The 144,179-nt window shown below is 42.2% G+C and overlaps 1 protein-coding gene across 2 annotated transcripts; it reads left to right on the forward strand.

The window, feature by feature from the left end:
• The first annotated feature begins 14,008 nt into the window (after positions 1-14,008).
• WSCD1 (WSC domain containing 1) lies at positions 14,009-109,297 on the forward strand. Of its 2 annotated transcripts, XM_058164276.1 has the most exons (9): positions 14,009-14,326; positions 48,538-49,234; positions 63,654-63,768; positions 66,792-66,976; positions 77,254-77,375; positions 97,125-97,302; positions 102,568-102,732; positions 105,772-105,972; positions 108,401-109,294. In XM_058164276.1, the coding sequence occupies exons 2-9, from the start codon at positions 48,808-48,810 to the stop codon at positions 108,751-108,753; spliced, it is 1,746 nt and encodes a 581-aa protein (XP_058020259.1). In that variant the 5' UTR covers positions 14,009-14,326; positions 48,538-48,807; the 3' UTR covers positions 108,754-109,294. The 2 variants fall into 2 exon arrangements, with proteins under 2 accessions (XP_058020259.1, XP_058020261.1); XM_058164278.1 differs by lacking the exons at positions 63,654-63,768; positions 66,792-66,976 and having other exon boundaries at positions 108,401-109,297.
• The last annotated feature ends 34,882 nt before the right edge of the window (positions 109,298-144,179 follow it).

The raw sequence follows: 144,179 nt of genomic DNA on the forward strand, positions 1-144,179 counted from the left end.
TGCCCCTAGACCGCTTAACCAAACTACACGCGGAGGGTTACAAGGGGGAAATCAGAAAAACAAGAGAAATGGACATAGGAGACCGAGTGTGGGCACACAACTATGGTGAAGGCCCAACCTGGATAGCAGGACAAATCCTAAACAGAACAGGTCCAAAATCATACTTGGTGGAGTTAAAGGACGGCCGAGTATGGAGGCGCCACATAGACCAAATACGAAAACGAATAGCCGAACAATCCGAATTAGTCGAAACAGGCCCTGACTATACAATGTTTGATTCCACAGCTGATTCAAACCCAGAAAAATCGCAGGACTTATCTGAGTTTCCTGAGGTCCAGCGACGCCCACAGGTTCCAGTAGAAAACAGCAGGGACGACTCTGCTAATAATCCAGGGCCGGATGGCCTAGAGAAGGAGCTGGGAGGAGCAAACAGCCCCTCCGGTCAGCTCAACACACTCCCAGGGAATGTACTGCGCAGGTCCGAAAGGGTCAGGAGACGCCCAGTCTATTTGCGTGATTACGTTGAAAAATAATATGTAAATATCATGTAAATATGGGTAAAGTGTTTTCTGGGAGGGAAGGAGTGTAATGTATCTTTAAATGTTTTGGCGGGAAACAAGCACGTTGCTGATTGGTTAAAGCCGCCGGTTGAACTGTATATAAGGAGAGGTTTTTCCCAGCCTGGTTGCTGGGTTCACCATATATTAAAGAGCTGTTGTCACTACCCTGGTCTCCAGCCTCGTTACTTCCCGAACTTAACATTTACCACTGTCTTTGCCTGCAGAATATAAACAAATGCATTTGCTGTGGTTGCTAAAATGACCCTCTGCTTTTGCATCTTCCTAGGTCAGGGATGTCAAACTCGATTTCATTGAGGGCTGCATCAGGGTTGTGTTTGATCTGGGGTGGGGGGCATGGCCAGATCGTCACTTGTGTCGGGGGGGCAACTATGATGGCCCGAATGGGGCTGGGGGCATCTATTGTCCTCCCGGGCTCCGTTTTTGGCTGCGATGGCCTCCTCCAACCTTCTGCCAGTGAAAACAGAGCCTGGAAGGCCCACATGCGCCCTTCCCGAGCTCCGTTTTCCAGAGGTGGGTTTCAGCAGGTTCTGACCAGTTCTGGAGAACCAATAGTGGAAATTTTGAGTAGTTTGGAGAACCGGCAGTAAAAATTCTGACTGGCCCCGCCCCCATCTATTCTCTGCCTTCCAGGTCCCAGCTGATTGGGAGAAAATGGGGATTTTGCAGTAACCTCTCCCTGGATTAGGGAGGGAATGGAGGTTTTACAGCATCCTTCCCCTGCCACGTCCACCATGCCACGCCCACCAAGCCATGCCAGGTTCACAAGCCACACCCACAGAACTGGTAGTAAAAATTTTTGAAACCCACCACTGATGTTTTCACTGGCAGAGGCACTGCAGGACAGTCCTTCACTGTTTCCACGGTGGCCCTGCGGGCCAAGTCTAACCACCCCGGATCCGGCCCATGGGCCTTGCGTTGGACACCCCTGTCTTAGATCATGGCTGCCCAATATAGATTCCTGCCTGTTTTAAGTGGGCAGTTGGAATGACCTTCGTAACTCCTACATAGCAGCCACTGTGACACAGTGGCTAGAATGCAGCGTTGAAGGTTAATTGTGCAGACTGCCAGCAGTTCGATCCTGACCGGCTCAAGGTTGAGTCTGCCTTCCATCCTTCTGAGGTGGGTAAAATGATGACCCAGATTGTTGGGGGCCATAGGCTGATTCTGTAAAATTGCTTAGAGAGGGCTGTAAAGCACTGTGAATTGGTGTATAAGTCTAAGTGCTATTGCTATAACTTTGGAGACTTTGCTAGGGGAATATACATCTGGCTTACATTCCTGGCATTCTTTAGCCATCCTTCCCAGGGACATCCCTGCCATAATAAGACAGCATAGCAGGACTTGAGAAGAGTGGAGGGGAGGTTTTACTCCTAAGAACACTTCATAATGTGCTTTGCCATCATCATGAAACTTTCATATGTATTCCTGAGCATGGCTTATTCATTGGCAAAAATAAATGCAAGCTTGCAAGGTCTGAAGTAATCATTATAGATATGGGAAGTTTGTTGCAAAATGGTTAAGACATACTTTGCAGTGGCTGTTGCCAGAACACAATGTAAGTGTTTTTATTATTAACAACTCGTTCATTTATTATAAATCAATACCCTGGCTCTCCTGCTTAGAGCATATTTGAGCAAAGAAAGGTGATATATTTTCCTTCCTTCCTTCCTTCCTTCCTTCCTCCCTCCCTCCCGTCTTCCCTCCCTGCTTCCTTAGCCGGTGTATTATTTATTGGACAACTGTAGTCTTTCTTTCTTTCTTTCTTTCTTTCTTTCTTTCTTTCTTTCTTTCTTTCTTTCTTTCTTTCTTTCTTTCTTTTCTTTCTTTCTTTATTTATCAGCAAGTACAAGAAAACAATAACAGAATAGACATAGACATGAACACATGGAAGAAATTGGCACAAAAAAAAAAGGATATAAATTGGCAAAACATAGCCATAAACACATAGAATGATTGCACTGGTGTGCTTATGCACGCCCCTTTAGGGACCTCTTAAGAAACATGAAAGGTCCACGGTAGACAGTTTAAGGTAAAAGGTATGGGCATTAGAGAGACTAACAACAGGATCAGGCAGAATAGAATAAAATTAGAATTATTTTTTTTAATTGGCCAAGTGTGATTAGACTTTCTTTCTTTCTTTCTTTCTTTCTTTCTTTCTTTCTTTCTTTCTTTCTTTCTTTCTTTCTTTCTTTCTTTCTTTCTTTCTTTCTTTCTTTCCTTCCTTCCTTCCTTCTTTCTTTTTTTCCTTCTCTCTCTTTCTTTTTCTTTCTTTCTTTCCTTCCTTTCTCTTTCTCATCCCTTCCTTCCTTCCTTCCTTCCTTCCTTCCTTCCTTCCTTCCTTCCTTCCTTCCTTTTTACCTTCTCTCTCTTTCTAACAACAACAACAACAACAACACCACAACAACAACAACAGCAACAACAACAACAATGAGTTGAAAGGGATCTTGGAGACCTTCTAGTCCAATCCCCTGCCAAGGCAGGAACCCCTACACCACTTCAGACAAATGGTTATCCAACATTTTCTTAAATTTTTTCAGTGTTGGGACATTCACAACTTCTGGAGGCAGATTGTTCCACTTATTGATTGTTCTAACTGTCAGGAAATTTCTCCTTAGTTCTAAGTTGCTTCTCTCCTTGATTAGTTTCCACCCATTGCTTCTTGTTCTACTACCCTCAGGTGCTTTGGAGAATAGTTTGACTCCCTCTTTTCTTTTTTTTCCCTTCCTTTCTCTTTTTCTCTTTCTCATCTCCTCCCTCCCTCCCTCCCTCCTTTCTTTCTTTCTTTCTTTCTTTCTTTCTTTCTTTCTTTCTTTCTTTCTTTCTTTCTTTCTTTCTTTCTTCTCTCTCTCCTTCCCTCCCTCCGTTCTTCCTTCCTTCCCATGAAGAATGGAAACAGCATTTAGTATACATTGTATTATTAAAATAGCCAAGCTTTATCACTGACTTAAAAAACCATCCGTGTCCCCTTTGAGCTTTTGATATAGTAATAAAAAAGCAGAATTCAGTCATGACATGAGTTTCCAAATCATAAGCAGGCTTGTATAAACAAAAGGGGAACACATCCCAAAATGAGTTTTGACCCAAAATGAGTTTTGACCCATTTTTTTTCTGTCCGAGCCTGATTAGATTTTAAAAATACATAGCACCCCTGCCCATCTCAAATTTGCATGCTACTATCCCAACTCATATTTTGAAAATTTCTCCTTGCCTTGGAGACACCCCAATTCCTGTCTTCACAAATTGGGCAGAGAATTTAGAGACCCCTGCTCTAATATTTCCTTTTAAAGCTGAAACCTCATCCTGCAGGTTAAAGGTTGCAGAGGGAAATGCAGATTTTATGATTGAACAGCTACATCGACTCTACAAAGATGATTAGGGGACTGGAGGCTAAAACATATAACGAACGATTGCAGGAACTCAGTATGCCTAGTTTAATGAAAAGAAGGACTAGGGGAGACATGATAGCAGTGTTCCAATATCTCAGGGGTTGCCACGAAGAAGAGGGAGTCGGGCTGTTCTCCAAAGCACCTGAGGGTAGAACAAGAAGCAATGGGTGGAAACTAATCAAGGAGAGAAACAATCTAGAACTAAGAAGAAATTTCCTGACAGTTAGAACAATTAACCAGTGGAACAATTTGCCTCCAGAAGTTGTGAATTCTCTTAACACTGGAAATTTTAAAGCCATTTGTCTGAAATGGTATAGATTTCCTGCCTGAGCAGGGGGTTGGACTGGAAGACCTCCAAGGTCCCTTCCAACTCTATTCTCTTCTCTTCTCTTCTCTTCTCTTCTCTTCTCTTCTCTTCTCTTCTCTTCTCTTCTCTTCTATTCTATTCTATTCTATTCTATTCTATTCTAATTTTCATGTTTGTTTGTTTCCTTTTGGGTGATTCAGATCATCTCAGTATATTGTGGCACACACACTAGCCAGATTCTTTTTTTGTGATGTGCAGTTGTATGTTAGGTCTTGGGTTCCACACAACCTCCTTTAAATGGAGTTTATAATTATGGGGAATTAAAGAAAACATTCTTCCTAAAATATTAGATGGTACACAAAGATTTGATTTTAAATGTAAAAGGGATTGAGATTATTATTTTTTAAAAAAAAGGATTTTAAAACCTGACAACAATGATCCACCTATCCAGATCCATCTTCATACACACAATTTTCAGGAATTTTTTTTTTAAAAAAATACAGAAATCATACCCCTGACAAGATCATTACTTCGTAATTCCCATCATGAGATTTTATAAACATCCCTGCATAAATTTCTTGGCAAAAGGATTTTGGATGTAGAGCAATCATAAATGTAAAGATGGATGCAGGTGTGTGGCAAGGGAGGGAAAGAAGACGGAATCACCAATCTTCAGATGCACTTCCAACCCGCTCCACCTTCATTCTGGAAATGACTTTTGAGAGTTAAAATCAACTTCCTTTTAAAAAATGTAAGAACTAAAACTCATCGTCCTCCCAAGCCAAATCTACAATCCTGGCTAGAATTAGAATAGAATAGAACAGTGTTGGTGAACCTTTTCGGCACTGAGTGCCAAAACGGGAACGCACATTCATGCATGGGGGAGCACCAGAAACTGGAAGGCAGCTCCCCAGTGCGCATGTGTTTCTGGTATTCATATGGATGCTGGTCATCCGGTCTTCCGGTTTCTGGTACACATGCATGTGCGAAGACCACCTGGCCGGTGTGCATGTGTGCGCTGGAACCCGGAAGAGCAATGGCTGATGGCTGGCATGCCCGGAGATATGGCTCTGGGTGCCACTTCCGGCACATGTGCCATTGGTTCGCCATTACTGGAATAGAATAACAGAGTTGGAAGGGACCTTGGAGGTCTTCTTGTCCAATCCCCTGCTAAGACAGGAAACCCTACACCACTTCAGACAAATGGTTATCCAACATCTTCTTAAAACCTTCCAGTGTTGGAGCATTCACAACTTCTGCAGGCAAGTCTTTCCACTGATTAATTGGTCTAACTGTCAGGAAATTTCTCCTTAGTTCTAAGTTGCTTTCTTTTTTTTTTTTTATTTGAATTTATATCCCACCCTTCTCCGAAGACTCAGGGCGGCTTACACTGTGTCAAGCAATAGTCTTCATCCATTTGTATATTATATACAAAGTCAACTTTATTGCCCCCAACAATCTGGGTCCTCATTTTACCTACCTTATAAAGGATGGAAGGCTGAGTCAACCTTGGGCCTGGTGGGACTTGAACTTGCAGTAATTGCAAGCAGCTGTGTTAATAACAGACTGTCTTAGTTTGTTGAGCCACCAGAGTCCCAGAGTGCTTCTCTCCTTGATTAGTTTCCACCCATTGCTTCTTGTTCTATCCTCAGGTGCTTTGGAGAATAGTTTGACTCCCTCTTCTTTGTGGCAGCCCCTGAGATATTGGAACACTGCTATCATGTCTCCCTAGTCCTTCTTTTCATTAAACTAGGCATACTGAGTTCCTGCAACCGTTCTTCATATGTTTTAGCCTCCAGTCCCTTAATCATCTTTGTTGCTCTTCTCTCCACTCTTTCTAGAGCAGGGCTGTCAAACTCCTGGGCTGCAGGCTGGATGCATCATGCGCTGATAAGGAAGGGGAAAAATGTCCCAATATGTCATGTGATGCCACTGTAATGACATGAGTTTGACACCCCTGTTCTAGAGTCTCAGCATCTTTTTTATATTGTGGCAACCTAAACTGGATGCAGTATTTCAAAATAATAATAATATTATCCAAGTATAATTTGGTATAGAAATCCAGATTTTTTGGCAGCAGCCAAAAAAGCAAATAAATCCTTGTTGTATAAACAGAGGCATAGAATCAAAATCACGTGAAATATTAGTACCACTTTATAAAGCCCTAGTAAGACCACACCTGGGATACTGCATCCAGTTTTGGTCACCACATGACAAAAAAGATGTTGAGACTTTGGAAAAAGTGCAAAGAAGAGCAGCTGAGATGATTAAAGACCTGGAAACTAAAACGTATGAAGAACAGTTGCAGGATTTGGGTTTGGCTAAATCCCACAGACCACTAATATGATCTGCCTAATGACCGGCTGGGTGGGCATGGCAAGGTGGTCATGTGACTGGGTGGGCGTGGCCAACTTGATGTCACTCATGTCGAGGGTCACCTTGCCAGTCTCTACTCGCTACTCCTTGCCTGCCTGCCTGGGCTCTTTAGGGTCCCACAACAGGAAGCAGTTGCTGGAGCTAAGCAGCGCCATGAGAAAGAGTTGGCAAAACAGCACATTTCGAATTGGATCTGACCGAGAAGGAGGCTTAGCAGAAGCACCTCACTGAGGACTAGGAGCATAGGCTTTCCAAGCAGAGGAAAGACCTGCAGGAGGGCAAGGCCAGGAACTGGTGCCTGGAGGCTCAATGGGCTGAGATGGTCAGCCAGTTCCAGGCCATGATGCAGTCCCACTGGAACAAGGTCCTCTGGTTCTTCACCACAAGCGGCACTTCCCTCCAGCCTTTACCCAAAGCCCCACACCAGGAGGCTGAAGCAGACCCCAAGTTGGAATTTCTGCCCCCCTCTGACCCACACAAAAAGACCCAGAAGTCGGAGACTCTCTGCAGCAACACAAACGTTCATTGCATGTATCTGGCCCAGGAGCCGTAGTTTGAGGGCCCCTGATTTAGTGCAATATAAAAAAGGCAAATAATTTTTCTGTGGACCACCAAATTTTTCTTGAGGACCACCAGTGGTCCACGGACCACCAGTTGGTGACCGCTGCACTAGAATGTCTCTGAGATGACTATCCAAACCTCTAGCAGGACAACCTGTTCTTCTGGTTGACATCTCAGAGGTTCTTTTGATACTTAACTATATCTCTTGCCTGGTTTTCTCTTCTCAAGGCTTCTAGATATCTCTATAACTAGAGCAATATATCTTAGCAAGAATGGGAAAAACTATTTGGTTTTCGATGAGTTTTCCTTTTAAAGCCTACATTTATTTCATGCCTTTTCGTGTTTTTGCATCCATCTGAGCATATTTTTATTAAATGTCATCATGAATTTTTTATGTCGTTTTGTCTGCAGTCCTTTTCATACAGGCTTTTTCGGGACACGTTTCCTCGTGTGCATATTTTAAATAAGAGTTTTTCCAACTGTACATGTTTTTGCAAAATAATTTATCTGATACTTGACCTTTCAAATGCCATTTTCTCTAGTGTAGCATTAAATGTATTCCTTGATTGAAAAACTACATCACAAAGTTCAGAACTGAATGACCATTGTAGGAAAATTATATATACCATACTTGTAATAGTTGAGGAATTTGTTTAGAAGATATAAAGCATGGTGGTCCAAACAAGATTTTCTTCAATCTCTCCAATTTCTCATTTTTTTAAAAAAAGGTGAAGATTTCCTCTGTCCAGTCATGTCCATCTCTAGGGGGTGATGGTCATCTGTATATCCCAGGTGAGGGAACCAGCATTGTCAAAAGATGCTTCAGTGGTCATGTGGCCAATGTAACTATTTACCGAGGAACATGGAATGCTGTTATTTTCCCACCAAAGTGGTACCTATTTATCTATTCACATTTGCATGCTTCCAAACTCCTAGGTTGACAGGAGCTGGGCCAAGGACAGGAGCTTACCCCATCACACAGTGCTTGGGTCTTGAATTGCCTACCTTCCAGTCAACAGCCCAGTGTCTTAACCGCTAGGCCACTTTAGCCTTTCCTAACTCAAATAACCCCAACATTTGTGGATTTCAAATCCCAGAATTCTCAGTAATTAAGAGTTCTTAAAGAAGAAGCCCAAATTCATTTGAAGGCAACGCTGACTAAGGATCTGTCTGATCACATTTTTAAAAAAAAAGAACATTAGAAAAGATGTAAAAAAACAACAACTTTAAAAACAAAATACGGAAGAAAGCAACATTGTCAGGAGCATTTGAACGTTTAGCGTTCCTGGTGAGTTGAGTTCTGAAATCTCTTAAGATGACAGAAAAGATCTTTTGAGCTGAAACCTCTAAAAAAAGTAAATTGGTGGTCTTGAAAGATTTAAGCCGTTTTAACATTTTCTGTATTCTACACAAGAAACCACAGGAATAAAGAACAGTGATAGGTACAACTATGCTGAGTTTCAAAGGAGCACTTTGAATTAATGAATCTTCCATCTCTGCATTTGTTCAAACAGGGGTGAAATCCAGCAGGTTCTGACAGGTTCTGGAGAATTGGTAGTGGAAATTTTGAACGGTTCAGAGAACTGGTAGTGGAAATTTTGAGTAGTTTGGAGAACCGGCAACTACCACCTCTGGCTGGCCACAGAGTGGGGTGGAAATGGAGATTTTGCAATATCCTTCCCCTGGAATGGGGTGGGAATGGAGATTTTGCAGTATCCTTCCCCTGGAGTGGGGTGGGAATGGAGATTTTGCAGTAGCCTTCTCCTGCCATGCCCACCAAGCCACACCATGCCCACAGGCCATGCCCACAGAACTGGTAGTAAAAAAATTTGGATTTTACCACTGTTTTCAAAGCATGTCCAATGGTAACGTAACGTTAATGGTGCTGTGTAACTTTGATCCAAGATGATTAAAAGGGGCTTTGGTACATGGATGCACATGTTCCCCAGCCCCCTTTTCTTTAGAATATAGTGATGGGTCAAATCAAATGTTCAAATAGAGTAATCAGTGGAACGGCTTGCCTCCAGACATTATGGGAGCTCCATGATTGCTGCTTCCTAAAAAAATAAACATTAATTCTATAATATTAAAATAATATTAAACATAATAATCGTAATACTTGCCTCTCTCACTTAACATGCCACCAGGCCACCCCAACGAAGCTGTCGAAGTACTGTCCCGGTGCCTGGAAGCAGTACGGGTCTGGATGGGGAGAAACAGGCTCAAGCTCAATCCCTCCAAGACGGAGTGGCTGTGGATGCCGGCACCCCGGTACAGTCAGCTGCTGACTGTTGGGGGCGAGTCATTGGCCCCGATGGAGAGGGTGTGCAACTTGGGCGTTCTCCTGGATGGGCAGTTGTCTTTTGAAGATCATTTGACGACCGTCTCCAGGAGAGCTTTTTATCAGGTCCGCCTGATTTGCCAGTGGCGCCCCTTCCTTGACCGGGATGCCCTATGCACGGTCACTCATGCTCTTGTTACCTCTCACTTGGATTACTGCAATGCTCTCTACATGGGGCTCCCCTTGAAGAGCACCCGGAGGCTCCAGTTGGTTCAGAATGCAGCTGTGCGGGTGATAGAGGGAGCCGTTCGTGGCTCCCATGTAACACCACTCCTGCGCAGGTTGCACTGGCTACCTGTGTCTTTCGGGTGCACTTCAAGGTGTTGGTTACTACCTTTAAAGCATTCCATGGCTTAGGGCCGGGTTACTTACGGGACCGTCTACTGCTACCGATTGCCTCCCACCGACCCGTGCGCTCTCACATAGAGGGACTCTTCAGGGTGCCGTCCGCCAAGCAATGTTGGCTGGTGGCCCCCAGGGGAAGGGCCTTCTCTGTGGGGGCTCCCACCCTCTGGAATGAACTTCCCCCAGGACTCCGTCAATTGCCTGACCTTTGGACCTTCCGCCGCGAGTTGAAGACATACCTATTTATTCGCCCAGGACTGGCATAGAAATTTTTAGTAGTTTTAACATTTGTATGTAAATTTTATTTTATTTATTTATTTATTTATTTATTTATTTATTTATTTATTTATTTATTTATTTATTCAATTTTTATACCGCCCTTCTCCCGAAGGACTCAGGGCGGTGTACAGCCAAGATAAAAACAAACAGTACAAAATATACAATTTAAAATACTAATTAAAAAACTTATTATAAAAATGGCCATATATAACTAAAAACCCCATTAAAATTAATAATAAATTTAAAACCAGTAAAAATAAAATTTAGATAAAATTTAGGCCAGCCCCACGCGAATAAATAGATGAGTTTTCAATTCGCGGTGGAAGGTCCGAAGGTCAGGTATTTGGCGTAAACCCGGGGGAAGTTCGTTCCAGAGGGTGGGAGCCCCCACAGAGAAAGATCTTCCCCTGGGGGCCGCCAGCCGACATTGCTTGGCGGACGGCACCCTGAGAAGTCCCTCTCTGTGAGAGCGTACGGGTCAGTGGGAGGCATACTGTTAAGTTCGGGAAGTAACGAGGCTGGAGACCAGGGTAGTGACAACAGCTCTTTAATATAGGGTGAACCCAGCAACCAGGCTGGGGAAAAACCTCTCCTTATATACAGTTCTACTGGCGGCTTTAACCAATCAGCAACGTGCTTGTTTCCCGCCCAAATATTTAAAGATACATAACACATACGGTAACAGCAGGCGGTCCCGTAAGTACCCAGGCTCTAAGCCTAACCCCTTTATGGGGTTTTATGGTTTTAAATGGATTTTAATTTGGCCTTATATTTAATAAGTTTTTTAATTGTTGTTTTATGGTGCACATTTTCTTGTTTTATTTTGGCTGTGAACCGCCCTGAGTCCTTTGGGAGAAGGGCGGTATAAAAATCTAATAAAATCTAAATCTAAATCTAGTCTAAACGTATCTTCTTTATTTCACTAATCTTTTCTTTTGTTTCCCCTGTTTCTAACTCCCATTTCCTGTGTTCTCTTGGTCTGTTAATCTGATTTATTTATTTATTTTCTAACGGAAATGCTGCGGTGAATTGAATCCCTCTGAAGTTTGTGATATTTCTAACCCGATCATGGTAGCTGACATAGGGAAAAGCTGCCCACTTCTAGCTTAACTTTTAAATGAATCTTTGAATGCTGGGGTAATCAACCACGTTTAGAAGGCTGAATTAGATTTGTGGTCATTTTTCATTGACTGCTCCTTTTTAAAACACTGGAAAGAACTCAGCTATTCCGTTCGGTTAGTGCAGCTGGCTAAGGATGTAAAAGTTTGTTTATTTATTGTTTTCCCTTAAAAGCAATGTGCTTATTCCTCCATGTTTCTTCATAAACAAGACAGAACGAATTTGAGATTAAAAGACTTATGAAAGTGGGAAGAAGTGAAACCGGATGCATTTCCTCACCCAACAACTTTTATTAAGAATGCTTTGCTCTTATCACACGAGAAACTGCCAATTACTACTCCTATCTAGCAACACACAATACTGTCAGTTCGTGTTCTTTGAATTCTTCATTTGGTTCACCACAGTGTCTGTCCATGCCTGCTGCTTACCAATTTTTTTTGGGGGGGGGGGGAGAAATCAAGCAATCACATGTATATTACATACATCTTTTCATAATTTTCCATTAGTCACCCTTTTTTCTTTTCTTTTTACATTTTTCTATAATAAGCCACATTTGTGCATACTTTATGCATTCAGGTTTGTCCATCTCCTGGATGCACATGTTTTGTGTGTATATTTTGAATTGGGCATTAAGTTGGGATTTCTGACAAGTATAGATTTTGGCACTTAAAAACAACAACACATTTCTCTAGAAAAATGCCAATAATTGGGTTTTTCATTCTGCTGTATACATCTTTTTTCTTCTCTACACATTAGAGAAACTCATTTTCCAAACCAGTTAAAATACCTTTCAACAAATCTTCATTCCTCATCCTCCCTCTTCTTGGAATAAAGAAATCATTTTTAGTTTAACGTCAATTCGTGGACCAAATGAAACTTTTAACTTAGCAGGGTCCTTCCTTCCTTAGATACAGATAAACAGAGTTGGAACGGATCTTATAGATCATCTAGTCCAACCCCCCCCCCCCGCCCAGCAGAACCTACACCATTTCCAACAGATGGCAGTCCAATCTTTTCTTGAAAGCCTCCAGTGATGAAGCTCCCACAACTTCTGAAGGCAATTTCTGTTCCATTGGTTGATTGTTCTCACTGTCAGAAAATTTCTCCTTATTTCCAGATTGAATCTCTCCTTGGTCAGTTTCCATCCATTATTTCTTTTCTGGTCTTCAGGTACTTTGGAAAATAATTTGACCTCTTCCTCTCTGTGGTAGCCCTTCAAATATTGAAAGACTGCTATCATGTCTCCCCTGGTCCTTCTCTTCACTAGACTATTCATGCCCAGTTCCTGCAATTGTTCATCGTATGTTTTAGCCTCCAGTCCCCTAATCATCTTGGTTGCTCTGCAACCTCCTTTCCTTTCCTTTCCTTTCCTTTCCTTTCCTTTCCTTCCCTTTCCCCCCTCCTTCCTTCCTTCCTTCCTTTTTTCCTTCCTTCCTTCCCTTCCTTTCCTACCTACCTACCCACCCCTGAAATGGTTTCAAGTAATAAAATATTTAGACAATGTGCTTCTTCTGCTCTATTTGAGTTGGAGGTTAAGCAAGGCAGAGGGGCACAGCTCCTGTAGCTGTTTGTTTGGACTGCTTGAAGGAATTCATCCAGAGCTGTATAGAGCGACGGTGGTGAAATTGTGGTTAAAACAAAAACAAAAAACGGGAGGAAGGCTTCGCAGTTTATATGTCATCAGATCAGTCTCCCAGGGCTGCTCCAACGCGGGATCGCTCTTCTTTCTCCTGCAGCCCGCAAGCCTCCGCAGACAAGACCCCGAAAACCGACGCGGGTGAGATATATATATATATATATGTATATTGCATCCTGGCTTGTCGTTTTGGGAACCGTGGTTCAAATGAGTCACTTAGGACCCCGGAGAGCTCTTCAGCTAGTGCAGACACAAAAGCTCGGTACCCACTGAGCATGTGCAAAACCGAAGCTTGCTTCTCTTAAGGCTGGGTTAGTTACTGATATAAACAGCTGGAGGTATTCAAAAGGCTGAGTTTCTAGAGACCCAGCAGAGCCGCCGGAATGGAGATGCGAGAGGATTACAGCTTCCGCGGGCTTCCGTCGGGCTGGCAGAAGAAGGATTAGCCAAGGGCACCCGAAAGATCTGCCTTTTCCCCCCACCGACGCTTGCATTCCAGTTTTGAGGCTGGTTTTGTCTTTCCTCCTTTCCTTCCTTCCTTCCTTCCTTCCTTCCTTCCTTCCTTCCTTCCTTCCTTCCTTCCTTTTTCCTTCCTTCCTTCCCTTCCTTTCCTACCTACCTACCCACCCCTGAAATGGTTTCAAGTAATAAAATATTTAGACAATGTGCTTCTTCTGCTCTATTTGAGTTGGAGGTTAAGCAAGGCAGAGGGGCGTATAGGCAAAGCTCCTATAGCTGTTTGTTTGGACTGCTTGAAGGAATTCATCCAGAGCTGTATAGAGCGACGGTGGTGAAATTGTGGTTAAAACAAAAACAAAAAACGGAAGGAAGGCTTCGCAGTTTATATGTCATCAGTTCAGTCTCCCAGGGCTGCTCCAACGCGGGATCGCTCTTCTTTCTCCTGCAGCCCGCAAGCCTCCGCAGACAAGACCCCGAAAACCGACGCGGGTGAGATATATATATATGTATATTGCATCCTGGCTTGTCGTTTTGGGAACCGTGGTTCAAATGAGTCACTTAGGACCCCGGAGAGCTCTTCAGCTAGTGCAGACACAAAAGCTCGGTACCCACTGAGCATGTGCAAAACCGAAGCTTGCTTCTCTTAAGGCTGGGTTAGTTACTGATATAAACAGCTGGAGGTATTCAAAAGGCTGAGTTTCTAGAGACCCAGCAGAGCCGCCGGAATGGAGATGCGAGAGGATTACAGCTTCCGCGGGCTTCCGTCGGGCTGGCAGAAGAAGGATTAGCCAAGGGCACCCGAAAGATCTGCCTTTTCCCCCCACCGACGCTTGCATTCCAGTTTTGAGGCTGGTTTTTGTCTTTCCTCGGCTTTCCCAGGGACTTTTCTCTCTGGCAGACTACGGAGTTTTGGAATATTGGTTTTTTCCCCCAGAGGTGAGTTTTTCTTTCTTTCTTTCTTTCCTTCCTTCTTGGCACATGGGGGGAAACCTACCTTGGCACACGTTCCCATCCTCCACTGTTTGACTCGGGACTGGAGAACTTTTTCGAGCTTTCTTCGCCAACCGTGTTTTTTCTCCCCCCGACTCCCAGCCTTAAGGGATTGCGTGTCGTCTTCTTTTTTTTTTTTTAAAAATATATTATTTAGCATTCTCAAGGAAGGATATAAAACCATCGGGGGTTACATTTCAATGGGGTAGTAGACGGACACGGGAGTTGTGGTTTAGGGGATAAGGGCTCACCCCCCTCGTATGTATGGCACCAAGGGGAGGTTTGGAAGGAAGGACCAGTTTGTATCTGGGTCTGTGTTGCCGAAAGAGATTGTCTGGGCAGGTTTCGAGGGGGGGGGGGAAACACACACACACACAACACACAAAGGTAGAATCTTCCAAGCACCCTTCTTAACGCACAAAAATATTTCCTAAGACTTTATAAATAGCATCTATCGCTTTTTTGGGGGGCTCGATTGCTGGAGGTTGTGGGGGGGGTGTCTTCTGGCATTTTGGGTGCTTTGCTTTCAGTGCTCAGGCCTCTTTCAAAGATGTGTTAGAAACGGTGTCCTCTCGGCTGGAGAGAGAGAGAGAGAGGGAGAGAGAGAGAGAGAGAGAGAGAGCGCGAGAGAGCTGCTTCTCTGAAATTGGTTTTATGCAAAGCTTTTTCTAGGGGTTCTGTCTTTAGGAGAGAAACTTATTCCTTCATCTCTGAAAAATCATATTGGTTTGCCGGGAAGTATTTTCCAGGCAGGAAGATCCAAAGTGAGAGGAGTATTTATTATTATTATTATTATTATTATTATTATTATTATTATTATTATTATTATTATTATTATTATTATTATTATTATTATTATTATTATTATTATTATTATTATTATTATTATTAAAGCTCCGTTTATCTTAAATTGGATAAGAATTCTTCGGCAGCTTTCCTTCCCCTTTTTAATGTTGATGTAAAAGACAGTAGAACACAGATTGTCATAAGTACACTGACACACACACACAAACACAAACACACACAAGCTCATTTCTATAAACCCATAAGGTTCAATCTTGTGCCAGCGTCTATTTTTCACACCCTAAATCTTCAAATGTTGTGATTGACTCACCACGGATCTCATGGTAAGACTGCAGGAAACAAGCCTATAGTTCTACTTTAAAGGAAGGGAGGAAGGAAGGAAGGGAAACATTTTCCCCTTCCACTTCAATCGGTCTCTTATCTTTATTTCTCCAGGGGTAACGGCAATGTTCTTGAAAGTAATTCCAAGAATATGGTTCCTTTTCCAAACCTCCGTTTTTTCCAATTAAACCTTGACTATGATGAATACAGAAATCTCAAATTGTTGCTGACTGTACTACCGACCAGTGCAGGTTCAGTTTGGTACAGTTTCTGTACAATACCATGTTTATTTACTGCTTTTCCCCATCTCCTTGGGCATCCTTGCAATTTCTTGCCTTTCTATGGTGGTATCTGCCTTCCTTCCACTGTTCTGCTCCACGTATTCTCCCTAGCCACCCCCCCATTGCCCTATGCCACTTTGGTATCTATTGGATGCCCTTTAAGTCATCAAGGCTTGCCCATTCATGCAGGTGAAGGTTAACTTCCGATCCTCAGGACAAGGAACAAGAGTGCAAATGAGCCACTTAGGTCATTAAACGGAGAGGCTGTTACCCAAGACAAATTGAAATCAAATTGGGTTTTTGTAGGGAGACCGTAGGTCCATCAATAACTATCCTTCTTAAAGGCTGTAGGACATTAAGGATGTAAAAGAAATAATTGCCTATTTCCTTTAGAACAGAAAGATACAGTCCACCAGTACAGTCTGAGTCATAGCACGGCTGGTGGAAATATACAGAATGTCCTCAAAACTTTTTATACAAAAACAACGTGTGTTTGAAAAAGGGGTAGGCGCACATCCTTCCCCACCCCCACCCCAGGAGGGGGAGAGGAAGCCAGGTGAGGGAGTCGTGATCGATGCTTGAGTAAAAAACAAACAGTTATGAAGAAACAGCGTGCCAAGCAGGGTGTATATTAGGTGAATATCTCTGTATATTGTCTACAAAGATATTTTGGGGAAATTGCATAGAAAAAGGTGACCCAATTTGATGTGCCTGTATGGGATAAGGGATCAGTACAGGTATAGATAGAGGCAGAAAAATAGAATCATAAGTAAATATACAAATTCTGACCCAGAATATATTTGCAATAAACCCAATGTTCCTATGTAAGGGGTCAAGAGTCAAAAAGGGAGCATGATCATATCCAAATGTGATTTGCAATAGGTGATCGAATAAGCAGTAGGTAATCATGTAGACCAATGTTTTTAAGATCACACTTGGAATACTTGATACAGTTTTTGTCACCATATTATTAAAAATGTGGAAATGCTGGAAAGAGTGCAGAAAAGAGCAACGAAGATGATTAGAGCAGGGGTCTCCAACCTTGGCAACTTTAAGACTTGTGAACTACAACTCCCAGCAAAGCTGGCTGAGGAACTCTGGGAGTTGAAGTCCACAAGTTTAAAGTTGCCAAGGTTGGAGACCCCTGGATTAGAGGGCTGGAGTCTAAAACATATGAAGAATGGTTGTAGTAACTGGATTTGGCTAGTTAGTGAAAAGAAGGACCAGGGGTGACATGATAGCAGTGTTCCAAAATTTGAGGGTTTGCCGCAAAGAAGAGCGGACCAATCGACAGATTCTCCAAAGTACCTGAAGGCGGGACAAGAAGCAATGAGTGGAAGCTGGTTTGAGAGGGAGCCCAACCTAGAACTAAGGAGAAATTTCCAGACAGTGAGAAGAATTAACTAGCACAACGGCTTGCCTTCAGAAATTGTAGGTGTTCCAACACTGGAGGCTTTTAAGAAGAGATTGAACAGCTACTTGTCTGACATGGTATGGGGTCTCCTACTTCAGCAGGGGGTTGGACTAGAAGACCTCTATGATCCCTCCCAACTCTGTTCTTCTGTTAATTTTCTATGGATGTTTGGGAGGGAATTCTCATTTTCAGCCCAGCTTTGAGGACCAGGCTTAAGCAACAGAAGAGGTCTGATTAGTATCCTCTTTGTAAGCAATGCAAAGAGATCTGGTTGACCACCATAAACACGAGAAAACTTGAATGTATGGTCTTTGGTATAATCCGTCTGGAGGATGCCACTTAAATTCAAGAACTAAAATATTTAGTCTGTCCATCTAAGCCTGTTTTTTTTTTTAAATCCTCCTTACATGTATTATACTGGCAAGCAGAATTTTTTTTATATGGCTGAGGAGAAGTAGGAGGAAGAGAATGATGAGTGACAAAGGAGAAGAAAGGCTCACAAAAGAGAAGATGAGGAAAAAACAAGGAGGTCCACTTTGAGAGGGCCAAAACTAGCAAAATGGCGGATGGAACCAAGGCAGTGAAAAGATGGACATTGGAAAAGGGTGGTACTTGCACAGTGATATTCTGTCCATTTTTTGGGGGGGGGGGGATAATTTTGACCCTCCCAATGTGGGTACTCCCAGACTCTGCTCAGAAGGAAATGTTGACAAAAATTGACAAAATCCATTACTCTTTCTTTTTTTTACTGTTGACTCTAGACCAGGTGTTGTCTCCACCCTTGGCAACTTTAAGACTTGTGAACTTCAATTCCCAGAGTTCCTGTCTTGAAGTCCACAGTTTTGCTGGCTGAGGAATTCTGGGAGTTGAAGTCCACACGTTTTAAAGTTGCTAAGGTTGGAGACCCCTGCTCTAGACTCAACTTACGCTCCGCCCACCATTGACATATAAGTTGGGTTTGAGGGAATGTGCTTGGGAAATATGTATGTATGTATATGTATATATTTGTTTTCGTAGATTTTCATGGGTATAGGTATGTAGGTCTTGACATATTCGGGTCTAAGGTTGAGAGTATTTTGGCAACGTTTTGGCAAGATCTCACACATCATCTTCAGGCTGGTGCTTACGGCTTCGTGCTTGTGCGAGCAAAGCGTGGTTGGAGCTGCCGTCTCTCTATAAATACTGGTGGGGAGGTGGGGAGTGCTGGCTTTGTTGCTGTAAGCGGGTTGGTTGGCTGTGTTGTTACATCTTGATTGGTTGGTGGAGTTGATGTTTGCAAATTAGTCGGCTGTTTCGTAGCATCCTGTGTGGGTGTGGTCCCAGTTGTGTGCCCATTAGTCTAATGGGCTAATATATATATATATATATTAATCTCTGTTTTATGCACTTGTTTCAATGTAGAAAAAAATTATACTCAAAAACATAGTGTTCTTTTTTTTGAAACTAAGGACAACAACTTAAGATAGAAGCTTAGTTTGAAGCTGGATGAGAGCAACAGGCTAGACAGAATAATTCCACGAATGAAGGCAAATATACGTGTCCCAGGATAATGAAGTGAGATCGAATTTGGGTTGGTCACCGGGACCAGAGAGAAAGTGGATTACAGATAGTCCTCAACTTATAACAGTTCGCTTAATGACCATTCAAAGTTACAACGGCACTGACAAATGTGACTTATGCCCATTTTTCAAAGTTACGACCTTTGCAGCATCCCTACGATTATGTGGTCAAAATTTGGATGCTTGGAAATTGGTTCATATTTATGACCGTTGCTGTATCCCAAGGTCAGGTGATCCCCTTTGGTGACCTTATGACAAGCAAAGTCAATGGGGAAGCCAGATTCACTTAACAACTGGCTTACAACTGTAGTGATTCACTTAACAACTGTAGCAAGAAAGGTCGTAAAATGGGGCTTACTAATTTATCAACTGTAATGATTCACTTAAGAGCTATGATAAGAAAGGTCGTAAAATGGGGCAAAACTCACTTAACAAATGTCTCACTTAAGAACACAGATTTTGGGCTCAATTGTGGTCATAAGTCGAGGACTACCTGCATTTATTTATTAGATTTATTAGATTTATTTATTAGAGTTTACCAGGCCTGCCTTCTACTCTTCTTTAATTCTGGTTTAGTTTCTTCTTTGCAACCTGCAGAGGTTTCTGCAACTCTCTTCTAATCTTATTCACTTGTATCTTTCCCTTTCCGTGCTACTGATGTTCATAAAATACATTCAAATAAAATAAATATTGCTCTTGCCCATCAGATAAAAGCAAAATTGACGCCACTGTAATTTGATTTGCTTAAGAAGAAAGAGAGCTGGTTTTTTTAAAGTCGAGCATTTGGTTTCTTTGTCCATTGCTGAAGCATTATGTATGCCTCAGTCACATTCAGTCAGGGGAGCCAGCTTGGTGCAGTCATGAAATGTACCAACTTAGCAACTGGGAGGTTGTGAGTTCTAGTCGTGTGTTAGACAAAAAGCCAGTCGGGAAGAAATGATGGGGGGAAAAAAAATCACATTCTGCCTAGAAAGTTGCAGAAACCTCTCCATGTAATCATCAAGTGTCAAGACTACAGACAGTCCTTGGCTTGCAACCAGGGGTGCTATTCAGCAGGTTCTGACAGGTTCTGGAGAACCAGTAGCGGAAATTTTGAGTAGCTCAGAGAACTGGCAAATTCCACCTCTGGCTGGCCCCAGAATAGGGTGGGAATGGAGATTTTGCAATATCCTTCCCCCAGGAATGGGGAGGGAATGGGGATTTTGCAGTATCCTTCCTGTGCCACGCCCACCAAGCCACGCCCACCAAGCCACACCGTGTCCACCAAGCCACCCCCACAGAACCGGTAGTAAAAAAAAAAAATGGAATTCCACCACTGCTTGCAATCAAGTCATTTAATGACTGTTCAGAGTTAAGATAGTCTTTAAAAAGCTACTGATGGCCCACCCTTGAAGTTACGACTGCTTACCGCCTCCCTATAGTCACGTGATTACATTTTGGACACTTGGCTCATACTTGTGATCAGTTGTAGCATCCACCAGACATGTAACTTCTATATATGACCAGGGGATTGGCTTAAGAACCACGGTGACTTTTTCTGATATGGTAAAAACAGTGCTGAAATTGAGTCCGGTCATGTGGTGTCTCAACTTACGACAGCAATGACTTGCAACAGAAATTATGGTCCAGTTGTGGTTGTAAATCGAGGACAATCTGTAACGTTAAGGCACCAAAACGAATAAGGGCATTATGATGTTCAATCGAGATAAAACTAAAGCAACTAAAAACTGTGTGGCGAATCATCCAGAAATCTGGGATGGGATTTGAGGGCTAATTTAGCTCTGTTCTAGAGATTTGAACTTTCAGACATACCACATCGATGTCAGTGTACTCAGGTAAACCAGACAGGAAACATGATTAGATGAGCTAATTCTACTTTCTTGTGAGGTTACACTAACGAAGTCCTTTAAGTCTGAAAGTACAAATGTCCCACTGTTTCCTTTAAAGGTAAAGGTTCCCCTTGCACATACGTGCTAGTCGTTCCCGACTCTAGGGTGCGGTGCTCATCTCCGTTTCAAAGCCGAAGAGCCAGTGCTGTCCGAAGACGTCTCTGTGGTCATGTGGCCGGCATGACTCAATGCCAAAGGCGCACGGAACGTTGTTACCTTCCCACCAAAGGTGGTCCCTATTTTTCTACTTGCATATTTTACGTGCTTTCGAAACTGCTAGGTTGGCAGAAGCTGGGACGAGTAATGGGAGCTCACCCCATTATGCGGCCCTAGGGATTTGAACCACTGAACTGCGACCTTTCGAGCAACAAGCTCAGTGTCTTAGCCAGTGAGCCATCACGTCCCTCCTTTACAGCCTGAGAAATTAAGGAGAGTCGTTTCTCAATCTCTTTGTTCATCCATTATGCAGCTCGTGCTTGACACCCCTGGTTTAACATATTCAAGATAGAAAATTTCCCATCTGATAATTCCTACTGCCCACTCACATTCTCCTTAGGGTATCAGAAGAATCTGAATTTAACCATCCTGACTGATGCTGAACTCAAATCAGAGATTTCTTCAAACTCCTCCCCCCCCAACTTCCCACAAAGAGGCTTCTGTTTGTTGTGACCTAGGCCCGAGTAGTTATTATGAGACACAATCAGTCCTAAACAAACATAGTTTATTAGAAAAGCTGAGAATTACTTCATTCTCAGCTTTAGTCCAAATTAATTCCAAAACAAATCCTTCAGAAAAAGTTCTTCGGCCTTATCACAAACCTTTGTCTTCTTTGGCACCCTGCCAAAGGCTTTTCTTGGCAAAGCCTCACGAAGTTCAGAAACAAGAGACACTGACTAAAAACCAATGTAGCAACGTTGCTTTCCTACAAAGAGCCCAAGAGCCGTTGCTGCTCTTTTAAGCCTTATGGGAGTTGCCAATCATCTCCTGGCCTTACTCCCGAGTCATCCCTTTTGCTTTAGCTGCTCTTGTCTTCTTTTATTTATTTATTTATTTATTTATTTATTTATTTATTTATTTATCAAACTTCTATACCGCCCTTCTCCCGAAGGACTCAGGGCAGTGTACAGCCTCCATTTAAAACAATTAATATACATATTAAAATAACAATTAAAAAACTTATTCAATAAAAGGCCAAATTAAAACCGTCGATTGACCATAAAAATACCCAATAAAATTACCATTAAAAGTTTAAAATTTAAATTTAAAATTTAAAAATCAGGCCAGTCCCGCTTGTATAAATAAATAAGTTTTCAGTTCCCGGCGGAAGGTCCGAAGGTCAGGCAATTGGCGTAAACCGGGGGGAAGTTCGTTCCAGAGAGTAGGTGCTCCCACAGAGAAGGACCTTCCCCTGGGGGCCGCCAGCCGACACTGCTTGGCGGACGGCACCCTGAGAAAACCCTCTCTGTGAGAGCGTACGGGTCGGTGGGAGGCATGTGGAAACAGCAGGCGGTCCCGTAAGTACCCGGGCCCTAAGCCATGGAGCGCTTTGAAGGTGGTAACCAACCAGGCGGCGGGAAAGACCCCCTCCATCAAAGAAGCATTTATAATACCCCGGAGCCAGCCTCGTGTCACATCCTGAGTGGCCAGCACCAGCCAGGAGGGGCACGGGTCCAGTAAACATGTAGTGGCATGCAGCCTCCCCAGCAACCTGTCCATGTCCTCGGGAGCCACAGAATCAAACTCATCCCAAACCACATCAACAAGACGAGCCTCAGTCATCTCATCTGGATCATCGCAATCTTGGTCCAAGCTATCCCGAAGCTGAGCGATTTTATCGTATAGATAACCGCTAAACTCCTCGGCACGTCCCTGTAAGGGGTCATGCCGTTCTTCCTGATGAAGAAGGGAACGGGACACCCGAAACAGGGCGGCGGGGTGGTTATCTGCCGACGCAATGAGGGAGGAGGCGTAAGAACGCCTCGCCACCCTCAGTGCCACTAGGTAGGTCTTTGAAAAAGACCTAACTAGTGTCCGATCAACCGGGCGGCTGGACCTCCAGGCACTCTCTAGGCGTCTTCTCCGGCGTTTCATCTCTCTCAGCTCCTCAGAGAACCAAGGAGCTAATCGAGATCTGCGCCGGGTCAGAGGCCGCAAAGGCACGACACGGTCCAAAGCCCCAGCCGCGGCCTGTTCCCAGGCCGCGACTAGTTCTTCGGTCGTGCCGTGGGTAAGATCCTCAGGGAACGGCCCAAGCTCCGTCTGGAACCTCTCAGGGTCCATCAGGCGCCTGGGACGGAACCAACGCATTGGTTCCGTCTCCCTGCAGTGGTGAGTAGCGGTCTGAAAGTCTAGGCGGAGGAGAAAATGATCTGACCATGACACCGGTATTGTCACTAAATCTCTTACTACCAGATCATTAAACCACTGTCCAGAGATATAAATCAGGTCCAGCGCGGATCCCCCCGTGTGAGTAGGACCATCAGTTACTTGAATCAGGTCCAAGGCCGTCATGGAAGCCTGGAACTCCTGAACCACTGTTGATGACAAGCCAGCCGATGGCAGATTGAAATCACCCATGACCAAAAGTCTGGGGATCTCAACAGCCACCCCGGCAAGCACCTCCAGTAGCTCAGGCAGGGCTGTAGTCACGTAGCAAGGAGCCAGGTACGCGATCAGCAAACCCATCTGATTCTTATGGCCCCACTTCACAAGAAGGGATTCACAGCCGGCTATCTGAGGAACAGTGGTCTCTCTCGGCTCCAGACCCTCTTTCATTACAACCGCCACCCCTCCACCCCTACCCTGGGCCCTCGGTTGATGGAATGCTCGGAAACCTGGCGGGCACAGTTCAACTAGGGGCACCCCCCCTTCTGCACCCAACCAGGTCTCCGTAATGCCCATAAAGTCCGTGGATTCCCCCTGGATAAGATCGCAAATCAGGGGGGCCTTGTTAACCACGGACCGGGCGTTGCACAACATCAACCGGAGGCCCGGGCTCTGAGGATCCTGACCTTCCGGGGAACGGGGAAAGACTGGGGGGCCGGAGCACGCGATCGCTTTTAAACAGCGAACACGTGCTCCCAACGAACGATATGGCCCCTTGCTTCCGCCATATCTGCCCCTCCCACTTACCGTACAGATGGAGCCAACTTCCAATTCTGGAACGTACCCCTCACCCCCCTCCCTCGGACCTGATGAAAAAACGCCGTGAACTGGGACTGGGACTGAACCAACCCTCCCCGACGGGATCTCCCCCCCTCCCGTCACTTCCCTCCCCTCCTTTAAAAAACCCTTATTAAAAAACCTATGTACAAAACCCCATAAATTCTTCTTCCTCGCATGCCACCTCTCCGGGTCCCAAGACCCCTCGTTAAGGCCGGCCCTCGATAACCCAGATGGCCATTCCTGCGAGGCGGGGGAACCTCGCAGTTGAAGAAGTTCGGCAGCCGTATATTTCTGGCAGCTCTTCGCATGCGTGCACTAGAAACAGGCTCCTCCTGTTCCTCTGCCTCTCTGCTGTCCACCTTTGGAGGCTCCGGAGTCTGCGCATCGCTCCTAGATGGTCCTGGCCCCATCTCTGCCTGTGACGTAGAGCCCTCATCTGGGCCTTCCCCAGAGTCCAGGACTGGCCCATGATCCTCCCCAGCCTCCTCACTGTCCAACTCCGCTGCTAGCTCCACTGGCTGCTGGTGGACCACAACATGTTTTCTATGTCTCAGCATGCTTAAGGATTTCTTTAGAATTTCCCTTGGGGATGTCTTTGAGTGTATTGGATTGTTAGACATGGCGAGTGTGCTACTGGTGGTGACATCTCTTCTGCGGCATATCATTCCATTGATCTACAGCTTTCATAGTTTCCCTGACATTCCTGAATATGATTAAAGGCTTCTGGGAAGATGCCTCTCTAGAGGTGTATCATCGTGGTTGAAGGAAATGTAGAAAGCCAACTTAGCTGTCATTCACTGGAAAGAAGACTGCACAATGGCAAACAAGGCAATTGCACAAATAACCTTGGCCATCTTGTCCAGGGGTGGGATTCAGCCAGTTTGGGACTGTATGGGCGAACTGGTTGTTAAATTGCTGGCTGGCCCCGCCCCTTCCCGCTTTGCCCCTTCCAGGAGTCCCCACATGCCCCGTTTTGGCTCCCATGTAAGTGCAGGGAAGCCTATTAGGCCCAAAATGGGGCATGGGGTGTGGATGGTGTGCCATCCACACCCTCACACTCCGTGGTCCTTTTTTGTTCCCAGGAGGCTGCAGGGAGGCCTATTGGGCCCAAATTGTGGCACGGGGGTGGTACGGCATGACCCCTGCCACGGCACGTTTTTGCTCCCAGGAGGCTACAGGGAGGCCTACTAGGCCGAAAATGGGGCACGTGTGTGTGTGTGTGCGGTGTGGCTCCCTGCAGGTTATTTTTGCTCCCAGGGGTGCAGGAGGCTGAATGCTGCCTGTCACATGCCTCTGGCCGTGCCCACCATGGCCACGCCCACCCAGCCGGTCATTAGGACAGAGAACTGGTTGTTAAATTATTTGAACCCCACCACTGATCGTGTCATTATGTAAGTGCAAGAATACAAGTTTCCTTCCATGATGAATTCCCCATCTTGTTCTTTTTGGAAAGAAATATTGAACTTAAATTCTGCTTCATTAAACTAAAGGAGAGCAGACAGCAAATATAAATGCAAGAGAAATTTTTGCCGCCTTCTCCTCCTCTGAGTTTGGCATAAGAGATAAAGTCCTCATGGTAACCATAACTTTATGAGAGCCAGTGGTTCAGGGCTAGAAATGGACTAGAAACTGGGAGACTGCGAGTTCTAGCCCTGTCTTAGACACAAAACAAACTGGGTGACTTTGGGCTATTCTATAGTTACCAGACGTCCCGCTTTTGGCGGGACAGTCCCACTTTTTAATAATTTGTCCCACGTCCCGTGGCAATTCCAAAAAATTTTTTTTTGTTTCACTCCCATTCTGGAAATGGGAGGCAGCAATGCAAGAGGAGGAGGCGGAGAAGGGGGAGTGGTGGAGAAGGGGACGCGAGAGGGAGGAGAGACGCTGCTTATCTTCATCCGAGAGGAAGAGAAGAGCGAGAGGAGAGCCGAGGAGAGCCGAACCTTCCTGAAAGAGCCGAGAGGAGAGCCGAGAAGCAGCAGCCGGTCCTCCTCCTTCAGGCAGGTGGCAAGACTCAGCGCGCATGCGCAGCGCCCCCCTCCTCCCGGTCAATGGTGTCCAGCTTTGCCATCGCTGAAATCTGGTCACTTTAGCTATTCATTCTCTCTCAATCCAAGAAAGAGGACAATATCGAACCACTTCCAAAATCTTGCCAAGAAAACTAGAGACTACTTCAGATAGTCACCAGGAGTCAACATTAATTTGAAGGTGTGCATATGTGCACATGAATGCATGTATGCACACATGTGGGCATACGCACACATAGCAAAATCCATGTAAGGCCATGTAAAATCCATGTAAAATCTACGTGCAGGCCCTGTAAGCCTGTAATCAATCGCCTTTGATCTGTTTGTCTTCCATATTTTATTTTATTTTTTTATTTATTTGTCGAGGACATATTAGATAATATATGTAAGTATAGGCATCAATTGAATACATAAAATAAATACAATTAAAGGGAACATTAGGACAGGGAAGGTAGGAACGCTGGTGCTCGTATGCACTCCCCTTACAGACCTCTTAGGAATGGGGTGAGGTCAACAGTAGACAGTCTTAGGTTAAAATTTTGGGGGTTTTGGGATGAAACCACCGAGTCAGGTAGTGCATTCCAGGCATTGACCATGCCCTCTGCAAGTGCAATCTGGCATTTAGCAGATTTAGAACTTCGCTATCTAGATCAGTCTCAAAAGTGCTTTTACAGGAGGCAACTGGACTTTCTTGGATTTTTTCTTTTGAAGACAATTCACTTCTCATCTAAGAAGCTTCTTCAGCTCTGACAGGATAATGGGGAATGGAAGGATTTATATTCCTTGCAGACCTTTTAGCTGGTAGTTGAAGCACTTGGAGGTTTATTTGTGTCCTCATGGTCACCTGAGTGGTGCTCCTGGTGTACACTGAGAGCATATGCACCAAGACAAATTCCTTGTGTGTCCAATCACACTTGGCCAATAAAAAATTCTATTCTATTCTATTCTATAGTCTGCAATTTTTTTTGTCTGGAAATCCATTCCTACTCTCACACCATTCATCCCAAGTTATATAGCTAAAAATCTGTAGAGATTCTCAAGCATCCAGGTCATGGTTTGTCCCAAAGGTGCTTTTTCAGGAGGCAACTGGACTTTCTTGGTTTTTTTTTCTTTTTTCTTTAAGAAAAAAACAGAAAGTCCAGTTGCCTCCTGAAAAAGCATCTTTAGGACAACCATGACCTGGATGACTGAGAATCTCTACAGACATTTATCTAGATCAGCGTTTCCCAATATCAGCAACTTTAACATGTGCAGACCGTTAAATCCGAGAATTCTCTAGCCAACGTGTTGGGAATTGAAGTCCACACATCTTAAAATTTGCTGAGGTTGTGAAACGATGATCTAGACATTTAAAACAAGGAAAAACAAATCAATCCCTTCTGCCTCAAGTGACTTCCCTTGACAGCCATTTCCCACTGCTTTTATTGACCAGTCATTAAAACAAGTTTGGGTGATATATCACTCGTCCTAAAAAAGAAGTAAAATAAGTCATCGCAATTTCTACTGGAAAAATCAGAGACAGAAACTCCACAATATATAGGAGAAACCTTTTTGTCAATCCCATTTCGTTAGAAACACGCTGGGTTATCAAAATGTTGTCATTCCTCAATGTGATGATTTCTGAACGTGATGCAAAAATGTATATATTTTAAACGTGACCAAAATGATAAAAAATAATGGCCCATGATTGTTACCATTCCTGGTAGACAGGGAATAGGTTTTGTTACCCATACCCACATCTCTGACATTAATACTATCGAACCCGTCCAGAAATATTTTACTAGAAGAGTTCTTCGCTCCTCCGAAAACAACAAAATACCTTATACCACCAGGCTTGAAATCCTGGGATTAGAAAATTTAGAACTCCGCCGACTCCGACATGATCTGTGTTTAACACACAAAATCATCTATTGTAATATCCTTCCTGTAAAAGATTATTTCAGCTTCAATCGCAACAATACAAGAGCAAACAATAGATTCAAACTTAATGCATGTCCTTATTTGTCCTCTTTGACATCTGGACATCCGTTGGAGGATCCATCTTTTAATGTCTTACCATCTGGGATGTTACCATCTTAGCACCCTCACCGATTCGTACTTTTCTATGCGTTACGCTGCACAGGAACTCTTGCGCCTGCGAGGTGCCCCCGCCTCGCAGGAATGGCCCGCCTCATTACCAAGGGCCGGCCTCAATGACGGGTCTTGGGACCCACAGAGGTGGCATGCGAAGAGAAAGAGCCTTTGGGGTTTTTTAGACAGGGCATTTTTAAGGGGTGGGAGGGTTAGGGCGGGCGATGGGGGTAGCCCGGCGGGAGGGAAACCAGTTCCAGCGCATGCTCGTGGCGACTATCAAATGGGTTCGGAGGTTATGGGGGGGGAGTGTGTTCCTTTGTGTGAGGGTGAGTCTATTTGCACGGTAAGTGGGAGGGGCAGATATGGTGGAAGGGGGATCGTATCGACATAGGGGGCCACGCGTTCGATGTATGCAGGCGATCGCGTGCCCCGATCCCCCTGACTTTACCCGTTCCCCGGATGGTCAAGACCCTCAGAGCCTGGGCCTTCGTTTGATGTTATGCAACGCACGGTCCATGGCCAATAAGGCCCCCCTAATACATGATCTGATTCAGGGGTGCAGCGGATATTATAGGCGTTACGGAGACCTGGTTGGGCACTGAAGGGGTGTGCCCTGGTTGAGATGTGCCCACGGGTTTCCGTGCATTCCATCAGCCGAGGCCCAGGGTAGGGGTGGAGGGTGGCGGTTGCTATCAAAGAGAGTCTAGAGCCGAGGAGACCACTGTACCTCAGATTGCGGGTGTGAATCCCTCTTTGTGAGGTGGGGTCATAGATGTCAGATGGGCTTGCTGGTGGCGTACCTGGCTCCTTGCTGCGTGACAGCTGCCCTGCCCGAGCTCCTAGAGGTGCTTGCGGGGTGGCAGTGGAGACCCCCAGACTTTTAGTCATGGGGGACTTTAACCTGCCATCTGCCGGCTCGTCATCGACGGTAGCTCGGGAGTTCTTGGCTTCCATGACGGCCTTGGACCTGACTCAAGTAGTGGATGGCCCCACTCACATCGGGGGAGGCACACTGGACCTGATTTTTGTCTCTGGTCAGTGGTTGAGAGATCTGGACTTAAAGGAAATAGTCATTGAACCTTTGTCATGGTCAGATCACTCTCTCCTTCGCCTGGACTTTCTGACCGCTACCCAACACCGCAGGGAGACGGAACCATTACGTTGGTACCGTCCCAGGCGCCTGATGGACCCAGAGAGGTTCCGGACGGAGCTTGGGCCACTTCCTGAGGGTCTGGCTCACGGCACGGCAGAGGAACTAGCTGCAGCCTGGGAACGGGCTGCGGCTGGGGCTTTAGACCGTGTCGTGCCTTTGCGGCCTCTGACCCGGCGCAGATCCCAACCGGCTCCTTGGTTCTCCGAGGAGCTGAGGGGGATGAAACGCCAGAGAAGACGCCTAGAGAGTTCCTGGAGGTCCAGCCGTTCAGAGGCTGATCGGACACTAGTTAGATCCTATACTAGGACCTACCTAGTGGCACTGAGGGAAGCGAGGCGTTGCTACGCCTCCTCCCTCATTGCGTCGGCAGATAACTGCCCAGCTGCCCTGTTTCGGGTGACCCGCTCCCTCCTTCGCCAGGGGGAGCGGGATGACCCGTTGCAGGGACGTGCTGAGGAGTTTAACGGTTATCTATACGATAAAATCGTTCAGCTTAGGGACGGTCTGGACCAAAATTGTGGCGATTCGGACGAGGCATCTGAGGGCGGTCTTGGTGATGTTGTTTGGGATGAGTTTGACCCTGTGACTCCCGAGGACATGGACAGGTTGCTGGGTAGATTGAATGCCACCACGTGTTTACTGGACCCGTGCCCCTCCTGGCTGGTGCTGGCCACTCAGGAGGTGACACGAGGCTGGCTCAGGGGATTACAGTGCTTCCTTGTTGGAGGGAGTCTTTCCGGCCGCCTTGAAAGAGGCGGTGGTGAGGCCCCTCCTCAAGAAGCCTTCCCTGGACCCGGCTGTTTTAGGTAATTATCGTCCGGTCTCCAACCTTCGCTTCGCGGCGAAGGTTGTAGAGAGTATGGTGGCATATCAGTTCCCCCTGCACCTGGAGGAAACTGTCTATCTGGACCCGTTCCAGTCCGGCTTCCGGCCCGGTTACAGCACTGAGACGGCTTTGGTCGCGTTGGTGGATGATCTCTGGAGGGCCAGGGATAGGGGTTATTCCTCTGCCCTGGTCCTATTAGACCTCTCAGCGGCTTTCGATACCATCGACCATGGTATCCTGCTGCGCCGGTTGGAGGGATTGGGAGTGGGAGGCACCGTTTATCGGTGGTTCTCCTCCTATCTCTCCGACCGGTCGCAGACGGTGTTGACGGGGGGGCAGAGGTCGACCCCGCAGCGCCTCACTTGTGGGGTGCCGCAGGGGTCGATTCTCTCGCCCCTTCTGTTCAACATCTATATGAAGCCGCTGGGTGAGATCATCAGTGGCTTCGGTGTGAGGTACCAGCTGTACGCTGATGACACCCAGCTGTACTTTCCCACCCCGGGCCACCCCAATGAAGCTATCGAAGTGCTGTCCCGGTGTTTGGAAGCCGTACGGGTCTGGATGGGGAGAAACAGGCTCAAGCTCAATCCCTCCAAGACGGAGTGGCTGTGGATGCCGGCATCCCGGTACAGTCAGCTGAGTCCGCGGCTGACTGTCGGGAGCGAGTCATTGGCCCCGATGGAGAGGGTGCGCAATTTGGGCGTTCTCCTGGATGAACGGCTATCTTTTGAAGACCATTTGACGGCTGTCTCCAGGAGAGCTTTCCACCAGGTTCGCCTGGTGCGCCAGTTGCGCCCCTTTCTAGACCGGGATGCCTTGTGCACAGTCACTCACGCCCTTGTGACGTCTCGTCTGGACTACTGCAATGCTCTCTACATGGGGCTCCCCTTGAGGGGCATCCGGAGGCTGCAGTTAGTCAGAATGCAGCTGCGCTGGTGATAGAGGAGCCCTCGTGGCTCCCGAGTGACACCGATCCTGCGCAGGCTGCACTGGCTACCTGTGGCCTTCCGGGTGCGCTTCAAGGTGTTGGTGAACGTCTTTAAAGCGCTCCATGGCATAGGGCCGGGTTACTTACGGGACCGCCTGCTGCTACCGAATACCTCTCACCGACCCGTGCGCTCTCACAGAGAGGGACTCCTCAGGGTGCCGTCGGCGCGACAGTGTCGTCTGGCGACACCCAGGGGAAGGGCCTTCTCTGGGGTGGCTGCCGCCCTCTGGAAAGAACTCCCCAGGACTTTGTCAACTTCCGGACCTCCAGACCTTTCATGAGCTTAAAACCCACTTATTCATCTGCGCTGGACTGGGTTAGTTTTTAAGTTTATGGGTTTTTTAATGGGTTTTAGTCCTAAATTTTAATTGAGGCCAATTTAATAAGTTTTTTAATTGTATTTTAATTGTATTTATAGTGTATTGTGTATTTTTTACTTGGCTGTGAACCGCCCTGAGTCCTTCCGGAGAAGGGCGGTATACAAATTTAAATAATAAATAAATAAATAAATAAAATGTCAACCGCTTCAAACTTGATTGCAGAAAATATGACTTCTGTAACAGAGTTGTTAATGCTTGGAACTCATTACCTGACTCTATAGTCTCTACTCAAAACCCCAAAATCTTCAACCAAAAATTGTCTACTATTGACCTCCCCATTCCTAAGATGACTATAAGGAGCATGCATAAGAGCACAAAAGTGCCTACCGTTCCTGTCCTATTGTTCACTTCATTATAGTATTATATGCATACTTTTACTTATACTTTTACTTATATATACTTTTTCTCTCATGTTTTTGTTTATGTTGATGATTGTATATACTGTTGTGACAAAATGAAATAATAATAATAAAAAAAACTAAATAACTTCTTCTGTGTTATTCAGCGCTGGAGATATTGCCATAATCAGATAACAAAATGTCTGCAAGCAAGCAACCAAGTCCGGAAAGCAACAAGGACTCCACAAGGCTAGAATCTACCTAGCATTTTAAAAATGTTCAATTTAGCCTGAATCTCACTATTTACTCTCTTTGAATAATGAAATGCCTCATTCATTCACAGGATGGACTGTAGGATTCTTCTCCAAGGCCTTTCTGCCTTTGCAGAGTTTCCTGGGTTGATCATGTGACCAAACAACCTCGCAGGCGGCGCATGAATCTATTTATCCTTAAAGAAGAGAAAAGATTGAGGAATATTTTGTTCGTTTGAAGAAATAAAATGCGAAAGTAAAATCCCCATTGCCTGTGAACATTTAAGTTTCCCCCCCCCCCCCCCGTGAAGTCCTTCGTGCTCTCTGAGCTTGGTTGTTCACATGCAGACATTTAAACAGCAGTGGGTTTCACGTTTTGTTGCTACCAATTTGCCGTGCACGCTCGCTTCGCGCGCACCTTCCCCGCATGTACCCGGCCTTCTGTGCATGTGGTTTGCTCACGTGTGTGCCTTCTGCTTCAAAACCACGCCTAAATAGAACGGCATAGAGCCAGGGCAGGTGGGTGGCCCACCCGCGATTTCTGCTACCAGTTCTCCCAAACTGGTACAAACCGGCTGAATACCACCTCTGCCTGATCAGGTAACATCATCAGTGCTAACGAGTGTGATGTTTGCTCCCAGGTAATATACAATAGTTTACCCTGCTGCTGTGTGTGGTTTTTTCCCTAGGTGATTCCTTGATTAAAGGTAAGGGTAAAGGTTCCCCTCGCACATACGTGCTAGTCGTTCCGGACTCTAGGGGGCAGTGCTCATCTCCATTTCAAAGCCGAAGAGCCAGTGCTGTCCGAAGATGTCTCCGTGGTCATGTGGCCGGCATGACTAAATGCTGAACGTGCACGGAACGCTGTTACCTTCCCACCAAAGGTGGTCCCTATTTTTTCTACTTGCATTTTTACGTGCTTTCGAAACTGCTAGGTTGGCAGAAGCTGGGACAAGTAATGGGAGTTCAGGGGCTAGGACGTTGAGCTTGTCGATCGAAAGATCGGCAGCTCAGTGGTTTGAATCCCTAGTGCTGCCGTGTAATGGGGTGATTCCTTGATTAGGCTATTGTTTTCTGCTTGACTGTCTGCTTGCAAACACCTGCATTTTTTTTTTTTTTTTGCATTTATATCCCGCCCTTCTCCGAAGACTCAGGGCGGCTTACACTATGTCAAGCAATAGTCTTCATCCATTTGTATACTATATACAAAGTCAACTTATTGCCCCCCCCAACAATCTGGGTCCTCATTTTACCTACCTTATAAAGGATGGAAGGCTGAGTCAACCTTGGGCCTGGTGGGATTTGAACCTGCAATATTGCAAGCAGTTGCAGTTAATAATAGGCTGCATTAGCCCGTTGCGCCACCAGAGGCCCTTATATAAACGGGAAGCAAACATTTCACTTACTAGCACTGATGATGTTACCCAGTGTTGGAAGAAATATCCAGGTCCAGTTCCAAGCTGGGAGAAAGGCACTAGAGACAACATGGAGGCTGATTGGAAAGAGAGTTTCATTTATTGATGTAGCAGAAGCATGTAAGTGGTTCTGACCACATGGAGTTGAGAATGGGGGGTATTTACACCTTCTCTTGGGCTTTGCACTTGAACGTCCTGTTCCTGAACATGTATTCTATTGGTTCTTGTAGGGGTCATAGCTGGCTCTGTAGGTTGTCTGAGCTAGGTTTGGTTGAAGTTTGGTCTGCGGATGCAATGAAGGGGCTTGTTGGTCAATTCCTATTGTGCCCGAGGGCTAATCCTACCTTTGTTCAGACCTTGCTGCAGGGAATTTGCTGATGAATAGATCTAGAGCTCTTTATTTCTTAAGTGGTGACATCTGCTGAGGGTTATTAAGGAAGGTGGGGGCTGCTTTCCAAGAGCATGTTTCTCCAATTCTCATCCAGAGAAATATAATTTTCTGCCTTTTTTATATTTCTCAAAATATTTTGTTCTTCTAGGAGAAGGGGTGGGCGGGCTAACTTTCTACACTAGTCTGGCAATGAAATGTTTGCAAGCAAACAACCAAGCTTAGAGACCAACAAGGACTCCACAGCTGAATTATGAACTACAAATATTCCCTTCTAAGTTTTTTGTTTGTTTGTTTTCCTGGATCTGGTTATTTTAAACTAAGAATCCGGGAGGACATGCTTGTTTGCAAAACAGCCAAAATTGGCCAGATTGATGTCAATCTTCACTTACCTGGATGCTTTAATGTACAGTATGCAAAACTCTTCAGTTATTCTTGACAACTCTCCATTGTGTGCCTTCTGGAGTAACCTATTGTTAGCCAAGTTGACCTTTCTATTAATAACAGTGCTCTGTTGTATAGGTATATATTTGAGCTTCTTTACTAGTGACATTTTTACTGCAGTTATTCCAAATATAGAGGGTGGTAGTGCGAATGGAGTGTAATGGAACAAGTTATTTTTCGTCGTGACAGTTGTTTTGAGCTGAAATAAACGTGCGGCTAATTTATGCACCATTGCTGGAACGGTGTTAAAATAAACTAATTGAACGGAGCTGTTTTTTGACCACAACATAGAATTCATTGCATTTGGAAACCAGCGGCAGGAGGAAGAAACATTTCAAATGAACACAATTGGAGTTTGTCATTTCAGTTATTAAATGTTCTTCTGCTAGACAGAAATCTCTGTTTCTTCTGACAGGAGGATTGCTGAATATTTATGAATCTATAAGTTAGATTTTTTTTTATCCCACCTTTATTACTTTATAAGTAACTCAAGGTGGCGAATGTACCTAATACTCCTTCCTCCACCTATTTTTCCCACAACAACCCTGTGAGGTGAGTTGGGCTGAGAGAGAGAGAGTAAGAGAGAGTGACTCGCCCAATTTCATCCAGGAGTGGTGAGATTCAGCCAGTTCGCACCACTTTGGGAGAACCGGTTGTTAATTTTCTGAGCAGTTTGGTGAAATGGTTGTTGGAGGAAATCATTAGGGCAGAGAACCGGTTGTTAAATTACTTGAATGCCACTATTGTCATCCAGCCTACTTTCATGCTTAAGGTGGGACTAGAACTCACGGTCTCCTAGTTTCTAGGTCAGCACCTGAACCAGTATACTTGTCGTGTCCCACCCCCACTCCGACGAACGAGTCAAGGAAGTCCGTAACAAACTTGGCAACGAAGCCTCTGCAGCTTGCCAGGCTCCTTCGAGGATTATCAGGACAGGCAGGAGTCCAAGTTGTGACTTCAGCGATAGGGTCCAATATCAGCAAACTAGATAAGACTTTGCTTGACTCAAGGTTGGAATGCCAAAAGCAGGTCCTTTATATAGGCTGTGGGGTGTGGCTCCATGACTCAGCATTTATCCAGGCCTGCCCCACCCATCCTTCTGTTGGCGTCACCTCTCAGATCTCCGGAAGCGAGGGTCCTCCCCATCTGAATTCTCTTCAGCTGGATCTGCTGTCAGCATCTGGGAAAGGGAGGGGTCAGAGGGAGTAGGCCCGGGTAATTCTACCACCTGACTGGCTTCCTGCTCTGAAGGCTGAGCCAAAGGAACACATGCTTGTATGAGTGAGGTTTATCGGACTTCTCCTTTCACTCCTTGAATCCTCTCCGGGCATGGGGCCAGGGCCGGGGGCTGGAGTCATGACAGGCTGTTCATCATCATTATCAGACTTGAAGTCTGATAAAAGGCCCGGTTGGAGACGCCCCTCCCGGCTGAGGAGAGGAGGGAGGACGAGTCACAACAATACTCAAATGGCTCTCTACAGTGGTTGCTGTGCTTCAGTGCTATGCAGTGGCAGGCTGCCATGAACTGTGGGGAGGAGGAATGAAAGGGGGAAATGCTTGGGAAATAGTAAATAGAAACTGTACTTATTCAAGGCTTGGCCTCAAGGCCACCCAGCTGAAAGAAGGAGGGAGTTGCATTCCAACCTGTGTTTGGAGTGAGTTATAAAAACATCTTGCATGAACTGGATTGGTTACATTGAGATGGGCAATGAGAGACAGTTAAAATGGGGGGAATAAAATGCAGGGATTTTGGCACACAATTCTCAGCTCTGGCTATGCAATGCTGCAATACACATGATCTCTAATAAAGCTGAGCCTGGCTGAATGCAGTGGTTAGAGTTCAGTACTGCAGGTTACTTCTGCTGCCTGCTGGCTGCCTGCAGTTTGGCAGTTCAAAATAAGGACCCAAATTGTTGGGAGCAATAAACTGACTCTGTAAATACTTAGAGAGGTCTATAAAGCATGGTATAAAGTGCTATTGCTATTGCTATCATGCCTCTCAGGGATGGGTTCTACTTACCTACAGACCTATCAGTCTACAGACTGATAAACTACAGACCTATCAGTCTGACCTCAATACCGGGGAAGATTCTGGAAAAGATAATCAAGCAACGAATCACCGAACACCTAGAAGCAAACAAAGTAATAACCAAAAGCCAACATGGGTTTGTCAAAATCAGATCATGCCAGACTAATCTTATCGCATTCTTTGACAAAATGACAAAATTAGTAGACCAGAGGAATGCTGTTGATATAATTTACTTGGACTTCAGTAAAGCATTTGATAAAGTAGACCATAACCTACTACTAGATAAAGTAGAAAAATGTGGGTTAGACAGCACCACCACCAGATGGATTCGTAATTGGCTGACCAACCGCACTCAACGTGTAGTCCTCAACGGAACTACATCCACATGGAGGGAAGTATGCAGTGGAGTACCCCAAGGCTCTGTTTTAGGCCCAGTACTCTTCAACATCTTCATCAATGACTTGGACGAGGGGATAGATGGGGAACTCATCAAATTTGCAGATGACACCAAGCTGGCAGGAATAGCCAACACTGCAGAAGATAGGCTCAAGTTACAGAAAGATCTTGACAGACTTGAACATTGGGCGCTATCTAACAAAATGAAATTCAACAGTGAAAAAAGTAAGGTTCTACATTTAGGCCAATAAAACAAAATGCACCAGTACCGTATATGTGGTACCTTGCTCAATAGTAGTACCTGTGAGAGGGATCTTGGAGTCCTAGTGGATAACCATCTAGATATGAGCCAGCAGTGTGCAGCAGCTGTTAAAAAGCCAACACAGTTCTGGGCTGCATAAACAGAGGATAGAATCAAGATCACGTGAAGTGCTAGTACCACTTTATAATGCCTTGGTAAGGCCACACTTGGAATATTGCATCCAGTTTTGGTCGCCACGATGTAAAAAGATGTTGAGACTCTAGAAAGAGTGCAGAGAAGAGCAACAAAGATGATTAGGGACTGGAGGATAAAACATATGAAGAACGGTTGCAGGAACTGGGCATGTCTAGTTTAACAAAAGAAGGACTAGGGGAGACATGATAGCTGTGTTCCAATATCTCAGGGCTGCCACAAAGAAGAGGGAGTCGGGCTGTTCTCCAAAGCACCTGAGGGTAGAACAAGAAGCAATGGGTGGAAACTGATCAAAGAAAGAAGCAACTTAGAACTAAGGAGAAATTTCCTGACAGTTAGAACAATTAATAAGTGGAACGACTTGCCTTCAGAAGTTGTGAATGCTCCAACACTGGAAATTTTTAAGAAAATGTTGGATAACCATCTGACTGAGATGGTGTAGGGTTTCCTGCCTGGGCAGGGGGTTGGACTAGAAGGCCTCCAAGGTCCCTTCCAACTCTGATGTTATGTTATGTTATGTTATGTTACCTTTACCAGCGGTTCACAACAGGATGCGCAGATTATCTATGATGACATCCAGGTGGGTGGGAGAAACCACCTGCCAGTTTTACTACCGGTTTGCAAGAACCGGACTGAACCAAGGGAAATCCACCACTGATGCCTCTGCTAGTCCTTCTTTTCTTTAGACTAGCCAATATGTTTTTAGTCTCAAGGTCTTTAATCATCTCAGTTGCTCTTCTTTGCACTTTTTCCAAAGTCTCAAAATCTTCTTTGTAATGGGGTGACCAAAACTAGATGCACTATTCCAGGTGTGGTTTTACTAAGGCTATATAAAGCGAAATAAAGTGAAATACTTCACATGATTTTGATTCTATGCCTCTGTTTATACAACCAAGGATTGTATTAGCTTTCTTGGCTACTGCCAAAAAAGTGCTTCAGTCTGGATTTCTATACCAAATGATGCTTGGATAATATAATTATTCTTTTGGAATACTGCATCCAGTTTTGGTTGCCACAATGTAAAAAAGATTTTGAGACTCTAGTCAGGGGTTTCAAACTCATGTATCTTTCCCATAAAATGGAGCCAAGGATTGCTTTTATTTAGAGGTTGAAACCGTGGACAGCCTGACACTCTCTTCAATCAATATGTCAACTTCCAACCAATGAACCCAACCAAAGCAAGCATTTTCAAAATCCTCAGATGTCTGAATGCAAGACTTTATTGAGTACATCATTTTGGCACCGATGAAGGCAAAACCAGCTCTGCCTAATTTCAGCGCAAAACCACATAGTTACAATATGGATTTCTCTCCCTATTAGTGCAGGTCACATGGTCCAATTGAGTGACATTGTATTGTTATGAGAAGTCGTTTCTGGCCCTTGCAAGCACTTGCCAATGTATCCTTGGTTCTCACAGCTCTTTTTCTTGAAGTCTGGGACCTGCATTCCATCTCACCCTCCCTTCCCCTCTGGTTCTTTGGCAAGTTGAAAAGGGATATTACTTTGCAAGAGCATAAGCGTGCTTCAAGCTTGACACGATATACCTGACCTCAGTGATGATTTTCTTTCTAACTGGAAGGAGATTGAAGATGATCTAGTTTATCTAAAGTAAGGTTCTACATTTAGGAAAGAAAAACAAAATGCACAGGTACTGTATATGTGGTACCTTGCTCAATAGTAGTAACTGTGAGAGGGATCTTGGAGTCCTAGTAGACAACCTTTTAAATATGAACCAGCAGCATGCAGCAGCTGCCAAAAATGCCAACGCAGTTTTAGGCTATATAAACAGAGGGATAGAATCAAGATCACGTGAAGGCTTAATACCACTTTATAATGCCTTGATAAGGCCACACTTGGAATATTGCATTCAGTTTTGGTTGCCACGATGTAAAAAAGATATTGAGACTCTAGAAAGAGTGTACAGAAGAGCAACAAAGATGATTAGGGACTGGAGGCTAAAACATGAAGAGAGGTTGTAGGAACTGGGTATGTCTAGTTTAACAAAAGAAGGACTAGGGGAGACATGATAGCTGTGTTCCAATATCTCAGGGGCTGCCACAAAGAAGAGGGAGTCGGGCTGTTCTCCAAAGCACCTGAGGGTAGAACAAGAAGCAATGGGTGGAAACTGATCAAAGAAAGAAGCAACTTAGAACTAAGGAGAAATTTCCTGACAGTTAGAACAATTAATAAGTGGAACGACTTGCCTTCAGAAGTTGTGAATGCTCCAACACTGGAAATTTTTAAGAAAATGTTGGATAACCATCTGACTGAGATGGTGTAGGGTTTCCTGCCTGGGCAGGGGGTTGGACTAGAAGGCCTCCAAGGTCCCTTCCAACTCTGATGTTATGTTATGTTATGTTATGTTACCTTTACCAGCGGTTCACAACAGGATGCGCAGATTATCTATGATGACATCCAGGTGGGTGGGAGAAACCACCTGCCAGTTTTACTACCGGTTTGCAAGAACCGGACTGAACCAAGGGAAATCCACCACTGATGCCTCTGCTAGTCCTTCTTTTCTTTAGACTAGCCAATATGTTTTAGTCTCAAGGTCTTTAATCATCTCAGTTGCTCTTCTTTGCACTTTTTCCAAAGTCTCAAAATCTTCTTTGTAATGGGGTGACCAAAACTAGATGCACTATTCCAGGTGTGGTTTTACTAAGGCTATATAAAGCGAAATAAAGTGAAATACTTCACATGATTTTGATTCTATGCCTCTGTTTATACAACCAAGGATTGTATTAGCTTTCTTGGCTACTGCCAAAAAAGTGCTTCAGTCTGGATTTCTATACCAAATGATGCTTGGATAATATAATTATTCTTTTGGAATACTGCATCCAGTTTTGGTTGCCACAATGTAAAAAAGATTTTGAGACTCTAGTCAGGGGTTTCAAACTCATGTATCTTTCCCATAAAATGGAGCCAAGGATTGCTTTTATTTAGAGGTTGAAACCGTGGACAGCCTGACACTCTCTTCAATCAATATGTCAACTTCCAACCAATGAACCCAACCAAAGCAAGCATTTTCAAAATCCTCAGATGTCTGAATGCAAGACTTTATTGAGTACATCATTTTGGCACCGATGAAGGCAAAACCAGCTCTGCCTAATTTCAGCGCAAAACCACATAGTTACAATATGGATTTCCCCCTCTCCCTATTAGTGCAGGTCACATGGTCCAATTGAGTGACATTGTATTGTTATGAGAAGTCGTTTCTGGCCCTTGCAAGCACTTGCCAATGTATCCTTGGTTCTCACAGCTCTTTTTCTTGAAGTCTGGGACCTGCATTCCATCTCACCCTCCCTTCCCCTCTGGTTCTTTGGCAAGTTGAAAAGGGATATTACTTTGCAAGAGCATAAGCGTGCTTCAAGCTTGACACGATATACCTGACCTCAGTGATGATTTTCTTTCTAACTGGAAGGAGATTGAAGATGATCTAGTTTATCTAAAGTAAGGTTCTACATTTAGGAAAGAAAAACAAAATGCACAGGTACTGTATATGTGGTACCTTGCTCAATAGTAGTAACTGTGAGAGGGATCTTGGAGTCCTAGTAGACAACCTTTTAAATATGAACCAGCAGCATGCAGCAGCTGCCAAAAATGCCAACGCAGTTTTAGGCTATATAAACAGAGGGATAGAATCAAGATCACGTGAAGGCTTAATACCACTTTATAATGCCTTGATAAGGCCACACTTGGAATATTGCATTCAGTTTTGGTTGCCACGATGTAAAAAAGATATTGAGACTCTAGAAAGAGTGTACAGAAGAGCAACAAAGATGATTAGGGGACTGGAGGCTAAAACATGAAGAGAGGTTGTAGGAACTGGATATGTCTATTTTATTTATTTATTTATTTATTTATTTATTATTTAAATTTTTATACCGCCCTTCTCCCGAAGGACTCAGGGCGGTGTACAGCCAAGATTAAAACAATTAAATATACAAAATTAAAATATCAGTTAAAATACATATTCAATAATGGCCAAATTAAAACCGTCAAATTGACCCAAACTAAAATACACCATATAAAATTATTAAAAATTCAAAATTTGAAAATTTAAAAATCAAGCCAGTCCCGCTTGGATAAACAAATAAGTTTTCAATTCACGGCGAAAGGTCCGAAAGTCAGGTAGTTGGCGCAAACCGGGGGGAAGTTCGTTCCAGAGGGTAGGTGCTCCAACAGAGAAGGCCCTTCCCCTGGGGGCCGCCAGCCGACATTGCTTGGCGGACGGCACCCTGAGAAGACCCTCTCTGTGAGAGCGTACGGGTCAGTGGGAGGCATAAGGTAACAGCAGGCGGTCCCGTAAGTACCCGGGCCCTAAGCCATGGAGCACTTTAAAGGTGGTAACCAGGACCTTGAAGCGCACCCGAAAGACCACAGGTAGCCAGTGCAGACTGCGCAGGAGTGGTGTTACCCGGGAGCAACGTGAAGCTCCCTCAATCACCCACGCAGCTGCATTCTGGACTAACTGGAGTCTCTGAGTGCACTTCAGGGGTAGCCCCATGAAGAGAGCATTGCAATAATCCAGACGAGAAGTGACGAGAGCATGAGTGACCGTGCATAAGGCATCCTGGTCCAGAAAGGGGCGCAATTGGCGAACCAGGCGAACCTGGTAAAAGGCTCTCCTGGAGACGGCCGCCAGGTGGTCTTCAAACGACAGCCGTCCATCCAGGAGAACGCCCAAGTTGCGTACCCTCTCTGTTGGGGCCAGTGACTCGCCCCCAACAGTCAGCCGCCTAGTTTGATGAAAAGTTTGTCTAGTTTGATGAAAAGGACTAGGGGAGACATGATAGCAGTGTTCCAATATCTCAGGGGCTGCCATAAAGAAGAGGGAGTCAAGTTATTTTCCAAAGCACCTGAGGGTAGGACAAGAAGCAATGGGTGGAAACTAATCAAGAAGAGAAGCAACTTAGAACTAAGGAGAAATTTCCTGACAGAACAATTAATCAGTGGAACAAATTGCCTCCAGAAGTTGTGAATGGTCCAAAACTGGAAGTTTTTAAGAAGATGTTGGATAACCATTTGTCTGAAGTGGTGTAGAGTTTCCTGCCTGGGCAGGGGGTTGGAGTAGAAGACCTCCAAGGTCTCTTCCAACTCTGTTATTCCATTCTGTTCTATCTTGGTTTAAGGCTAAAGAATTGCATCCCAAGAATGAATGGATTGGTGGGTCATTACCAAAAGAGGTTGCGGATTTGAATGGCTGTCTCAGGTTATTTCTTCCCCCCCCCCCAAAAAAAAAACACTGTTTGGGAATAGCTGGGCATATATGCTCTGCATATTTCTGCACCTTCTTCCTTGAACATGGCACCATCATCACATCTTTCCTGTAATGGTGAAAATCTCACCAAGAAAAACCAGCAGACTGGAGAAGACGAGGACCTAAGTGACTGCTTCAGCTTGGTAAATAACACTGAGCCATTGGATTCAGGGTCAGAGTGAGGTGGCAAGAATATATATGTCAAATATATCTTCAAAAGAAACAGACCTGTATGATGCAAGTGGGATACACAGAGAGGAAATATGTTTGTAAATGATAAGGGGAAAAAAATGTGAGGTGCTTCTCTGGTTACTAAGGAGGCAGACTGTTCTTCTCCATAAATTTGTTCTAAACCCTTTATCTGGTTGCAGAGCTATCTGACCTACATTTCAAATGAAGGATGTAAAATGGCATCTGACAAGCTATCTGCTCAAAATCACTATGAAGGATTAACTTTACTACTAAGTAGTCATTCTTAACATCATCTTTAGTTTGGGAGTTGCAGTCCATACATCTTTCAGTCACCAAGTTTGATAAACAGAACAGAATAACAGTTGGAAGGGACCTTGAAGGTCTTCTGGTCCAACCCACTGCTCAAACAGGAAACCCTGTACCATTGCAAACAAGTGGCTGTCCAGTCTCTTCTTAAAAACTTCCAGTGAGGGAGCATAATCAACTTCTGAAGGCAATCCATTCCATGGATTAATTGTTCTAACTGTCAGGAAATGTCTCCTTAGTTCTAAGTTGCTTCTCTCCTTGATTAGTCTCCACCCATTGCTTCTTCAGGTGCTTTGGAGAATAGCTTGACTCCCTCTTCTTTGTGGAAGCCCCTGAGATATTGGAACACTGCTATCATGTCTCCCCTAGTCCTTCTTTTCACTAGGCTAGACAAACCCACAACTTCTGAAGGCAAGCCGTTCTACTGGTTGATTGTTCTCACTGTTAGGAAATTTCTCCTTAGTTCTAGGATGCTTCTCTTTATTATTTTCTATTAATTGTTTCTTGTCTTTTCTTCTGGAGCTTTGGAAAATAGGTTGACACCCCCCCACTCCTCTTCTTTGTAGCTCTCACATATTGGAACACTGTTGTGTCATCCCTAGTCCTTCTTTTCATTAGACTAGATATACCGAATTCCTACAATGGTTCTTTATATGTTTTAACCTCGAAACCTCTAATCTTTCTTGTTGCTCTTCTCTGTACTCTTTCCAGAGTCTCAACTTCTTTTTTATACTGTGTGTCAGGGTTCCAAGTAACATCCCCAATGAAAGAAGACTCCAAGGCTTGAAGTTCCTCAAAGTTCCATTTTATTAGAGATGTGATATTGGCACATCTGGGAAAATCCAAATCTGAAAACTTCTAGGTTTTCCCCACCCAAAGGAAAGTCCAAGTCCCTTCCCCCTGCACCCACATGTCCATCACATGGTCCAATCCAAGCACCGTCCCAACTGGAGATGCCTCCCAGTTCCAGCCTTCCAGGTGCAGGGCAAGATGTCCTTGACTCTCTGAGAAAGGAATGTTATTATGATTACATATCACCCATGCTCCATACAATCCCTCCTCCCAGTTTCCCACAGTACTAAATGTGGCAGGCCTGAAGGCCCTAGGCAAAAGATGGCTTCCAGGCCTGACACTGTGCCGACCAAAACTGGATGCAGTATTCCAGGTGTGGTCCTTACACTTACAACCATTGCAGCGTCTCTGTGATCATGTGATCAGTATTTGGGTGCTTGGGAACCAGCATGTATTTATGACAGTTGAAGTATCCCAGAATACCAGGATCTCCATTTGCGACTTTCTCAGCTGGCTGCCAATAAGCACAGTCAATGGGGAGCCCAGATGCTCTTAACAACTGTCTGATTCATTTAACAGCCATGCTGATTCACTTAACAACTATGGCAAAAAGGTGATTAAATCAGGAGATGACTCACTTCACTATCACCTTGCTTAATGACAGAAGTTCCAATCCTAATTGTGGTTATAAATCAAGGATTACATGTATTATTTTAAATTTTTATTTTTAAACAAACATACATAAAAACATAGCATCATCTTCAATTGTAGAGACAAAGGATTACATATATTGTGTGGAACATATTTGGACAGGTCTTTCTATTTTAAACATAAACCACTCAAACTTTTGGTTACTCTATTTGATTTTGGAGATCCCAAAAGTCCTTTTCCAAGAGGTAATTGGACGTTCTGGTTTTTCTTTTCTTTGAAGACGTTTCACTTCTTCACTTCAGAGCTGAAAAGGCTTCTTGGATGAGAAGCGAAACATCTTCAGAGAAAAACCAGAACATCCAGCTGCCGCTTGAAAAAGCACCCTAGGGACAACCATAACCTGGACGACTAAGAATCTCCATAGACATTGATTTTTGAGTAGTTTATTTGATCATTGGAGCTGATCTTGGACCGGGTTTCCCTATGCACAGTCACTCACGCCCTCGTCACTTCCCGCCTGGATTACTGCAGGGCTCCCCTTGAAGAGCACCCGGAGGCTTCAACTGGTCCAGAATGCGGCCGCGCGGGTGATTGAGGGAGCGCTCGAAGCTCCCATATAACAATATAATAAGATATAATAAGAGTTCTCCATTCCTCTGAAAACAATAAAATACCCTATCCCACCAGACTTGAAATCCTAGGCTTAGAAAACTTGGAACTCCGTCGCCTTCGACAAGACCTAAGCTTAACTCACAGAATCATCTATTGTAATGTCCTTCCTGTTAAAGATTACTTCAGCTTTAATTGCAATAATACTAGAGCAACTAATAGATTTAAACTTAATGTCAACCGCTTTAATCTAGATTGCAGAAAATATGACTTCTGTAACAGAATCATCAGTGCTTGGAATACTTTACCTGACTCTGTGGTCTCTTCCCATAATCCTAAAAGTTTTATCCGAAAACTTTCTACTATTGACCTCACCCCATTCCTAAGAGGACCATAAGGGGCGTGCATAAGCGCACAAACGTGCCTACCGTTCCTGTCCTATTGTCTTTCTTTTCTTCTCCCTATATATATGCTTATACCTCTTTATATTTACTCATATATGTGTTTATATACTATATAATCTTTTGTATGATACCTACATATATTGTTGTGACAAAATAAAATAAATAAAATAAATTAAAATAAAATAAAATAAACACCTATGCTGCGCAGGCTGCACTGGCTTCCGGTTGCCTTCTGGGTGCAATTTAAGGTGTTGGTTCTCACCTTTAAAGCGCTCCATGGCTTAGGACCGGGTTACTTACGGGACCGCTTGCTGCTACCGGTGGCCTCCCATCGACCAGTGCGCTCCCACAGAGAGGGTGTCCTCAGGGTGCGGTTGGCCAGACAATGTCGACTGGTGACCTCCAGGGGGAGGGCCTTCTCTGCGGGAGCTCCAGCCCTCTGGAACGAGCTACCCCCAGGGATACGCCAACTCCCTGACCTCCGGGCCTTCCGGCGTGAGTTGAAGACTCTTTTATTTCATCGTGCAGGACTGGCCTAATAGATTTTTAATGGGGTTTTTTAATAGTTTTTAGAATTTTCAGCCTATTTAAATTAATCTTTTAAATTTGATTTTAATTTTTATGTTTGTTGTTCTTAGTTGGCTGTAAACCGCCCTGAGTCCTTCGGGAGAAGGGCGGTATAGAAATTGAAATAATAAATAAATAAATAAATAAATAAATAAATAAATTAAATAAATAAATAAATAAATAAATAAATAAATAAATAAATAAATAAATAAATAAATAAATGCATTCAGAAACTATTCCTTGAAAATCAAGACCACGGTATGCAGAATATCTTGAAAAAGAAGATAAAGTTTAAAGACTTTTGGTGGCGCAACATTGGAAGAAAGAAGAATTGCCTACAACTGAAGGATGGACACTCAAAGTTTCAAATTTGGCAGAAATGGCAAAAATTTCTGCGTATCTGAAAGATTATTCACAAGAACGATATATAGTAGAATGCAGAAAATGGATTGATTATATTCAAAATAGGTATCAGACTAAAAAGTATCAAATAGCTTATGAGTGATTGTAGGAAATGTATTGTATTTGTTTTATTTGTTTAAAAGGGGAAAGGGGAGCTAAGGGATCAATGGGGGAGAAGAGATTAGGGGTTATGGTTTTTGTAGTAGTCTAGCATATGCTTGTTAGATGTTATACCCTGTATTTTGCTCTGGGAAGTCTCCCGGGGGAGGGGAGGGGGGAAAGGTGAATGGGAGGGGGGGAGGGAGGGGGAGGGGGGAGGTGGGGAGATAATTATTAAAAAAAATTATTGTAAAACTTTTTCAATAAAAAGAAAGAAAAAAAAAGAAAGAAAATTGAGACCATGGGAAAAATCCCATAGACAGGGCGGGGGGGGGGAAGAGTATTTTAAAAAGTGCCTTTGGTAGGGATTATGAGCACTTATTTTGTTGATTTAGAAAGCTAGGCAGAATTGGACTTAGTTTGTAATTGGCTGAGCGCCCATCCCAAAATCCCCATAGGTTAGTCCGGGAATTTGAAAGGCAGCCTAGAAAAAGGCAATGGTAAACCTATGTTATTTCCAAAAAAATAAATAAATAATGGATTCAATTATCATTAACTAGGCTTGGCACAAGGGCATATTTATTACTTTAGGAACAGATAAATCAATCTAGTTCCAGTTTGTGTCAGTATTACATAAGGTCAAACATAAAACTCTTTTTCCTAAGAGTTTTCAAAGATAATATGAACATCTGCATTTACTCTCTAAACGTAAATTTACTCTCTAAAATTTGCACATACCCTAAAGTACTCCTTTTATCAATATTTGCCTAAAATATATGTGCTTGTGCACATTTTCGTCTAGAAAAAAGTGAAATGGAAAATGTGGAGGAATGTGAAATATGGATAACTATATTCTGATTTATGAATCCTGGGAATGCAAATTAGCTGCTTTGCTTTAACAGAAGAACACACAGTCAACAGCCCCATCTGAGACTTGGTTGCAGTTCAGAGCTCCTGATACAACTGGCAGTGATGTAATTTTAATGTTCCAGAAGGGGATAATTGTTAAATACATGGGGAACAATCCTTTCAACTCTATTCAATTAATTTTGCTAAGTTTTAATTAGGCTTTAATTTAAATTTTAACTTTTCCTTGGCTGGCCCACCCAGAAGCCAAGGATATTTTGGTTGAAAGTAGGTTATGCAGCCAGTTTTAAAATAGGGTCTGAATCCATTTCTCCATGGTTCCATTTTAGACACTGAAATCAAAACTTCATAGAACAGAATAGAATATGCTGGGTAGAGTAGAGTAGAGTAGAGTAGAGTAGAGTAGAGTAGAGTAGAGTAGAGTAGAGTAGAGTAGAGTAGAACGGAACTGAGTGGAGAGGAATTGGAATTGGAATTGGAATTGGAATTGGAATTGGAATTGGAAATGGGAATGGGAATGGGAATGGAATGGAATGGAATTCTTTATTGGCCAGGTGTGATTGGACACACAAGGAATGTCTCAGGTGAATAAACTCTCAGTGTACATACAAACAACAAAGTAATATAATCATAAGATATCAATAGGAGAAGGTTATAAGAAAGATGAAAAGGATAATAATAATAGAGCCCTACCACATGGGTAAATATCCTTAGACATAAGGCAATATTGTAATAATTAGGTATTCAGCAGAGTGATGGCATGAGGGGGGGGGGAAACTGTGTTGTTTTGGTATGCAATGCCTTATAGTGGAATCCTGAGGGGAGGCGTTGAAACAGTTTATGTCCAGGATGGGAGGGGTCTACTGATATTTTCTTAGCCCTCTTTCTGAGTCATGCAATATACAGGTCCTCAATGGAAGGCAGGCTGGTTGCAATTGTTTTGTTTCTGCAGTCCTAACTATCTATCGGAGTCTCTACCTGTCCCATTTGGTTGCTGTGCCAAACCAGACAGTTATAGAAGTGCAACTCAATAATTCAGACAGACTCAATAATTCCTCTGTAGATTTGTATCAGCAGCTCCTTGGGCAGTCTGAGCTTTCTGAATTCATAGCTGCCAAAAGAACACTTTTTTTTTTTTTTATCATCCCAAACTTTCTAAGGCTGAACTTGGGGTGAAAATCAGAGAAAGCAGAAGGAAAATGAGCTACACACCCAGCTGAAAGTCTCTTATTTTGTTTCTCTCCCACTCTACGTCTCATCCAGCATTTTTGAAGGATTATTGTTTTACAGACTGTGAGGGAAACAGACTGTGGTGAATTACAGATTAGGTTTTCGGCTAAAAAGGAATAGAACGGATTAAGAAGGAACAAATTGATAAACCGGAACTGAACAGATTGTGCTTTCTTCTTGCAGATCTGAGGAACCGAGTCTTTGAAGTGTGACTGGAGTCGCAGTCGAGAAAGATGCTTGTGAACGGTTGACTGGATGGTCTGGTCTTCAGAAACCCCCTTGGTGCAGAGAACTATGGCGATCAGCCTTGCGGCGATTGCAGAAGGAAACGTATTGGAGACAGGCAAAGTTCTAAGATGATCAGACGAACCCATGGGAGGGCCTAGCGAGAAGCCAAGGTGTGGCTTCAAAGCTGTTCTAAAGGCGTGAAGGGCTCAGTTTCCCAGGAAGGGTATGGCCAGATCCTTTTTCAGACCACAAAAGTTTCTTCGGAGGACCCAGTTTCTGCTCTTTTTCCTCACGGCCGCTTATCTGATGGCTGGTAGCCTTCTCCTCCTACAGAGATCTCGCGTGGTTCTGCAGCAAGGCTCCCGAGGGTTCTCCAGGAATCAGGGCCTACCAGTCGCTGAGACTTTGCTGGGGGAGGCAAATGCAGAGAGCAGGCCAGTTCAGATGCCTCGCTTGACTTCTAAGCTTCTGGTGAACATGCATACAGTCTATGGATCCAACCCGGACCAGAAAGATGGACCACGGTGGTTGATCTCCAGAAATTCAGAATTGAGACAGTTACGGAGGCGGTGGTTTCTCCGATTTGTAAATGACCAAGAACCCGTTCTGGCTTCTGGAGCAAAAACACTGAAGCACGCCTCCAAAAGCAAAGGTAAATCTGGTTCTGAAGCTTGCGCTAGATTTTTTAGAAGTATTTCAGAAAGGAGACATAGATACCTTGAAGTAGCTTCTTAGGGTGATATTATTATTATCTACTTTATTCATTAAACATGAAACTCAGTCAACTGAACATTCAAAAAGGCATCACAAACACTATTGACTGGTGCTAATGGTTGATACGGGTTGCTGCCAGCGTCCTAGGTATCAACCAAGCACCTTCTTAAGATGTACGATGTTCCAAGTAGAACAATTTTTTGCCATTCCGCTGGTGTTATTGCAGGAAGCTGCAATTTGTTGATGTATCTTATAAAATTCTTGGACATGGTACCAAGTGCCCCAATGACAATGGCGGCTTCTTCTTCTTCTTCTTCTTCTTCTTCTTCTTCTTCTTCTTCTTCTTCTTCTTCTTCTTCTTCTTCTTCTTCTTCTTCTTCTTCTTCTTCTTCTTCTTCTTCTTCTTCTTCTTCTTCTTCTCCTCCTCCTCCTCCTCCTCCTCCTCCTCCTCCTCCTCCTCCCTCTTCCTCTTCTTCCCCACTTTTCTACTTATCAAAGTGCACCAGGCAGTTTACAAAAGCAAGAAGTAGAAAATATTTAAAAAGCACCACCAAGAAATCAACAAACAGACTAATTTAAATATATATTTAATAGCTGGTACAGTGATGGCGACGATGACATGAAACCCAAGAGGAGCAAATCATTTCATTTACGCTCACATTTCCTTTGATTGGCTCATAATTCACCATCTGTCATTCTACCTTCACAATACCTCCATGATGTTTAGTAACCGGTCAACCTTATAAGTAGGTAGACCAGGAAATTGATTCCCCAAGATGACTAGAACTGTATTTTATTGAGCTAGCCTGTAGTAACAAATTCTTGTAAATTTGTCTCTTTTCTCCCTTCCAATCCTTTGTACCATAGATGTGTGGTCTTCAATTCCCAGGATTCTCTGGCCACCATGTTGTGAGTTGGAGACTGTACATTGTAGAGCTGCCCAGGGTGAGAAATGATGTCTAGGGAATGAGGGAACCATTCACACACACACACACACACACACACACACACACACATACACATGCACGCACCAGTCTTAATGCATGTGTCTTCTCCATTTGTGGTTGTCCTGGCAGTTTAGGGAAATAATGATAGTAAATAAAATACATTGTCGAAGCCTTACCCACTTTGCATTGTATCTCTTCCTTCTCCAAGATAGGCAGCCATATGAATTGACTAGAATGAATGAATGAATGAATGCCCATTCAAGGAAACGCCTTTTATGAATTGACTAATACATATATGAATGAATGAATGAATCAATACATGAATCAATGCATACCCATTCAGAGAAATGCCCTTTATGGAATGACTAATATATATGAGTGAGTGAGTGAGTGAATGCCCATTCCTGGAAATGCGTGTTGTGTGACAATTGGCAATGAGGGATAATGCCCAAGTCTTAAACATGGCAAAGGGCTGAGGCAAAATATTGTTGAGTATGTGAAATCTAATCTAAACTAATTAAATCTAATGATTCAAACAGGCCAGGCAAGGAGATAAGTGCAATTGAAACCTTGCCTCTTTGGCATGTTCATTGTTGTTACATGCATGCAGAAGATGGGGTCTTGATTGTGCTGTCACACTCACATCTTGCCTCTTTTGAATACCCCCCTGCAGTGGTTGCATATCTATGCACTATCTTTAGCCGTAATTGAAACATGGATTGCAATTGCTTTCCTCCAGAATTTCCCCCCCCCTATTTTCCAAATTAGGCAACAGCTTAGTCATTTCCTGGTGGTCTCTCATCCCAGCATTAACCAATCCCAACTGTCAAGCACCAAGAAAATCAGGAGACCCAGACAGTTCAAATGGGTATAAATGAGAGCTGTGGTGGCACAGTGGTTAGAGTGCAGTATGGCAGACTAATTCTGCCAACTGCCAGCAGTTCGATTCTCACCGGCTCAAGATTGACTCAGCCTTCCATCCTTCTGAGGTCAGTAAAATGAGGACCCAGATTGTTGGGGGCAATAGGTTGACACTGTAAACTGCTTAAAGAGGGCTGTAAAACACTCTGGAGTGGTATATAAGTCTATTGCTACTTCCATAAAGATTTATTGTAAATGTAGGCTGTCCACAAGGATCTGTATTATTGGCCCAGGGAAATTGGAAGGAGATAAGAGTAGAAGGAAAAGGGATGTGGTGGCTCAGTGGCTAAGATGCTGAGTTTGTCGATCGAAAGGTTGGCAGTTCAGCAGTTCGAATCCCTAGTGCCATGTAACAGGGTGAGCGCCTGTTACTTGTCCCAGCTTCGGACAACCTAGCAGTTTGAAAGCACGTAAAAAACACAAATAGAAAAATAGGGACCACTTTTGGTGGGAAGGTAACAGTGTTCCATGTGCCTTTGGTGTTTAGTCATGTGGGCCACATGACTATGGAGATGTCTTCGGACAGTGCTGGCTCTTCAGCTTTGAAACGGAGATGAGCACCGCCCCCTAGAGTCGGGAACGACTAGCACATGTGCAAGGGGAACCTTTACCTTTAAGAGTAGAAGCAATTCAAGGTAGGCTGAACTTAGACCTCTTGTGGGCACGCAGGGATTCATGATTTATGACAGATCTCGTGCTCAGCCTGGTCATCTCCTACACCAACTCTGTTTAGCTTTTCTTATTGGTCACATATTGCCTCCTAGGTGAGCCAGAGGGTAAAATCAACAAAGATATCAGTAGCAACAGGACTTAGATTTATATATCACTTCATAGTGCTTATACAGCCCTCTCTAAGCAGAGTCAGCATATTGCCCCCAACAATCTGGGTCCTCATTTTACCCACCTCAGAAGGATGGAAGGCTGAGTCAACCTTGAGCCTGCTGAGATTTGATCTGCCAAACTGCTGGCAGCTGGTGATCAGCAGAAGTAGCCTGCAGTACTGCACTTTAACCACTGCGCCACCGTGGCTCATTAGAGATATGAGCATCTCTGTGAGGACTAAAGGTAATCAGAAGACGAGGCTCAAAATATCAGAGCAAGCCTTAATACAAAAGCCTTAAAAAGCCTTTTGTAATATTACAGATAGTCCTTTACCTACAACCATTCATTTAGTGACCGTTCAAAGTTACAACACCATTCAAAAAAACGACTTGTGACCATTTTTACACTTATGACTATTGTAGCAACCCCCATGGTCATATGATTCGGACTGGCAACTATTTATTATGGTTGCAACGTCCTTGAGTCATGCAATAGCAATAGATTTAGACTTATATACCACTTCACAGTGCTTTACAGCCCTTTCTAAGCAGTTTACAGAGTCAGCATATTGCCCCCAACAATCTGGGTCCTCATTTTACTGACCTCGGAAGGATGGAAGGCTGAGTCAGCTTTGAGCTGGTGAGGATTGAACTGCTGGGAGTCGGCAGAGTTAGCCTACAATACTGCATTTGTGTTACTAACCGAACAACTGCAGTGATTCACTTAACAACTGTGCCAAGAAAGATCTCCAAACAGGGCAAAACTCACTTAACAGCTGTCTTGCTTGGCAACTGAAATGTTGGCCACAATTTTGGTCATATGTCAAGAAGTACCTCTCATCTTAATTAAAAACCGTTACATAAAGCAGGTGTCAGCATTCCGAGTAACACATCCACCAAAAGCAGGACTCTGAGGCAGAGATTCTTCAAAGAACATGTTTATTGAATACATCATATCGGCACAGCCAGTGAAAACCAACTCTAAAAAGTTCCTGTGGTTTTAGACTAATTAAAAGAACAAATAGTTCCATCTCCAAATGTACATTGGTCACATTATCCAATATAAGTAGCTGACAAGCTGCTTGGTCCCTCCTCTCTTTCTTCAACTGCCACCTGTTAGGATGACCTTGGTTCCCACAAGAAAACTCTTTGTTTTGACTGTTAGTCAGTCTATCGACTTCCCCTTCCTTTCCCCCTCTCAGAGTTTGTGGCAACTGTTAAGGATAGTCTTATCTCACAACCGATGTTGTGGGCTATTGAGCAGATTACCCTTTGAGTTTATTCACGAAAACGACTGAGAATGATTGTGGACAACAACAGTTAACAAATTGGGTTTTGATAATATTTTACTTTTAAGAAACAACAAAAGACAATCCAAGTCATACACATATAAAGTGAGATAAAAATCAGTCCAGGGATATTTTTCAAATATAAAGTCTTCTTACCAGTTGTAGAAAAATACAATAAAACAGATCTTCTTTAGTTTCATTCAGGAACAAAGTTCAATATAAAAACAGTCAATAAATATTAAAGAAGCAATAAATAGCCATGATCAAGCAATGATCATGCATAGAGATCAAATGTAGAGTTACAGCATATCAGCAGGTAAAATGGTGTAATGTTCAAACAAACCATAATTCAGCTTTCTTTAAGTACATTGGCTACAGAGCTCAGCCAATCAGGATGCATGATGATGCAACAAAGTTTTTAAAGCTACATGATATTTTTAGCTACAAACACACAATGTTGGTTTATATATTTCCTGACCAACCAGTTGGGCAATAACCATTTCCTAACAGCAACTATGAGGCAGCAGAATTATTTTATTATTATTATTATTATTTATTATTTATTACATTTTTATACCGCCCTTCTCCCGAAGGACTCAGGGCGGTGTACAGCCGGAGATAAAATACAAGATATGTACAATTAAAACAAATTAAAACATAGCAAAATTACAAAAATGGCTAATAATTAAAATTTAAATTTAAAATATTTAAGAATATTAATAAAACCCCAATTTAAAATCAAACTATTATGCCAGTCCCACTTGAGTAAATAAGTATGTTTTTAGCTCACGACGGAAGGTCCGAAGATCAGGCACTTGACGTAGGCCAGGGGGGAGTTCATTCCAGAGCGTCGATGCTCCCAAAGAGAAGGCCCTACCCCTGGGGGCCGCCAGCCGACACTGTTTGGCGGACGGCACCCTGAGGAGACCCTCTCTATGAGAGCGTACGGGTCGGTGGGAGGCATAGGGTAACAGAAGATAGCTTCAGCCAGGTTCTCTCCAGAGTTGACAGCAGGAAGAAAAGAGGTTAAACCACAATATTCTATCTACCTCACAATGCAACAACAACCTGAGGAAGCCCAGATGGCTTTGAATCTGCAGCTGCAAAGAATGATAAAAAAACTGCTCCAAACTTGTGAAATGGAGCTCAGAAAAAGAAACTCCCACCTTCTTAGCAACTTATTGTGGGTGTCTGTTCACAGCTTGTGAACTTCCTAATTGCATGTTTGGAAAGTGCCAATGTTCACCTCTTTAGAAGAAACATACCATTCACCTTGTCTCAACATCTTAATTCAAGAGTTCTAGCTTTTCCTCCTACTTCGCTGATTTTTTTCTCTTCTTTACTCTTTTTTTTTTCACCCAAAAGAGAGAGTGATGTAGATTCTTTTGGCTATTTTTAGCCCCCCCCAAAAAAGGGGGGGGAAAGGCTGAAGATTGAATGATTTATTTTGGATCCATCTGTGAAAAGCTTTCGATCCGAGACTGAATGCGAGACAGGAAACAATGGAGGGAATAAACCAAAAGAAAGCAGAGCCTCCATTTAAGTCTAAAAAGCTTGTGTTTGTGGACGTGATGTATGTCAGAAAAAGTCAGGATGGTAGCTGTAATTATTCAGAGCTGCCATCTTGAATTTCTTGATCCTGTTCCCTATAAAGCAGGGGTGTCAAACTTATGTTGTCATGGTATCGTCACAGTTGTGACCGAGGCCCAAGTAGTGATTACCAAACACAATTCAGTCCTGAACAAACTTATTTTATTAAAAGAGCTGAGAATTAATCCATTCTCAGCTTAGTCCAAAGCAAATTCTTTATAAACAATCCTTTGGCCTCATCACCAACCTTTGTTGTCCTTGGCAACTTGCCAAAGGTAAAACCCCCACAAAGTTCAAGAGACGCTGACAAGAAGCACTGGAATCAATGTTGCTTTTCCACAAAGAACCCAATGGCTCGTTGCTGCTCTTTTAAGCCTTATGGGAGTTGCCAATCATCTTCTGGTCTTACTCCTGAGTCGTCCTTTTTGCTTTAGCTGCTTTTGCCTTCTGGCAGCTCTTTTTTTTTTTTTTTTTTTACATTTATATCCCGCCCTTCTCCGAAGACTCAGGGCGGCTTACATTGTATAAGGCAATAGTCTCATCCTATTTGTATATTTATATACAAAGTCAACTTATTGCCCCCCCATCTGGGTCCTCATTTTACCTACCTTATAAAGGATGGAAGGCTGAGTCAACCTTGGGCTTGGTGGGACTAGAAACTGCAGTAATTGCAGGCAGCTGTGTTTTAATAACAGGCTTCTTACAGCCTGAGCCACACCGCGGCTCTTCACGTGCGTGCATTAGGAACAGGCTCCTCCTGTTCCTCTGCCTCACTACTATCAGGCTCTGTAGGCTCTGGAGTCCGCACCTCACTTCCCGATGGCCCTGGCCCCACCTCAGCCTCATCGCTGTCCAACTCCGTTGCCAGCTCCGTAGGCTGCTGACGGACCATAACAGCTACAGTATGTGAAGCCTACCTCTGATGTTGACATCAGGCTTATATAACTCTACAATAACAAGGAGTGTGAAACTCCAGAGAGTTTTTGAAAAAGGACTCTGCATGCCATTCATATATACAATTCTTTCTACTTCACTCTCCTTGAAAGAAAGAAAAAGTAGGGTAAACCAGGCAGGGTTCGCAGGTTGTTTTAAAGTGACATAAATAATTAAATGACAACATGAAACAGAAAAAAAATATATTGATCGCTCTTCAAATATCTTTTCCCTACTTTAAAGTACTCAGACCGAGATAGTCCTCTACTTCCCACCACAAGTGGGACTGCAGCTTCCATTGCTGCGAGATGGGGTTGTTATATGAATCCACCTTCCCCAGTGACTTGTTCGTTGGAAGCCCAGAGAAAGGTTGCAGATGGTGATCACATGACCCCAGGTTGCCGCAACAGGCATAAGTACATGCCAGTTGCCAAACATTTGAATTTTGACTGCATGACCATGGGGACACTGCAACAGTCATAAGAGCAAGAACCAGTTTCTTCTAACTTCCAACCAGAGGTGAAATGCTCCTGGTTCAGACCGGATCACCTGATCCGGTAGCAATGGTGGCGGGTGGTTCAGAGAACCGGTAGCAAAAATCCCTCCCCTCCCCATGCCCAGGTGAGCCGCGGGATCATCAGAGGTAATTTTTTTTTACTTTTAAAAGCATTTTTTCTTCAGCTGAAAAATTCTTTTAAAAGTTTTTTAAAAAGCCTCTGATGATCCCGCAGCTCAGCTGGGATTGTCAGAGGCTTTTAAAAGCATTTTTTGCAACCTCTTCGGCCAAAGAGGTTGTAGAAAAACTGCTTTTAAAAGTAAAAAAAAAAAGTTGGCTATGCCCACCCAGTCACATTACTTCCCCCCCACCAAGTCACGCCCACAGAGCCGGTAGTAACAAATTTTACATTTCACCACTGCTTCAGACATTGTTAAATGAATGAATGGCTGTAAGTCAAGGTAAGTCACTGTTCTTGTACCTAGAACAGGGTTTTTCAAAATTTAGCAATTTCAAGATATCTGGACTAGAGCAGGGGTCTCCAACCACCAGGTCTGTGGCCTGGCACTGGTCTGTAGCCCACCAGGAACCAGGCCATGGAAGCAAGAGACGCAGTGGTGGGTTTCAAATTTTTTTTACTACCGGTTCTGTGGGTGTGGCTTGGTAGGTGTGGCATGGCTTGGTGAGCGTGGCTTGGTGGGTGTGGCATGGGAAGGATACTATAAAATCTCCATTCCCACCCCACTTCAGGGGGAAGGATACTGTAAAATCTCCATTCCTTCCCGACTCCAGGGGAAGGTTACTGCAAAATCCCCATTTACTCCCGATCAGATGGGACTCAGGAGGCAGAGAATAGATTGGGGCGGGGCCAGTCAGAATTTTTACTACCGGTTCTCTGAACTACTCAAAATGTCCACTACCGGTTCTCCAGAACTGGTTAGAACCTGCTGAAACCCACCTCTGAAGAGAAGCCCCATCTGCACACGCAGGGGATCCAGGCAGCAGGTGAAGCCATGCACCCTTGGTCCAAGGAAAAAACACCTTCCATGAAACCAGTCCCTGGCACCTAAAAGGTTGAGGACTGCTGAACTAGAGTACTGGGTTTTGTTTAGAGAAATCCAGGCTGGCTGAGGAATTCTGGGACTTGAAGTCCACACATCTTAAAGTTGCCAAGTTCGAAATACAATGATCTAGAAACTTCTGTAATGTATGTCTACGGAGATTCTCAGTCATCTAGGTCCTGGTGGTCCCAAAGGTGTGTTTTCTCCAAGAGGCAATTGGACTTTCTTGTTTTTCTTTGAAGATGTTTCGCTTCTCCTCCAAGAGGCTTCTTCAGCTTCTGCTTGGATGGTGGGGAGCGGAAGGATAATTCTGTAACGGGTCCTTGTTGCAGAAACAATTTTAACTACGTTGCGTGAATCCTTCGTTCATGGAAATGAAATTGTTCACCAAGACGTGTGCATGGAAAAGAGGCAAAGAGAGTCTGTCAGAATAATCTTTTACCCACAATTTTTACACTCATGAGTAAAATTCTCTGGTGACGTTCAGTATCTTTTTATTATTATTATTATTATGGTTATCTCTTACGTTCACATTGTGCAGTGGTTTCCGTTTGCATCAGAACTCTTGTGATTCAAATTTTCCTTGCCTGTCTTTTATCTTGCGTGATTCAAATCGATCAGATAAAAATTTAGCTCTGCTTTTCAAGAGCGCTGGGCGCATTTGTGCCGCTGTCAGATTTTGTGTAGGATAACACACGCAGCGGAAGAGAGTTTCTGAGAAACTCAAGAAGGCAGCCAGCTATCCTGAGACAAGAGACTTTACAAACCATCCAACCAATCCATTTCCAAAGCTTTTACAATACACGTTAAATGAAAAGGAGATTATTTATGAGTTCTAGACTTTTGTAGTTGATATGATAGAGTGCTGTAATATAGGTAGTCCCAGTGGTGAAATCTAAATTTCTTTCCTACCGGTTCTGTGGGCGTGGCTTGGTGGGGGGGGTCATGTGACTGGGTAGGCTATCTGACTGGGGATCAAAAGACAGAAACTCACTAACAATGGCCTGCTGGAGCAGGGTTGGACTAGATGACCTCCAGGTCCCTTCCAGCCCTGGATTATCTTTTAAAGGTGGGTCTAATGTCAGGTTTGTAGTCCTTCCTTCCTCCTCAAAAAGGCTCTGACAATCGCGTGGCTCAGCTGGGCATTGGGGGGGGGCAGGGATTTTTGCTACCAGTTCTCCAAATCACCTGCTGCCATTGCTACTGGATTGGGCGATCCGGCCCGAACCGGGAGCATTTCACCCCTGTGTAGTCCTCAGCTTACGACCACAACTGAGCCCCAAACTTCTGTTGCTGAGTGAAATATTTGTTAATGTTGCCACATTTTTACGACTTTTCCTGCCACGGTTGTTAAGTGAATCACGGTAGTTTTTGAATTGGTAACAGAGTTGTTAAGTGAATCTGGCTTCCCCATTGACTTTGCTTGTCAGGCGGCGGCAAAAGCCCAGGACATTGCAACTGTCATAAATATGAGTCAGTTGCCAAGTGTCTGAATTTTGATCGCATGACCACGGGGATGCTGCAATGATCGTAAGGGTGAAAAGCGGTCATAAGTCACTTGTTTTCAGGGTCGCTGTAATTTTGAATGGTCACTAAATGAACTGTTGTAAGTCGACGACTACCTGTAATGCAGAAGTGGTATTTACTTATCTTCCCTACCAGTTAGCAAATGTGAGCACGTGTATGCACGGTTCTCACGCATTACATCCGGGTGGGTGGGTGGAGCTTCCTGCAGTTGCTGCTACCAGTTCGCCCAAATAGCACCGAACCGGATGAATCTCACCTGTGCTGTAATGTATTTAGTTCTTAAAGCCTTACAGAAAATGTCAGCTGATCCATGGGTCTCCAACCTTGGTCCCTTTAAGACTTGTGGACTTCAATCCCAGAGTCCCTCAGCCAGCAAAGCTGGCTGAGGAACTCTTGGAGTTGAAGTCCACAAGTCTTAAAGGGACCAAGGTGTCATGTCCCCCTCCCCCTCCAACGACCGGGTCTAGGAAGTCCGTATCAAGCGTGGCCACGAAGCCTCTGCAGCTTTGCCAAATTCCTTTCAGATTTCTCAGGGCAGGCAGGAATCCAAGTTGTGACTTCAGCAAACGAAAGGAGACTTTGCTTGACTCAAAGTTGCTTGACTCAAGCTGATCCTTTATATAGGCTGTGGGGTGTGGCTCCATGACTCAGCACTTATCCAGGCCTGCCCCTCCCTTCCTTCTGCTGACGTCGCCTCTCAGATCTCCGGAAGCGGGGATCCGTCCACTGTGAATTCCCTTCCTCTGGATCTGCTGCTGGTAATTCTAGCACATGGCTGGCTCCCTGCTCACATGCTGTAGGAATGAGGTTTGTTTGTTCATTCCTGACATTCTGTCCGGGCATGGGGCCAAGGCTGGGGGCTGGAGGCATATCAGGCCGTTCCTCTTCATTATCAGACTCTGAATCTGATAGCAGGCCCAGGAGGTGACAGGAGGGGGCCCGGCTGAGGAGAGGAGGGAGGGCGAGGCACAACACAAGGTTGGAGACCCCTGAGCTGATCAATGGCCAGGGCTACTACCACACGCTAACCAAAAGGTGGTTTTTCTTTCCCCCAACAGCCTAAAAGTTCCTCTTGTGTTTGCGTAGTTCGTACATAATTAAAAGTCATTTTCATGTCCTTTCACAAGAAATCAGATAAATGGCTAGTCTTCATTTCTCCGCGTATGCCGTTTTCCCCACTATCTTCCTCTCTCTACATTTGCCTGACAGTTTGCAAGACTGAATTCAGAAGCTTTATCAAAGAGATGCAAACGTGATGGTTTCATTTTAATTTTGCATTACAGAAGGGGGGGGTCAGTGCGGAGAACGAAGGAAGATTGGTTTTAAATAAATGTTGCATGGCTTGAAGATTTTCCAAGTCGGATGACAAAGTCAGGGGACTGCAGGAAACATGCCTTAATAATGCCAGAAGAAATTATATCACTTTTGCTTTCTAGCCCTGGTTCTGGTCTTCTTCTTTTTTTTCTTGTTTCTCTGATTAATACAAAATCTAGGATGGCTCATTTCTCCAATCAGGTGTGCTTTAAAGTCTGACAAGAATCAGGGAATGAATAATAATAGTTTGCAATTGGCATGAGATGTTTCATAAACTCTCCAATCAACCTTTATGGGGGAAGTGAGAAAGTTGATTGTAAATGGTCATAGCGTTTGAACAAAAATGAAATATACAGTAGTTAGTCCTCAACTTACAGCCATTCAAAGTTACCAGCTGCTCAAAGTTACAATGGCACTTTAGAATAGAGTAGAGTAACAGAGTTAGAAGGGACCTTGGAGGTCTTCTAGTCCAACTTCCTGTTCAGGCAAGAAACCCTATATCGTTTCTGGACCGAGTGCCCAAAGTGCGCGCACAAACCCCCAAAATGCAAAGCATGTGCGGCCCTGGTACATGCACCCAGTGGTGGGATTCAGCCAGTTCACACCACTTCGGGAGAACCGGTTGTTAACTTTCTGAGCAGTTTGGCAAACTGGTTGCTGGAAGAAATCATTAGGTCACAGAACCGGTTGTTAAATTACTTGAATCGCACCACTGCATGCACCCCACCCCCACGCATGCGCACATGCCCCCACACATGAATGCGTGGCCCCCCCGCACCTGCCCCATGCCACGTATGCGTGGCAGAGACCTGAAGACCAGCTGGCTGGTGGGAGGCATGTGAGCATGTACGGTGGAGCTGAACTGGGGCGACGGTTCGCGTGCCCACAAAGAGGGCACTGTGTGCCATCTCTGGCACGCATTCCATAGGTTCGCCATCATGGCCCTATACCATTTCAGTCAAATGGTTGTCCAATCTCTTCTTTAAAATTTCCAGTGTTGGAGCATTCACAACTTCTCGATGCAAGTTGTTCCACTGGTTTATGGTTTTAACTGTCAGGAAATTTATCCTTAGCTCTAGGTTGCTTCTCTCCTTGATTAGTTTCCACCATTGCTTCTTGTCCTGCCTTCAGGTGCTTTGGAGAATAGCTTGACTCCCTCTTCTTTGTGGCAGCCTCAGAGATATTGGAAAACTGCTATCATAACCACCCCTAGTCCTTATCTTAATTAAACTAGAGGTATCCAATTCCAAAGACTCTGAGCTTGTCGATCGAAAGGTTGGCAGTTCGGCAGTTCGAATCCCTAGTGCCGTGTAATGGGGTGAGCTCCCATTACTTGTCCCAGGTTCTGCCAAAGCATGTAAAAAATGCAAGTAGAAAAATAGGGACCACCTTTGGTGGGAAGGTAACAGCATTCCATGCGCCTTTGGCATTTAGTCATGACGGCCACATGACCATGGAGACATCTTTGGACAGTGCTGGCTCTTCAGCCTTGAAACGGAGATGAGCATCGCCCCCTAGAGTCGGGAACGACTAGCACATATGTGCGAGGGGAACCTTTACCTTTACTTTTATCCAATTCCAGTCACTGTTCTTTATATATTTTAGCCTCCAGTCCGCTAATCATCTTTGTTGCTTTTCTCTGCACTCTTCTTCTTCCCACATTTGTTATATGAATCACTGAAGTTGTTAAGTGAATCTCACTTCCCCATTGAATTTGCTTGTTAGAAGGTCACAAAAGGGGATCACATGACCCTGGGACACTGCAGCTTTCATAAATATGAGTCAGTTTCCAAGCCTCTGAAATTTGATTATGTGACTACCGTGTTTCCCCGAAAATAAGACTATAGAAAAAGTGCAGAGGATAACAGCCAGGATGATTAGGGGACTGGAGGCTAAAACATATGAAGAACGGTTGCAGGAACTGGGCCTGGCTAGTCTACTGAAGAGAAGGACCAGGGGAGACATAACATAACATAACATCAGAGTTGGAAGGGACCTTGGAGGCCTTCTAGTCCAACCCCCTGCCCAGGCAGGAAACCCTACACCATCTCAGTCAGATGGTTATCCAACATTTTCTTAAAAATTTCCAGTGTTGGAGCATTCACAACTTCTGAAGGCAAGTCATTCCACCCATTAATTGTTCTAACTGTCAGGAAATTTCTCCTTAGTTCTAAGTTGCTTCTTTCTTTGACTAGTTTCCACCCATTGCTTCTTGTTCTACCCTCAGGTGCTTTGGTGAACAGCCTGACTCCCTCTTCTTTGTGGCAACCCCTAAGATATTGGAACACAGCTATCATGTCTCCCCTAGTCCTTCTTTTTATTAAACTAGACATACCCAGTTCCTGCAACCGTTCTTCATATGTTTTATCCTCCAGTCCCCTAATCATCTTTGTTGCTCTTCTCTGCACTCTTTCTAGAGTCTCAACATCTTTTTTACATCGTGGCGACCAAAACTGGATGCAATATTCCAAGTGTGGCCTTACCAAGGCATTATAAAGTGGCACTAACACTTCACGTGATCTTGATTCTATCCCTCTGTTTATGCAGCCCAGAACTGTGTTGGCTTTTTTAACAGCTGCTGCACACTGCTGGCTCATATCTAAATGGTTATCCACTAGGACTCCAAGATCCCTCTCACAGGTACTAATATTGAGCAAGGTACCACATATACGGTACTGGTGCATGATAGCTGTCTTCCAATACTTGAGGGGCTGCCACAAAGAGGGGGGGGGTCAACCTATTTTCCAAGGCACCTGAAGGCCAGACAAGGAATAATGGATGGAAACTGAACAAGGAGCGATTCAACCTAGAAATAAGGAGGAACTTTCTGACAGTGAGAACAATCAACCAATGGAACAGAAGTTGCTTTCGGAAGTTGTGGGATTTTCATCACTTGAGACTTTCAAGAAAAGATTGGGCTGCCATTTGTCAGAAATGGTATAAGGTCTCCTGCTTGAGCAGAGGGTTGGACTAGATGACCTATTAGGCCCCTTCCAACTCTGTTAATCTGTTAATAAGACCCTGGCTTATATTTTTTTAAGCCCTGAAATAAGCGCTTGGCCTTATTGCTGTGCTCAAAAGCCCGATTGGTTTTATTATCAGGAGATATCTTATTTTGGGGTAAACGGTATCGGGATGCTACAATGGTCATAAGTTTGAAAAATGGTCCTAAGTCACTTTTTTCAGTGTCGTTGTATCTTCAAATTGTTACTAAATGAATGGTTGTGAGCCAAGGACTATTAATAAAAATGCTACATGTTTTCTTACATGAAGTTTAGTTTTTAATCACATTTTATTGGCTCTTCTTGGCAAAACATGAGGCTGTAGCTATTATAGGGGAGGAATACAAGGCTGTTCTTTAAAAGGAGAATGCTAGGGGTTTGGGGTTTTATTTTTTGGTATTCAGTTCTATTCTCAAGATTCTTTCTAACTGTCGGTTGTATTTTCGTATGCTCAAGGCACTTATATTGGCTGCTTTGGTGACGACTCAAGAAAAAAGACGTTGAAAGGAACCGTGTTCTATGACTTGAGAAAAATGACAATTTCCCATTGCCAAGAAGCCTGTGCTGAGAGGTAAAAAAATAAGGGGGGAGGGGAAGTATTTTATTTCTTCTGCATGCTTTTGCTCCTAAAGTTGTCGGAACAGGAATGGCCAAATCCGTCTAACATGAATTGGTCCTTATTTTATATATGTTGACTCAGCAGGAAATGGTATGTGAGTGTTGGGGCCTGCCAGCTGCCAGCGGAGCTGGCGACAGACTCAGACAATGAGGAGGTTGGGGAAGAACTTGGGCCAGTGCTGGAGTCTGGGGAAGGCTCTGATGGATGCTCTGCGTCAGACACAGAGATAGAGCCAGGGCCATCCAACATTTCCCAGCCACCGGAGAGGCAGCTTCCTTTGGAGGCTGAGATGTGTGAGGGGGAAAAACAGCTGGGGCCTGTTCCAGATGCACGTCTGCACAGAGCAGTTAGAAGAGGTGAGCAACGGAGGACAAGGAGTCAACCTGGGAAGCAAAGCACATGTGGATGCAGAATGGCCCCTCCCTGGCTGGGGAATAAATAGAAGGAAAGGGGAGTGGCTATTGTAGGAGACAACCGTTCGTATTTCTGAAGGTTTTGCTCATTGTGTTTCATGCCACAAAGCCTGCTTGCCAGAACTTAATTTGCAGCCTTTTAGCTGGGAGCTCACGGCCTTGCAATTATCGCAAAGAACTGATAAGGTCTGTTACTGCAGATCTCCTTGAAGGACTATTGCCTGGACTTTTCGGTGGGTGAATGTCATTAATTCACAAGAGGTAAATAAAGAGGGGTTTTTCGTGACAAGGAGTCTGTTTTTTGCTTCTGCTAAGGCTGAGTCAGAACAGTGGGAGACCTTGGGAGACAAAAGGAAGAGCCACAGCCAGGGGAACCATCAGATAAGAGGCAGCTGAGCCCACAGAAGGAATGGGAACATGGCAAATGTCTCAAAAGGAACTCTCCCTAGTTTCTTGGACTGTAAAGATAAGGGGAGAGAGAAAAAATTCTATTAATGTAACCTTACAATAAAGATAGAGGTAATATTTATAGATGTGCTTATTGTTTAAACTACCTCACAAGGCTGATATCCACGTTTGAAAGCACATTTCTCCCCCCTCACCTTTACAACTGAAAAAACTAGAGAGGGTTCCCTTCTGAGACATTTGCCACACCTCAACTACTTCTGTGGGCTTAGCAGCTGCTTGTTTGATTTTTCTGCAGATCTTGCTTCTGTCTCCCAAGATTATTCCCAAATATACTATATGTCAGAGTTCCAAGTAATATACCCACAGCAAGCAAAACTCTGAGGCAGGTAGATTCCTCAAAGAATAGTTTTATTGGGTGTATCATATTGGCACGGATCTTCTGAAAACCGACTCTGAAGGTTCCTGCAGTTTTCACAATTAAAAGTTTTTCCCCTTCCCCAAATAGTCACATGGGCCAATCAAGATGCTGTCCAGTTGCCTAGTAATGTCACTCCTCCTCCTCTCTCTCTCTCTCTCTCCCCCTCCCCCTCTCCCTCTCCCTCCCTTCCCCCCTTTCTCTCTCACACAAACAGTATGGGAATGTCCTTAGTTCCCAGGAGAAAGTATTTTGTTTTGGCTACAAAACTCCAGCTATCTCCATTCCCCACCTCCCTATCCCTCAGCTCCAGTGTGGCAACACTGAAGAGTCCAAGATGGCTTTGGTCAGGCCAGCTTCAGGCTTGACACTATATAAGGTAAAGGTTCCCCTCGCACATACATGCTAGTCGTTCCCGACTCTAGGGGGCGGTGCTCATCTCTGTTTCAAAGCCGAAGAGCCAGTGCTGTCCGAAGACGTCTCCGTGGTCATGTGGCCGGCATGACTCAATGCCAAAGGCGCACGGAACGCTGTTATCTTCCCACCAAAGGTGGTCCCTATTTTTTCTACTTGCATTTTTTTTATATGCTTTTGAAACTGCTAGGTTGGCAGAAGCTGGGACAAGTAACAGGAGCTCACCCCATTACACGGCAGCACTAGGAATTCGAACCACTGAGCTGACGACCTTTCGATCGACAAGCTCAACGTCCTAGCCCCTGAGCCACCTTGTCCCTCTATATACTATATACTATATACTCTACTTCTATTATGCTATAAATACCATATAGACTGGACAACTATTTGACCAGGATGGTATTAAGTCTCCTTGAGGAGAAGGTTGGACAAAGACGTCCGAGGTCTCTTCCAGCCTTAGGATTCTACGTTCTATATTCTATTACACAGCATCATTGGGTCAACAGCATCAAAACGTATGATTGAGCCATCAAAGCCCTTCCCAATGTCTTTTTGCAAGTTTGGCCACTATCTGACAAACAATGTTGGACTAAATGGTCCTTGGGCTGATTCAGCAGAGTCAGAAGAATAGAATAACAGAGTTGGAAGAGATTTGGGAAGTCTTCTAGTCCAACCTCTTGCTCAAGCAGGAGACGCTATCCCAAGGGGCTTTCCTGTCTCTTCTAAAAAGCCTCCAGTGACAGAACATCTACAACTTCTGAAGGCAAGCTGTTCCACTGGTTAATTGTCCTCACTGTTAGGAAATTTCTCCTTAATTCTAGGTTGCTTCTCTCCCTGATTTGTTTCCTTCCATTGTTTCTTGTCTTGCCTTCTGGTGCTCTGGAAAATAGGTTGACCCCCCTCTTCTTTGTGGCAGCCCCATAAATATTGGAGCACTGCTATCATGCCACCCCTACTCCTTCTTTTCCCTAGACTAGACATACCCAACTCCTGCAACCATTTGTTTTCATATCCACACCCTTAATCATCTTTGTTGCTCTTCTCTGCACTCTTTCCAGAGTCTCAACCTCTTTTTTTATAACGTGGTGACCAAAACTGGAAGCAGTATTCCAAGTATGGCCTTTCTAGGGCTTTATAAAGAGTCCTTGGAGAGACTACCTTTCCTTCTTCAACTTCTCTCCTTTCCGTTTCCCCTTGATTTCCTCCACCACATTTGCCCAGGACCATCACCACCACCTCTCTCCTTTTGAACATCACTCAATATTGGTTTTTGGTCTAGGTTGCAATGATGATATAAGAAGAATTGTCTTTTTGGTTTTGCCCAGGGCTTATAAATACGCCGGCTTGGAATATGGAGCAGAATGCTATTGTGGAAACCAACTGCCAGTGACTACTGCAAAGCAGGAAGAGTGCAACAATGAGTGTAAAGGGGAAAAAGGGACCATCTGTGGAGGCATCAACAGGCTCTCTGTTTACCAGGTGGAGGAATTGGGGGCAGGGCCTAAACGACGTAAGTGATGTAAGCTTCTTAAGTGAGTGTTTATTCCCAATAGGGATGGGCCACAGAATGCATGTATTGTTTTCTGTTTGACCGTTTGTCTGGTGTTAATAGATAAGCAGGGATAAGCAGTGAGTAAGTACTGTAGATAAGCAGGGATTAATACCAGACAAACAACCAAGCAGAAGGCTTTATGGATGGGATGGGTGGGATGGCTGGGATGGGTTCCCCCCCCAAAAAAATACTTCTAAAACTCTATCATGGGTACAGGAGATAGATTCAGAAGATGGAACTCGGAAATCGATGGAATTACATTTTGAACTTTATAGTCACCCCATCATACAATTCCAGCAATGTGGGATTCAAATTTTTTTACTACTGGTTCTGTGGGCATGGCTTGGAGGGCGTGGCATGCTTGGTGGCCATGGCTTAGTGGGTTCAGCAGGGGAAGGATACTGTAACCTCTCCATTCCCTCCTTACTCCAGGGGAAGGATACTGCAAAATCCACATTTCCTCCCGATCAGCTGGGACTCGGGAGGCAAAGAATAGAAAGGGGTGGGGCCACTCAGAGATGGTATTTCCGAACTACTCAAAATTTCTGCTACTGGTTCTCCAGAACTGGTCAGAACCTTCTGAAACCCACCTCTGAATTCCAGGTTGTCACTTTGATATGGAAGGATCCTACAGATATATAGATTAGAACTTCCCACAACTGACTCTGTTGAATGATTTGTAGCTCTTGTCCCAGCCGTAGCCGAGCATTAAAAGACAAACAACAGGGGGGGGGGGGAATGGAAGATTTTTTAAAAAAACCTGTAATGGGTAAGAGTTAATTTTGCAATGAAAAAAATATATATCCAGGGTAAACTTTGTTCATTCTTTTTGGTTTTAAAGGAAAAACAGCATTTCTTTTTTCATCCTTTTCTAGTTATCCTGTTACGAGCGGGAAATAACGTATCTTAAATCTCTGATTCATTCTTGTTTTGCTCAAATATGTAGTTCCCTGTGAATGCCATTTGTGGAGAAGGAATGCTAACCTTGTTCCCTTTGCTAATGAAAAGGACTTTTACATGCGGAGTTTAACCTCCTTCTTAGTGCATCTCCCAAATGTGCATCAGTGGTAACACTTCTTCAAGTTTAAATGCAGCCTAGGGTTTATTGATTGATTTAATTATTTGTTCTCAGAATTGGGAATGTTTGAGTGGAAAGAGGGAGTAAAGGTAGTCCATTCATTTAGTGAACATTTGAAGTTACAACAGCACTGAAAAATGTGACTTCTAAGCCAGTGGTGGGTTTCAAATTTTTTTACTACTGGTTCTGTGGGAGTGGTATGGTGGGTGTGATATGACTTGGTGGGCGTGCCTTGGTAGGCATGGCAGGGGAAGAATACTGTAAAATCTCCATTCCCACCCCACTCCAGGGGAAGGTTACTGCAAAAATACCCATTCCCTCCCGATCAGCTGGGGATTGGGAGGCAGAGGAGGGTGGAGTCGGTCAGAATTTTTACTATTGGCTCTCCAAACTACTCAAAATTTCCGCTGCCGGTTCTCCAGAACTGGTCAGAACCTGCTGAAACCCACCTCTGCTTCTAACCATTTTTCACATTTACAATAATTTCAGCTTCACCATGGTCACCTGATCAAAATTCGGATGCTTGGCAACTGACTCATATTTATGACGGTTGCAATATCCTGGGGTCACGTGATCCCCTATTGCGACCTTCTGACAAGCAAAGTCAATGGAGAAACCAGATTCACTTAATAACCGTGTTATAAACTTAACAACTGCAGTGATTCACTTAATACCTGTGGCAAAAAAGGTCATAAAACGGGGAAAAATTCATTTAACATCAGTCTCACTGAACAATATAAATTTTTGGCTCAATTGTGGTCGTAAATTGAGGACTAATTCCTGAAGCTTTCAAAATTCTGATTGATACCAATTGGGCTCTGAGAAATGCCTAAATAAAAAAGCATTATTATTGATTAAAATAGCCAGCCCATTTAATTGATTAATTGGGAGGAAGATTAAGTGATTGGCATTTACTATCTGATTCTTATGGACTTAGAAATAAAGTTTGCAATGGAACTTAATCAAAAAAATTCTGGCTGAAGAATTGCAAGCTCTGCATTTTTCTTAAAAGTATGCCCCAATTAATTAATTTTTTTTTTTTGGTAAACTGTTCTTAATCATGGTACTTACAGATTCTGCAAAGTGTATCATCCAAAAAGATACTTTTACATTCTGGCTGACTCATTCTGGCTGATGTGGCAGAGAACGCATTTTTTGTCATCTCTCATATGCAGATTTAATCAAGATTAATTGATTCATCACATAAAATCAGTTGCTTAAGAATTTTCTAATAAGGGAGTTGCAGTCTCCTGAAGCCTGCCTGCTCTCTAATGAAACCAGGACTTTTTGAATATTTCATTTAAAAGTCTAATGATCAAGAATTCGCATTCTGGACATAAACTGTTTCAACTCCTACCCTCAAAACGACGCTATAGAGCACTGCACACCAGAACAACTAGACACAAGAACAGTTTTTTCCCGAAGGCCATCACTCTGCTAAACAAATAATTCCAGCAACACTGTCAGATTATTTACTGAATCTGCACTACTATTAATCGTCTCATAGTTCCCATCACCAATCTCTTTCCACTTACGACTGTATGACTATAACTTGTTGCTGGCAATCCTTATGATTTATATTGATATATTGACCATCAATTGTGTTGTAAATGTTGTACCTTGATGAACGTATCTTTTCTTTTATGTACACTGAGAGCATATGCACCAAGACAAATTCCTTGTGTGTCCAATCACACTTGGCCAATAAAATTCTATTCTATTCTATTCTATTCTATTCTATTCTATTCTATTCTATTCTATTCTATTCTATTCTATTCTATTCTATTCTAAGAATTCGATGCCTTTGTAGGTTTCCTTTTGTTTTCTATTGAGAATGCAGAAGCTGGGGTTCTTAGATCTTCTTAGATCTAAGATCTTCCCCTCAATAGTGTGTTTCAATTTTGGCCGCTAACAGTTTGCTTGTGATGCTTCTGCGCATGTGCAGAGATGTCCAGGTGGGTGGGCGGAGCTTTCTGCTGCCGCAACTAGTTCGCATGAACTGGGGCGATCCGGTAGCAACCCTTCACTGGTTTCCCTGTTAAAGGACAAAAGTCAAAATGAAATAGGTTTTGTATTTCAACCGAAACCCTCTATTTAAAACTTCATTTAGGGACTGATCAAAGTTACAAGAGCACTGAAAATATCACTTATGAGTGTTTTTCACACTTATGACCATTGCAGATCACATGATCAAAATTCAGATGCTTCGCAAGTGGCATGTATTTAGCACGGTTGAAGTATCTCGGGGTCATGTGATCCCCTTTTTCCACCTTCTGACAAGCCAAATCAATTGTTGTGACCAAGGCCCAAGTGGGTAGTAGGAAACTCAGTCAGTGTAAAAACAAACAAACTTTATTAGAGCAGCTGAGAATTAATTCATTCTCAGTGCAGTCCAACTAAATAAAAGCAAATTCCTCCAAACACAAGTCCTCAGTGTTCCTATCTTCACAATTCCTATCACCAACCTTGGTCCAATTAGGCAAATTGCCAAAGGCAAATGCAACAAGACAAAGCTATCAATGTTGTTTTCTGGCAAAGAGCCCAAATGCCATTGCTGGTCTGTTTTAAGCCTTATGGGAGGGGCCAATCATCTCTTGGCCCTACTCCCGAGTTGTCCTCTTTGCTTGAGCTGCTCTTGTCTTCTGGCAGCTCTTTTCATGCATGCATTAGGAACAGGCTCCTCCTGTTCCTCTGCCTCATTACTGTCAGTCTCTGGAGACTCTGGAGTCCGCAGCTCACGCCCCAATGGCCCTGGCCCCACCTCTGCCTCCGATGCAGAGCCCTCATCCGGGCCTTTCCCAGCCTCCAGGACTGGCCCTGTTCTTCCTCAGCCCCATCGCTGTCCGACTCAGTTGCCAGCTCTGCAGGCTGCTGGCGGACCACAACATCAATGGGAAAGTCAGATTCACTTAAAACCCCATTACTAACTTAAGAACCGCAGTTATTCACTTGACAACAGTGGCAAGAAAGGTTGCAAAAATGATCCAAAAATCACTTAACAACGTTCTAACTTAGCAACATAAATTTTGGGCTCAATTGTGGCCGTAAGTCAAGGACTATCTGTATATAACATTTTCTCTACGTACAATCCATTGCTTCTCTTTCATGAAAGTCTTCTAGCTTTCAAGGATCTTTGGCAAATCTTCATAGGTCCATTATTTTTTTATAACTGAATATAAAATTGAATTTTTTCACTGCTGTTTTTATTTCTGATTATCAGAGTATTCCCAAAGAGTGGTGCGATGGCCTAGAGGTGGATCTCTCACCTCACAGTCAGGAGGCTGTGAGTTCAATCCTAGGTAGAGGCAGATTTTTTTTTTCTCTGACCACATTGAGATTCTATCTGCTGAATATAACTCCGCACTGGTGACAGGAAGGGCATCTGGCCAGTATACACTCAGTAAAGCTTCATTCAGTTGCTCAGACTCCACCCCGCATGGGGTTATAGGGTTGTTAAAAGATGACAATGATTATGATCACAGTATCGCAAGGTGCTTTTTTCAAAAGGCAACTGTACTTTCTTGGTTTTTCCTTGAATATATTTTGCTTCTCATCCAGCAAACCTCTTCAGTTCTAACAGAACAACTTCTTAGATGAGAAGCGAAACATCTAAATGAAACATCTAAAGATCTAAGTGCCAGAGCCCACTGTAACAACATTGCTAAAAAGGCTTCTTCTCTGGTAATATTGTTCTACTAACTAGAGCATACAAAGCATTTGCTAGACCAATTCTTGAATACAGCTCATCTGTCTGGAACCCGCACTGCATATCAGACATAAATACAATCAAGAGAGTCCAGAGATATTTCACAAGAAGAGTCTTCCACGCCTCTGCTCGTAATAAAATACCTTATGCCACCAGACTCCAAATTTTGGGCTTAGATAACTTAGAACTACGCAGACTTCAGTCTGACCTAATCACAGTACATAAAATTATCTACCACAATGTCCTACCTGTCAATAAATACTTCAGCTTTAACCACAACAATACATGAGCAAATAATAGATACAAACTTAAGGTAAACCGCTCCAAACTCGATTGCAGAAAATATGACTTCAGTAACAGAGTGGTCAATGCCTGGAATGCACTACCTGACTCTCTAGTTTCTTCCCCAAACCCCCAAAACTTTAAGCTTAAACTGTCTACTGTTGACCTCACCCCATTCCTAAGAGGTCTGTAAGGGGCGTGAAGAAGCGCACCAGCGTGCCTACCGTCCCTGTCCTAATATTCCTTTTTACGTACTCTTTTCATGTATCCAAATTATGTTTATATTTTTACCTGTTATCTTATATATGATTGACAAATCAATCAATCTATCAATCTTCAAAGGAAAAAACAAAGAAAGTCCAGTTGCTACTTGAAAAAACACCTTTTCGACAACCGTGACCTGGATGACTGAGAATCTCCATAGACCAGAGTGTCAAACTCAAGGCCCGGAGACTGGATCTGGCTTGGGGGATGCTTAGATCTGGCTCACGAGGACTCCCTGGAAACAGCGAAGGACCATCCCGCAATGCCTCTGCCAGAAAAAACGGAGCTTGGGAGGGCCGCAAGTGCTCAGGCCACCACAAGGGCCCCTGACATGAGTGACGTCAAGCTGGCCACGCCCACCCCAGCCCCCTGAGGTCAAACACAACCCTGATACAGCCCTCAGTGAAATGGAGTTTGATATCTCTGCCATAGCCAGGTCATTACAGTAGAAATCTGTTTAGTATTTGAACATTGAAATAACCTTCCTGCCTACAAAAAGGAATAAAGATGAAAATAAAGTTTTGAAGGGGGGGAAACCCCTTCCCCTCCAGACACAAATACACAGGGGGCTTCCTGTGTCTGTTTTTTTGCAAATCGTTGAAACTCCAGGTGTTTTCTGGAAGAGGAACAATTTTCGATATATATATATATTTTAGGTAATTATCGTCCGGTCTCCAACCTTCGCTTCGCGGCGAAGGTTGTAGAGAGTATGGTGGCATATCAATTTCCCTTGCACCTGGATGAAACTGTCTATCTAGACCCGTTCCAGTCCGGTTTTCGGCCCGGTTACAGCACGGAGACGGCTTTGGTCGCGTTGGTGGATGATCTCTGGAGGGCCAGGGACAGGGGTTGCTCCTCTGCCCTGGTCCTATTAGACCTCTCAGCGGCTTTCGATACCATCGACCATGGTATCCTGCTGCGCCGGTTGGAGGGATTGGGAGTGGGAGGCACCGTTTATCGGTGGTTCTCCTCCTATCTCTCCGACCGGTCGCAGTCGGTGTTGACGGGGGGCAGAGGTCGGCCCGGGCGCCTCACTTGTGGGGTGCCGCGGGGTCGATCCTCTCGCCCTTCTGTTCTTTATCTACATGAAGCCGCTGGGTGAGGTCATCAGTGGTTTCGGGGTGAAGTACCAGCTGTATGCGGATGACACCCAGCTGTACTTTTCCACCCCGAACCACCCCAACGAAGCTGTCGAAGTGCTGTCCCGGTGTCTGGAAGCTGTACGGGTCTGGATGGGGAGAAACAGACTCAAGCTCAATCCCTCCAAGACAGAGTGGCTGTGGATGCGGCATCCCGATACAGTCAGCTAAATCCGGCTGACCATCGGTGGCGAGTCATTGGCCCCGATGGAAAGGGTCCGCAACTTAGGCGCCCTCCTGGATGAGCGGCTGTCTCTAGAAGACCATTTGACGGCCGTCTCCAGGAAGCGTTCTACCAGGTTCGCCTGGTACGCCAGTTGCGCCTTTCTGGACCGGGATGCCTATGCACGGTCACTCACGCACTCGTGACGTCTCGCCTGGATTACTGCAATGCTCTCTACATGGGGCTCCCCTTGAAGGGCATCCGGAGGCTGCAGTTAGTCAGAATGCGGCTGCGGGTGATAGATGGAGCCCTCGTGGCTCCCGTATAACACCATCCTGCGCAGGCTGCACTGGCTACCTGTGGCTTTCGGGTGCGCTTCAAGGTTTTGGTGACCACCTTTAAAGCGCTCCATGGCATTGGGCGGGTTACTTACGGGACCGCCTACTGCTGCGAATATCTCTCACCGACCCGTGCGCTCTCACAGAGGGTCTCCTCAGGGTGCCGTCGGTAGCGGCAATGTCGTCTGGCGACACCCAGGAAGGGCCTTCTCTGTGGGGCCCCACCCTCTGGAATGAACTACCCCGGACTTCGTCAGCTCTCGGACCTCGGACCTTCCGCGGGCTTAAAACGTATTTATTTAATTGTGCAGGGCTGAGCTAGATTTTAAATTATTGGTTTTAAATTGGGTTTTATTTGATATTTTAATTCTAAATTTACGGGCTTTTTAGAATCAGTTTTTAATTGTTTTATATTGTATTTATATGTCTTTTAAATGCCTGTACACGCCCTGAGTCCTTCGGGAGATAGGGCGGTATATAAATTTGAATAAATATATATATATATATATATATATATATATATATATATATATATATATATATATATATATATATATATATATATATATATATATATATATATATATATATATTTTTATATATATATATTTATATTTTCTGAGGTTTTCACGGGTGTTTGTATATAGGTCTTTGGTTGTTCGGGTTTTCTCCCGTGTAAAATTGGAAGTGTCTTGGCGACGTTTCGACGAAGTCTCATTCGTCATCTTCAGGTTTCAGCTTCGTGCTTCTGGGAGCAATGTGTGATCGCAGCTGTTTCTTCCTTTTAACTGCTACACATATCTATCTATCTATCTATCTATCTATCTATCTATCTATCTATCTATCTATCTATCTATCTATCTATCTATCTATCTATCTATCTATCTATCTATGTTTTCTGAGGTTTTCACGGTGTTTGTATATAGGTCTTTGGTTGTTCGGTTTTCTCCCGTAAAATTGGAAGTGTCTTGGCGGCGTTTTGAAGTCTCATTCGTCATCTTCAGGCTTCAGCTTCGTGCTTCTGGGAGCAATGTGTGATCGCAGCTGTTTCTTCCTTTTAACTGCTACACATATCTATCTATCTATCTATCTATCTATCTATCTATCTATCTATCTATCTATCTATCTATCTATCTATCTATCTATCTATCTATCTATCTATCTATGTTTTCTGAGGTTTTCACGGGTATTTGTATGTAGGACTTTGGTTATTCGGGTTTTCTCCCACGTAAAATTGGAAGTGTCTTGGCGACGTTTCGACGAAGTCTCATTCGTCATCTTCAGGTTTCAGCTTCGTGCTTCTGGGAGCAATGTGTGATCGCAGCTGTTTCTTCCTTTTAACTGCTAGTGGGGGTTTGAACTGATTGGGTTGGAGCTTGGCTGTGCTCTGATTGGATGGGGTTTTCTGTGTGGTCTGATTGGCTGGGGGTGTATCCTGTTTGGGTGGAGGCTTGGTTGTGCTCAGATTAGTCTGAGTTGCAGGGGGATTTGAGCTGGTGAGCTGCATTGCTGTTGTTTGGCTTCGTGTTCATGGTCATGCTACATCTTCATAGTGGGTGTCAGTCTGCTGCATGTATGGATTGGAGGGGTTTGAAATGGCCAATGTTGCAGCTGCGGTCTGGCTTCTGGTCCTTGGTCGTGCTTCCTGATCAGTGTGGGTTTGGGTCTGCTTTCTGGGTGGATGTGTGGTGGTGACATCCTGTGTGGACCTCGTGAGTGTGGGTCTGGTGTCATTCCTCGTGTTAGGGACTCATTTGTCAATAAGGGCGGGTTTCCAAATGGCTGGTAGGCGGGAGGTATCATCTCGTTTGTTCATGCTGTGTGGGCGTTTTTCTATCTCGATGGCTTCTCTGATTATTCTGTTGTTAAAGTGTTCAGTTTTGGCGATAGTTCTGGTCTTTTTAAAGTCAATATCGTGTCCTGTGGCTTTAAGGTGTTGGACCAGGGAAGAAGTTGGTTCCTCTTTTTTGACTGAGTTCTTGTGTTCTTCAATGCGTGCACTTATTCTTCTGTTGGTTTGTCCAATGTATGTGGTGGGGCAGGCGGTGCATGGGATTTCATATACTCCTTGATTTTCTAACTCAATTTTGTCTTTGGGGTTTCTTAGGATGGTGGATATTTTTTGGTTTGTGCAGAATGCTGTCTTGATGTTATGTTTGTGGAGGATCTTGCTGATTCTGTCTGTGGTGCCTTTTATATATGGGAGGAGGGCTGTGCTGTTTTCTTGTTCTCTGTCTTGGATTTTAGTGGGGGGTTCTTTTGGGATTAGTTTGGTAATCTTATTTCTCTGGAATCCATTTCTGGATTCCAGAGAATTCATAGTGGGTTCCAGAGAATTCATAGTGGGTGGACTGACACCCACTATGAAGATGTAGCATGACCATGAACACGAAGCCAAACATCAGCAATGCAACTCACCAGCTCAAATCCCCCTGCAACTCAGACTAATCTGAGCACAACCAAGCCTCCACCCGAACAGGACACACCCCCAGCCAATCAGACCACACAGAATACCCCATCCAATCAGAGCACAGCCAAGCTCCCACCCAATCAATTCAAACCCCCACTAGCAGTTAGAAGGAAGAAACAGCTGCGATCACACATTGCTCATATATATACACATTGCTCTTGATTTATATATATATATATAAAATCAAGAGCTTTTCAAAGCCTTGCAGTAGAGAATAAGGAGGAAGGAACAGAAGAGAGGAGACATTTTCAAAGGAAAAAAAATAGTGTTACTTCGAGTGATAAAATCCAATTTTTTTTTACTACGGGTTCTGTGGGCGTGGCTTGGTGGGTGTGGCAGGGGAAGGATACTGCAAAATCTCCATTCCGTCCCCACTCCTTGGGCCACCCAGAGGTGGTATTTGCCAGTTCTCTGAACTGCTCAAAAGTTCTGCTACCAGTTCTCCAGGACCTGTCAGAACCTGCTGGATTTCATCCCTGGTTACTTCCCTCAAAGGGGGGTCATTTTAAACCAAGCTTTTTTCAAGTAGATAGGGCCAAGCTAGAAATCAGGAGCTGTGACTAGGCTTCATAGAAACCAGATCCTCCCTCCCCGCTCTGTCTGTCTGTCTATCTGTCTGTCTGTCTGTCTCTCTCCCCCTTTCCTCTCCCTCTTCCCTCCCTCCTCTTCCCCCCCACTCTCTATCTCCCTCCCTCCCTAAGAGTATGTGTGTGTGTTTGGGTATATTCCTTGTGGTGATGGGAGGTTTTCCTGGTTGCTATTACTAAGGAACAAACTTTTTGTCTTTCTTTGCAGGGCAAAATATTATCTATCGAGGATGTTTTAAAGTACCAGAAAATTTAACAAACATCTTGCCAGCCTCATTGAAACATTCCAATTTGACAGTGGAGATGTGCTCTGAATTTTGCTCCAAAAAGGTAAGAATTCCTTTTCCTTCCTTCCTTCCTTCCTTCCTTCCTTCCTTCCTTCCTTCCTTCCTTCCTTCCTTCCTTCCTTCCTTCCTTCCTTCCTCCCTCCCTCTCTCCCTCCCACTTCCTTCCTTCTTTCCTTTCTCCATTCTCCCTTCCTTCCTTCCTTCCTTCCTTCCTTCCTTCCTTCCTTCCTTCCTTCCTTCCTTCCTAGTTTAATATATTATTATGATTGGTCACAGAGTTGAATGTTGTTTAATCAGATATTACCACAAAATATAAGCTGTTCCAAGTACAGGTAATCCTTGACTTAACAACGGTTATTTAATGACCATTCAAAATTAATACATTATTGAAAAAAAGTGTCTTATGACTATTTTTCACACTTAGGACCATTTTTCACACTTAGGACCATTGCAGCATCCCCACGGGCACATGATCAAAATTCAGATGCTTGGCAACTGAACTCATATTTTTGACAGCTGCAGTGTCCCAGGGTCACGTGATCCCATTTTGCGACCTTCTGACAAAGCAAAGTCCATGGGGAAGTCAGATTCACTTAACAACCGTGCTACTCACTTACCAACTGCAAAGATTCACCTAACAACGGTGGCAAGAAAAGTCGTAAAATGGGGCAAAAACTGTTAACAAAACATTTCACTTAGCAATAGAAATCTGGGGCTCAATTTTGATCTTAAGTGGAGGACTACCTTATTTATTTTACAAATAACTCAAGGTGGCAAACATATCCGACACAGCTTCCTCCTCCTCCCTCCTCCCTCCTCCTCCCTCCTTCCTTCCTTCCTTCCTTCCTAGTTTAATATATTATTATGATTGGTCACAGAGTTGAATGTTGTTTAATCAGATATTACCACAAAATATAAGCTGTTCCAAGTACAGGTAATCCTTGACTTAACAATGGTTATTTAATGACCATTCAAACAATACATTATTGAAAAAAAGTGTCTTATGACTGTTTTTCACACTTAGGACCATTTTTCACACTTAGGACCATTGCAGCATCCCCACGGGCACATGATCAAAATTCAGATGCTTGGCAACTGAACTCATATTTTTGACAGCTGCAGTGTCCCAGGGTCACGTGATCCCATTTTGCGACCTTCTGACAAAGCAAAGTCCATGTGGAAGTCAGATTCACTTAACAACCGTGCTACTCACTTACCAACTGCAAAGATTCACCTAACAACGGTGGCAAGAAAAGTCGTAAAATGGGGCAAAAACTGTTAACAAAACATTTCACTTAGCAATAGAAATTGGGGGCTCAATTTTGATCGTAAGTGGAGGACTACCTTATTTATTTTACAAATAACTTAAGGTGGCAAACATATCCGACACACCTTCCTCCTCCTATTTTCCCCACAACAACAACCTTGTGAGGTGGATGGGGGTGAGAGAAAAGACACCCAGCTGGCTTTCCATGGCCAAGCCCCTTAGATATTGGAAGACTGCTATTGTGTCCTTCTTTTTATTAAACTAGACCAGGGGTCTCCAACCTTGGCCATTTTAAGCCTGGCGGACTTCAACTGGTGGACTTCAACTCCCAGAATTCTGGGAGTTAAAGTCCACCAGGCTTAAAGTGGCCAAAGTTGGAGACCCCTGAACTAGCCATACCCAATTCCTGCAACTATTCTTCATATATTTTAGCCTCCAGGGTCTTAATCATCTTTCTTGCTCTTCTCTGCACTCTTTCTAGAGTTTCAACATGTTTTTACATCGTGGCAACTAAAACTGGATGCAAAATTCTAAGTGTGGACTTACCAAAGCATTATAACGTGGTACTAAGTGATGTTAACCCTCTGTTAATGCAGCCTAGGACTGCGTAGTCCTAAGGCAGATACAATCAGTGGTGTGATTCAGCCAGTTCGCACCTATTCAAGAGAACTGGTTGTTAACTTTCTAAGCAATTCGGAGAATCGGTTGTTGAAAGAAATCTTATTTTGATTTTTTTCCACTTTACAGGGCTAATCCTGTAAGGAAGGCAGGAAGGAAACATTCTGGTGTTTCTAGCCTAATTTGTATTGCCCTGCTTACAGAAACTGCCTCTCTGGTTAACCCTTATTACATTGTAACAGCTAAGGCGAAGTGCCCATCGATGTGAGTGATGTTGAGTTGGCCACGCCCACATGGTCACATGACCACCAAGCCACGCCCACCCAGCTGGTCATTAGGGCAGAGAACCGGTTGTTAAATTATTTGAATCCCACCACTGGATATAATCTATCAATATCACTATGGGGTTGTAATGCATAGTGAACAATCATTAGGTTCCTTGTTTTTCGATCCAAATTGTCCAGTTCAGCCTGTATCCAGTTAATCATTCCAGCAGCATATTGTGTCACAGCTATGGCCCAGATATTGATGGCTTTGATGGTATTTCCACCACTCATTTTTGTCTTTAGCACTTTTCTCACTCTTTGGATATATTTGTCACTACCGTAATTACTTTTTTAATTTGTCATGCTTGATATTATCCAACTATAAAATGCTCAGATACTTGTTGGCTTCAGATTGATGGCTCCTAATGGTTTGGCCATTTAGCATTTCAATTGCATTATTGTCTGTGATTTTACTTCAATTTATTTCTACTGTGGCATTTTTCTCTGAGCCATTATTATTATTACAGAACATTTCAATTTTCCTATATTTTCTACTACAAAATTACAGCAATCTATGCCATCATCCCTTGACAAATGAGGTCATATAAGGGTCTTGAGATATATCTATGAAAGAGGTTTGTAAGTTCTGGGTCTTCAGATTCCTAACTTCTCCTCAAAGCGAGGGCCTTCTGATATAGGAAACATGTCGGGAATTGATGTGAAGATGATTATAAAGATGATTAGGGGATTGGAGCTAAAACATATGAAGAACAGTTGCAGGAATTGGGTTTGTCCAGGGGTAGGCTTCAAAAATTTTAGCAAGGGGTTCTCTGCCTGGTTGTGGGGTGGGCGTGGCCTAGTTGGCCTCCTGCACCACTCCGGAGGCTTTCCTCAAGCCTCCAGGAGAGCAAAAACGGCCTCCCCAGGCCCGTTTCTGGCCTTCCTGAACTTCTGGTAGGCCCGTTTTTTGCCCTTCCTGAGCCTCTGCGTGTGCCCTGCACTTACCTGCATCCAAAATGGACTGTGTGGGGACTTCTAGGAGGGGTGGGGTAGGGAGGGCGGGGCCAGCCAGGAATGGAATTTGGGGGTTCTCCAAACTGCACAGAATCTTAGCTAGAGGTTCTCTCGAACCCCTGCGAACACCCAGCAGCCCACCCCTGGATTTGTCTAGTTTAATGGGAACAAAAAGGCTAGTTACTAGGGTGATATGATAGTAATGTTCCAATATCTCAGGGGCTGCCACAAAGAAGAGGGAGTTAACCTTTTCTCCAAAGCACCTGCAGGCAGAACAAGAAGCAATGGGTGGAAACTAAGCAAGGAGAGATCCAACCTGGAATCAAGGAGGGATTTCCTGACAATTGGAATAATTAGTCAGTGGAACAGCTTGCCTCCAGAAGTTGTAGGTGCTCCCAACACTGGATGTTTTTAAGAAAAGATTGGACAATTTGTATGAAATGGTATAAGGTCTTCTGGTTAAGGTCTTCTGGTCTTCTGGGTTGGACTAGAAGGACCTCCAAGAGGTCCTTTCGAACTGTTATTCTGAAGAAGCCATCCAGCCCCCTTCTTACGCTTACAGGCCCATGCAATTAATTTTAGAATTACTAATCCTTTGTCAACTTTAATTGTTCTTATATTTATAATTGTTTCTATATTTCTGTCCTTATTACTTTGTAAGCCACCCAGTCAGCTTTGCGCAGCGAGATGGGCAATGTATGCTGATAGATAGATAGATAGATAGATAGATAGATAGATAGATAGATAGATAGATAGATAGATAGACAGACAGACAGACAGACAGACAGACAGATAGATAATAGGTAGGTAGATAGTTGATAGATAGATGACAGATCGATAAATGATAGATAGATAGATAGATGATAGGTAGGTAGGTAGGTAGATAGATGATAGATGATAGATATAGGTGATAGATAGATAGATAGATAGATAGATAGATAGATAGATAGATAGATAGATAGATAGATAGATAGATAGATAGGTAGGTAGGTAGGTAGATAGATGATAGATAGATAGATAGATAGATAGATAGATAGATAGATAGATAGATAGATAGATAGATAGATAGATAGATAGATGATAGATACAGGTAGATAGATATAGGTAGATAGATAGATAGATAGATAGATAGATAGATAGATAGATAGATAGATGGATGGATCATAGGTAGGTAGGCAGATACGTAGGTAAATAGATAGATGATAGATGATAGATATAGGTGATAGATAGATAGATTGATTTTCCTAGAGCCCCAAGCCACCAGGTCTCTAGGGTTCACTTCACCTTCAATACTGTTTCCATGATAACATAGATTCTTAACATTTCATTGTTTCCATGAAAGCAAAAAGTGACTTTGTTCCTGCTGTGATTCATTTTGACCGTGCTTAATGTCAGATCATGGCTTTGTTTGAGGAAACGATGCTGCATTTCAAATTGGAAAACAAAAGGCAAAATGAAGCGTTTGGAGTAACACCCATCTGCTTGCCTGTGGCTGAATAGGGTGACAGCCCCAAAGAAGCCATCATCACGTCCATCAAAATGTCAAGGCAGATCATTGTAACTAGTTCTGTTTCTAACCCCAATCCTTCTTCTCTGCCCTGGGGAGTCCTTCTGGGCACAGTCAAAATATCAAGATGGCAATTGCACTAAAAAAGATATTTTTTTTTAAATGCAACACTCACACACGCACACATACACACACACAAGTAGGCAGGATTTTAATTGTGTGGGTTTTGATCGCCATCTTTTTCGACCCTTCCTCCAGATACCCCTGAGCAGATACTAATCTCTGCAAAGAGGATTAAATAACAAAAGGATTAATAAAAGTTGAGTGTGATCAGTTCCAATTTTATGCAGTTCCAGGGATTTTAATAACATTAGGGTTAAAAAGATCAGAGTCCTATTGGGAGAGATTGAGGGTGGGGAGACCTCAACTTATGACTATTCATTCAACAACCCAGAACTTCCCCCACTCCCTGAAGCACCCCATGTTCAACCTCATCAGTGGTGGGTTGTTCCCGATTCAGTCCGGTTCTTGCGAACCGGTAGTGACAGCGGCAGGAGGCTCCGCCCACTAGGCCGGATGTCATCGTGGACAATCTGCACATGTGCATGCACACACTCCTGTTGTGAACCGGTAGCAGAGGTAAGTAGAACCTACCCCTGAACATAGGGATTGCAAGGGGTAAACCGGGATTGCATTGGTGCTTTGCTTAAGGACAACAACAATTTAATGGGGTCCATTGTTATCCTAAGTTAAACAACAACAACAACAACAACAACAACAACAACAGAGTTGGAAGGGACCTTGGGGGCCTTCTAGTCCAACCTCCTGCCCAGGCAGGAAACCCTACACCATTTCAGACAAATGGTTATTCGACATTTTCTTAAAAATTTCCAGTCTTGGAGTATTATAATAATAGACAATCAGTCATCATTCATAATGATGAATGGAGAAACGACAGAAAAAGTCAATATAACAAAAGGTACAAGGCAAGGATGTCCTTGATCCTCATTGCTATTTGTCTTGACTTTAAAAGTTTTAAACAAAAATATTAGACGAATGAAGAGATAAAAGGGATGAAAATTAAAAAAGAAGAATATAAACTGCAAGCTTTTGCAAATGACTTAGTACTCATTTTGGAGGAGCCTCAAACATCAGGCCCCAAACTATTAAAACAAATAGAGAATTATGGAGAGGTAGTGGGCCTAAAAATAAACAAAGAAAAAATGAAAATATTGGTGAAAAATATCACAGAAAAGCAAAAAAGAGAAATAAAAGAGAAATTAGATATACAAATTGTGAAAAAAGTCAAATATCTAGGAATATATTTAACCTCAAGATGTGTAACGATAAAAGAGGATAATTATTATAAATTAAAAGGACAAATTGAGAAAGACCCGGAGAAATAGAAAAACCTACAATTGTCATTTATGGGAAGGATTGCAATAATCAAGATTAATATACTGCCAAGACTATTGTTTTTATTTCAGACAGTACCAATAAAACTTGAAAAGACTTATTTTCAACATCTTAGCAAGATAATAAGGAAATTTATATGGCAAGGGAAAAAAGTGAGAATAAATATAAAAATGCTACAAGATACGAGATTACGTGGAGGATTTGGACTGCCAAACTGGGAACTATATTACTAGGCAGCAGTATTGACTTGGATGTGGGAATGGATTGAATTAAGAAATACAAGATTACTAACTTTGGAAGGCCAGTCTTGCAACTACCGGTTCCGCGAACCATATGTAAAATTAGAATCCGGTTCACCCAAACCGGTCCGAACCAGCTGAATCCCACCCCTGATCCCAGTGTTAAGAACAACTGAACCACCAATATATATATATATATATTTGCATTTATACCCCACCCTTCTCCAAAGACTCAGGGCAGCTTACACTATGTTAAGCAATAGTCTTCATCCATTTGTATATTATATACAAAGTCAACTTATTGCCCCCAACAATCTGGGTCCTCATTTTACCTACCTTATAAAGGATGGAAGGCTGAGTCAACCTTGGGCCTGGTGGGACTTGAACCTGCAGTAATTGCAGGCAGCTGTGTTAATAACAGACTGTCTTAGCAGTCTGAGCCACCAGAAGCCCAATATTAGAGGGTGTGTTTTTCTATATGAGATGCTTTAATCTGTGCTCAGTAAAAAATTGAACCACATGACCTAAATACAGGTAGTCCTCAATTTCTGACCAAAATTGAGCCCAACATTTCTGTGGCTAAGCAAGGCAGTTCTTAAGTGAGTTTTGCCCCATTTACGATCTTTCTTGCCACATTTGTTAAATGAATCACTGCAGTTGTTAAGCTGGCAATATGCTTATTAAATGAATCTCGTTGAATTTGTCAGAAGTTTGCAGAAGGTGATCACAGGACCCTGGGACATTGCAACCATCATAAATGCATGCTGGTTGCCAAACATCCCCATGGGGATGTTGCAACAGTCGCAAGTGTGAAAAACAGCCATAAGTCACTTGTTTTCAGTGCCCTCGTAACTTTGAGCTGTCACTGAATGAACTGTTGTAAGTTAAGGACTATCTGTAGTCTCTTCCAACTCAATGGTGTTGTTCAAACATTATGCTTAACCTCATTTCTAAATTGACCTGTTTTTTGGATTTGTGCTACACACTGGAACATAATCCAGCCAGTAAGTCAGATATTGGCTAAGCCACAGAAAACTCAATTTTGGTTCATACTAACCAAACTTAGCCTATTATGCAAAGGCAGCTACAAGCTTTTCTATTGAGATTAGTTGTGTTGTGTATCCAGAAGATACAATTTAGCAGTCCAAATCACAGCTCTGTCCTGCTCAGATTTAATTTGAATGTTTTCCTAGACTGCGTCTCTACAAAGAAAAAAGAAAATCTGCTAATGCCTTTCTCTTAGAAAATGGATTTTTTTACATGTAATCAAACTGAATTTATTTCTATCCTGTTAAAATGGACTAATCAGAGCCACAGTTTTCTCCCCCGCCATGATTTTAACCTAAAGGGAAAGTCAGAAGGGGACAGTTTGAACCCAATTATGTTGACAACTATTTAATGCCTTGTCATGCTGCTAGAACATTAGAAAAAAGCCTTAGGGAGTCTCCATAAATTACCTCATTAGGAGGGGATCATTACCGAGCGAGCCCATGTTCTCTTTAGGAGAATAGTATTGGATCCTTTTCATCAGAAACATTTAGGGTAGTTGATAGCTGCTGTCTGCTATGAACTGACCTTCTGTTTTGCCTAGATAGGAGAAAGGATAGACGTATTCTTTCCCAGTGCCCTGATCCATAAAGGTGATCCTTCGACACACCTTTTTATCTGTAAGACTCACCAGATCATGGGGGTTCCTTTCAAGTCCACGGACATTTTGTTTATTTAATTTGTATCCCACCTGTTGTGACCCAGGCTTAAGTAGGTAGTAGTAGACACACTATGTTCAAAAAACAAACAGAGTTTATTAGAACAGCTGAGAATGAAACTCATTCTCAGCGAAGTCCAAACTAAATCAAAACAAATTCTTCATAACACAAGTCTTCAGTCTTATCACCAACCTTGGTCTAATTAGGCAAATTGCCAAAGGCTTTTCTTGGCAAAAGTTCAAAAGCAGAAGACGCCGACAAGAAATAAATGCAGCAAGACAAAGAGCAATTCTATCAACGTTGTTTTCTGACAAAGAGCCCAAGAGCTGTTGCTGGTCTTTTAAGCCTATGGGAGGGGCCAATCATCTCTTGGCCCTATTCCTGAGTCGTCCTCTTAGCTTTAGCTGCTCTTGCCTTCTGGCAGCTCTTCTCATGTGTGCACTAGGAACAGGCTCCTCCAGTTCCTCTGCCTCACTACTGTCAGCCTCTGTAGGCTCCAGAGTCCGCACATCACTCCCCGATGGCCCCATCTCTGCCTCCGTCACAGAGGCCCCATCTGGGCCTTCCCCAGCCTCCATGACTGGCCCATTTCTTCCTCAGCCTCATCACTGTCTGACTCTGCTGCCACATCCTCAGGCTGCTGGCAGACCACAACACTACCTTTGAGTGGTGTGGTGGCTTAGAGGTGGAGTTATTGCTTCACAGTCAGGAAGCTGTGAGTTTTGATCATAAAGAGCAGCAGATATTTCTCTCTCAGGGCTCAATGAGTAATTGTCTACTGTGAACTCTGCATAGGTGTCGGGGAGGTCAGCCAGCCAGTAAATGCTCAGCTCCATTCAGTCGCTCGACTCCACCCTGAAGCAAAGGGATTACAGGAAAAAAATATATCCCACCTGTATTATTTTTTACAAATATCTCAAGGTGGCAAATGTATTCAACACACCCAAGCTTCCTTCTTTTATTTGCCTCAACATAACGATCCTGTGAGGTTGGTTGGGCTGAGAGAGAGGGACTGGCTTTTATGGCTAAGGTGGGATTTGAACTCACAATCTCCTGCTTTCTAGCCTGGTGTCTTAATCGTTAGACCAAAATGGTCCTCTTTTACTGCATTTCACAATTTTAACCCTTTTGTTGCATGAAGTGAGATGAAAACCACCATTTTGCCCATGTAATATTATTTAATGGCACATTTCTTTCAAGGGTAGAATTTGGGGCATATTTAGGTTGGAAAATTAGACAATCCTTTCCTCAACTTAGTGACTTCAAATAGGTTGCAGATATACATCCCATTAATCTCAACAAACAAGGGCGCTCTTTTGGGTGATTTTGTTTCGTTTCCATGGAACTAAACCATGTGTTATTATACTTCCTGGAATAACAAGTAGATTGGAGCATGGTCCCTTTCAGATTTTCACAAAGTGAAATGTTGTGATTTAACTTTCAAGGGGGAAAAAAAAACCTGTCCTGAAATATTTATAGTAATTAGGGAAAAAGATCTTTAGTGAGATTTGTTTTGAGAGATAGTACAGTACCTTCAGGCTAGGCCTCCATTGTGTGAATTTTTAAAAAAAGACCCCACTCAAAACAGCATGCAGTTTTTTCTAGCACAAAATGGTTTTTAGCCGATCGTTCTACATGCACATAAATGTATACAAATGCATACATTTATTTATTTATTTATTTATTAGATTTTTATACCGCCCTTCTCCCGAAGGACTCAGGGCGGTGTACAGCCAATTATAAAAAACAATAACAATATACAATTAAAACAAAAATTAAAAAACTTATTCAATAGTCGGCCGAAATTTAAAATAATTAAATTTAAAAACCCTTAAAATTCATAAAAAAATATAACCCCAATTAAAAATATTTAAAAAATTTAGGCCAATCCCGCTTGATATATGCTTTGACCAGTAAAGTTAAGTTCTGTTCTGTTCTGTTCTACTCTGCTCCATTGCATTCCATTCTGAGGTGGCTCAGTGGTTAGAGTGCAGCACTGCAAGCTACTTCAGCTGACTGCTAGCTGCAGTTCAGCAGTTCAAATCTCACCGGGTCAAGGTTGACTCAGCCTTCCATCCTTCTGAGGTGGGTAAAATGAAGACCCAGATTGTTGTGGCTGACTCTGTAAACCGCTTAGAGAGGGCTGTAAAGCACTGTGAAGTGGCATATAAGCCTAAGTGCTATTCCATTCCATTCTATATTCTATTCTATTCTATTCTATTCTATTCTATTCTATTCTATTCTATTCTATTCTATTCCATTCCATTCCATATAGCCTTTATAGGTGATTACAAGTAGTCCTCCACTTAGAAACATTTGCTTAATGACTGGTCGAAGTTACAATGGGACTAAAAAAAGTGACTTGTAACTGGTCCCCTACTGCAGCAACTGCACAATCACATGATCAAAATTCAGGCACTTGGCAACTAGTATGTATTAATGATGGTTGCAGTGTCCCTGGGTCATGATGTTGCCATCTACAACTTTCATAGGTGGCTTCTGACAAGCAAAGTTAATAGAAAATCTGGATTCACTGGACAACCATATGATTTATTTAACAATGACAATGATTTGCTTAACTGGGGCAAAAAAGATAAAAAATCAGCTCACTTAGCAACCACCTTGCTTGGCAACAGAAATCTGTGTCCTAATTGCGGTCATAAATTAAGGATTACTTGTATTCAGAGAAGAAAAGTTGACTTTGTATATAATATACAAATGGATGACGACTATTGCTTAACATAGTGTAAGCTGCCCTGAGTCTTCGGAGAAGGGCGGGATATAAATGCAAATTTAAAAAAAAAAGAGAAGACCACACTAAAAAGGCAGTTTATTAACCTGGAAAGTGTGTGTCATATCTGTGTCTTACTATGCACATAGGGGATGTACATTTATTCAAATTGATCTCAAATGTTCCAGTTCCAATAGTACCAAGTAAATGTCTTCTTTTATTTCTTCAAGATTATATGAAAAGAAACTGCAGCAAATATTGTATAAATAATGACCGATATTAGAGCTGACTAATGTTTTGGATTTGAAGACCTAATGAATCTCTGCAATGGTTTAATCCAAATCCTGTGAGAGATTCCTGGGAGCAGATTCTGAGACAGAATCTTTCAAGTGAATACGGTGGCCATGACTCTGCAAATTTTATTTATTTATATCCTACCTTTCTTATTTTTACCAATATCTCAAGGCAGTGAACATTGGTAAGGCCACATTTGGAATACTGCATTCAACTCAAAAAGATGTTGAGATTATTCAAAGGCAATCTGATATTTCTTAATCTGATATCTATTTTGTAGATAATCAATCCATTTTTTCCATTCAATTAAATATCTTTCCTGCGTATTGTCTTTTAAAAAAGCTGAGATTTTAGCCATCTCAGCCAAATTAATAACTTTCAGTATCCATTCTTCTATTGTAGGTATCTCTTCTTTCTTCCAGTATTGTCCAATCAATAGTCTTGCTGCTGTTATTAAATTCAGAATCAATTTAGTCTCAATCCCTGTACAATCCGTTATAATTCCCAAAAGGAAAAATTGTGGCAGGAACTTTATCTTCTTCTTCAGTACATTTTGAATAATCCACCAAATTCTTATCCAAAAGACCTTAATTTTCTTGCAAGTCCACCAAATATGAAAATATGTAGCATCATCACAATCACACCTCCAACATTTCGCTTGGATATTAGGATACATACATGATAATTTTTTGGGATCTAAGTGCCATCTATAAAACATCTTATAAAAATTTTCCCTTAAATTCTGTGCTTGTGTAAACTTAACATTTCTAACCCAAATTTTCTCCCATGTTTCCAACATTATTGGTTCCTGAATATTCTGTGCCCATTTTATCATACAATTCTTTACCAAATCCTTTCCGAATCTATTTCAAGCAACACATTATACAATCTCTTTATATGCTCCTGGGTCTGATTTCCAATTTGCTTTATTAAATTTTCCTCCCTTTGCATTATACCAATTTTTTGATCTTCTTTCCATCTAGCACTTATTTGCCCATATTGAAACCAAGTATAATTCCTCCCTTCTTCATTCAGATGATTAGGGGACTGGAGGCTAAAACATATGAAGAACGGTTGCAGGAACTGGGTGTGTCTAGTTTAATGAAAAGAAGGACTAGGGGAGACATGATAGCAGTGTTCCAATATCTCAGGGGCTGCCACAAAGAAGAGGGAGTCAAGCTATTCTCCAAAACACCTGGGGGCAGGACAAGAAGCAATGGGTGGAAACTAATCAAGGAGAGAAGCAACTTAGAACTGAGGAGAAATTTCCTGACAGTTAGAACATTTAATTAGTGGAACAACTTGCCTCCAGAAGTTGTGAATGCTCCAACACTGGAAGGTTTTAAAAAGAGGTTGGATAACTATTTGTCTGAAGGATTTCCTGCCTAATCTGGTGGTTGGACTAGAAGACCTCCAAGGTTCCTTCCAACTCTGTTATTCTGTTCTATTCTATTCTATTCTATTCTATTCAACATATCCAACACAGACCTTCTTCCTCCTATTTTCTCCACAACACCAACCCTGTGAGGTGGGTTGAGCTGAGAGAGAGAGGAACTGGCCCAAGGTCACCCAGTGGGCTTTCATGCTTAAGATGAGACTAGAACCCCTCAGTCCCTGGTGATTGGCCCAAAGTCACCTGGCTAGCTTTCAAGCCTAAAGTGGGACTAGAACTCACAGTCTCTTGCTTTCTAGGCTGGTGCCTTAACCACTAGACCAAACTTTCTCTGACACCTTTGGACACAACAGAATTCAGGATTCAGACAGCAACTGCTTTCTGGAGTTCTTGAAAGACCTACTTGAGACATCAGTGATACCATATTTCCCCGAAAATAAGACAGGGTTTTATATTAGTTTTCGCTCCAAAAGATGCATTAGGGCAGAGATGTCAAACTCGATTTCACTGAGGGTCGCATCAGGATTGTGTTTGACCATTGGGGGTCAGGGTGGGTGTGGCCAGCTTGATTCCACTCATGTCAGGGGTGCCTGCGGTGGCCTGAGCACTGTGCCAGCGAAAATGGGCTCTCGAGCTCTGTTTTCAGCTGGGACGGCCTCCTGCAACCCTCTGCTCAGGAGCTCATTTTCACTGGCAGAGTGTTTGGGCCACTGCAGGTGTCCCTGACATGAGTGACACACACAATTTTCACTGGCAGAGGCACTGCAGGCCAGTCCTTCACTGTTACCAGGGAAGCCCTGCATGCCAGATCTAAGCACCCCGTGGGCCGGATTCGGCCCATTGGCCTTGCCCTGAATTAGGGCTTATTTTCAGGGAAATGTGATAAATGCATCTATCTGGCTGACAATCTTAACTGGGGCTTATTTTGGGGGTAGGGCTTATATTATGAGCATCCTGAAAAATCATGCTAGGGCTTATTTTCCTGTTAGGTCTTATTTTTGGGGAAACATGGTAAAAGCCATCTTTTGGCATCTTTTTCTATTGCTTTCAGCTTTTATCAAGATCTTTTCCAATAATTCTTTGCCTTCACAATACCGGCCCAAAGTATTTAAACTTTAGCTTTATTACTACTGCCATCCGGTTTTACTTTGGCCGGCACTGAATGATTTGTTGTTCTTGGTGTCCAAGGCATTCGTTACAATCTTTTCTAGCACCACAATTCAAAGACATCCATCACTGTCTCTGTTCACTCTTTCTAATAATGTAACTCTTACACCTCTCTGCTGCAGTTGGGAGAACCATGGCCTTGACAATAAGTACAGGTAGTCCTTGACTTATGACCACAATTAAGCCCAAAATTTCTTTTGGAAAGCAAGACCATTGTTAAGTGATTTTTTTTGCCCCATTTTATGACCTTTTCTGCTATGGTTGTTAAGTGAATCTGGCTTCCCCATTGACTTTGTTTGTCAGAAGGCCACAAAAGGTGACCACATGACCCTGGGAAACTGCAACTATCATCTATATCAGCCAGTGGCCAAACACCTGACTTTTGATCACCGGAGCACGAAAATGCTGCAACGGTTGTGTGTGTGAAAACCAGCCATAAATCATTTTTCTGTGCTATTGTAACTTCAAACAGTCACTAAAAGAATAGAATAGAATAGAATAGAATAGAATAGAATAGAATATTTTATTGGTCAAGTGTGATTGGACACACAAGCAATTTGTCTTGGTGCATATGCTCTCAGTGTACAGAATGGTTATAGGTCAAGGACTATCTGTAATCTGAAACCTTAGCCCCATTCCTTAGTTTGTGGACATTTCTCCCAGCAATTTTAATGCCAGTTTCTAGTTTGTAATTTTTCATGATATGTTCTACATCAGAGTTTCTCAACCTTGTCCTCTTTAAATATGGGTGGACTTCAACTCCCAGAATTCCCCAGCCAGTATCGTTGGCTGGGGAATTCTTGGAGTTGAAGTCCACTCATCTTAAAGGGGACGAGGTTAAGTAACATTGTTCTATATTGATATTACACACTCCTTTTCCATTTTAAATCATCTGATTATTAAAGGCCATGAAGTCGTGGTTGACTCCTAGTGACCATATAGGTAGACTTTCCCCAAAACTACCTATTCTAACTTGATTTTTCAGGTCTTCCAATGGTACACTCATTGCCACTGTTACATTCTAACTATAGGTCAAATTAATTACTATGATTCAATATTCATTTCCTGCTCATCATCCAAATTGTATAATAAGCTGTCGAGCTGGCTTGCTATATCCATGTTTTTAAACACCAGGTATAATTAGTTGTAATCCATCCAAAAGACTTGAAATAATCAATCAAAAGTAGGCATATTTTTTGAATTTCCCTTGCTTGTTCTATTATCCATCAGATGCTAAACAATATGATCCTTTCCTTTCCTTTCCTGAATTCAGCTTTTAGCCCTGACAATTCTTATTCTGTGAAGTCTGTTTTGTAAAAACCCTGAGGATTATTTCATAAGCATTTGCAAGATGTGCAATTGTTTGATAATTTCAGCATTCTTTAACATTGCCCCGCCTAACATTAAATACAGATCAGTAAAAATTCCTCTCATCTCTAGCACAGGTATTTATTCAAATGCCTTTAACAGTGTTACAAACAAATTCTTTTCTTAGATAAAAATGTAGGTTTAATGCAAAATCAGAACAAGCTCATGAAGTGGAGTTATGAATAGATACAAGTTAGAGGGGAAATAATTAGATTTCAATATTTTTTCTTGAATCATAACAATTACTTAAACCTATTTACAGACATATCCGTCTTTAACATATTGCTTTGTGTCAAAATGAATATCTGAGGTCCAGATGAAGTCGGAGCCACTAACACAAACTTGTAGTCTTATATACACATAAATATATTTAACATACAAACTTATAGCAGTATTTGTCATCATCCAGAAAGAATAAAAACACAATACTGTCAGAAATAGGGGCAATAGGGGCCTCTGTGGCTCAGACTGCTAATGCAGTCTGTTATTAACAGCAGCTGCAGGTTCTAGTCCCACCAGGCCCAAGGTTGACTCAGCCTTCCATCCTTTATAAGGTAGGTAAAATGAGGACCCAGATTGTTGGGGGCAATAAGTTGACTTTGTATATAAATATACAAATAGAATGAAGACTATTGCTAACATAGCGTAAGCCGCCCTTTCGAAGAAGGGCGGGATATAAATGCAAATTAAAAAATAATAATAACAAAAACATCATGAGGTAAATTAAACAGTACAGGTAGTCCTCGACTTGCAACAGTTCACTTAGTGACCATTTGAAGCTACAACGGCACTGATAAAAGTGACTTATGACCATTTTTCACACTTATGACCTTTTCACCATCCTCATGATCAGGTGATTTACATTTGGATCCTTGAAAACTGGTTCATATTTATGATGGTTGCAGTTTCCCGGGATCACATGATCCCATTTTGTGACCTTCTGACAAGGAAAGTCAATGGGAAGCCAGATCTCACTTAACAACCGTGTTAGTAATGTGAGTGGCAGAGTGGCTTAGGGGTGGAGCTTTTGCCTCACAATCAGGAGACTGTGAGTTTGATCCTAGGTATATTTCTTTCTCTGAGCACACAGCATTCTGCATTGGCAATAGGAAGGGCATCTGGCCAGTAAACTCTCAGCTCCATTCAGTTGCCCCGACTCCACCCTGATGCAAGAGATTATGGGGTCATTAAAAGGAAAAAAACCCAAGTTACTAATGTAACAACTGCAGTAGTTCACTTAACAACTGTGGTAAGAAAAATTGTAAAATGGGGCAAAACTCACTTAACAAATGTCTTACTTAGCAACATAAATTTTGGGCTCAATAGTGGTCATAAGTTGAGGACTACCTGTATACAGAATACAGAGAAAAGGGGGAAGGAAGGGAAACTCTCCCTTTACACCCACATCAAAGAATCCTAGCGTAGATTGCAACAGTCAGCATTCTCTAATTAATCAACTACAACTGTGTGTTCTGGCCTCTATACACTTTAATGTTCCAGCTACTAAATTCAATATCCTAATAGACAGTCTCATTAATCCTCTTCATCTGACACAATTTATCTCAAAAGGCCCCAAATATATTGAAAATGATGTTCAAAAGAGTGGAGAACTTAATTTCCGTCATTAGGATAGCTTCATCCCTGCTAATGTTTAGACAGTCCCTCAGGATCTGGGTTATGTTGGAAGGATGTTTCAATTCCCACCACGGATGAATGGCTGCAAAAGTTGATAGAGTTAGCAGAGATAGCTAAACTGACTGTTTTGATTGAAGAAAAGAATATAAGTACTTTTGTTTCTACTTGGAAACCATTTCTGGACTTTGTGCTTGAGGTGGGGAAAAAAATGAAACTTTGACTTTGGGTTTTGCCGATGATCGTTATACAAATGGCTAGTTTATACTACTATGGAAAAGTAAAAAGTTGAACTTTGATGTTAAAGCCTTACTCTACTGCACCAGAGGGACTCAGATGTCAACACCTGTTTTTCTTTTTCCCTTCTTTTCTACACTTCTCTCTTCCCCTTTCCCTTCCAACTATTTGGTTTTGTATTTTTTTATTTCATAAAAAACTGTTAAAAAAAATAAAATAAGGGGAAAAAAAGATCTGGTTATGTCACCAGGGTGAAAGGGAGACTGGTGAAATTTTAAGGCTCCCCTATTGTGGATAATACTTAAAAATATTTTATCTTTTTTTTCATGGCACCTTTATTATTTTTATAAATAACTCAAAGAAGCAAACATACCCAGTACTCCTTCCTTCTACTATTTTTCCCGCAACAACAACTCTGTGAGAGGAATTGGGCTGAGAGACAGAGTAACTGGCCCAAAGTCACCCAGGCAGCTTTTATGCTTAAGGTGGGATTAGAACTCACAGTCTCCTGGTGATTGGCTCAAAGTCACCCAGCTGGCTTTCGTGCTGAAGGCAAGACTAGAACTCACAGTCTTCCAGTTTTTAGCCTTGTGCCTTAAACACTGGACCAGATATCAAACTCGATTTCATGGAGGGCTGTATCAGGGTTGTGTCTGAACTTGGGGTGGGGTGGGGTGGGCATGGCCAGGATGGGCATGCCCAGCTTGATGTCACTGATATCAGGGATGCCTGTGGTAGCCTGAGTGCAGTGGTGGGTTTCAGTAGTGGGTTGCTACCGGTTCTCCCCAGTTCGCAAGAACCGGTAGTAAACATTTTGAGTAGTTCGGAGAACCGGTAGTAAAAATTCTGCCTGGCCCTGCCCCCAAACTATTGCTGCCTCCCGACTCCCAGCTGATCGTCTAGAAGTAAAAAATCAAGACTCACTTGTCGAAGAAGAGGAAAAAAAAACCAAGACACCGTCCCTTTAAATTGAGAAACCAAGAAGCCTCCCAACTGATCGGCTCACTTCTCAGCCAGGAGATCGCTTGGCAAAGAAGAAGGGGGGGGGGAAATAAACGCTGTTGCTTTAAATTGACAGAGCGGCTAGAAGCTCCTTTCTGGATCAGCTGAACAACAAATTGTATAAGAGGAGGAATTCTTATATGGTTCAATGTTTTTGAAGTTTTGGGGTTTGTGCAACATGGGCTTTGTGTTTCTAAAATGGTTTGGACGATTTCCATTGTGAAGTATCCTGTCTTGAATGAGTTTTCTGCCTGCTTGTAAATGGAGCCGAACCTCCGGTTTCCACTTTCTATGATCTCTAAGCACCGGTAGCTGTTTTCTGCTTACAAAGTTTCCTTAATGCAGCTGGCAGGATTGTGGAATTCCAGGCAGGTTCCTTGCTAGCAGCTTGATTATTCCTTAATTATCTGGGATATTTTATTTGGGAAATGAAGAGGGGGGAGTTTGATTCCTTCCCAGAACAGATTAGTGGGATGGGGAGGAAATGGGGATTTTGAAGTAACCTTCCCTTGGAGTGGGGAGGGAATGGGGATTTTAGGCTTGCTGTCAAATATCAGCCATAATATTAATGATTGTTTTGAACAATATGCAGGTTGCATTACATGAATGGCTATTTTATATGTGAAATTATGACTGAAATCTATATAGGTTCACACTGTCAGGAAGTTTGTCCTTAGTTTTAGGTTGCTTCTCTCTTTGTTGAGTTTCCACCCATTGCTTCTTGTTTTGCCTTCTGGTGTTTTGGAAAATACTCCTGCCCGCTTCTTTCTAGCAGCCCCTTTAAAGACTGTTGCCTATCACACTCTTGGGCAAAGCATGTGAGCCATTTCCTCCTTTCAGTGGTCCATGAAAGTGCATCTATAGCAGAGGTCTCTAACCTTGGCCACTTTAAGACTTTAAGACAGCAAAGCTGGCTGAGGAATTCTGAGAGTTGGTCCACAAGTCTTAAAGTGACCAAGTTTGGAGACCCCTGATCTATAGTATGTAGATAATAAAGTTGCAAAAAGGTGAACAACGTTTTTGCAGAACTAGATACGTTGAGGCTGGGTGTGACAAGAAATGGCTGGGAGGGGAGGGGCCAGGCGAGGTACCCCTTGACATGAGAGACATTGAGTTGGCCACGCCTATCCAGTCATATGACCATCAAGCCACACCCACTGTCACATGACCATCAAGTCACACCCACAAAATAAGCCACACCCACGGAACCAGTAGTAAAAAAAATTAGAACCCACCCCTGGTGGGTTTCTACTGGTTCGTCCCAGTACAGGCAAATCGATAGTGGCAGTGGCAGGAGGCTCCGCTCACCTGCCTGGACGTCATCATGGATGCTCTGTGCATATGCAGAAGGTTCTACGCATGCACAGAAGTACCACGTGGGAGCAGACTCACAATTCCGAACCAGTAGCAAAGGTAAGTGAAACCCACTACTGCCCGAGTGCTCTGCCAGCAAAAACGGGCTCCCAATCTCTGTTTTCGGCTGGGACAGCCTCCTGCAACCCTCTGCCAGTGAAAATGGAGCTCAGAGGCACCACGGGCCGATCCTTCACTCTTTCCAGGGCAGCCCCACAGGCTGGATCTAAGCACCCCGTGGGCCGGATCTGGCCCCCGGGCCTTGAGTTTGACACTCCTGCACTAGACCAAACTGGGTCTCTATATATGGTAGATATGTGGTAGCTATAATTCTCTGTTTATGGTTTGCATACATATTTTTCAATGATTTTTAAGCTATTAACCATTTTACTGTCTCTATTTTTATAATGATTGTTTTTATACTGTGGTTTTACTTGATTGTTGAATGCAGAGTAGCATAGTGGTGACATAGGTGGCTATATAAATTGGGTAAATACATTTTTTTAAAAAAAGTAGCTAATATTTACTGATGTTTACCGCTATGGATGACAGCCTGATTTTCTTCACTTTCTTCCCAATTAGGAATTCCCTTTGGCGGTTATTAGAAGACCTCAATGCCATTGTGGCTTTGCAACAATTAATTTCCCGCTGCATAATAGTTCTGACAGATCATTTTGCAGCAGGCTTGAAAATGTCAACGGTACGGCTGAAGTTTCAAATGCAGGAGACCATCGCTTTGTTTATCAAACTCCAGTCCAAGGTAAGGAGAGACTCTATTGAGATCTACATTGCTCATACTCATATCATCTATCATCATCTTAAAATTTATATAGTAAATACACAGAGAGATAGACAGACACACAGGGATTGAGGAAAGAAGACAGAAATTTTCTATGTTTTTTCTTTTAAAAATAATTTTTATTAAACAGTGTGTCTTTAAAACAGCACAAAAAACAATCACACGTATAAAAACAAGACACGTCAAGACATAACGTATTAAACATTACATAACATTAATGGTAATTTTACAGCATTTCGTATCGACTTACGTATTTTGCTTTTGTAGTTCTCTATTCTATCATTTCTATTTACTATTCAATAGTAGGATAATCGTGTTACTCCAACATATATATATATATATATATACACACACATATTATAATATTCATTGTTCTTATCTACACATTTATATTCGTTTATATTTATATCTCTTTATTTAATGTTGTTCAGTTACTTTAAGTTTCATCAATATTAAGTTAAACATTTCTTGTTCTGATTTCTATTTTTGAGTCAAATTTACTATGTTTCAACAACATTCTAGAACAATGTTTCCCAACCTTAGTCATTTTAGGATGTGTGGACCTCAATTTCCAGTATATTCCAGTCAGCATTGTTGAAATGTGTCCATTAAATAAGAAATGTGTCATTAAATAAGAGCCGTGGTGGCGCAGTGGTTAGAATGTAGTACTGCAGACTAACTTTGCCCACTGCCAGGAGTTCGATCCTAACTGGATCAGCCTTCCACCCTTCCAAGGTGGTAAAATGAGGACCCAGATCATTGGGGGCAATATACTGACATTATAAACTACCCAGAGAGTGCAGTAAGGGCACTGTGGAGGAGTATATAAGACTAAGTGCTATTGCTATATTTGGATTTGAAGTCCACACATCTTAAAATGGCTAAGTTGGAAAGCACTGGTATAGACTAACACTTCCATATTTCAACTTCCAGAATTTTCACCAATGGTCATCCTGGCTGGATAATTCCATGAAATTAAGTTCTGGAGATTGCCTGTCTTTTCCTCTTATTGCCATTCTTGCAGACACATAGGGGCAGATGATAGACAGACAGACAGACAGGCAGGCAGGCAGGCAGGCAGGCAGATAGATAGATAGATAGATAGATAGATAGATAGATAGATAGATAGATAGACAGACAGACAGATTTGATGATTGATGATAGAGAGATAGATTAGACGATAGGTCGATAGATGAGAGAGAGAGAGAGAGAGGTAGAGAAATTTGATGATTGATGATAGAGAGATAGAGAGATAAATTATCATTAGATAGATAGATAGATAGATAGATAGATAGATAGATAGATAGATAGACAGACAGATGATAGATAGAATTGATAATTGAGAGAGAGAGAGAGAGAGATATTAGATGATAGGTAAGTAGGTAGATAGATACTATCCATGGGGTTTCCATGACAAAGATACTGGAGCGGGTTGCCATTTGCTTCTCCGGTGGATTACATTTTGTCGAGCTCTCTGCTATGACCTGTCAGTCTTGGGTGGTCCTGCACGGCATAGCTCATAGCTTCATTGAGCTACGCAAGCCCCTTAGCCACAACAAGGCACTAATCCATGAAGGGGTCAGTCCTAGAGGAGATCAACTCTGACTGCTCTTTAGAAGGCCAGGTCCTGAAGATGAATCTCAAATACTTTGGCCACCTAATGAGAAGGAATGACTCACTGGAGAAGAGCCTAATGCTGGGAAAGATTGAGGGCAAAAGAAGAATGGGATCCCAGAGAACGAGGTGGCTGGATGGAGTCACTGAAGCAGTCGGCGTGAGATTAAATGGACTCCAGAGGATGGTAGAGGACAGGAAGGCCTGGAGGAAAGTTGTCCATGGGGTTGCAATGGGTCGGACACGACTTCACAACTAACAGCAACAACAAAGGTGGGTAGATAGGTAGATAGATAGATTTGATGATTGATGATAGATAGATAGATAGATAGATAGATAGATAGATAGATAGATAGATAGATAGATAGGATGATAGGTAGATAGTAGCAGTGGTGGGTTGCTCCTGGTTCTCCCCGGTTTGAGTGAACTGGTAGCGGCAGCGGGAGGTTCCGCCCGCCCACCCACCCAGATGTCATCAAAAATGCTCTGCACGCCTGCATGCTGCCAATAGCGAACCCACTACTGGTAGGTAGGTAGGTTGATTTGATAATTGTTGATAGAGAGATTAGATGATAGATAGATAGATAGATAGATAGATAGATAGATAGATAGATAGATAGATAGATAGATAGATAGATAGATGTGCAACACAAATAGAAAAACCTTGCATTGGACCTTGCATTGTGGACATCACCACACATTTCTTCATATTTACCTCCTTATGGTTAGGAATGGTTTGTTTCTAGAAGTCCTTCTAGAAACAAACCCTCCTTTTTGAGTACAAATTAACATACCACTATAAAAGTATCCAAGGGCCTATATGGTAAGGCAGGGTGAGGCAGAATCCAAATTGCTGTGTTGCAGCAGTTACTGTGCAGAATGGGACTAGAAGACCCAGTGTCAAATCTGACATGTGATAGAGAAAGGTCAAATTGGATGACTTTGGGACAGTCCCTCTCTTAGTGCAACCCTCTTTGTGAAGTTGTGGTGGAATCTGGCATTGAGGAGAGGTGGAAAATGAAACAGTTGACTCCCTTGTGGGGAGGAAGAGGCTGAAGGGAGATCCTCCCTAAAACTTTGCAGTATTTATGCAGTGTGTGCTTTAGTCTAGCAAGATTCCGTCTGTAGGCGAGCAGCAATAAATATACCACTCAGATCAGTTCATTGTGTCATTTTTGGTTCCTTATGCCTAATATGGAAAAAATTGTAAATAAGCTAATGTAAGTAGAAATTTAGTTGAAGTTTTCTTTTCTTTTAGCTGTATTACTATTATTACTTTTAACCTAGGTTTTGTTTTTTACTATGATAAACTTGTGGAAGAAAGGCAGAGTCTAAATTTAATAAGTAAATAAACTCTCATCCTATACTCTGTTCTCCTGTGCTTTTAATGCTGTTTTCAGAAGGTTAACAGGTGGTTTTTTTTTATTTTTGGGGTTTTTTTTTCCCCCTGGTTGAGCTGCATTCATTTCATGGTTTCAGAACTTCTGAGCATTTCTCCTTGAAACTGTGTCTTATCAATGTTCATCTTCTTTAATGTTGCCTGGAAGCCATTTGCAGTGAAAGATAAACCACAGTCTGTAGTTCTGTGTCCCTGTGTGTCCAAGTTCATCTGTAAAAAGATCTCCAACTGCTTTTGCTAAAAAAGGGGAAGATTTTCAAATTCCAGTTTTCCCACTGTTACGTCAGCCATCTGCCCCTTTGACCGATAGTCCCTGAAACAAAACAATTTATTTTTTTATAAGACTTATAGGTCCCCATCTTCCTGTCATGTGACTCTGGGTGGCTCAAGTTGAATAAAAATCATGGGGAAAGAAAGAAAGGGAGGGAGGGAAAGAAAGAGAGGGAGGGAGAGAGAGAGAGAGAGAGAAAGAAAGAAAGAAAGAAAGAAAGAAAGAAAGAAAGAAAGAAAGAAAGAGGGGGAGGGAGGGACGGAGGAAAGAAAGAGAAAGAGAGAGAGAGAAAGAAAGAGAGAGGAGGAGGGAGGGAGGGAAAGAGGAAGGAAAGAGAGGGTGGGAGAGAAAGAAAGAAAGAGAGGGGGGAGGGAGGGAGGAAGGGAAGGAGAGAGGAAAGGAAGAGAGAGAGGGAGGGAGGGAGAGAAAGAAAGAAAGAAAGAAAGAAAGAAAGGAAGGAAGGAAGGAAGGAAGGAAGGAAGGAAGGAAGGAAGGAAGGAAGGAAGGAAGGAAGGAAGGAAGCCATTTCCCTTGAAAAAAGATAGGCTATAAATTTACTAAATAGTAAATAGATATAAATAAATCTCAACATTTTAAAAACAAGCAATCCTTCCTATAGAGTCCAACTGGGTTCATACCAGTGGTGAAATTCAATTTTTTTTATTACCGGTTCTGTGGGCGTAGCTTGGTGTGCATGGTGTGGCTTGGTGGGCGCGGCAGGGGAAGGATACTGCAAAATCCCCATTCCCTCCCCACTCCTGGAGGAAGGATATTGCAAAATCCCCATTCCCTCCCCACTCCTGGAGGAAGGATATTGCAAAATCCCCATTCCCTCCCCACTCCTGGAGGAAGGATATTGCAAAATCCCCATTCCCTCCCTACTCCTGCGGGAAGGATACTGCAAAATCCCCATTCCCTCCCTACTCCTGCAGGAAGGATATTGCAAAATCCCCATTCCCTCCCCACTCCTGCAGGAAGGATATTGCAAAATCTCCAGTCCCACCTCACTCTGGGGCCAGGCAGAGGTGGTACTTGCCGGTTCTCTGAACTACTCAAAATTTTTGCTACTGGTTTTTCAGAGCCTGTCAGAACCTTCTGGATTTCACCCCTGGTTCACACAATACATTTAACCTGGTTTCATACCACATAACTGCTCTCTTTACATAGCATGCTTTACCCCAAAAAACAAATCACAGCTTAGCATATTGGCTTGGTTCATCCAGCATCTTAAGACAGCAATTGGGCTTCACAAACCCAAATGCACAAGTATAGAACAGGCAGCAACGGCTTAACAGTAGTAACTGCAAGAGAGGGATCTTGGAGCCCTAGTGGGAAACCATTAAATATGACTCAACGGTGTGCTGCAGCTGCCAAAAAAGCCTAGGCTGTAGTAATAGAGAGATAGAATTAAGATCATGTGCAGTGTTAATACCACTTTATAATGCCGGACAGTGAGAACAATAAACCAGTGGAAGGACTTGCTTTCAGAAGCTGTGGGTGCGCCAACACTGGAGTTTTTTGTGTTTTTTTAAAAAAAGAGATTGGATAACCCTTTGTCTGAAATGATATAGTTGTTTCCTGCTTGTGTAGTGGGTTGGACTAGACGACCTCAAAAATCCCTTCCAACTCTGTCGTTCTGATATTCTGTAACAGTATCAGAGATAGGATTCACTTACCTTCTCTACCAGTTCGTAAATGTGAGCGCTTGTGCATGCTCGCTTCGCTTGCGCGCACCACCTATGCGCATGCACAGTAGTTACACATTACATCCGGGCAGGTGGGCGGAGCCTCCCATAGTGACCGCTACCAGTTCGCGCGATTCGGACAGAACCGGCTGAATCCCACCACTGGACAGTATTAGCAAAAAAGCAACTTAATAAGTAATGGGAGGAGCATTTTTGATTTGACTGTGGTCAAATATGTCATCTACGTTTGCTTGCAGATACCCGTTGCATTGACCGGAATTTTCTCCCCACCAAATCAAAAGCCCTGGTTGCTTTGTCGAGCTTCCCAGGAGCGGGAAATACGTGGGTTCGCCATTTGATAGAGCATGCCACAGGCATTTACACAGGGAGCTATTACTTTGATGGAACTCTATATAATAAAGGTATGTGTTGACTCTTCGCTAGACTGAATTGCATCAAGCTGTAGATTAGAAGCAGGCAATCTTTTGGAAGTCAATGGACAACCTAAACTATGGAGCCATGTAGTGGGTCTGTAGAGATTCTCAGTCATTCCAGGCAGTGGTGAAATCCATTTTTTTTTACTACCGGTTCTGTGGGTGTGGCTTGGTTGGGCTTGGTGGGCGTGGCTTGGTGGGCATGGCAAGGGAAGGATACTGCAAAATCTCCATTCCCACCCCACTCTGGGGAAGGATACTGCAAAATCTCCATTCCCACCCCACTCCAGTGGAAGGATATTGGAAAATCTCCATTCCCACTCCACTCTGGGGGCAGCCAGTATTTGCCAGTTCCCCGAGCTACCCAAAAATACTGGGTCCTTGAGTGGCTCAGACTGCTAAGACAGTCTGTTATTAATAGCAGCTGCTTGCAATTACTGCAGGTTCAAGCCCCACCAGGCCCAAGGTTGACTCAGCCTTCCATCCTTTATAAGGTAGGTAAAATGAGGACCCAGATTGTTGGGGGCAATAAGTTGACTTTGTATATAATATACAAATGGATGAAGACTATAGTTTGACATAGTGTAAGCCGCCCTGAGTCTTCGGAGAAGGGCGGGATATAAATGCAAATTTAAAAAAAATTTCCGCTGCCAGTTCTCTTAACTGCTCAAAATTTCCGCTACCAGTTCTGTAGAACCTGTCAGAACTGGCTGGATTTCACCCTTGATTCCAGGTCATGGGTGCTCTTTCAGGAAGCAACTGGACTTGGTTTTTTTTTGAAGACGTTTCACTTTTCATCCAAGAAGCTTCTTCAGCTCTCACAGGACAGTTGCGGAATGGAAGGATTTATATTCCTTGCAGACAGCTGGTCATTTGCATCCTTTTAGAGGTTCGTTGAAGCACTTGGAGGTTTATCTGTGTCCTCAGGGTCACCTGAGTAATGCAAATGGTTCCTGTAGTCTACAATTTTTCTCTGGAAATCCCACACCATTCCAAGGGTGTCCATCCCAAATTGTATAGCTAAAAGTCTGTAGAGATTCTCGGTCATCCAGGTCATGGTTATCCCAAAGGTGCTTTTTCAGGAGGCAACTGGACTTACTTGTTTTTTTCTTTTGAAGATGTTTTGCTTCTCATCCAAGAAGCTTCTTCATATATAAATCCTTCCATTCCCTACTATCCTGGCAGAGCTGAGGAAGCTTCTTGGATGAGAAGTGAAACGTGTTCAAAAGAAAAAACAAAGTTGCCTCCTGAAAAAGCACCTTTGGGACATGTAGTAGATGATTTTCCAAAATGGCTGCCACAATTGTTGCCCATCTTCAAATGTCTGTTAAGTGGTAAAACCACTCTACATTAACTCGTCTACATTTGCAGCATGGGCTCTATAACCTTGACTTACTTTTGGTTCGCAAGCTAGACACTTGCTACTATCTTCTAGATCTTTTGAGACTACAGCTAACAGAAGGAAAATAGTTATGATAACTATGTGCCCAATTACATTAGCTAAGGTGTTCTAAATTCCTGCTCTCTATCTATTATGGATGTATATGCTTTGAAAATTATTTGAAAGAGATACTTCTGAATGGATCCAAAAGTTTCTATTTGAAACAGTCCCTTCTTTTCAGACTTCTACATGACCCCAAAAAATGTCGAATACTAAATATTGCTACAGCTAGCTCATAAAAGACATAGCTGTTATGATTTTGACATTAAAATGGCTACATCTTTTATCTGAGCCTGGAGTAAGAATAGTCGTATTAATGAATCATATTAAAGACATGGTTGCTTTTATCTGGCCTGTGGTAAGATCACACTGGAGGTGGTTGATTAATTAACAACCGATCACACCTCCTTCCCCCACAATCTGGCTCTCTCCTTCCCCTGTCACCTCTGAAGCGAACCTGGATGAAGCCATTTTATGCTGCCTCACAGTTGCCACGAAGCCTAGAGTGGGAAGGGAGGGGAGAAATAGATAGCTCAGCTTATAGTCAAAATAAAAAGTTTTCCTGTAGGAACCAAGGACATCGTAACAGGTGGCTGGTGAAGGAGGAGAGGAACCAGCCAGCTATAATTATTGGACAATGTGCCAGATGACACTGGGAAGGGGGGGAGGTTTTACTCTTTTAATTAGCTGAAAACAGTGGGAACTTTTAGAATAGAATTTTTTATTGGCCAAGTGTGATTGGACACACAAGGAATTTGTCTTGGTGCATATGCTCTCAGTGTACATAAAAGAAAAGATACGTTCATTAAGGTACAACATTTACAACACAATTGATGGTCAATATATCAATATAAATCATAAGGATTGCCAGCAACAAGTTACAGTCATACAGTCATAAGTGGAAAGAGATTGGTGATGATTTTTTCCTAGGGGAAAAAATGACATGTTTTCTTATAATAATCTTATTTGGACATGATTGGATACACCATTAATAGAATAGAATAGATACCAATAGAGTTGGTTTTCACTGGCTGTGCCGATATGATGTATCCAATAAATATGTTCTTTGAGGAATCTACCTACCTTGGAGTTCTGATTTCAATGGGTGCGTTACTCGGAATGCTGACATTCCCATCTTGTAACTATGATTCGGCTCTGTTGATGTTTTCATTTTATTGCATCGGGAATATTTATCTTTAGTGATTTAAATATTTTTATGCTGTAGCCCAGCCACACGATGGGCAGCAAATAAATTTAATAAAAAATAAATTCAGAATGAAAATGAATTTAAGTCATAGACAATTAAATGCACACCATTTTTAATAACCCAGCTCTTAATGGCTGTTTTTTTTAATGTCAACAAGGACTTCACTTTGCTCTGCGAATGGAAACTAGGATAATTACAGAAAAGGTTTGACCTCGGTCACCACCTGATGAGAATTATGTCATTTGTAGGTGAACTTCTTCAGATGATTTCAATAAATGGGGAGGAATTATAGAGAAGAAGGTATTTTCTCACATTAACATATATACGAGACGTTTTAAGACTCTGAAAATAGTAAGCCCAGTCTGTACATCCTGCCCAGGTTTCAAAGGAGAAAAGGACCACTGGAGAAGCAGAAGAACTATTTGTGTCAAAACACACGAGAGTGGCAGAAAGGAAATTGAAATGTTTGATGCGGCCATCTTACTGATACGCAACCCGTACAAATCGTTGGTGGCGGAATTCAACCGGAAGTGTGCTGGCCATCTTGGTTATGCCACAGACCAGAACTGGAAAAGTAAAGGTAACTTGGATCGCTAGCTCTCTTGTGATCATTTTGGCCAGGGGTGAAATGTAAAATTTGTTACTACCGGTTCTGTGGGCGTGGCTTGGGGTAATGTGACTGGGTGGGCGTGGCCAACTTTTTTTTAACTTTTAAAAGCACTTTTTCTACAACCTCTTTGGCTGAAGAGGTTGTTAAAAATGCTTTTAAAAGCCTCTGATGATCAGGCAACTCAGCTGGAATCGCCAGAGGAGCCTTTTAAAAGCATCATTTTTCTACAATCTCTTCGGCTGAAGAGGTTGTAAAAAATGCTCTTAAAAGCCTCTGATGATCCCAGCTGAGCCGCGCAATCATCATGGTTTTTTTTTTAATTTTTAAAAGCCGAAGAAAAAATGCTTTTAAAAGTAAAAAAATATATAAAACCTCTGATGATCGTGCATCTCAGCTGGGCATGAGGGGGGGCAGGGATTTTTGCTACCGGTTCTCCGAACCACCTGCTGCCATCGCTACTGGATCGGGCGATCCGGTCCGTACCGGGAACATTTCACCCCTAATTTTGGCTCTGGGAATATTTCTTCCTACCATGGAAGGATTGGGATCAGTTTGGGATGGCAACAGAGAAGGGTCAATTAGAATCACTGCTAAATCCACCTATAGTATCTCTCAGCAACTTCCTCAGATGGTTAATTCATTCTGGGACGAAAATGTAAAGGATCTCAAAGTGAGTGAGTAGCAGTTGTTTTCTTGCCCACAGGTAAATTGGGAGCTGCGGTGGCTCAGGGGCTAGGACGTTGAGCTTGTCGATCGAAAGGTCGGCAGCTCAGCGGTTCAAATCCCTAGTGCTGCTGTGTAACGGGGTGAGCTCCCATTACTTGTCCCAGCTTCTGCCAACCTAGCAGTTTCGAAAGCACGTAAAAAATGCAAGTAGAAAAAATAGGGACCACCTCTGGTGGAAAGGTAGCAGTGTTCCATGCGCCTTTGGCATTGAGTCATGCCGGCCACATGACCACGGAGACGTCTTTGGACAGCACTGGCTCTTCGGCTTTGAAACGGAGATGAGCACCGCCCCCTAGAGTCGGCAACGACTAGCACGTATGTGTGAGGGGAACCTTTACCTTTTTATCACTTTTAACATAGATTGGAACTCATTGACTCCTTCCCATGAGTAGTAGCCATTTAAGCCAGGGGTGTCAAACTTGATTTCATTGAGGGCCCCATCAGGGTTGTGTTTGACCTCGGGATGGGAGTGTATGTGGCCATGGTAGGTGTGGCCATCTTGACATCACTCATGTCGGGGGCTCCTGTGGTGGCCCGAGTGTTCTGCCAGCGAAAACAGGCTCCTGAGCTCTCTTTGTGGCTGGGATGGCCTCCTGCAACTCTCTGCCATTGAAAACGGAGTTCAAGAGGGTCATGGCTCCATTTTCACTGGCAGAGGCGCCTAGAGCTGGTCCTTTGCTGTTTCCAGGACAGCCCCACGGGACAGATCTAAGCACTCCGCAGGCTGGATCCGGCCCACGGGCCTTTAATTTGACACCCCTGCTTTAAGCAAACCCTTCCAGACATGTGGGGCCACTGTAGAAAAGGCTCTTTCTCTTACGTTAGCCAGCCGAATAGCTTTATTTCAAATTTTATTTCTACTCTTCTATGACTCCTCTATGGTTACCTACTGTAGGAGAAGAGCAGGCAAAACTTGGGGCGGAAGAAGAGGGAGTCAAGCTATTCTCCAAAGCAGGAGTCTCCAACTAGCTAGCTGAGGGACTCTGGGAGTTGAAATTCAAAAGTCTTAAAGGGACCAAGGTTGGAGACCCCTGCTCCAAAGCATCTGAAGGCAGGACAAGAAGCAATGGATGGGAATTAATCAAGGAGAGAAGCAATCTAGAATTAAGGAGAAATTTCCTGACAGTTAGAACAATTAATCAGGGAGTTGTGGGACCAAGGTTGGAGACCCCTGCTCCAAAGTACCTGAGGGTAGAACAAGTAGCAATGGGTGGAAACTAATCAAGGAGAGAAGCAACCTAGAACTAAGGAGAAATTTCTTGACAGTTAGAACAATTAATCAGTGGAACAACTTTCCTCCAGAAGTTGTGAATGCTTCAACACTGGAAGTTTCTAAGATGTTGGACAACCATTTGTCTGAAGTGGTGTAGGGTTTCCTGCCTGGGCAAGAGGTTGGACTAGAAGACCTCCAAGGTCCCTTTCAACTCTGTTGTTGTTGTTGCTGCTGCTGCTGCTGCTGTTATTGAATCAGAGGTTAATAAGCCTAGAATCGTTATGTTGCCAGAAATGGTCCAAATCCAGCCTCCCTTGAATCCTGTCCACTCTTATCCAGTGCCAATTTAGTATTGATCGTTAGTTGATTAGATTTAAGATGGTGCGACAGATTTTTTTTTTCTGAACAGTGCTCCGGAAAGCTGTATAAAACATCTTTATTGTCTTTCTCACCCCGCAGAATGGCCTGATTTTGTAAACAGCTATGCTTCTTGGTGGGCCTCTCATGTGCTCGACTGGCTTAAACACGGCAAGCATCTCCTCGTGGTTCATTACGAAGACTTAGAGGAAGCCCTTCTTCCCAAGCTGAGGGAGATGGTTGAGTTTCTGAATGTCACAGTGACTTACGACCGGCTCCTCTGCGTTGAAAACAACCGAGACGGGAATTTCAAGAGGTCGGGAGCCAAGCAGAAAGGGTTTGAACCCTTCACAAAGGAAATGAAAGAAGTGATAGATCAGTTTATTGTGATCGTGGACAAAGCCCTACGTGAGAGGAACTTTACGGGGCTGCCAGAACTGTATTTGCGCAGATGATGCCCTGCAGCCAGCTAGCTGCATTGTTAAGGAAAGACCGAATAATGAAATTAAAGAAAAGGCCAGGATTTTATAGCATTTAAAAGCAAGATTTGCACAGAGTCTGCTGATGAATGCAAATTCTTAAGACTTGGACACTCTTCAGGGTACTAAGTGGTATGAAAGGCAAGCAATGAAGGATGGAAATTAGGTTATAAACCGAGGCAAAAGCCATTAGCATCTCTGCCTGTGTGTGTCCTTTTCTCTATAAATGGCTACGAATTTTAACATTTTTGTGCACTGCTAATTCTGGGAAATGTGTGGCTGGGGGCGGGAAGCAACAGTGTCCTTTCTCTTATCCTTACTGCCTACTAGCAATATTTTCTCAAGAGTATCAAACATTTTTATAGAGGTTTTTGGCAATTCAAATGTGTATTTTTCCCCTGGGGTTTTGGTTTGTTGGTTCTTTTGTTTCAAAACTCATCCTGATAAATATTTTTAGTGAAGCAAGTTAATGGGAAAAAAACCCCACAATAATCGTCTTTGTCTTTTTTTCCTCCGCCATTGCATATGAAACATGAAGATATTGCAGTAGCTCCTTGCTATTTCTTATTTACAGGATAATCCTGTATGTGTGTATTTAGCTGTAAGACTTGACAATGGGATTTACTCCCAGGTAAGTGTGTTGGGGATTATAGGCTTAGCAATGAAATTAGTTTGCTGGAAATTATTTTCATAAACTTATTTCTTCAATTGGTTTATAACGGGTGTCAAACTCACGTCGTCACGGCATCATGATGTGACATATCGCAACTTTTTCCCCCTTCGCTAAACTGGCCGTGGATGTGGCCAGCGTGTGATGCATTCGGCCCGCGGGCCTGGAGTTTGACAGACCTGGTTTGTAATAACAACAGTTCTAGAAACATTGAAAGCACAATGGCTTTCTGGCCCTTAAATGATTAAATAAGAGTGCATTCAATTTAAGAGACATGGATCATGATGCTGAATAAGGTATGTATAAGGACTTTTGAATACTCGTCCTGAACTCGCTAATCCGTAAACCTGTGGCTCAGAGCTCACTTGTTGTGTCTCGTCCGATCTCACCACAGCTGAGGCCTTCTTATCTGCTTCCGAACACGGAGGAATGTCCTAGTATGCCTCCCGGCCCCAGCCCTGACTCCATGCCCAGACAGGCTGAAGAGGAGGAAGTATCTCCAGCCCCCAGCTCTGGCTCCATGCCCAGGCAAACGGAGCAACTAGACCCCTCCCCCTCCTCCACAGCATGTGAGCCTGAGGGAGGTCAATTGCCAACAGCTGCAGACTGGAGTGACCCTCGCGTCAGAAGACTTGATAGACGGAGGCAACAGAAGGAAGGGAGGGGCAGGTCTGGATAAGTGCTGAGTCATGGAGCCACACCCCATGGCCTATATAAAGGACCTGCTTTCTGGCATTCTCTGAGTCAGGCAAAGTCTAAACATATCTTGCTGAAGTCACTTTCTGGTCTCCTGCCTGCCCTGAGGACTTTGCTAGGACTTTGGCAGAGCTGCAGAGGCACACCTGATTCGGATTTCCCTGACCCGGCCGTCAGCGGAGGAGTGGGACACGACATCACTTACCTTTGCTACCGGTTTGCAAATGTGGGCGTGCGCTCTCAGGGCCTTCTGTGCATGCGCAGAGCATCAAAAATGTGACGTGATGACATCTGGGCGAGTGGGTGGAGCCTCCCGCTGCCACCGCTACCAGTTTGCCCGAACCGGATCGAACCGGCTGAATACCACCACTGCTGTGACTCTACAGAAAGCCATCCAGGCAGTTAACCTTTCTTGCCATTCAATAAAGGAAGACAATATTTCACCATCTAAACTTTATTCGGCGCTGCAAGATCCAGTGTAAAATGTAAAAAAATAAATAAATAAGCAATCGTATATGATTACAACATGAGTATCAACTAGCAGCATGTTCCAAAAAAGAGACCATGTGTTCCAAGCTATAACATTAGTGTAGGAAGGAAAATCCATCTGGTTCAGTTCCAAGCTGGGAGAAAGATGCGGGAAACAACACGGAGGCTGATTGGAAAGAAAGTTTATTGATGGACAGAACCAACAGAATCTGGGCCCGCTGAACCATTGGTTTGATCAGGACATGGATTTTTATAAGTTTCAGAGATGCTGCTAGGGGGGGTTGTGCGATTCTGAAATGCCCTTAGGAGGTTTTGCAGTGTAGTGAGCTCTAAGTCTTCTGCTAAATGGTAGTGGGTAGCTAAATGGCTATTACGTCCTGAAGGGTCATGTCCTGTTCTTCTTAATCCAATCATCCTGGAGCTGAAGGTCTTTTGTTTTGTAGCTAGGATGGCTCAGTCTTTCTGCTGGGTAGAGGGGCTATTAAGAAAGACTGAGTCTGCTTTCTGTCTTTAAGAGCGTATTTCTCCGTTTCTCCCTTTGGAGAAATATAATATTCTGCCTTTTTAATATTTCCCAAAATATTTCATTCTTCTAGGAGGTGGGTTGGGGGCGCTTCCCACAATAGTCTACTTTCTGTCTAGGGTAAAAAAATATTCGTAACTGCCCCTATACCACTCAGGGCCTAAACTGAATAAAGGTGTGTAAGGATACCTACTCACCTGCAATACACCCAGATGGGTCAAGATGGCAGCTGAAAAACTGGCTTTTCTGAACGGAAGATGGAGGCTGGAATGGTCTCACTCCCCTTCTCTTTCTCATCAATGCTTGTAGCAGAAAATGATGAACAGGAAAAGGGAAGTAAGTAATCTCAAATCTCAACCAACAAATGTTCCATCTTGCACATTGGCAAAAAAATAAATAAAAATCAAAACATAAAATACAAATTAGATGGACATGACCTTGTAGATGACCCTCACTCTGTCAAGGACCTTGGAGTACTCATTTCTAAAGATCTAAGTGTCAGAGCCCACCGTAAATACATTGCCAAAAAGGCACTAAGAGTTGTTAACCTAATCTCACGTAGCTTCTTCTCTGATAATATTGTACTACTAACTAGAGCATACAAAACATTTGCTGGACCAATTTTCAAATACAGCTCATCTGTCTGGAACCCGCACTGCATATCAGACATAAATACAATCGAGAGAGTCCAGAGATATTTTCCATTCCTCTACCCACAATAAAATACCTTATGCCATCAGACTCCAAATTTTGGGCTTAGACAACTTAGAACTACACCTACTTCAGTCTGACCTAAGCATAATACATAAAATAATCTGCTACAATGTCCTGCCTACCTTCAGCTTCAACCACAACAATACACGAGCAAATAATAGATACAAACTCAAGGTATTTATTTATTTATTTATTTATTTATTTATTTATTTTGTCACAACAGTATATATAAGCATAAACATGAAAATAACTATATAATATATATAAGCATATAAATGAACATAAGTATGTAATAACTATATTAATTGGATATAATGAAAGGAATCAACAGGACAGGAATGGTAGGCACGTTTTGTGGTCTTATGCACGCTCCTTATAGACCTCTTAGGAATGGGGTGAGGTCAGTGGTGGGATTCAGCCAGTTCGCACCACTTCGGGAGAACCGGTTGTTAACTTTCTGAGCAGTTTGGCAAACTGGTTGTTGGAAGAAATCATTAGGGCAGAGAACCAGTTGTTAAATTACTTGAATCCCATCACTGGGTGAGGTCAATAGTAGAGAGTTTTTGGTTAAAGCTTTGGGGATTTTGAGAAGAGACCACAGAGTCAGGTAGTGTGTTCCAAGTATTAATAACTCTGTTACTGAAGTCATATTTTCTGCAATCAAGATTGAAATGGTTAACATTGAGTTTAAATCTATTGTTAGCTCTTGTATTGTTATGATTGAAGCTGAAGTAGTCTTCAGCAGGTAAACTGCTCCAAACTCGATTGCAGAAAATACGACTTCAGCAACAGAGTGGTCAATGCCTGGAATGCACTACCTGACTCTGGTTTCTTCCCCCAACCCCCAAAACTTTAAGTAAACTGTCTACTGTTGACCTCACTCCATTCCTAAGAGGTCTGTAAGGGGCGTGCAGAAGTGCACCAGCGTGCCTACCGTCCCTCTCCTAATATACCTTTTTACTTACTCTTTTCGTGTATCCAAATTATGTTTATATTTTTACTTATTATCTTATATATGATTGACAAATAAATAAAATAATAAATAAATAATAATAATACCTAAACATCTTCTTACGAAAGGAGCATGTTGTATCTACTTTGGCCAGTAAGGTCAGGGTTGCCAAACTTACCTATAACTTAGCTAAACAGAAAGAAATTAACACTATCATGTTAGAGCAGCAAATGTTTCGGGGACAGAACAATATCCAAGAGGTTAAGCTAAAGACTAGGCCCAATTCTATTCTGAGATCAATCAAGGATAGCTAAGTACTGCCAATTGCTTAGGCTCTAAGTTCTATGTCGAGAAATAACAGAGAAATGGAATGCATAAGATCCAAACATTAAGAAGTACCTAATTGACAATGCCCATGTGCAAAACCGAACATACAAAATCCTTGCCGTAGACCACACAAACCATTGCTAGCAAGGCGTCAGAAGGAGAAGTAATTCAACAAATTTAACAAAAATTAGGAAGAATATATTTTAACTGTTTAAGAGGTGGTTCAAACAGCAACCAAAAGACAATGCTTGTGAAAACCAATAATCCAAAATAAAGTGGAATTTTCAACTTGGATCTTATAGTTTTCCCCTATGTTGTCATAAAAGTGTAGGGAATCTTTGAATACAAAACCATCATTAAGATGCGTGGACTTCAACTCCCAGAATTCCCCAGCCAGCGTAAACAACACACTGTTATAAACTGTCTATAATTCCGATCCTTATTAGGTCATATTTTTGAACAAGGGGCTTTGCATACCAAAGTCAACGTGATTCTTCCTGTGAAAATGTAACACAATTTATCACAAGTTTTTTGGGTTTTTTTTGCATCACCATCTAGCCTGTTCTAGCAGCTCAAGGGCTTCTGCTTTTCAAAGGTACATTAAAAGAGATGTATCCAGCAACTGTTAGAACTGCTGGAGGGATATGGATCCAAGCAGATGCTTTGCCCTGGTCTTGGAAACGGGTATGGATTGAGATGCTTATTTTGATGTGCTTGAGATGTTGTTTTATGAAGCAGTTTCAAGAGTTGCCATATTTATTTATTTATTTATTTATTTATTTATTTATTTATTCAAATTTGTATACCGCCCTATCTCCCGAAGGACTCAAATATCTGGATGGCAAACAACAAAATTTTATTTATTTATTTATTTATTTATTTATTTATAATTTAATTTCTATTAAATTTCTATTCTCCCGAAGGACTCAGGGCGGTTTACAGCCATATTAAAACACAGAATATAAATAACAAATTTAAAAAGAATTAAAAACAAATATTTAGTAGGCCAAATCAACTAAAACGGTCATAGACCGACATAAAACCCCCTTAAAAAACCCCCAAGGTTGACTCAGCCTTCCATCCTTTATAAGGTAGGTAAAATGAGGACCCAGATTGTTGGGGGCAATAAGTTGACTTTGTATATAATATACAAATAGATGAAGACTATTGCTTGACATAGTGTAAGCCGCCCCGAGTCTTCGGAGAAGGGCGGGATATAAATGCAAATAATAATAATAATAATAATAATAATAATAATAATAATAATAATAATAATAATAATAATAATAATAATAATTAATAATAATAATAAATAATAATAAAATTACAATTATTTGAGTGACTGTCCCAAAGGTGCTTTTTCAAAGAGGCAGTTGGACTTCCTTGGTTTTTGACCTGTGAATTTTCTAGATAAAATATGCAGACAGATTGAGCAGTTATTTCTGTCCCAGAAATGAAAGTGAAAAACAGGTTTTCAATTATCTGTAACAGGGGTCTCCAAATTTAGTGACTTTAAGACTTGTGGACTTCCACTCCAGGATTCCCCAGCCAGGCAAGAAGTAATAGATGGAAACTTATCAAGGAGAGATCAACCTAGAAATAAGGAGAAATTTCCTGACAGTGAGAACAATTAATCAGTGGAATGGCTTATTTCCAGAAGTTGTGAGTGCTCCATCACTGGAGGCTTTTAAGAAGAGACGGGACAGCCATTTGTCTGGAATGGTATAGAATCTCTTAGCAGGGGTTAGATTAAAAGACCTCCAAGGTCCCTGTTATTCTACAGTCTAGATCAGTGATGGCTAACCTTTTCTGGACCAAGTGCCCAAAGTGCATGCCCGAACCCCCAAAATGCAATGCGTGCATGGGCCCCGTGCATACACCCTGCTCTGGTGCATGCGCACGTGCCCCCCACACGTCCCCCCCGTGCCCCCCACACGTCCCCCCATGCATGCACGGCAGAGACTCGAAGACCAGCTGGCCAGAGGAAGGTGCGTGCGCATTCGCAGCAGAGCTGAACTGGGGCAATGGCTTGCATGCCATCAGAGACGGCACTGCGTGCCACCTCTGGCATGAGCGCCATAGGTTCGCCATCATGGATTTAGATAAATAAAATATCTAGGGTAGATGCTGGAGGCAGAGCCTTTACTAACAGTCCATTCAGCTTCTGCAGTGGTTGAATCTGCTCATGTTTTCAACCAGTTTCTAACTCAAATCAATCCTTTTATGAAGGTCATAGGCCTACAGAAATTTCCCAGCACCGAGTTGCCATGAATCTCAGTATAACCAAATTATCCAGCAGACACTGGTAAATAAAATAATCAGCCAGCTCAGTGACCCGGGACAAAACTTAGCCCTCTGCATGCTTTTTCATGCAGAAGACTGAAATTTAGCGATTGCTTCAGTAATACTTGTCTTTTTGTTTTCCACAAAAAGGAACATTAGAAACCATTGCAAGCCATCCGTCAGGGCATTTTGCCGTGTCAAAGGCTAGAAATCTTAGCCACTTTTCTATTAAAAAAGAAAGAAAGAAAGAAACACAAAAGAGGAAAGAGCTGACTTAATTATTCAGCTAGCCTATCTTTTTATTCATCTTTGCTGTGTTAATCAATTCCTTTAAAGATAGTGCTGTCAAATCGTGAACTGGGCTGCCTGTCCAACACATCTCCGGTAACAACAGCTCTCAAAAGACTCAAATCCGTGGCCCAATCAATTCTCATTCAATGCAATGGGAAAGAATTGGCTTTAGAAATACTTTCAAAAGGAGGAGGAGAGGATTCCAGAGAAATTAGGGGTGGGGGGGGGATGGCATGTGGTACCACTATAGCTAACTTCGGGGCCACAGCCAAGAAACTCAGCATCTTCCCAGCTTTCATTGCAAATCACCTCTCCCTATTTTTCAACATTTCCCCCCATTCGCACAGAACAATTTTTTTTTTATTTAGACATTTTTCTTTAACATACATAAGTGTTGTGACCCCGGCCCAAGTAGGTATTATTAGACGCAATCAGTTTGAAAACAAACAGACTTTATTAGAACAGCTGAGAATTAAACTCATTCTCAGCATAGTTTAAACTAATTCAAAACAATTTTTTCATAATACAATTCTTCAGTCTTATCACCAACTTTGGTCTAATTAGGCAAAGTGCCAAAGTTTTTCTTGGCAAAAGTTCAGAAGCAGAAGACACCGACAAAAAATAAATGCAGCAAGACAAGGAGCAAGGCTATCAACGTTGTTTTCCGACAAAGAGCCCAAGAGCCATTGCTGATCTTTTAAGCCTTATGGGAGGGGCCAATCATCTCTTGGCCCTACTCCCGAATCTTCCTCTTTGCTTTAGCTGCTCTTCCTTTCTAGCGGCTCTTCTCATGCATGCACTAAGAACAGGCTACTCCTGTTTCTCTGCCTCTATATTGTCAGCCTCTGAAGGCTCCGGAGTCCGCACATCATTCCCCAACGGCCCTGGCCCATCTCTTCCTCCAATGCAGAGCCCTCATCTGGGCCTTCCCTAGCCTCCAGAACTGGCCCATGTTCTTCCTCAGCCTCATTGCTGTCTGACTCTGCTGCCAGCTCTGCAGGGTGCTGGAGGACCACAACACTAAGTGCTTAATGAACAGTGTACTGGGTGAATTTAGTTATACACAGTAACAGTAATAATAATATTATTTAATTGTACATAGTGGTATTCTTCCAACTTCTAATTTCTACCTTTATTATCTCCATCACAGAACAATCTTAATGGGAGTGGGGGCACTCCTTCCCAGGTTCCCCCTGAGAACTGGCTAGTCCCCCCTCCCCGCCTACGTCTTGTTCAGTCCAGCAAATGTCACAACCACAGTTGTAAAATCCTTCGAAAAACTGCCAATCACCTCCCTGTAGCAGAAATGCTCATTAAAGGAGATGCTTTCTACTATATGATTGATTTGTTCAACGGGAAGACAAAGAAAGGCAATAAAGATTTATTGGCTGAATTATCTTCCTCTTTTCTCTAATGCTAAGGAGAATGTTCAATTTAAAAAAAAATTGACTTCTTTCACATTCATTTCAATGAGCTCTGCTTTTTTATATACCTCTTTTTAATCCCAACCCAGGTTAAAATCAGCTTTTAAACTTTATTTAAACTTTATTTTTTTAAGTATAAAGTTACTTTTTTTTCATGAAGGATGAAGGTGGAGGAGAAAATACACATCCATCTCCCTCCCTCCCCCCGTCTCTCTCTCATCTAATCTAATCTAATCTAATCTAATCTAATCTAATCTAGTCTAATCTAGTCTAGTCTAGTCTAGTCTAGTCTAGTCTAGTCTAGTCTAGTCTATAGTCTATCTATGGCACAGTGGCTAAAGACGCTGTGCTTGTCAGGTGAAAAACTGTCAGCCCAGGTTCGAGACCTGAACACCATGCCATATGGTGAGCTCTTGTTACTTGCCCCAGCTCCTGCCCACCTAGTAGCTTGAAAGCATCAAATGCAAATAGATTAATAGGTACCACTTCAGTAGGAAGGTAGCAGCATTCTATACGCCTTTAGCATATAGCCATGCTGGCCACATGACCACAGAAAATGTCTTCAGACAACACTAGCTATCTCAGCCAAGAAACAGAAATGAGCACCATGCCCTAGAGTTGGACACGACTGGACAGAAAACCCTTTACCTGTGTCTGTCTGTCCATCATCTATCTATCATCTCTACTTATCATTTATTTGTCTGTCCATTCATCCATCCGTCCATCCATTTGTCCTACCATCCATTATCTATTATCAAACTATCTAGCTATCTATTTATCTAATCTATTAGCTATCTACCTATCATCCATCTATCATTGTCTGTCTGTTTATCTATCTATCACTGTCTGTCTGTCTGTCTGTCTGTCTGTCTGTCTGTCTGTCTGTCTATCTATCTATCTATCTATCTATCTATCTATCTATCTATCTATCTATCTATCTATCTATCTATCATGGCTGCCCCTCTCAAATTCATGATACTGAGTGGCTGCCCACATACAAAAAGACATGACAATAAAAACCATACAAACATAAACAGCAGCCAAGCTTTTTTAAAAAATCTGCATAACCATTGTAAAAGTCAAAGCAGAAACACCTTCCATATCCCATACCCAAGTGCACGGGTTTGGTACCTAGTACAGTAGAGAAAGAGATATTTCTTTCAATGAGGAAAAACATGAGGCAGATGTCCGTGTTAATTAAAACTTGTCATCTGTGGAAAAGCTATGGGTTTCTCTCTCTCTCTCTCTCTCTCTCTCTCTCTGTCTCTGTCTCTCTCTCGTGTCGCTGGAATGTTTGAGAATTTCTTGAGAATTTCTTCTGGCAATGTTTTGAATTTATGTTATGGCTTTCAGGCAGAATTTAGTTGTTAAATTTATTTGCTGCCCATCTCGTCATGGGGATACTCTGGATGGCCTACAACAAGAAAATGGAGGAAAAAATTATTGAAAAAATTAAAGAGAAACAATAGCAAAGGAATAAAACAATAAAAATAAACAACGGGAGTAAAATAATATGAACCTAGAAAGGTGGGTGGAGGTGGAATAGGAAGCACGGGGGTGTGTGTGTCAATTAATTAGTCCACCAGAATGTGCCACTGTTTACTTTTGTTGCATGTCTCTCCATATAAAGTTTAATACTTTATTTAATAAACTATCGGATCATTATCCCAAATTAGGATACCACATAATACAAAACAATTTAAAATCATGCAGTACAGCTAGTCCTCAGCTTATTATCACAATTGGGACCAGAATGGCCATTGCTAAGCAAGGGGTTGTTAAGAGAGTCATTCCTGTTTTAACCTTTTTGCCATGGTTGTTAAGGGAATCACTGCAGTCACTAAGTGAGTCACATGGTCATTAAATCAAACTGGTTTCCCCAGTTGACTTTGTTTGTTGGAAGCTGGCTGGGAAAGTCCAAATGGCAGCCCCAGCATGCTGCAACTGTTGTAAATACAACTCTGTTCCCAAGCATCCTAATTTTGATCATACAACTAGGGAGGTGCTGTGACAGTCATAAATGGAAGGATTGATTGTAAGTCACTTTTCTCAGTCCCATTATAAGCTTGAATGCACCCAGATCAGCATAGATTAACTCCAAGGTTAACGCCAGACCAATGATCAAGCAAACAATACCCCAATCAAGAGACTGCCAAAGAAGCCAACAGCAAAACCCAATCAAAGAATCTCTAAGAACAGCTCCCACCCAACCGACACTGACAGAGCAAACAACCGGAATAGAAACTGACAGCAAACTACCCTCCTTAGTAGCACTGATGATGTTACCTAGTATGGGGTAATAGAATAGAATAGAATAGAATAGAATAGAATAGAATAGAATAGAATAGAATAGAATAGAATAGAATAGAATAGAATTTTATTGGCCAAGTGTGATTGGACATACAAGGAATTTGTCTTGGTGCATATGCTCTCAGTGTACATAAAAGAAAAGATACGTTCATCAAGGTACAACATTTACAACACAATTGATGATCAATATATCAATATAAATCATAAGGATTGCCAGCAACAAGTTATAGTCATACAGTCATAAGTGGAAAGAGATTGGTGATGGGAACTATGAGAAGATTAATAGTAGTGCAGATTCAGTAAATAGTCTGACAGTGTTGAGGGAATTATTTGTTTAGCAGAGTGATGGCCTTCGGGGAAAAACTGTTCTTGTGTCTAGTTGTTCTGTGTGCAGTGCTCTATAGCGTCGTTTTGAGGGTAGGAGTTGAAACAGTTTATGTCCAGGATGCGAGGGATCTGCAAATATTTTCACGGCCCTCTTCTTGATTCGTGCAGTATACAGGTCCTCAATGGAAGGCAGGTTGGTAGCAATTATTTTTTCTGCAGTTCTAATTATCCTCTGAAGTCTGTGTTTTTCTTGTTGGGTTGCAGAACCGAACCAGACAGTTATAGAGGTGCAAATGACAGACTCAATAATTCCTCTGTAGAATTGGATCAGCAGCTCCTTGGGCAGTTTGAGCTTACTGAGTTGGCGCAGAAAGAACATTCTTTGTTGTCCTTTTTTAATGATGTTTTGATGTTAGCTGTCCATTTGAGATCTTGCGATATGATAGAACCCAGAAATTTGAAGGTTTCTACTGTTGATACTGTGTTGTCAAGTATTGTGAGAGGTGGAAGTATGGAAGGGTTTTTCCTAAAGTCTACCACCATTTCTACGGTTTTGAGTGTGTTCAGTTCCAGATTGTTTTGGTTGCACCACAAGGCTAGTCGTCCGACCTCTTGTCTATATGCGGATTCGTCATTGTCTCGAATGAGACCAATCACTGTTGTGTCATCTGCGAACTTCAGTAGCTTAACAAATGGATCATTGGAGATGCAGTCATTGGTATACAGAGAGAAGAGAAGTGGGGAGAGCACACAGCCTTGGGGGGCCCCTGTGCTAATTGTACAGGTATTTGATGTGATCTTGCTTAGCTTCACCTGCTGCTTCCTGTTTGTTAGGAAGCTTGTGATCCACTTACAAGTCTGTTCCGGTACCTGTAGCTGGTTTAGCTTAGTTAGGAGAATGTCTGGAATGATGGTATTGAATGCTGAACTAAAGTCTACAAAAAGGACCCTTGCATAGGTCTTTGGAGACTCAAGATGTTGTAGGATGTAGTGCAGAGCCATGAATGAAATGTCTGCAAGAAAACCAAGCAAGCTCAGAGGACACCAAGGACTCCTCCTAAGTTTGAATGGTCTCTAAATGAATAACGGTAAGTCGAGAACTATAAGACAGAACCTCCAACCAACTGTCACCCAAAATTAGGTACACACGCCCCTTATTTCCTCAACACCAAACACTGCAGATCTCAAATGCAAACTGATAAATGCAAGAAGCATTGTAAACAAATTGCCTGAATTTCTCCTCTTGTTAAATACTGGTACATTTGACATTATATTTGTATGTGAAAAATAATGGCTGAACTCATCCCTCCCTGACTCCATTATTTCAGACAAAGAGTATCATGTTTTTCGGTCAGATCGACAAACCCGCAGAGGAGGGGGAGTGGCTATCTTTTACAAAAAGTCACTGAATCTAAAAAATATTCAAGTTGCACATAAACTCGCTCTTCCTGAAACTATTGTATGTGAACTGTCCCTTAACATCACACTTCGCTTCTTGCTATGCTACAGAGCCCCCGACTATGACATCGCACATGCGAACATGTTAACCACACTACTAACATGGGCCACCTCTTTAAAATGTGCCCCTTTATTCTTTACCTTATGCCACCAGACTTGAAATCCTGGGTTTAGAAAATTTAGAACTCCTCCGCCTTCGACAAGACCTGAGCTTAACTCATAGAATCATCTGTTACAACGTCTTTCCTGTTGAAGACTACTTCAGCTTCAATCACAACAATACATGAGCATATAATACATTTAAGCTTAATGTGAACCGCTCCAATCTTGACTGCAGAAAATATGACTTCAGAAACAGAGTTGTTAATGCCTGGAATGCACTACCTGACTCTGTGGTCTCTTCCCAAAATCCCCAAAGCTTTAACCAAAAACTATCTACTGTTGACCTCACCCCATTCCTAAGAGGTCTGTAAGGGGCGTGCATAAGAGCACCAACATGCCTACCATTCCTGTCCAAATGTTCCTTTGATTGTATCCAATTTCATATAGTTATTACATACTTATGATTATATATATGCTTATATATTGTATAGTTATTTCATGCTTATGCTTATATATAATGTTGTGACAAATAAAATAAATAAAACAAATTAAAAAAAATGGTTATCCAACATCTTCTGAAAACTTCCAGTTTTGGAGCATTCAGGACTTCTGGAGGCAAGTTGTTCCACTGATTAATTGTTCTGTCAGGAAGTTTCTCCTTAGTTCTAAGTTGCTTCTCTCCTTGATTAGTTTCCACCCATTGCTTCTTGTCCTGCTCTCAGGTGCTTTGGAAAATAGCTTGGCTCTCTCTGCTTTGTGGCAGACCCTGAGATATTAGAAGAGTGCTATCATGTCACCCCTAGTCCTTCTTTTCATTAAACTAGATATGCCCAATTCCTGCAACTGTTCTTCATACGTTTTAGCCTCCAGTCCCCTAATCATCTTTGTTGCTCTTCTCTGCACTCTTTCTAAGGTCTCAACATCTTTTTTACATCGTGGCGACCAAAACTGAATGTAGTATTCCAAGTGTGGCCTTACCAAGGTATGATAAAGTGGTATTAACATCTTCTTGTAACCCATTCAGCTCACAAAACAAAAAGTATTACATGGGCATAATGCCCATTACTTCTTGTTTTTCCCCAAAAGTGTTCTAAACATCTCTGCTGGCATTTGTTGTGACCCAGATCTGAGGAGGTAGCAACAAACGCAGTCCTTAGTAAAAATACACTTTATTCAAACAGCTGGGAATTAATTCATTCCCAGCGTCGGGTAACTCGAAACAAAACAAAGGCTTCACCAACCAACAAACATTCTTCAGTTATGACAAACCTCAGTTCAGTTTGGATAACTGCCAAGGTCCTTTCTGATCAATGTCCAGAGCAGAGAACAGAGGAAAGAGCGTAGCTGCGACGTTGCTTTCTGGCAAACTGAGACACCGGTGCTGGTCTCCTTTTAAACCTAATGGGAGGGGCCAATTATCTCTTGGCCCTACCCCCGAGGTGACCTTTCTGCTTGAGCTGCTCCTGCCTTCTGGCAGCTCGCCTCATGCGGGCATTAGGAACAGGCTCATCGCAGTCTGATTCCGCCGACAGCTCCCCAGGCTGCTGACGGATCACAACAGCATTTTGTTCACTGGAGCAACTCAGAAAACCAAGGATCCCAGATCAATTCACAGCAAAAAGCTGCAAATAGGAGTAACCTTCCCCAAGGCCCTTCTCATTTACCCATTCTGAACCCCTCCCCACGCCGGAGATTTACCTTATAATAGAAACATCAGTGAAAAGTAATTGATGACCCTTTTATAATGAAAGGGCTGGAAGCCCTATTTGTTAAAACACGACTTCGCTTTTAAGGAACATTCCCCCGAATTATTTAGGAATTCCCTCCAATGATCACTTATTATGCAGTTCCATTTCAACTCCCATCAATCTGCCGTTTTAACCAAAACACTCTTAAAAAGGGGCACATTTTAAAATGCGACTAAATACACGATGTGTGTATGGCTATGCACGCACAGACCTCTCCTTTAAATCAAACTTGAATTTTAGTGACTTGAGGACATGTCTGGATAGCTTTGGCAGAAATGTAAGAGCATTTTTGCTGCTGTCTTTTTCTGTGATTTGTTTTTTATGATTATTATTTTTCAGTCTAATGCCTTGCACGTCCCAGCCCAGACCTTCTGAGACTCTTTCAGTGTATTTTTTTAAATTAATGTCAGCATACATTGAACACAAAGAACTTCATTGGGATCTTTAAAAAAAGAAAAACCCACCAAAAGAATTTATGGCTGATTAAGCTTGCATACATATAGGTAGTCCTTGACTTACCACCACAATGGTGCCCAAAATTTCTGATGTTAAGTGAGGCATTTCTTAAGTGAGGTTTGCCCTGTTTTACAACCTTTCTTGCTACAGTTAAGTGAATGACTGCAATTGTTAAATGTTTCTGGCTTCCCCATTGACTTTGCTTGTCTGCCTGTCTTTCTTTTTCTTTCTTTCTTTCTTTCTTTCTTTCTTTCTTTCTTTCTTTCTTTCTTTCTTTCTTTCTTTCTTTCTTTCTTTCTTTCTCTCTCTCTCTCTCTCTCCCCCTTCCATCCTTCCTTCCTCCCTTCCTTCTCAAACCAAATCTGACCATTATCTAATTTTTCAAGCATAGTCACACTCAACATAGCCGTTGAAACTGGGGAAATATTATCATCCTAATAATATAGTCAAATATTTATAAAATAATTAATAATTAATAAAATTCATTAAGATCTACACATTTGCAGTGGATTGTTTTCTCTTTTTTCTTCTCTTAAAAGGGAGTTCAATAGATAGATAGATAGATAGATAGATAGATAGATAGATAGATAGATAGATAGATAGAAAGAAAGATAGATAGATAGATACAGTGGTGGGATTCAGCCAGTTCGCACCACTTCGGGAGAACCGGTTGTTAACTTTCTGAGCAGTTTGGCAAACTGGTTGTTGGAAGAAATCATTAGGGCAGAGAACCGGTTGTTAAATTACTTGAATCCCACCACTGGATAGATAGATACATAGATGATAGATAGATAGATAGATAGATAGATAGATAGATAGATAGATAGATAGATAGATAGATACATACATACACACAGTGTGCAGACACACACACATACTAATTGCACATACTTACCAACACGAGAGATACGCGCACATACGTACATACAAATACACACAACTTACAGTGCTATGTAATTTGTGCATGTAAAGATGTGCTATGTAACTCAAGACTAATAAAATAAAGAAGATTTGAAAAGATACCCTCCTGACAGATTGATCTTGGTAAAACAAGGTCAAAAGTAAATTATAAGCAATGTACTTAAGGACTTGGAAGGACCTGGTTAGATAAATGTTCTAAGCGAAAGAAGCAGTAACTCAGTTTTCTATATTTGAACATCTCATTATATTCCATGCCAGTGAAAGACATATTAGTTTCTTGGGAGGTGACACTGAGGGGGCCGTCCTATGTTGTGGAGGTTAATGTGCCTAGAATTGCTCTGCTTTAAGAGTGAATATTAGATCTCCATAGGAATTGGTTTAATGGGAAATTAATAAAGCAGGGCCAAATCATCATGAAGATTAAAGAGGAAGACTTGCCCTAGGAGAAGGAGAAGGTCTGGAGTTCAAATTTGTTCCTTAGAATGGAGAACTTATTCTCACATCTTGGAACACATGCTAAATTGGTCACAGAATTGCTCTTTGAAGGAGATGGGTGGTTTCTTCTTCTTCTTCTTCCTCCTCCTCCTCCTCCTCCCCTTCCCCTTCCCCTCCTCCTCCTCCTCCTCCTCCTCCTCCTCCTCCTCCTCCTCCACCACCACCACCACCACCACCACCTCCTCCTCCTTTCATAGAGTCTCTCTATGTAAAGAGAGAACCTGGAAAAATGGCTTTACTTTAAGTTTTATAGTTAGCCTAACAAAGAACTTCAGAATAAAAATTGATTGTTTTAGAAATAATCACCGTGTGTGTGTGTGTGTGTGTGTGTGTGTGTGTGTGTGTGTTTATGTATATATTTATATATTTATGTCTGTATGTAGCATATGTATAGTGTTATGTATGTGTTTGGGCAAATATACATTTTCTCTTGAGAGCAGACAATTGAATTTCATTTTTAATGTGGGCTGATGTGCTCACAGTAAAAAATGGCAATATAGTTCTCTTCTCTTCTCTTCTCTTCTCTTCTCTTCTCTTCTCTTCTCTTCTCTTCTCTTCTCTTCTCTCCTCTCCTCTCATCTTATAGCTATCTTATATTTTCTTATATCTTATCTTATATCATCATGTCTCGTCTCGTCTCGTCTCGTCTCATCTCATCTCATCTCATCTTATCTTCTATCATCTTACTTCTTAAGAATTAAAGCATCCAAGAATACGTGAACATAGCCACACAAAAAGAGAGCATTTTATTAAAGTAGAAAAAGGTAAGACGTTAGCATGGGAAAAGACTTCCCATAGGGTTTGTTGAGAAAAGGTACAATTTCACCTCAGTTGAAACTTCTAAACTTGCACAGTTGAATGAGCTTTTTGTTATTCAGCCTGAGAAAATTCCTATCTTGCAGTTAGTTACAGCAGAGTTGGTTGCTAAGGAAAACTTCAGCCTTCCACTCTTACAAAGGTATGCTAAAAATGTAGGCTAAATTAAAGAAGGTAAAGCTGTGTTAGTTTGCCAGTGTGGCAGTAGTCCTGGATTTACAACAGTTCATTTAGTGACCATTTTGAACTTACAACGGCACTGAAAAAAGCAACTTAAGAACATATTTTCACACTTACGACCATTGCAGCATCCCAGTAAAAAATGGTCACATGGTCCAACTGACTCATATTTATGACAGTTTTGCCACCTTCTGACAAGCAAAGTCAACTGGGAAATCAGATTCATTTAACAACCGTGTTTCTAACTTACCAACTGCAGTGATTCATTTAACAACTGTGGCAAGAGAAGTCGTAAAAATGGGGCAACACTCACTTAACAGTTGTCTTGCTTAGCAACAGAAATTTTGGGCTCCATTGTGGTTGTAAGTCGAGAACCATCTGTACCAGTGATGGGATTCAATTTTTTTTACTACCGGTTTTTTGGCCGTGGCTTAGTGAGCATGGCTTGGTAGGCGTGGCAGAGGAAGGATACTTTAAAATCTCCATTCCCACCCCACTCCAGGGGAAGGTTACTGGAAAATCCCCATTTCTTCCTGATCAAGTGGGACTCGGGAGGCAGAGAATAGATGGGGATGGGGCCAGTCAGAGGTTCTCCGAACTACTCAAAATTTCCGCTACTGGTTCTCCAAAACTGGTCAGAACCTGCTGAATACCACCTCTGATCTGCACTACAAAACCCATCCTACTTAATGGGGATTTTAATAGTTTTTTAGCATTTTCAGCCTATCTAAATTAATTCTTTTAAATCTGTTTTAATTTTTGTATCCGTTGTTCTTAGTTGGCTGTAAACCGCCCTGAGTTCTTCGGGAGAAGGGTGGTATAGAAATTGAATAAACATAAACATTGAATAAACATACGTGGCCCTCAGTATCCTCAATTGCGGAAAACTTACAGGGGGAAGAGCAAAAGAGGATGAGAGACCTATAAACATATAGGCTCTTTTTTGCCAAATCCACCTCATGGTGGCTCTACCATGGCTCATGGTGGATTTGATTCATGGTGGATTTTTAACAGATCAATTTAGAATAGAATAGAATAGAATAGAATTTTATTGGCCAAGTGTGATTGGACACACAAGGAATTTGTCTTGGTGCATATGCTCTCAGTGTACATAAAAGAAAAGATACGTTCATCAAGGTACAACATTTACAACACAATTGATGATCAATATATCAATATAAATCATAAGGATTGCCAGCAACAAGTTATAGTCATACAGTCATAAGTGGAAAGAGATTGGTGATGGGAACTATGAAACGATTAATAGTAGTGCAGATTCAGTAAATAGTCTGACAGTGTTGAGGGAATTATTTGTTTAGCAGAGTGATGGCCTTCGGGAAAAAACTGTTCTTGTGTCTAGTTGTTCTGGTGTGCAGTGCTCTATAGCGTCGTTTTGAGGGTAGGAGTTGAAACAGTTTATGTCCAGGATGCGAGGGATCTGCAAATATTTTCACGGCTCTCTTCTTGATTCGTGCAGTATACAGGTCCTCAATGGAAGGCAAGTTGGTAGCAATTATTTTTCTGCAGTTCTAATTATCCTCTGAAGTCTGTGTTTTCTTGTTGGGTTGCAGAACCGAACCAGACAGTTATAGAGGTGCAAATGACAGACTCAATAATTCCTCTGTAGAATTGGATCAGCAGCTCCTTGGGCAGTTTGAGCTTACTGAGTTGGCGCAGAAAGAACATTCTTTGTTGTCCTTTTTAATGATGTTTTGATGTTAGCTGTCCATTTGAGATCTTGTGATATGATAGAACCCAGAAATTTGAAGGTTTCTACTGTTGATACTGTGTTGTCAAGTATTGTGAGAGGTGGAAGTATGGAAGGGTTTTCCTAAAGTCTACCACCATTTCTACGGTTTTGAGTGTGTTCAGTTCCAGATTGTTTTGGTTGCACCACAAGGCTAGTCGCTCGACCTCTCGTCTATATCGGATTCGTCATTGTCTCGAATGAGACCAATCACTGTTGTGTCATCTGCGAACTTCAGTAGCTTAACAAATGGATCATTGGAGATGCAGTCATTGGTATACAGAGAGAAGAGAAGTGGGAGAGCACACAGCCTTGGGGGCCCTGTGCTAATTGTACAGGTATTTGATGTGATCTTGCTTAGCTTCACCTGCTGCTTCCTGTTTGTTAGGACGCTTGTGATCCACTTACAAGTCTGTTCCGGTACCTGTAGCTGGTTTAGCTTAGTTAGAAGAATGTCTCGAATGATGGTATTGAATGCTGAACTAACGTCTACAAAAGGACCCTTGCATAGGTCTTTGGAGACTCAAGATGTTGTAGGATGTAGTGCAGAGCCATATTAACAGCATCATCTGTTGATCTATTTGCTCGGTATGCAAATTGCAAGGGGTCTAAAAGCGGATTCGTGATGGTTTTCAGGTAGGAAAGCACTAGCCTTTCAAAGGTTTTCATGACTATAGATGTTAGAGCAACTGGTCTGTAGTCATTCAGTTCCTTGATGGTGGGCTTCTTGGCACTGGGATGATGGTAGGCGTTTGAAGCAAGAAGGAACATAGCACATCTCTAGTGATTTATTGAAAATATGGGTGAAGATGGGGCCAATTGGTCAGCACAGACTTTTAAGCAAGAAGGAGTTAACTTGTCTGGGCCTGGAGCTTTTCCTGGCTTTTGTCTGTGAAATAGGTCCTGCACTTCCTTTTCTGTGATCACTAGGGGTTGTGAACCCAATGAAATGGGGTCAGTTGTAGGAGGCTTGGCTGTTGTTGGTGTGTCTGAGATGGGGTTGTGGAGATAGGTGGCTGTAGTTTCCTTTCAAACCTGCAGTAAAACTCATTCAGGTCATCTGCCAGTTGTTGATTACCTTCAGCCTGGGAAGGAGGTTTGCCATAGCCGGTGATATTTTTAAGAGTTTTCCACATGTTTGCTGGTTCATTTGCTGAAAATTGATTCTTTAGCTTTTCAGAGTAGCTTCTTTTGCTGCTCTTATCTCCCTTGTTAGTGCATTTCTGGCCTGATTGTACAGCATTTTATCACCTTTTCTGTAGGCTTCCTCTTTGGAATGTCGTAGCTGCTTAAGTTTAGGTGTAAACCAAGGTTTGTTATTACTGTGTATTCAAGTTCCTTGTAGGTACACATAGGTCTTCACAGAAGCTGACATATGATGTTACAGTATCTGTGAGTTCATCCAGGTCTGCAGAGGTATCTTTAAAAATATTCCAATCAGTGCAGTCAAAACATGCCTGTAGCTTTAATTCTGATTCCTCCGTCCAGGTTTTCACTGATTTAATTATTGGTTTTATGGCTTTAAGTCTTTGCCTGTAAGCAGGTACAAGGTGAATCATGCAATGATCAGAGTGTCCTACAGCTGCACGTGGTAAAGACCGATAGGCATCTTTTAGTGTTGTGTAGCAGTGGTCTAGAGTATTCTTGCCTCTGGTGGGACAATTGACATGCTGAAAGTATTTTGGTAGTTCTTTCCTTAAGTTTGCCTTGTTTAGATCTCCCAAAACAATGGCCAGTGAATCAGGGTGTTTGGCTTCAGCCTCCATGATTTGGTCAGCTAGAGTTCGTAATGCCTCGTTTACACAGGCTTGTGGTGGGACATAAACAGCAATTAGAAGAAATGAGGAAAATTCACGAGGCGAATAGTAAGGTTTGCAATTGATAATTAGAGTCTCTAAAGTCAAACAAAGAACTATTCATGGGACTTCCATGAGAAGAAAATATATTGCATGGACATTAGTGGCATCTGCAGCAAATCATGGTGGTGCCAAACTGAAGACAATATCATCATGTCTTGTCTCGTCTCGTCTCGTCTCATCTCATCTCATCTCATCTCATCTTATCTTCTATCATCTTACTTCTTAAGAATTAAAGCATCCAAGAATACGTGAACATAGCCACACAAAAAGAGAGCATTTTATTAAAGTAGAAAAAGGTAAGACGTTAGCATGGGAAAAGACTTCCCATAGGGTTTGTTGAGAAAAGGTACAATTTCACCTCAGTTGAAACTTCTAAACTTGCACAGTTGAATGAGCTTTTTGTTATTCAGCCTGAGAAAATTCCTATCTTGCAGTTAGTTACAGCAGAGTTGGTTGCTAAGGAAAACTTCAGCCTTCCACTCTTACAAGGTATGCTAAAAATGTGGCTAAATTAAAGAAGGTAAGGCTGTGTTAGTTTGCCAGTGTGGCAGTAGTCCTGGATTTACAACAGTTCATTTAGTGACCATTTTGAACTTACAACAGCACTGAAAAAAGCAACTTAAGAACATATTTTCACACTTACGACCATTGCAGCATCCCAGTAAAAAATGGTCACATGGTCCAACTGACTCATATTTATGACAGTTTTGCCACCTTCTGACAAGCAAAGTCAACTGGAAATCAGATTCATTTAACAACCGTGTTTCTAACACCAACTGCAGTGACTCATTTAACAACTGTGGCAGAGAAGTCGTAAAAATGGGGCAACACTCATAACAGTTGTCTTGTAGCAACAGAAATTTTGGCCCCCATGGTGGTTGTAAGTCGAGAACCATCTGTACCAGTGATGGGATTCAATTTTTTTTACTACCGGTTTTTTGGCCGTGGCTTAGTGAGCATGGCTTGGTAGGCGTGGCAGAGGAAGGATACTTTAAAATCTCCATTCCCACCCCACTCCAGGGGAAGGTTACTGGAAAATCCCCATTTCTTCCTGATCAAGTGGGACTCGGGAGGCAGAGAATAGATGGGGATGGGGCCAGTCAGAGGTTCTCCGAACTACTCAAAATTTCCGCTACTGGTTCTCCAAAACTGGTCAGAACCTGCTGAATACCACCTCTGATCTGCACTACAAAACCCATCCTACTTAATGGGGATTTTAATAGTTTTTTAGCATTTTCAGCCTATCTAAATTAATTCTTTTAAATCTGTTTTAATTTTTGTATCCGTTGTTCTTAGTTGGCTGTAAACCGCCCTGATTCCTTCGGGAAAGGGCGGTATAGAAATTGAATAAACATTGAATAAACATACGTGGCCCTCAGTATCCTCAATTGTGGAAAACTTACAGGGGGAAGAGCAAAAGAGGATGAGAGACCTATAAACATGTAGGCTCTTTCTTGCCAAATCCACTTCATGGTGGCTCTACCATGGCTCATGGTGGATTTGATTCATGGTGGATTTTTAACAGATCAATTTAGTCAATCAAAGAACTATTCATGGGACTTCCATGAGAAGAAAACATATTGCATGGACATTAGTGGCATCTGCAGCAAATCACAGTGGTGCCAAACTGAAGACAACATTATCATGCAACTTCTAAAGGCAGTACGTCCTCTAAGTCCTGGCTTTGTTTTTTTTAAAAAATGTTTTCAATTTTATTGTGATGGTTTTACATTATTGTCAGTTGCCCAGAATTGTGGAGGTTTAAATCAATCAACCAACCAATTTGCACAATGACATCATGATCTACAAGTTGTCCTTTGTCTATGGCAGGCGCCCATTTTTAAAGTCCTCAAATGCTTGATGGATTGAGGAATAGAAGCCCAGCATCAAGCCAACAGACGAATGACTACCAGCTTGTTAGATTTTCAAAATTAATTAGGCCCTGAGGGTGCCTGACTAAAGATCTGAACAGCCTGGTTTCTCTGACAATCACTATTAAAATTATATGGGGAAAAATATGCAAGAATAATATTCATCAAACAGTGAAAACCATGAATCAGTAAGGGAAAAAAAAGATTTTTTTTTAAAATCAAAGGTACAATGATACAGTCTTCTCAGTTCAGCTTTGGTCTAACTTTGGCCTTAATTCACCTCAGCCCTTTAAAGTTTTTATTCCAGAACTCACAGATCACATTCTCACATTAAGGATGGAATTAAATATAGATTATTCTCCTCCTCCTCCTTCTCCTCCTCCTCCTCCTCCTCCTCCTCCTCCTCCTCCTCCTCCTAGAACAAGTGTCAGAAACCTGTGGCTCTGGAGCCGCATATGGCTCTTTCATCCCTCTGCTGCGGCTCCCTGTTGCTGGTCGGCTCCACAATTTATAGGGCTTTTGGTTAGGACAGGTAGAGGAAAATGGATGCCGTTCTAGGAGGAGACTTTATGGTGGGAGAACTAGGCTTCCAGTCAGCAGAGGAAAAAGAACGCCACGCTAGGAGGAGACTATGATGGGGGAACCGGACTTCTGATCGGCTCCAGAATTGAACGGGAGCTTCCGGTTAGGACCTTTGTGGCTCTTTGAGTATTTAAGGTTGACAACCCCTGTCCTAAAACATCAAGTGATTCAATGATTAAAGAACATTCAATGATAGCAATCTTCCAGTACTTGAGGGTCTGTCACAGAAGAATATTCTCCAAAGCACCTGAGAACAGGACAAGAAGTAACATATGGAACATTCTCCAAAGCACCTGAGGGTAGAACAAGAAGCAATGGGTGGAAACTAATCAAGGAGAGAAGCAACCTAGAACTAAGGAGAAATTTCCTGACAGTTAGAACAATTAATCAGTGGAACAACTTGCCTGCAGAAGTTGTGAATGCTCCAACACTGGAAATTTTTAAGAAAATGTTGGATAGCCATTTGTCTGAAATGGTGTAGAGTTTCCTGCCTTGGCAGGGGGTTGGACTAGAAGCCCTCCAAGGTTCCTTCCAACTCTGATTTTATTATTATTATTATAAGTTCATCAAAGAGAGATCCAACCTAGAATTAAGGAGAAGTTTCCTGACAGTGAGAACAATTAATTGATGGAATGGCTTATTTATTTATTTATTTATTTATTTATTTATTTATTTATTTATTTATTTATTTAGTCACACAGTATATATAAGCGTAATCATGAAGTAACTATACAATATATAAGCATATATATGAGTATGCAATATCTATATTAATTGGATATAACGAAAGGAAACAATAGGACAGGAACTGTAGGCACGCTTGTGCTCTTATGCATGCTTCTTATCTCTTATGCACGCCCCTTATCTCCAGAAGTTGTGGATGCACCATCACTGAAGGTTTTCAAGATGAAAAGTCATATCCAAAAGCTTCTAAATTACTCAGTATTGTATTTGAGGTACCCAGTCTGGCTTCTAAATTACTCAGTATTGTATTTGAGGTCCCCAGTCTGGCTTTCTAATTGCAAAGGTTTTTCACTCTTTCTAAAAAGTTTTCTATCTTAACTTCCTGCTTTAAAAATGGCTCTTTGGCTTTCCTTGCCACTTTTCTCAGGAGGTGGAGAAAAAAAAACCCCAGTTCCACCTCCTCCATTTAGGTCCCACTTTCTCCCTTCTTCTTGAAAACCTTCAGTGATGGTGCAACTAGAATTGTATTCAAACAAAGCTGGAAAAGCGGAGAGATTCATACTGATGAGATTGTGATTAGGAAAAATATTAGAATGTGCAGAAATGAACAGATTAACTCTTGCAATTAAAACAGAAAGAACAAACTGAATATTATATGATATGGGAATTATTTTATCGATGGTTAGAGAATAAAAATGGAATTTGGAAGTAAAAGAAGATTAGAGAAGAGTAGAAAATATGTTAAGATAGAAATGTAAACAATAGGATGATTGTTGTTATTATGACTATTAGGATTATTATGCTTAATATTATTATTATATTTTTATTAGAAGATATGTTAAGAGGGAAAAATGAATAGGTTTACTATGTTCAATACTACAACTATACGATCAGAGAATTAATATCAATGTAATGAATACTATTGTAAATTTTGATGGTTATTGCACAGAGATATTTGTACCAGGATGACACACTGTTTAAGGAGAGATGGAATATTTATATTAAAAAAAAATATTAAAAAATATTAAAAAAAATATTAAAAATATTAAAAAAGAAGACACTAGGCAGCCATTTGTGCAGAATGGTATAGGTCCATGATGGCGAACCTATGGCACGCATGCCCAAAGCACGCATGGCATGGCGTCGCCCATTCCTTTTTGGGGTTTCTGGTGCGCATGTGTGCATGATGATCAGCTGCCCTTTTTGCATGTGGCAGTGCCAGAATCCAGAAAAACTGGTTTTCCGTTTTCCTGTGTGCGCATGTGCCAGCTGATTGTCGTGTGCGCATGCGCGTCAGAAACCCGGAAGAGTAACTGGCTGAAACCGGAAGTTCAGTAGCTGAAACCGGAAGTTCATTTTCGGGCGCGTGCATGCCACCCTGGTCAGCTCCTCTTCCGGGTTGCGGCCCAGGTGCGCGCATGCATGTGCTCTCTTTTCAGTACTCGGTGCCGAAAAAGTTCACCATCACTGGTTTAGGTTCTCCTGCTCAAGCAGCAGGTTGGACTAGAAGACCTCCGAGATCCCTTCCAACTCTGTTATACTGTATTCTGTGTTCAACGTACCTTGAGGTTAAGCAAGGATGGTTTTGGAAAATGTCTAGATAGGTGATCTTTGTGACGATTTTCATTTTCACAATATTTATGAATAAGGCTTTCTGTAGTCTCAAAAAGAACTATAAATAAAAGCATTTTTTAAAGTTACTAACTTGGCTGAGATGGCTAAAATCTCAGCCTTTTTGAAAGACAATACGCAGGAAAGATATTTAATTGAATGGAAAAAATGGATTGATTATCTACAAAACAGATATCAAATTAAGAGATATCAGATTGCCTTTGAATAATTAGGATGTATTATTTTATGTAATGGGGGGTTTGGGAAATGAAATGATTTGGATGAGGTTAATTGGATTAGAAGGGAAAATTTTACTCTATGTTTGGTTTATGTATAACAATACCTTGTGATTGACCCGGGAAGCTGGGGGGGGGAGGTGAAGGGAGGGGGGGAGGGGGTTTTGCGGAGGGAGGGGGAAAAAGGGGGAAAATGTTTTTGTTTGTTAAAACTTTTTCAATTAAAAAAAAGCATTTTTTAAAAAATTATTGTTCTTTTCGATTCTTGTTCACCATCCAGAGTCACCTTTGCTGATAACTTCCCACTAATTTGAGGTGGAAAATCCATGAAAATTGTACATTTCTTCTGAAATGTGTAGGTCTCCATAGTACAGCATAGTCTATCTGACACAATCCTTATTCAATGTTGGAACAACACAGTGAAAGAAGAAATAATGTTGGAACTGATCTGCTGATCTCTTCAAATTGATAAAATAAGCATCATGCTGTCACATCACAAAGCCTATCCTTTTTCAACACGCGTGCAATTTCATTGATCAACTGCCAGGGTTCCAAGTAATACACTCATAGCAAACAGAACGCTGAGGCAGGTAGATTCCTCAAAGAATAGTTTTATTTGGACGTATCAAATAATATATATATGCTCCCATATAACACCCATCCTGCGTGGCCTGCACTGGCTGCCGGTAGCCTTCGGGTGCAATTCAAGGTGCTGGTTACCACCTTTAAAGCGCTCCATGGCTTAGGACCGGGGTATTTGCGAGACCTCCTCCTGCCACCGATTGCCTCCCAACGACCTGTGCGCTCCCACAGAGCGGGCCTCCTCAGGGTGCCGTCGACCAAACAATGTAGGTTGGCGGCCCCCAGGGGGAGGGCCTTCTCTGTGGCAGCACCAGCCCTATGGAACGAGCTACCTCCGGGATTACACCAGCTCCCCGACCTCCGGGCCTTCAAACGTGAACTGAAGACTTTATTATTTCACCGAGCGGGACTAGCCTAAGACATATTTTACCAAAATTTTAATGGGTTTTAATCGGTTTTTGACCGTTTTAGTGATTCAGCCAGTAAATATTTGTTTTTAATTATTTTTAAATATTGTTATTTATTATATTTATATTGTATTGGTGTGTGCATTTTAATATTGGCTGTAAACCGCCCTGAGTCCTCCGGGAGATGGTGCAGTATAGAAATGTAATTATAAATAAATAAATAAATAAATAAATAAATAAATAAATAAATAAATATCCTATTGGCACAGGCTGGTGAAAACCGACTCTGAATATTCCTGTGGTTTTCACCTTATTAAAAGTAAAAGTGTTCTCCCTTCCTCAAACAACCAGTCACATGGTCCAATCAAAGAATTGTTTGGTTGCCTGGTAACGTCATTCCTCCTCTCTCCAACCACCTGTGGGAATGTCCTTGGTTCCCAGGAGAAAGTATTTTGTTTTGGCTACAAGCCTCAACTATCTCTATTCCCCCAGCTCCGGTATGGCAACACTGAAGCATCAAAATGGCCTCGGTCAGGTCAGCTTCAGGGTTGACGTCAACATGAAAAAGACTGAATATTTATAGACCAGCCTGAGCACCAACACCATACAAGTCAGCAGTGAAGATCTAGCGAAGACCAGTTCCTTCCATTACTTAGGATCCTATTTACGAAGTGATGGTGGGGAATGGAAGGATTTATATTCCATTTATATTTATATTCTATTCCCATCAGAGCTGAAGAAGTTCTTGGATGAGAAGCAAAATGTCTTCAAAGAAAAACCAGGAAGTCCTGTCACTTCTTGAAAAAACACCTTTTTTTTTTTTGTTTACATTTATACCCCGCCCTTCTCCGAAGACTCAGGGCGGCTGGGACAACCATGGGACAACCATGGCTTGGATGACCGAGAATCTCCATAGACACTAAAATCCCACATGTTTTGTTTTGTTTTGTTTTGTTTAAATAACTCAGGAGATATTATTTGTAGCTCAGGGTTGAACTATGGGGTTCTATGTGTTTTCGGAGCCTTGGTAGTTTTCTTGCAGATGTTTCATTACCAAACTAGGTAACATCATCACTGCAGCACAGATGATGTTACCAAGTTTGGTAATGAAATGACTGCAAGAAAACTGCCAAGCTCAGAAAACACCAAGGACCCAGTGGTGGGAGTCAAATAATTTAACAACCAGTTCTCTGCCATAATGACTGGCTGGGTGGGTGTGGCCAGGGTGGGTGTGGCCAGGGTGGGTGTGGCCAGGGGGTGTGACAGGCAGCACTCAGCTTCCTGCACGCCCCTGGGAGAAAAAATGGGCCACGGGGGTTGGACGCACCACCCCTGTGCCCCATTTTAATCCTAGGAGACCTCCCTGAAGCTTCCTGGGAGTGAAAACGGGTCACAGGAAGGCACACTGCACCTCCCCTGCAGCCTTTTTTGGGCCTAGGAGGCCTTCCTGCACTTACCTGGGAGCCAAAATGAGGTGCGTGGGAACTCCTGAAAGGTGCAGGGAAGGTGAAGCCAGCCAGCAATTTAACTACCGGTTAGTCCAAACCGGCCCAAACTGGCTGAATTCCACCACTGCAAGGACCCCATGGAAGACTAGCTGCATAGACTTCCGGTGGTTTCGTTTTCCCCGAGAAGGACGCCTGGAATGGCGTCCCGAACTGAGATTCTGTAAAAGCTGGTGAAACAGCGGGAGAACGACTGTTAGCCAGCTTCAAAGCTTTTCTCTGGGTGAAAGAGAATTAGCCAGAGCGGCTGGATAGCAGAAGATTGCCCCAGGGGCTCTGCTTTCTTATGCAGAGTCTCGGACGGCTGCCTGCATAACCCAGCCCCCTCCAGACTCGGCTCGATCCTGTTAATTAAGCAGGACAAGAGGAAAACGCCCACCTCTGCTCAATTGATTCCGTTTGAATAACTTCAAGCAGGCGGGACAAATACAAGCGATCGATTACTGGGAAGCAAGAAGAGCTGACTTCTACTCCTTTTAAAGGGAAAACTTTTTCACTTGAACTTAGTGAAGGAAGAAATGGCGTCTGAGAGGAAGTGGATTGGAGGCTGCTTGTGAGAGAAAGCGAAGTTTGTCTTTGTGGATTTTAGCTGAATAGAAGCTTTCCAGAGGAGGCAAGGTGAAAGTTTTTATTTTACAACTTTAATTGGAGACTTTTTGAGACTTTGAGATTTACTAATTTTAATTAGAGACTTTACTTAAATTAAAATGGCTTTAACCACCAAAAGCTCCCATGACGAGAAGGGGTCTGAAACTAATTTAGAAGATATATTAAAGGAACAGAACAGAGTTTCTGAAGAGCGATTTAAAGAAATTATGAATAATATTCATGGTGTGAAGGATCAACTTAGGGAAGAAATTAAAGAGACTAATAAAAAATTAGAAGATTTATTGATGGTTTTCAAGGTTTGGCAAAAAATTTGGAAGTAATGGAGGATAAAGTGGAAGTAATTAGTCAAGCAAATCAGTATTTGGATAATAAAGTTGGAGAGCTTCAAAATAAAGTGGATAAAAATGAGGATCATGTGGTGGTATTGCAATATAGAGCGTTGGAGAAGGCTTTGAGAATTAGGGTCTTCAAGACTGAAGGAAGAAGATCAAAAAGTTATATCAGAAGCCGTAGCTGAAATGTTAGGCATGGACCCTCGAGAAGTTGATTTTCAAATTGATAAGGCATACAGGGTTAATTCTTGGGTAGCGAGGCAGAAAAAGCTCCCAAGAGATATTGTAATTTATTTTTTAACTTCTACAATAAGAAATCAGATTTTGCAAGCTACATACCAAAAGAAATTGCAAATAGCAGAACAGGAGGTGTTGGTTTTGAAAGAGATCCCTGCTAAAATGTTAAAGGATAGAAGGATTTTAGGTTTTTACACAAGAGCTTAGAAGCATCAGATTCAATATAGATGGGAGGTTCCAATTGGTTTAACAGTATTTTTCAAGGCAGGAGATATCGAATTGATACTGAACTGAAAGCAAAGATTTTCTTTTTAATGTATTGAAAGTGGATGTAGAAACAGTGGATAAAAGTCTTCAAGAGAAACAGAGTGGGGAAGCTGAAACTGCACCTGTGATATCAGTCCCTCAAGAACAATCTCAGGAACAAAGAGTGACAAGGGGAGCTATTAGGCGTAAGGAGATGGAGGAACGACTTCAAAGACAAGAACGGGATTCTACTACTGAAGCTGTGGGAGGAGCCAAGCCGAAGAGTGAAGGTCTTCAGCTAATTGCTCAGAAGCTTCAAGAGGCCAGAGATGGCAAATAAATTTTTGACATGGAATGTTAATGGTTTAAATTCAGCACAGAAAAGAAGAAAAATATTCCATTATTTGAAACAATTTAAAAATGATGTGATATGTTTGCAAGAGACACATATAAAATTATCAGATCAGAAATATTTGATTAATTCGAAATTAGGTAAACATTTTGTTTCTTCTGCTCCGAATAAGAAAAATGGTATAGTTATATATTTGAAGAAAAATATATCAAGTAAATTAATTGAAACGGACATTCAAGGAAGATATATTGCTATTGAATTGATTTTAGAAGGAAAAAAGACACTTGTGATTGGCATATATGCACCTAATCAACAACAAGAAAAATTTTATAAATTGTTACATGAAAAATTGACTTTTTGGGACTATAAAACATTTATTATATTAGGGGATTGGAATGGTGTAATGGACATTAGAAAAGATAAAAGAACTCTTTCTAAGAAAATTCCTATGCATGCAAAATTGCCTAAATCTTTTTTTGATTTGATGGAAGATTTTGAGTTGAAAGATATATGGAGAAGGCAGAATTTTTGATGATAGAGATTATACTTATTTTTCGGATAGGCATCAATCTTTTTCACGTATTGATTTTATATTAATTACCAATGACTTGCTTTCTAGGGTTAGGAAAACAAAGATATTTCCAAGGTGTTTAACTGATCATAGTCCGGTATGGATGGAGTTGCAATATGAAGGTGGAAGAAGATCATGGAGAATAAATGAAAATTTGTTTAGATATGAGGATAATGTAAATCAATGTAAAAAACAAATGAAAGAATTTTTTGATTATAATTTGGGAAAGGAACTTGATAGAAATGGTGTGGGACGCGAGCAAGGCCTTTATGAGAGGAAACTTGATATATATTAATAGTAGACAGAGGAGAAAACTACAAAAACAGCGTAGGGATTTAGAAGAGGAAATTCAGAGGAAACAACAATTATTGGTACATAATCCACATGATTTAAAAACTATTGAGGCGATAAAGATATTACAGAGTCAATTTAATATGTTAATGGCAGATCAGGTGGCAACCAATATACAATATGCTAAACATAATACTTTTTGTAATGCCAATAAATCAGGAGGTGGTTGGCTTATATGTTAAGGAAAAGACAGAAAGCACGTACTATTGAAGGAATTGAATACAAGGGTAAAGTGCGATTTCAACAGGATAAAATTAAAAAAGCTTTCTTGGAATATTATACAAATTTATATGCCAGAGATACAATATTGAATATGGATATTGATAAATATTTGAAAGAATATAAGGTTAAAGGTTTAACTAATGAACAAAGGGAAGAGTTGAATCGGCCTATAACTTCTGAGGAAATTATTTGGGTAATAAAGCAATTAAAAATAGGAAATCCCGGGCACAGATGGACTTACAGCAATATATTATAAAAGTTACAGGATGAGATAGTTGGTCCACTTATGGAGTTATTCAATCAGATATTGAGGGAGGAGGAGTACCACCATCATGGAGGACTACTTTTATTTCATTGATACCAAAAGAGGATCAGGATTGTACTAAGCCTGGGAATTATAGACCAATTTCACTCTTGAATAATGATTATAAGATTTTGCAAAAATAATGGCAAATAGGTTAATGGAAAATTGTACAACAAAGGATCCACACTGACCAGTCTGGTTTTATAAAGGGAGACAAATGAGGAATAACGTTAGGCAGATAGTGAATATATTGGAATACTTGGAAAAGAAAAATCAGATTCCGCAGCGTTTATATTCTTGGATGCAGAGAAAGCTTTTGATCGTTTGCATTGGGAATTTTATTTAAATTAACAGACAAAATGCAATTTGGAAATGGTTTTATACGAATACTTAGGGCAATTTATGGAGAGCAAACAGCTCAGATAATAATTAATGGTAGTTTGACAGATAGTTTTAAAATTGCGAAAGGAACAAGGCAGGGTGTCCTTTATCACCTTTATTGTTTATTTTATCTTTGGAACCTTTATTGGATAAGATAAGAGAGTTAAGGGAGATAGAGGTATTAGAATTAGAAGATATGAATATAAAGTCAGAGCATTTGCAGATGATTTGGTTGTTATGTTGACTCAGCCTATAAATTCAGTGTATATTTGTTGGAAGTAATTAATCAATATGGAAAGGTCTCAGGGTTTAAAGTGAATCAAAATAAAACAAAAGTGTTAACCAAAAATATGATTAAGAACCAGAAAGAAAAACTAGAGGAAATAACAGGATTTGAAATTGTAAAAAAGGTTAAATATTTAGGAGTCTTTCTTACATCATCAAATGGAAAATTGTATAAGAATAATTATGATGTGTTATGGAAAAAAATTCAGAAGGAAATGAATACTTGGAAAAATTACAATTATCTTTGTTAGGAGAATAGCAGCTATAAAATGAATGTTTTGCCTAAATTCTTGTTCTTGTTTCAGATGATACCAATAATTAAGAAAGATAAAAATTTGGATGAATGGCAGATTGGAATTAATAAATTTATATGGGAAGGAAAAAGCGAGAGTCAAAATGAAAATAATGCAAGATACACGGAAAGAGGAGGATTAAAATGCCTAATTTAAAATTGTATTATGAAGCAGTTGTTCTTTCGGTATTAAGTGATTGGTTTAATTTGACGGAGGAAAGGATTTTGAATATAGAAGGTTATGATTTATTATATGGTTGGCATGCATATTTATTGTATGATAAGAAAGTAGATAAAGCTTTTAAGAATCATGTGTTGAGAATTTCTCTTCTGCGTGTCTGGAAAAAATATTATTATAAGTTAAATTACAAAATTCCTATATGGGCATGTCCTAGGCACGCAGTAGAGAATATAAATATAGAACAGGAACAAGAAATGATTACTTATAAAGATCTTTTATACAATGAGAGGAAATTTACAACTAAAATCTTTGGATACATTAAAAGAAGAAGGGAGGAATTATACTTGGTTTCAATATGGACAGTTAAAGGCTAGATGGAAAGAAGATCAGAAAATTGGTATCATTCAAAATGAAGAAAATTTGGTTAAACAAATTAGAAATCAAACTCAGGGGCATATAAAGAGATTGTATACTGTGTTGATAGAAATAGATTCTGAAAGAGATTTAATAAAGGATTGTATGATAAAATGGGCACAGAATATTCAAGAACCAATAATGTTGGAAACATGGGAAAAAATTTGGGTTAGAAATGTTAAATTTACATAGCGCAGAATTTAAGGAAAATTTTTATAAGATGTTTTATAGATGGCATTTAGATCCTAAGAAATTATCATGTATGTATCCAGATATGCAAGCGAAATGTTGGAGATGTAATTGTGATGATGCTACATATTTTCATGTATGGTGGACTTGTAAGAAAATTAAGTCTTTCTGGATAAGAATCTGGTGGATTATGCAGAATGTTTTGAAGAAGAAGATAAAGTTCCTACCGCAATTTTTCCTTTTGGGAATAACAACGGACTGTACAGTGATTGAGACTAAGTTGATTTTGAACTTAATAACAGCAGCACGACTGTTGATTGGACAATATTGGAAGAAAAGAATTACCCACAATAGAAGAATGGATATTGAAAGTTCCCGATTTGGCTGAGATGGCTAAAATCTCAGCCTTCTTGAAAGACAGTACTCAAGAAAAATATTTAAATGAATGGAAGAACTGGATTGATTATATTCAAAATAGATATCAGATTAAGAAATTTCGGATTGCTTTTGAATGAAGGATGTTATTTTGATTTTAATGGAAGAAGTCAGGTTATGTGAGAGAGAAAGATTATAATTGTGTTAGATTTTAAAAATTTAATGTATGACTGTTTTGTTTAAGGAACTATACCTTGTGTTTGCTCCGGGAAGTCCGGGGGGGGGGGAGGGGGAAAAAATTTAATTGTTGTAAAACTATTTTAATAAAAAAAAAAAAAAAAAAAGACTAGCTGCATAGCTAAAGGAAAGAAAATGGTGATGGTAATGATGATGATAATAATAATAATAATAATAATAATAATAATAATAATAATAATAATAATAATAATAATAAAAAAGACCTAGGCAAGCACTTAAAAGCAATTGGCGCTGACAAGATCACCATTGGTCAGCTGCAGAAGGCCACCTTACTGGGATCTGCTCACATAATTCACCAATACATCACGCAGTCCTAAACGCTTGGGAAGTGTTCAACTAGTCATCTGTGATACGAAAGCCAGCATAATTATCTCGTTTACTGTGTATACTGTCATTTTGTGTAAATAATAATAATAATAATAATAATAATTACTATTATTATTATTATTATTATTATTATTATTATTATTATTATTATTATTCCAAAATGTGTCAGCTGGATTTTGAATCTTTTGCATATTAGCAAAATGATTGATATTAAAGATCAAGGCAGTCCTTAGGAGCTCTTAAACCAAGGCAACTACTATTTTAAGTTTGTAGAGATTCTCAGTCATCCAGGTCATGGTTGTCCCAAAGGTGGTTTTTTTCAAGAGGCGACTGAACTTGCTACTTTTTCTTTGAAGACGTTTCGCTTCTCATCCAAGAAGCTTCCTCAGCTCTGGTCAATTCAGGAGCTAAATACTGGCCAACCCAGTTGATTTCTAACTGCTTAATGCTAAATCGACATACACACAAGAAAAGGAGATGAAATACATTTGAAAGAAAAATGATTTATCTCGGAGTTATATTCCGAGTGTTAATTAAAGATCTGCTGTCAGCTGTGAACGTCAACAAGTTGAGGATAGAAATTATCCTAATGATTATTGTTATAATGCTATTTCACAGCTACAATGCCATATTAATTAGAAAGTCTCGGGATGGAACTAATTGAATATTTCAGCCAATTCAATAGCAATGGCATGAAGAAGTCAGTGGGAACATTTCCGAACAATTTCCGAACATCTGTAGGGGAAGAAGGAGAAAACTCTCAGAAACAACGACTGAAGCAGACTCCCTAATACCGTGATGGCCAACCTATGGCACACATGCCAGAAGTGGCACGCAAAGCCATTTTTCCGGGCACGTGAGTTGTCACTGAACTCACCTGCAGCTGTGCAGCTGGTGTGCAGACCTCCGGTGCACATGCATGCAATTTAGGGGACCCAGCTGGTCTTCAGAGCTCTCCTGTGCATGCGCATGCATTTGCACCAGTGGTGAAATCCAAATTTTTTTACTACCGGTTCTATGGGCGTGGCTTGGTGGGCGTGATGTGGCTTGGTGGGTGTGGCAGGGGAAGGATATTGCAAAACCTCCATTCCCACCCCACTCCAGGGGAAGGATACTGCAAAATCCCCATTCCCTCCCCACTCCTGGGAGAAGGATATTGCAAAATCTCCATTCCCACCCCACTCTGGGGCCAGCCAGAGGTGGTATTTGC

This window comes from Ahaetulla prasina, chromosome 1, assembly GCF_028640845.1.
Source record: "Ahaetulla prasina isolate Xishuangbanna chromosome 1, ASM2864084v1, whole genome shotgun sequence".
Classification (NCBI taxonomy): domain Eukaryota; kingdom Metazoa; phylum Chordata; class Lepidosauria; order Squamata; family Colubridae; genus Ahaetulla; species Ahaetulla prasina.

What these genes read in the sequence shown, in the direction of transcription:
- WSCD1 (XM_058164276.1), top strand. Translation starts at nt 48,808, where the DNA reads ATGGCCAGATCCTTTTTCAGACCACAAAAGTTTCTTCGGAGGACCCAG. An exon ending in CAAGAAGCCTGTGCTGAGAG is followed by an intron (nt 63,769 to 66,791) that starts GTAAAAAAATAA and finishes GGTTTTGCCCAG; the next exon opens with GGCTTATAAATACGCCGGCT. An exon ending in CCAGAACTGGAAAAGTAAAG is followed by an intron (nt 105,973 to 108,400) that starts GTAACTTGGATC and finishes CTCACCCCGCAG; the next exon opens with AATGGCCTGATTTTGTAAAC.